This window comes from Danio rerio, chromosome 10, assembly GCF_049306965.1.
Source record: "Danio rerio strain Tuebingen ecotype United States chromosome 10, GRCz12tu, whole genome shotgun sequence".
Lineage (NCBI taxonomy): Eukaryota > Metazoa > Chordata > Actinopteri > Cypriniformes > Danionidae > Danio > Danio rerio.
This window is the reverse complement of record NC_133185.1, coordinates 24,997,014-25,141,192: the sequence shown is the minus strand read 5'-3', so window position 1 is coordinate 25,141,192 and position 144,179 is coordinate 24,997,014. Positions and strand designations below refer to the sequence as shown.

The 144,179-nt window shown below is 35.0% G+C and overlaps 4 protein-coding genes and 1 long non-coding RNA gene across 14 annotated transcripts in view; 2 read left to right on the top strand and 3 right to left on the bottom strand.

Annotated features, from left to right (window-relative positions):
- Positions 1-11,552: 11,552 nt before the first annotated feature.
- tcimb (transcriptional and immune response regulator b) lies at positions 11,553-12,344 on the bottom strand. Its single transcript, NM_001386670.1, is given in 1 exon segment — positions 11,553-12,344. A coding segment is annotated over 1 exon segment (303 nt). The 5' UTR covers positions 12,215-12,344; the 3' UTR covers positions 11,553-11,911.
- Positions 12,345-36,005: 23,661 nt separating this feature from the next.
- On the bottom strand, positions 36,006-91,949 carry ppp3ccb (protein phosphatase 3, catalytic subunit, gamma isozyme, b). 4 transcript variants are annotated; one of them, XM_005155313.6, is made up of 14 exons: positions 91,585-91,940; positions 75,896-76,093; positions 74,731-74,855; positions 61,564-61,675; positions 56,984-57,129; positions 53,722-53,861; positions 53,416-53,493; positions 53,230-53,324; positions 50,845-50,970; positions 50,611-50,688; positions 47,260-47,344; positions 45,177-45,274; positions 42,342-42,368; positions 36,006-38,042 (listed from the first exon to the last, which is right to left on the bottom strand). In XM_005155313.6, the coding sequence occupies exons 1-14, from the start codon at positions 91,634-91,636 to the stop codon at positions 37,867-37,869; spliced, it is 1,536 nt and encodes a 511-aa protein (XP_005155370.1). In that variant the 5' UTR covers positions 91,637-91,940; the 3' UTR covers positions 36,006-37,866.
- Positions 82,973-121,631, top strand: htr7b (5-hydroxytryptamine (serotonin) receptor 7b). Of its 2 annotated transcripts, none has more exons than XM_688581.8 (3): positions 82,973-83,099; positions 96,792-97,416; positions 117,136-121,631. In XM_688581.8, the coding sequence occupies exons 2-3, from the start codon at positions 96,953-96,955 to the stop codon at positions 117,884-117,886; spliced, it is 1,215 nt and encodes a 404-aa protein (XP_693673.3). In that variant the 5' UTR covers positions 82,973-83,099; positions 96,792-96,952; the 3' UTR covers positions 117,887-121,631. The 2 variants fall into 2 exon arrangements, with proteins under 2 accessions (XP_693673.3, XP_073770728.1); XM_073914627.1 differs by lacking the exon at positions 82,973-83,099 and adding an exon at positions 93,330-93,746.
- LOC137490690 (uncharacterized) lies at positions 104,494-107,679 on the top strand. Of its 6 annotated transcripts, none has more exons than XR_012386216.1 (8): positions 104,494-104,538; positions 104,743-104,815; positions 105,773-105,830; positions 105,920-106,013; positions 106,137-106,294; positions 106,390-106,485; positions 106,660-106,777; positions 107,526-107,679. It is a non-coding gene; the product is annotated as an uncharacterized lncRNA (long non-coding RNA). The 6 variants fall into 6 exon arrangements; XR_012386217.1 differs by having other exon boundaries at positions 106,660-106,789; XR_011010604.2 differs by lacking the exon at positions 104,743-104,815.
- Positions 121,632-130,355: 8,724 nt separating the features above from the next.
- Positions 130,356-144,179, bottom strand: part of dmtn (dematin actin binding protein) — a 39,423-nt gene continuing 25,599 nt past the window's right edge. The window contains 11 exon segments of the mRNA NM_001201409.1: positions 130,356-131,526; positions 133,427-133,507; positions 133,745-133,810; positions 137,049-137,056; positions 137,194-137,242; positions 137,919-137,983; positions 139,871-139,976; positions 140,148-140,257; positions 141,620-141,763; positions 141,876-141,920; positions 143,168-143,300. Of these exon segments, the coding sequence (NP_001188338.1) occupies positions 131,413-131,526; positions 133,427-133,507; positions 133,745-133,810; positions 137,049-137,056; positions 137,194-137,242; positions 137,919-137,983; positions 139,871-139,976; positions 140,148-140,257; positions 141,620-141,763; positions 141,876-141,920; positions 143,168-143,300 (921 nt within the window). The 3' untranslated portion in view covers positions 130,356-131,412.

Below are 144,179 nucleotides of genomic sequence, written 5' to 3'. Positions count from 1 at the left end.
AACAGTCATCTGAAGCATTATCATACAGTGTTATGCCTGGATTTCATTAACAGCCTTGAATTTACAGACCATATTTGCAGTTTTTGGAAGTTATTCGCATTTTCCTCCTGTAGAAAAACGTCATAAGAACAATGCTTAGTGGCTTAATGCGTTAAAACAGTTTTTAAACGTCTAAATGCTTTATTAGTATAGTATACAACCAAGCACATGTGGTCAGAACACAAACTAGTCGCAGGTAATGAAGTATTAAGCGTTTCTCCCAAGGAAAAGCCGTTTTAAGCAGAAGGCTAGCAGGCATCTGTAGCTCCGCTCAAGCTCCGCCTCTTTGCCCTTATTTGGTTACTCCCAGTTGGAGCAATGACACGTGAATAAAATGGTGCCTATTGGCCACGCCTACTTGTAGCTTAATTTGCGCTCTTCCGAAACCTATGGGTGACATCATGGATACTACGTCTGTTTCTTTTACAGTCTATGGTTGCATATAGGGAGGATCCGCTCTTTTATGTTCATTGCCACTCTTCAAAAAAGGAATAAAAATATGGGAGAAACACAGGAAAACAGCTTTAAGAGATGATACCCAGATAGAACTGTAAAATACGGGACAATCCCAAGAAAAATGGGAGGGTTGACAGGTATGGACAAACTACAAGCTTTACATGTTTATATCAGTTGTCTATCTTCTAAATGCAAATTGTGTCATTGTTATATCACATTAGCTCATAAATATCTTTAAAGACTAACAAACTGATAATAATAACTTAAAAACGTTATTTTAATTTCACTGAACCTTTATTGTGAAATTTTATTTACTTATTTTGTTTGTCATTAAAAAACAATGATTAACACAATTGCGATTCTATTTTCAGTGTATGATAAAGCTTTAATTCAAACACTGCTTGACTTATAGTGTTATGACTCTAATTCACACTTATTTAGCAAGAGCCACTGTTGTTTTTGTACTGAAATGAGAGGCAAACACCAGAAACAAAAGCTTCCTCCACAAAATCATGTCTTAGTGTCTCCCAAAGGGCTTTCTGCTGGAATGAAGTGCGTGGAAAGAAGACCCAAAGGGCTTTAAAGATAAAAGGACCAATGTAAAAACCATCTTTAAAAATGAAATGAATTGCAAGTGATTCCCAGCAGACAGTGGCTAGATGTGTAAAGGGCCTGGAGGGATTTCTTTGTAGATCTGACGACTGCTTCCCGATGGCGACGCAAACTATCAGTAAGTATCACAATCTCCATTTTAGCAGGTTTCATCATGCTGTGAGGAAGTCATACTGCTATTTATACTGTCTATTTATTCTATATTAATCATGTGTCATTCCTGGAATTCTGTATGTATTTGGTGCCAAGTAAAGAATATTTACATTTACAGCTGTCTTCAGCTTCCCTCCACTAATTTTTAAACGCATTTTGGAATATTGAAACAAAAAAGCGCTTAAACTGAAATGCCAAGATGTGCATACAGTTGGAAAATGAGCATGAAAAATGTATGCACACAACTGAGTAGGACAAACTGTTTTTCAAAAAGAAAAACATGTGCATAAACAATGAAGAAAACACATTTACTGAATAAATTCCAATAATAATAATAGCAAAAACTGACATGATGGGACAGCATTAATGGGCAAAAAATGGACCAACCACATTACACAACATCTGAAATGTTGCTTAGGTCATTTCAAAATGCCTTAACCAAAGTCTGTCATCCAAGTTGTTTGATATCATAACATTCAACAATTGTTTTAAGCAGCTGCGCTCCCAAAAAGCAGTCTCATACATTCATTTTATCTTCTGAGGGCTAGTAATTTATTATTTCAGAAAAAAGGCCTTTTAACCTGTAAATTGAACTTTTCTTTTTGATATTTTGATGGATATTCGCAAAAGTTTCATGCAATTTTCCAATTTTGAGCATTCTAATTGGATGTAAACATTGTTATGGACCTATAAAACTACTATTGACCTTTAAGCATGGTATTTATGTGTGTGTGTGTGTGTGTGTGTGTGTGTGTGTGTGTGTGTGTGTGTGTGTGTGTGTGTGTGTGTGTGTGTGTATAAATATATATATAAATATATGTATATAAATATATATATATATACATCATTAACCACAATTATTTTCATAAAAATCCCTTTTACCATGGAATCATAATAAAAATACAGCGTTGATTATTAGAATAAGTCTATTTAAACACTTTGGTTTAATTAAGTAGCTTTTTTCACAACACGTCATCAATCGGCCATTTTGGAGGCACAGAACATAAACAATGTCATTGAATTAAATAAACTTGCGAATTTTGCTAATTGTTGCTATGGAAATTATTAATTATAGTCATGTTTTTGGACTGCACTAATATGTAAAACATTTAATGTTGGCGGGTACTAAAGACTGCCAAAAGTTAAAACAGATAAAGCAGAATCAAAAAACAAAAGGTGTTTGTGGTTGGCCAAATTGAACCAAGATTTCCAGAACAAACATCTCAACAAAATGCATGTTTGGTTTATCGTTTCTGGTCAAGTAAGTGAAAAAGCGAATATCCTATTTAATACTGCTCATATATGAAAATATTGCACCCTTTCCTGCTCACTATATCTTTCTCTGTATGATTAAGCAGCTTTCACACATTTCTCTATATAGATAGGATAACTATGCAAAACAGCATATTAGTACACTAAACATACAATCCATGCTGTTGTTTACAACTGAGTAGGCCTATCTCCAATACGGACGCGCATACAGGTAACAGAGAAAATCCTTATGTACATTATCTCACAGAATTGAGTACACCCCTCACATTTCTGTAAATATTTTAATACATTTTTAACATACTGAAACAAAAATGCCCTGCTGAAAAAAACTGCTTAAACCAGCCTAGGCAGGATGGCTAATTTTAGATGGGTTCTGGCCTTTTCCAAATTGGTTTCCAGCCATTTCCAGCTTGATCTTAACTGGTCAGGCTGGAAAATGACCAGCTAAAAACAGCTTAACCAGACTGGTTTAAGCTGGACATAGCTTTTTTTTGGCTGGGCTCCCAGCCTGGATAGGCTGGTTTTAGCCAGTCATAACCTAGCCTGACCAGCTAAGACCAGGCTATGGCCGACCAGCTATATCCAGCTCCAGAAAAGCAGCTTAGGCTAGTTTAAGCATTAGTGTTGAACTTTTAATTTAAGAAAATAATGGTTGTGTGTTGAGATATATTTAAAGGGGCCAACAAAAATTCACACTTATAAAAGCTGCAAACTCACTAATTTACATTGTAGCAAAGTGTCATTTTTTCAGTGGTGTTGCATAAAAAGATTTACAAACATTTAAGGTGTGTACACACCAACGCAATATCACGGCATTTCATAACTGATTTAGTGGCTAATTCGTATGAAATCGTACTATCTCATTCATACAATTTAGTAAAATTTGCTTATCACCAAATGACGGCTTAGGGGGTTGAGTGCCACGCCTTCTTTTAAAATTTGTACACTTCCATATGACTGAACTCATACGAATTCCTTCTAATTAGCCACTAAACGGACAAGAGGTAAAATAGTTATGTTTTCTCGTGGCATCTGGCTGGAAAAACTGAAAGTGCGAGCCATCTATAGTGCAGCTGTGATTTTGTATTTCTGTGGGTTTCACTTATTATGCATTTCTGCATGACTGATTATGCAAACAAAACAGCAGGATCACTGATAATGTATTTAAAACGTTCAGCTCTTAATATCAAAATATATACAGTTTGGACATGTAAAATGTCATGCACCTGAAGCCAACATTGCTCCGTCATATAGAAATTGAGTTTGGAACATTTGCTGCTACACACAGATATAGAGAGACTATATCTGATCTAATCTGTTAACTACACTGAAGAAATTGTGCTGATCTCAGCTCTTTGGCTCTGGCGGTGATCTTAATAGTTTGTTTAGTATCAGCGTGTAATGGATTTACTCACAGTGACAGCAAGGCCAACATCATCAAGAAGCAACCCAACAGGCAACCGCATGACGCATGATAACAGTTCTACCAGATAAACCCAAAGGATTTATGTTTTAATGTTGTTCTAGCTGCTTTTCCAAGCCTGTCTGGCATTTATTTCTTGTGATGAATCGGCTGCCTCCTTCAGTTTGACCATTGCAAATTGCGCTGGTTAAAGCAAGCGCTAAACAGACCGTGATAGTCATCCAGTGTGATTTGTTGCGAAGATCCGAGGGCACGCTTGTAAACTTGTTTGTTTTTTACTCTTTCCCGGAGAGTCCCAGGGCTCTTTGAGGGTAAAAGTTTTCCACATGTTGGCATCATTTGATGAGTTTGAGGGCTGTGGTTACGCTAAATTCATCGGCTCTGAGTCAATTCAAAACCTCAACTAGACTCCAGGAGGACTGGGTTGAAACAATTAGCTCATTAGGACTGATGGACAGACGGATATACAGATGACTTTTTACACATAGTTAAAGGGATAGGTCATGCTAAAATGACTGATTCACTGCAAACCTGCCATGACTTCTTTTATGGAACATAAACAAGGATGTCTGCAATGTCTCAGTGTTTTTCGTCCAAGGATTGGAGCATGTTTAATAAAAATAAATAAATAAAACTGTTAATAAATTGTTCTTTAAAACATAGATGGACTTGAAATAGGTTTCACAGCTTTGTGTCGCAAATGACTGTGTGTCGCCATATATACTTTGGATGAAGTGGCCCTGAACCTGCGTTTCACACACACGTTCAAAAATTGTTGCACACATGAAAAATGCTAATACCTACAAACAAACAAATAAGTGTGTTGCAGAGAAATCTGAAACCTGACAGGAAGTTGGTTATTTTAAATTTTCTCAGCAAAAAAGGCGACATTTTTGCCATTTCCAGACATACAAACACCAAATTTGGGCATTGGTATCTGAAGGATTTTGTAATGTTAAATCGATGATCTTGGGTTTTTTTTTTTTTTTTTGTCAAACTGTGTGTCAGTGGCGAGCTTTGCAATAAAACAGCAAGTTGTAATTCATTCAGCAAAGGGAAGGGGTATATGCACACAGATTATAATTTCAGTCAGGGCTTCCATTGAGTTGTCATCCCATTCAAAACCGCTGCGTTTAAGATCTGATTTCTTTAAAACAACAGTGATCTTCACTGCCTGGCTGAGATACAATATAAAGTAGGTATCAGACCAAACAAGAAGCACTGCATTAAATTATATTTTTCCATGCCATCATGTCTTTAAAATATGGAAATTAATTTGACTCCAGTATTTTCAATTAAGTTTCTGCAGTAGCATGCTGCTAATGACCGTTTCATAAGTCTTTCGTGTCATTTTACACTTTAACAAGTCTATTTAACTGATTATATCTGAATTACATTACAACATTGATGTTGTAAAAAGAGCCATATAAAATTGAAAATAGTCACATAAAGCTTTGACCAGAAGTTCATAATTGGCTGAAAAACACTAACTGTGCATATAGCACATTGTCTGATTTGACTCTAAAGTTAACATATTCGGTAAGAGTCCTGACCTGAACACATCTACATGCCAATATTAATTAAAATTACATTATAAATGCTCTAAAAGGAACTTTATGAAATTGAAAATAGTCACATATATAGCCCATTGTAAATATCTACAACTTTCATTGAAGGGCACGCCTGTGGTTACCTGCCAAGCTTCAATGTTTTGCCATAGAAGAGGAAGTTGATCGATAATATTTCTGACCTCAACACATCTACAATATTCAGTTAACACCAGCGCCACCTCTTGCGCAACAGGAAATGACAAGTTGCACACTAACATAAACACAAAATGCCCAGTCTAAACTTCTCAAGTTTGATAAGGCTAGAAGCATTTGGAATTTCATACTCAGGAATTGGCATCAATTATACTCAAAATATGTCTTCAGGTAAAAATCCGGGTAAAGATATTTTTTGTCAATATTACGACCAGTAGCACCACCTGCTGGCACAAGAAAACTTGGTCTGTCTTAATGGCTTTGACACGTCTTATTTATTTACCATCTGAATGCTTATTGCCCCCTGACCGTCATCCCAAACATTTGAGAAAATTTAAGATAAATGGCACATGCAGAGTTGTTTTAAATGAATACAAAGAAATAAAGAAAAACTAGATAAAAATCATAGATTAAAATAGAAAACGTGCAGATCCTTTAGTGTCCACAGGGTGGAGGCATGTGCTTAATTTTGTAGAGAATGGAAAATGTTCTTGGTGTAATCATAAATCCTTATACATTAACAAATTTTATTTTATCAAACTTGAGTATATTAAAATACTTGAACACTAAACACTTGAAAACTTTTTATAAGACCAATATGTTTACTTTGGTTTTACGCATAGACAAAAAAATGTGCTATTTATGACATAGTGACCCAGAATAACCCTTAAGGGGACAAACACAGCACATGAGATCTTGAGGCTAAAGTGTAATCAGCTGAACGCATGGCACAGTTTTGAATGTTTATCACTTTCTGCTGCTAGTGGTGCACACTAGTAAACACAAGAGAGGGACACTTTCACCACGAGATACATTTTAAAAGTAAACATTACATTTCAAAACTATAGAAGAACGAGGATGTGGCCTAAATACATTATTTTCTGCTGATTTATCCTTAGAAGAGACATGTGAATTGGGTAAAAAAGTTGCCACAGGTGCCCAAATTTAAAGACTGTAAGGTAATAAAATGTACCTGTAAGGTAATAAAACAACTCCAGTACATGTTTCTAAAATGTTATTTTCTATTTTCTTATTACATCATGATTTAAAAAATACTGTGATACTTTGAACAGTCAGGAAAATAAGTAAATAAATATATTCACTGTAAAAAATCTGTCAATTAAAAGTTTCCGTATTTTGGGATTTACAAGTGTTTCCCATTTGCAGTATTTACTGTTATGAGTTGTATTATGGGACCTTGATCTCTGCTCTGTCATGTTTTGATGTTGAAAATTCAACTCTATAGTTTAACAAAGTGACTTTTATTGACATAAATAAAAAGTATAATGTATAAGAAATAATATACAGAAAATTAAGTCTATAAAATAACAGAAAATGTGCTGACCGTTTATTACAAGGTTTTTGTAATGTAATATACAACACTAACCCAGACATTTTCACTCTAAGCTATAGAAAATGTAAATAAAAGTGTTTTTTTTTTTTTTTCAAACTTTTCAGGTTTAAATGTTGTTGGAAAAAAGAATAAAGTCCCATAATAAAATTAAAAAGCATAAATAAACTGGGAAAAAATTATATGAATGAATAAATACATGAATCACAAAATACAGAACTATAGATATTATATACACACATATATACACTACCGGTCAAAAGTTTGGGGTCATTTTTTTTTTTTTTTTTTTTTTAAGAAAATTATTCTGTTAATCAAGGCAGCATTTATAAAATGTAAAAATTATTAAATTGGTTAATTTTTATAAAATTTTTAAATAACTGCTTTCTTATGAGGTTTCTAATAAAAATATTCATTATTGCTTTTATTACTATGATTATTATTATTAATTAATAATAATTAATATTAAAGTGAATTTGTGAAGGATCATGTGACTGTAAACGGGAGTAATGAAGCTAAAAAATCATCTTTATGATTTAATTTAATAATTTATTTTAATGATTTTAAGCTAGTTTTGAACAGTTATTTTATAATAATTCACAATTTTACAATTTGTACTGTATTTATGATTAAATAAATGCAGCTTTGGTATAAGCTTATTTTGAAACATTTAAACATTCTACTGAACCCAAACTTTTTACCAGAACTATGTGTTTGTGTGTGTGTGTGTGTATGTACATACACACACACACACACACAGACAGACAGACAGACAGACAGACAGACAGACAGACAGACACACACACACACACACACACACACACACACACACACACACACACACACACACACACACACACACACACACACACACACACACACACACACACACACACACACACGCACGCACGCACGCACACACACACACACACAAACAGACACAGACACAATGATTTTAGTAGAATAAAATGTTAAGGTAGAATAAAAGTAAAGCGAAAAACAAAATCTCCACAAAATCTCAACATTTATAAGTGAATAAAATTATAATTTGGGGATCAGTGTCTTGCTATAAAAGCAGAAGTTAGTCACTGGAGACCATGAATAATAGTTCCACAAAGGTCTGTCTTTAGTATATTTTTCCATATAGTATTTAATGAAAACCCAACTTCTACACTGTGTCCCACATTATGAGGAGGAATCTTCCAATGGTCTTTTTTAACATTCAGTGAAAGGGTTTATAATTCTGCTATATTAACTTAGTATTCTTTTTCTTTTAATCCACATTTTATATTTAATGTTCATTCTTCAATAATAGCGTTGATTGTGTCAGTCTGTTGTAAATGTGATTACCATGAGTGTGATTCTTCATAAAGCTGGTCATTGTCCAGCGTGAGTCATAATGACACGTAGTGCTGCCCACAGATCAGTATAGGACACTCCTAGCTGAACTTTATGTTCCTCACGCTCATCAATCCACAACTGGTTGAATCTGGAATTCATTAGATTGCTACAAAATGCAATAATAAAACTGGAAAAAAGGAACCAGCAAGGCAATACAAAATGTAATTGAATTGTTTGTTTTAAACTTATTGCACTATAATAGTATTTTTGCTTTCATAAAATGGTTGTTCCATAAACTTAGCAAGGTTTCACAATATAAAACAAGCAAATGAAACTGTTTCTGTACTGAGAGCAGAAGTGTTGTCAAGCAGCCACAGGTGTATTTTTGTATAGGCTAGTAGTTTACAACAGTTCGAACACGGCTCAACCAATATAAATCAAGGATTAGTACAGTAAATGGAATCTGTTTTCTAAATAGGACACATGCTCATAGTGATACTATGATTTTTTAAAGTCTGTTTTCAGTTTTCGTTAATGTGCTTTGAAGGCCACCTATTATGAAAATCAACTTTTTGAAGCTGTTTGAACAGAACTGTGTGTAGATAGTGTGTCCACAGCCATATTGGGGTGATATAGTGACAATAAGCCTCTTTTTTAATTTCCTGACACTAAAATATGATCCAAATCCCTCCTATTTTGGGGCTCACTGCAACGTGAAGTAGGAGTGCGTTTCTCTGCCCACCGATTTGATTGACAGCCGCATATTAACATATCTCTGTATTAACGCGTGTAATCATATGCACAAGACAGGACGTGCTCAAAGCAACTATTAAAAGATCTAAAACAGTAAAACAGTACATGTTTGTAATGAATTACAGCGATTTTACCATCTTTATCACCACAGCAGCATGTCAGTAAAATTATAAAAGAAGCAGCTTCAATCCTGAACCCTTTGTGGAGGTTAAATCAGGTTTATTTTGTACATAATGGATATCTAAACAGCAGTGGATATTAATGTGTATCCTGTCACATTTGCCATGCAAAAAAACATGTGTGCTGTGTGTGTGTGTGTGTGTGCTTGAACATTGTGTGTGACTCATCATTGCAGAAGGGCTTGAATTAACTCCATAACAAATACATCAAATAATCATTGGGAAAGTAAGTTCTTACTGTAGTATTTCTCACAAACATTATGGAGATCTGTTTCCTTCATGTTTGTCACTGTGCTGTTTATCTGACGCAGCGGAGCCGGAGATTGAGGTTACATTGTGTTCAGAGCAGAAAATCCCAATATTCTGAAAGGTATAATAAATAATCTGATGGGTGTTTTAAGCTGAAACTTTACAGACATATTCTGGGACCACAAAAGACTTCTTTTTAAATTATGAAAAAGAGGTAAAATAGATGTCTTTTAAAGTCCTTTATTGTGATTGGTCCAACAGTATTTTGAGTGATACTAAATGTGTAAACAGTTGGATTTAATTTAGAGCAATGTGTTTGATCCTTCGTGATAGTAATAATAGTACATCTAAAAACTTCAGCGAGTCAGTCAACAATAGTTCTTAAATACAGTTATGCTAAAGTAACTTTGTTTTAGTGTCAAAAAGCACAATGAAATCTAAAAATAGATTAAAACATAAGACTTGAATAACCTGTCTTATGTGTATAGTTAAGGTATCTTAAAATATATGTTAGCGATGCATAGGTTTTTTTAAAGCTCTTATGTCCAGTCTTGTGTTTGTATTTATGATTAATTTTTGTAGCATCGTTGCCCTGCGAGACACAACACTTCGATCCTCTGAAAGTCCACACATGTAACGGAATGACAATAAAGCTTGACTTGACTTGCCTAAAAATTTCATTTCGATGAAAAGAGTTTGTCTAAAATAATAAAGAAATATTATACCCACCCTTCACTTGTAGTTTCTTTCTCCTGATAATTTTGCAAGATATTTTGAGAAAAGTTGGGAACTGGTAGCTACTGACCTCCATAGCATTTTTACATTTACAAACATTTACTCTGGAAGTCAGTGGCTATATACCAGTTAAAACATTTAACAATTGTGTCTTTTATGTTTAGCAGAAATTCTAGCTAAAAGATTTTGAACCACATGAGAAAAAGTAAAATGTGAGTGGATTTAAATTTTTGCGTGAACTATCCATTTAAGAGCATGAAAACTGGATTAAACCAGAAGAACAGTAATTGACTGCCACTGAAGAATTACAGCAACGGTCAACTGTATCCATCAGAAAACACCCTTATCTCAGTGAGCAGACACAGTTTGTTCCATGACATCTGCTGATGGACTCCGGCTAATTTAACAAGAAAGACTGGCTGAAAAGATTTCCAGCATCAATATGTTTACTCACCATAAAACATTACAAGCTATCAGTTCTACAAGACTATTGTTAATTTTTAACCTGGATCTAAGTCTTTGGTATTTTAGAGTCAATATATAAATATTTTAAATCTAAAAGTTAAAACAGAAGACACTTGTATTTTAACATCTATTTATGTCTGAAAGGGGTGGAAACATTAGCAAAATTTCATCTACATTTGTGCTATTTAAGAGACTTGAATACCATTTGGAAAAGTTTCACTTGGAGGCAACATTCGCATGCATGGATTCCTATTGAATTGACGTATTCGTTGAGCAATGCACTTTAAATTTGCATTTTCAGCCATCATAAGTAATTTAAATAGTTTAAAACATGTTGTTCTAATGTGTCAAATAAAAATATTCAGAAAAAATTCCTAAGCATTTTTCATTAGGATATATCCATATTTCGCATGCTGTAAATATATTTTGTGAAATAATTTTCTTTCATCACTAGTAGTTGATAACAAGTTAACAATTAATTATGCACAATTTATTTGTTAACACACTGCTTGTTAAAACCACAACTACATTATTTAAAATTTGTACCTGACTAAGAAAAAAAAAACTAACATACTAATATGTAAAATATAACCGTTTACTATTAATATTTTACCAGATGCATCAATAGGCTATATTTGCATTGATTAATTAAATCAGGGAACTAAATGGCTACTGTAGATTTGCAAGCCTATTTAAAACTTTATATTTGGAAATGCAACAATGATTTTAAGAGATAGAGAGTGAAACACATTTACACAGAAATGAATCGTATAAAAACAGTTTTATTCAAAATATGTTTTCTCTCATCAAGTAAAATGTTTAACAACGCAATGCAGACACTGTGGATGACACACACTGAACATCTTTACATTTCAGCGGCGACATCAGTCCGTATTTCAAATGCATTTCTTTATCTTCATGATGTCAAGAAAGCATCAGGACTCAAGTCTGCAAGCTCAAGCACTGGTCCAGTTCAGTGTTCACAGCACACCAACATGACCATCAACAGTTCATCACGAAGCCTCGAGGAACATCAGTCTCCAGCATAAGTAGCGTGTGCCAATGCTTCACGTTTTTTTCCCTTAGCGTGTGCAAACAACTGCACAGCATCCAACTTTCCTCATCGAAACTTCAGCGACTGGCGGGTCAGTCCCGTAATCAGCATGAATTTGTCCTTCTTGTCCTGCTGAAGAGCCATGAGCGCTTTGGAGATCTCCTCAGGGTCCTGGTACAGTGTGAGGATGCTCCTGGCTCTCTCCACCGCCTTCAGGTCTCCCGCTTTCTCGAAAAGCTTCACCAGCACCTCCTGGTTGACGTTCTCGAAAATGTTTGGCGACGCTTTCTTGCGGTGCGCCGTGTCGAATTTGATGCCGCTCACGGCGGGACCGACACGACGCGAGTCTGAAGACACGTAGAAAGACATGGCGTTAGAAAACAGAGAAGTCGTTTCGAGATGTCTTGTGTCTGATAGTAGAGGCTGAGCTCTTACTGAACCAGCATGGGTGATAGCAGCCGGTTTTATAGAGGACTGACTGACTGAGGAAGAGAATTCCCTTCAGATGTGACGTCACAGGAACGGTTAGTAAACGCCCAGGGTGAACCGCTGAGGGAAACTGTTCTGACGCAAGCATGAACTTAGCCAAGATTTCATTAATATATAACTACTAGCTTACTATACCTCAGGTAAACTTCGTCTAGTAAATTTCTTTATGACAGTGATTGTTGTAGTCTAAGCATTGGGATGTATTAAAGACAGTGGCATCATTTAGTTAGCCACAATTAACCATGAGTTTTTAGGCTAGCTTTATAGGCTAGTTTAGGCGTGGTGGTTTATTTATATTCAGTTTTACTACACCTACCAAGGTTAAAGTATGATGATGTAACAAAAAACATGGTTAATAGACAGAAAAATGCTCGGTTTCACATGCTCGGATTTGTGTTAAGACAATATGAAGCAAAACTAAATTATTATTTTTAACAAATGTAAAGAGATTGAACAAAAACAATTAGGACAACAATTAACAATTAAGTTGTGTTGTTTGAACAAACAGCAAATGTAATTTTTGAGTGTAGGCAACATGGTTTAATAACCAACCAGGTTATGAAGAACCTTAAACACTCATGGAACACCAACAATTCTGGGTTGTATTAAACCAATAATGGGTCAAATATGGTCAAAAACAACATTGGGGTATTTTTTAGATTCAATTGAAATAACTTTTACTATTTGACCCAGCATTCTAGTAATACAACCCAGCATATTTCAGAGTGAATCTGTTCATTCCAGAAAAACTTCTTTTATGGCAACACCATCAAACCCCCCTTTGGTTATTCCTGCCACTGTTACTGAGTTCTCTTGCTTTACAGAAGCATTTCAAATCAGTTTCTCCAGTGTATTTTGTCATACTTTCTGTTTTATTGATGATGAGGGAGGACACAGAGGGTGAGACCACTAGCTTGCTTAGTTCAGATGATTTCATCCGTACAAGTTTAATGTTTAAATGTTTTATGTCACCTGGGAAGCACCTGCATGACGCTCACCTTAAACTTTTTGGAAATGACCAGAATTATTTACAATGTCAGCAGAAAACTTTAAATATTTTAGCACTTTCCTTCCTCCTCGAGGACATTACGTAGTAAACGGCCCGTTCTATTGGCAGAACGTTATTTCTCGGCGGCAATGAATGTGGGAAGGAAGAACACCATGCATCTATCATTTTATGAGATCATGTTCTGATAAAAGCACTGATTGTTCCTTCTGCATCGCATTTTTTTTTGTCACATGCATTATAGTGCATGTGCCATGAAAGCCTACCTGAAAATGACTTTTTCTTAAGCAGAAAAAAAAAACATCTATTAATCTGTTTTTTAATATACTTTTTTAAATGTAATTTGTTTGTGACAATTTACTTATGATAGATATATGAGAGATATGGCTTTTTCATTAGTTTGTTAAAATACAATTATCCTGTTTCAACTTTATTTTTAAAAAAGTTAAACATGAATTGTCTTGAAGTTTTTAATCAGTCAAATGCAAATTTCATTAAATGAATCACAGACTAATTTACAGTATTTTTAATTATTGCACTAAAAAGTTTTAGAATCAATTACATAAGGGCAATTATAAATAAAACCATTGTAAGCTGAGAAAATATTATTTGCTTTTCCTTCAATGCTAACGAAGGCCTACTAGGACATTCCAAGCACAGGATTGATCCTCCTTACATGGCAGAGTTCCTCACATCTCCAATCCATCCCTGCCATTTACTTAAAGAAACCATGTGCCTATCACCATATACAATTCATCTGCTCATGATCTTCTTTCATAGCTTTATCATGTTTGGTGTCATTTGACCGTTTAGGACTTCAGCGCTGTAGTGTTGAAATCAGCAGAGACATTGATGCATTTCAATATACAATCTATTTACTAATGTTGAGTCATGGCCTGGCAATGCAGTGGCGCAGTAGGTAGTGCTGTCGCCTCACAGCAAGAAGGTCGCTGGGTCGCACCTTGGCTCAGTTGGCGTTTCTGTGTGGAGTTTGCATGTTCTCTCTGCCTTCGTGTGGGTTTTCTCTGGGTGCTCCGGTTTCCCCTACTGTCTAAAGACATGCGGTACAGGTGAATTTGGTAGGCTAAATTGTCAGTAGTGTGTGTCTGTGTGTGTGTGTGTGGATAATTCCCAGAAATGGGTTGTGGCTGGAAGGGCATCTGCTATGTTAAAACGTGCTGGATAAGTTGGCGGTTCATTTCACTGCCTTTGTTCCACAGCATGTTACAATGTACAGTATGTTAGTTTGTTTCATTGTACTGTCTGAACATACAACTTTACAGAAATCAAGTCGTGCTGTGATAAGTTAAAACAACACATTTAAAAATTTTTTTTTAAGTATTTTTGGGATGACTTATTTGTTTTGTTTAACCTACTTACATTTTAAGAAACGTTAAGTTAACCTAATCGATTTGTGTTGAGACAATGAAGGAATGATGGAACTATTTTCCCCTCTCAAATCGAAACTTTGTTTACGGTTTAAAAGTAGTCTTCAAATTCATAGCGCTACACTTTTTCCACATTTTTTATGTTACAGCCTTATTCCAAAATGGATTTATTTATTTATTTCCTCCAAATTATACACACAATAGCCCATAATGACAATGTGAAAAAAAAAATTGTTGCAAATTTATTAAAAAAAAAAAAACCTGAAAAATCACATGTACATAAGTGTTCACAGCCTTTGGCTGAAGCTCTAAATTGAGCTCAGGTACTGTACATTCTGTTTCCACTGATCATGCACTGATCAGATGTTTTAGCAGCTTAATTGGAGTTCATCTGTGGTAAATTCAGTTGCTTGTGGTTTGAAAAGGTATACACCTGTCTATATAATGTCCCAGGATTGACAGTGCATGTCAAAGCACAAACCAAGGCATTAGTCAGGAAGGTGATCTGAGATTAATCTAGATTATATATATATATATATATATATATATATATATATATATATATATATATATATATATATATATATATATATATATATATAGTATAAATAAAGAACAAAAAATATTCTTGATAGGCTTCTCATTTTTTATTTGCATATTAACAACAAAGTGACTTATAGTTCAGGATTATTCTGGATATATGTAGTTACTGCTGGATAAAATTAGCCTATTCCTTCTAAAAAGCACTTAAAAGACAGATTGTACTTTTGCCAGTAAATGTAATCAATGTCCGTAATCAGTGCTTATATTTAGTTCCCAAAAGCCATCCCAGTCTGTTCTCTACGACGATGAGAACAGGAAGAGTTGATTATAAATAAAGATACCAATGACAAATGTGTGCTCTTATGCTGATGCGCAACATTTCTGAAGAATTACATCTATTTTTGATATAGTGAAGCGATGGTCAAGGGGGAACAGCTGGTGGGAACATTGCCTGGAAGACCCAGTTTTTTTTTAAAGAGCTTACTTTGTGGGTTCCAAGTGACTCTAGTGTAACATCTAGCACTGGAATGCTTTGAGAACTTCAATAGTTTTATATCGAAAGGCATTAAACAGACCATACTGCTCCTTCAAATGGAAGGAAGGGAGACGCCACATTGACTTCCCATTTGCGCATACAGTACTGACTGTATTGGTAATTATGACTTGGTTGTTCACTGCTTGGAGTCTAATGTGGCCGACAGCCATCAACATTAGGGCAGTGTTATGGAGTCATGACAACAGTAACCAACAGTGACTCTTCTGTCCTGACCAAATGTCTATTTCCTTTACATGCACTATACAAAACATTTTTCCATGTCCACGCAACACTACTAGCTCCTCTGTAATTTCATGCCAATTACTTTTTTTATGATTTAAGAATTTTTTTTTCTACAACTTTTAGATGTTATTCAAATCTATAGCTTAGACCTTTAACCACACTTTTTATACTATTCTGTCTTTTTAAAAATGCTCTGTGTAATGTGTTAGATCAACTGGGACTAGTTGTCTGATTTGCCAGTCGAGTCTTTACTGCAGCTGACATCAGATCTACTTTTATCTGGGGTTTAATTCTTTCATACAATTTGTTGCTCTGTATTTAAAGATGAATATTATTTAATAAACCTTTTTTATTTTATATTTTTAGGACAGTTTTTTTGCATGCAGCTCCAGTGATATTACAGTGATGCTTTTGCTAATTCACATAAACCCTTAGAAGAATCTACACCAGTGTTCAATACTGTAGGTGAGTTCTCACTGAATATTTTAGCGTTAAGCCATGTTATGTTATTACACCATATATACTAGCACTATTAAAACTTTAAATAAATGAAGTGTGAAATGTAGCTTCATATAGGCCATAGTAGATGTCAAAAGGTTTCTGTTACAGCAGGAGTCTTAAATCATATTTTTGAAACAATGAAATTAAGCATTCAAGTTGACTGACGTTTTGTTTTGTGTTTTTATTTTCACTGTTTTCTTGTATTTTGTTTTGTCTTTCATTTACATTTTCGTTGTGTTGTTTTGTTTTGTCTTTTGTTTTCTTTTTCATTTAGTTTTGCCTTTCATTTTCATTCTGTTGTTTTGTTTTGATTTTTGTTTTGTCTTTTGTTTTCATTCTGTTGTGTTTTGATTTTCGTTGTGTTGTGTTTTGTTTTGTCTTTCGTTTTCATTTTTGTTGTTTTCTTTTGTTTTGTCTTTCTTTTTCGTTTTGTTGTTTTCTTGTGTTTTTTGTTTTGTCTTTTATTAAAAAAATTTTTGTTGTGTTTGTTTTTTGTTTTTTTCATTTTCAATTCGTTTTTTGTTTTGGTTTTGTTTATTGTTGTTTAGTGTTTTTTTAACATTTTTAATATTTTACTTTTAGTATACTGTATGACTGTGCTACGTCTGACAGATCACACTACTGTCTTTTCTTTTTCATTCTTTTATAACCCGTTTAAACACATTTTAACTATCAACAATTTTAACAATCGTTTTTAATTCTTTTAATAAAAATGTATTTTCTTGTTTCTTTTATTCTTGCTTATGTAAAGCATTTTAAGTGAAATTTATTCATAAACTAATTTCGAGAGGATCACGTGATTATGAATGAACACAGCTGGTCTGCATTAGCATGTATAATCCACCAATCAGGCCATTCCTAACCCCCTACAAAGAGCCAGGGTTTTTCACTACAGTCATCTTCGATTTGAAGAATCTCCCCTTTCCACCCCTACCTCTTTACCTTTCCCTCCATAGGGCGGCACGGTGGCCCAGTGGTTAGTCCTTTAACAGGCCGGCGGTCGTTTGTGCGTAGTTTGCGAGTTATTCCCGTGCTCACGTGGGTTTTCCCGGGGTCCTCCGCTTACCTCCCACATTCCAAAAACATGCACAAATGAATTGATCAATCTAAATTTAGCACTACAGTCAATCTCTCATTCTGCAGCATATCTCTTCATAGCATTCATTTTAGTCATTAACTCTTATCAACGGGGGAGTTGTCGAGATCTACCTGAGCTCAAGGCTCCCCTCTCGCCCTGCAAACGGAAGGGAGCTCAGGGCTCTCTCCTGGGACAGCATGCCAAACTTGCTTATAATCAATCATCATCTAAGTGTGAACTCTTGAAATTACCATTGTGTATGAAATGTGCTATATAAATAAACTTGCCTTGCCTTTAGTCATTTTCTTGAAACATTAAAGATTGAAAATCTGAGTGTGGCCATAAACATTCATCATCAGACATGTATAATAAAATATTCTTCATTTTCACTTGGCCTGTGGGTTTATTAACACTATTGTATTTTTAAATCAACATAAAAGGTAATCTAATACTAAATACATTATTTTCCTTATTAAAAATTCATTGCTCACTTTCTAATACTAAAAGTCTCATATCTATTCATTCTACAAATCCATTCCCTATGATTAGTTTCATTTCTGGAACTGATACTTTGATGCTTTTAAATTCAATCATAAAGAAAAATAAACCAAGAAGCTGCTGTGTTGACTGTCCTCTTCTTTTTTCCATCACTACACTGCTGAACAGTTTCACTCTAGAGTTTTATGAGCATTTAACCACTGTTGCATGGTCTGAATGAAAATGAGCTAAATGGACACACAGCTAAATTTGAGGACAGCACTCTCTAGTGGCAGAAAGATAGATGCTATGGTATCCAATGAGGTTTATTGCAATCCAGTATTTGACAGTTGAAAAAATGGAAAGTTTTACTGTGCACTTTTGTATAGTAATTTCTGTACACAAACATGTTGAAGTTAGTTTTGTATAAATGTCGAGAACGTTACATGAGTCTATAAATAATGCCATTTGTAGGCATCATGGTGGCACAGGTAGCACGATCGCCTCACAGCAAGAAGGTCGCTGGTTCAAACATTGGCTGGGTGAGTTGGCATTTCTGTGTGGAGTTTGCATGTTCTTTTTTCTTCATTATCTGCACATCCTGAATTGTTTTACAGTGCTCAGCATACTTAAGTACACCCCATTTTGAAACTGAATATTTGTATTCATTTCTCAGTGAATGTAGGCAATGTATTTTGGTGCATTTAAACAAAACAGATTTATTTAACATATATTTATTAAACTAATATTTTAGTCACCAAAATTTTTTAGAAATTTAAAGATAATACTATTAAATACATGCAAAATATTGAAAAAAAAAAAAAAAAATACATACAAAATTTCAACTAAATTTTTCTTCTTTTTTTTACTTAGTATTTAAGGTTTTGCTCTAACATGTAAATTTGGGTCCAGCTCCTGATTTGGTTTCAGTACTGACTAGTCTAATATATATCTGCACAAATATAATATTGTATTGCTACCTATTAAAATATGGATTTAAAAGATATATTTGTGAGGGGTGTAGTTATATATGCTGAGCACTGTATGTCCCACTACATCTGAAAAAAATAAAATAAAATAATAATAATAATAAATAAATATATATATATATATATATATATATATATATATATATATATATATATATATATATATATATGTATGTGTGTATGTATATATATATATATATATATATATATATATATATATATATATATATATATATATATATATATATATACATATATATATGTGTGTGTGTGTGTGCGTACATTTATTATTTTATTATTATTATTGTTAATGTTGTTGTTTTTATTATTATTGTGTCATTTAACATGGTTAACTTTTATTATAGTAGTAGAGTAGTGGAAAATGTGGATGTTGTTATGCAGCATTATTTTGTAATTTTTTTTAAAAAGTGGAAACCAGTTCAACCCTTGATAGTGGACTATTTTTAGGTTTTCAGTGATTAGCAGTACAACATTTTTGGTTTTGGAATCATTTAGGAATTGGCAAGTTGTATTCTGCTATCTTTTTTGACATGCTCAGGAGTGTGCAAAGTAAACTAATGCCAATCAGCACGGAAAAAGCAACAAAGAAAAAGAGTTTTATAGTAATACATTTTTTTAAAACATCTTGCAAACACATGGACTGAAGTGTACATGCCTTTATAAGTGCTCATTTTGGGTCTGAGAAGATAAATATGCAATTCCAAAATGTCTTTCTAGTGCAGAGATGCCAAAACTAGGTTGACACTTTGTAACCTTTGATTTAGCGTGCCATCCCATCTGAGAAGAGAGAGAATGATGGTGAGGGTTGGGGCAAACACCTTTAACTCAGAGATCGTTATTTCTAATTAGATGCTATTTGTTTTATTGCTGAGTTCACCTTTTTGCAGTTTGCCTTATGTTTAATTTATTTAGAAGGTTTAAATACTGCATTTTAATGACATTTTAAGCACTATTTTTAGCTATATTTACTTGTCGGGTGGTCATCATAACCACACGTTTTGAGTTGAGATACAAATTTATTACATCACTTATAATTAGAAAAAATGAGTTTTTAAACCAAAAACAGTAGTCTATTGCTATTTATTGGGCAAATAACAAACTGACCAGCACATTCAACTTTCCTTAGCCAGAATTTGGCCCTTTAATGAATATTTGAAACTAGTGGTGGGCCGTTATCTGCGTTAACTTGAGACTCTTATCACCTAAATAATCGCCGTTAATCTATTATCAAAGTTGGATTGAGAGCTGGGTCTATTCTATGCAGGTTATTCTGATTTTTACCTTGATATTTTAACATGGATGTAAACCTGGCCAAATTGCACTGTTGGTGGCGAGAACGAGTCTTCAAACCTGTGTGCATTTCTACTGTAAAACCACCACATCAAACGTGATGTGCCAACATAGATGCAGTTCACTAGAGTGAATCTAATTCATTTTAGCTCCACATTTAACTATCAGGCACCTGTAGAATTTATGCATTTGAGTAAAACATATACAAATAAAATGCAGCGGGTGTTTTTTAAAATGAATGACGGTGAATAAAAGTCAAACTGGTGAGCCGTCTGACAAATAAAAAAGTGCCCTTCTGAATCAAACCAGCAAGATGCCCTTCTGGTTCTTTTACTTTGAATACACTACTGACTTAACAGACAATAATATAGATAAGGTGTTTACGAGAAGTGCTTTCATGCAAGAGTTTCCTGTAATTTTAGGTGACTTTAACTGCAGTTTCACATTCACTCATAACCATTTCATTCATGCCCCCGTGACAAACTGGGTATTAGACGCAAATAAGTACTGGTGAGAGTGTTATGGAATTTAATAACGTCGAATGGAAAGAAAAAATGTCCGCATTTCACAATGTGTGTGTGTTTGTGTAGTCCTTTACTGACAGCCGTGTGTGGATCTTGTCGGAAAATATGGCAAAAAGTCCTACATGACAGTAATAGTTTGATCGCGGTGCTTACTACAATAATGCCTCTAATAAATGCATACTCCACATCTTAATTCCATTTCTGTTTAGTTCAGTTATGACTTTAGTCGGAATAAGGTCATCAAAAATAAAAAAGAAAAAGAAAAAACGCTGTTTGGAGCTTAAGTAGGCCGACAGTTCAAAAGTCATTTACTTACAGTGAAAGATAACTTCACGTTTTCTTGCACAGCTGAATGTTGAACTCATGAAAAATAATTGTTTGTCAAAATAAGACAAGTGAGCTCATGTATGGGATAAATCCTGGACCTTTTATCAGTAGGGGGTGTTTTTTGAACCACTACAGGGAGATATATAGCTTAAAATCCTCGCACTCTTTTAAAATAGTTTTTTTTAAATTGAATAGAATTACATTCTATTGTCTTTATGGAAAATTCTTACTATAGTTATCATTGTCTTTGGTGTGGCCATATTTTCGTCTCCCATAAATTGTTGTTGGTTCAAAGCGTGCCAAAGCAAATGGCAACATGAGAGCGAGTAAATGATGAGTTTTCATTCAGAACCACTGGGTATTGAGTCAAAACAAACAACACAAACTCAATGTTCATTATTCTAAGACAAGTTTGTCAAGTGAATTATTCATGCAGTACTGTGTGTTCTTAACGTTTCACTTTGCTACAGTACGTCAATTCTCTGGATAATTAAAATGGGACAAGTTAGTACACGTGCAACGCTCCGGGACAAGAACAGCCAAAGATTGTTAATTTTTTTAGCAATACTGCCATTAAACATCAAATATTTCTGAATTGGATGATATTTTGTTTTGCTGTGCAGTGTTTTTGCTTAGTTATAATGTGGACGAATAATTTGTGGAAATGTCTCTTTAACAGGCCCGTAGCCGCAGAGGTTCAGGTGGTTCGAAACACTGACAAAGGTCCAGTATTTGTCCCATACACGAGCTCATTTGACATTGTCTTATTTTGATTGTTGTGCATAAATTCAATCAGAATATCAAAATAACCCATCGAAAAATAGAAATCTGGTGCAGGTAAAGTCAAGGTCAACTTTCACTGTATTGTTGTTAAATAGAGAAAATTGTATACTTTTATTTTAAATCTTGGAACTTCTTGCTGAAAGAAAAAATGACCAGTAAAAAGTTGTAATGCAAAGCAGCCCATATTAATACATATTACGCTATTGTTATCTATGAATTTTCAAATGTATTTTTTTTTTTTTTTTACAAGAGTTGCTTGAAAAATCTTAAACTTGTTTTGTTTTTTATTCAAATGGCCAAATTCTGAGACTGATGAAAGTTGAATGTGTTGGCCAGTTTGTTATTTGCCGAATAAATGGGCCCACACAGAATCTGGCGTGCAAAAATCCACAGATTTCCACAGATTTTTGAGTCAGATTATTGAGTCTATTAATTTACTTGTGTAAATTGTGTTAATTTAATTGTATAAATTTATATTTATTCAGTTTTTATTCTTTACAGTAATATTATTGACTAACATGAAAAAGTTCATGTGATTTATTTACAATACAGTTTGAGAAGTAATATTTTCTGTCTTTTAGTAGATATGAGATTTGCTTTGTTTACCAATTAAGTGGATCAAATTGGATTGCACTGGAAACATTAAAAGTTAAAAAGGTATTATTTTTTATTACATATATTAAGATATTCCCAAAATCGTTCCACATAAATCCACAGCTTATTTACAAAATTAGCAAAAAATGTCTGCAGATTCTGTTTGGCCGCATTTTTAATTTGTTATTAATATTAATATATTTGGGGGGTTTCACCTTTATTGAATAGGACAGTAGAGAGAATTGACAGGAAAGTGTGGGGAGCAGAGAGAGGGGAAGGATCTGGTCGCTGTGAGTACCGGAGTGAATGTGTCAATGCACTAAGCCATTGGCACCGACACAGTTTTTGCCCCTAGTGATATATCAGAGTAGCCTACAAGTAGCCTCTTCATATTTCTTTATTCTAAATCTTTAGAAAATGTTTTTGGTACATCAAACAGTGTGAAATCTCATTAAAATGCAGTATTTGAACCTCACAACTAAATGGAAAATGAGTCAAATAACTGTAAAAATGTCAACTTTTTGAGAAAAAAGAAGCACTCCTTTTAGTCTAGCCATGGGTCTGCTTGATTTCAGATGCAAGCACTGTGTTACATGGTCTTCGATCGGCTGACCTGACAGAAGTTTCTTAACAGAACTGGATACAAGAGCACCTTTCATTGGTTCTTTTCAGCTGATGTAGTTGCTATGGACTCCTTCAGAGGCCGAACACAAGTTACAATTAGCCCATTTATGGCTTAATAATCCTAATGAATCTATTCATCTGTACAATTATCATGAAGCTAAATTGCTTACAATAACACTTTTAAAATGCAGACAGAACGTTGCCCCAGTGTTCCCATATGGTTATTTTTTTTAAGAACTAAAGAACATTTTGTAAACGTTCCATATAGTAGTTTTTATTTGTAAACAGGCTGCAGTTTCCTCATCTATGTAGGACTGGTTTGATCACTTTTATGGTATAAAAAATGTGACGTGCATTTTAGGAAAGAGGGTGAATTTGTTCAAGAAGCTGTATTATCAAAATTTATTGAAATTTAAACCACACTAAATTTAACTAAACTAAACTTCAACTCTGAAATCTGGGCTTTACTCTACACTGTAAAAAGGGCTATATAAATAAACACAAATTAAATTGAATTAAAATGTCCAAATCAGCAAATGCATGTGAAACAGCAGCTGAGACAGCAGGTGGAGCTGTTTACCCGTTTCTTTTTCACGGACATGTGAAATGCTTAGATCTAGGTTTGGAATGTTGAAAGTAAACGACACCATGGGTGTTGCATTTTTTGGATGCTTTATTAATTAAATCTAATTTTGTGGCTACCCTATATTATCTGTGTGAAAATAATATTAGCAACAGTGTGATAACATTCCAAAACAATCTTTTGGTATTTCTGTACAAAATTTAGTAAATAATCTGTGGATTTATGTGGAATGATTTTAAGAGTATAGTAACTAAAGACGGTTTACACTGCAAATTCAATAAATCCACTTGTTTGGTAAACTAAGCCAGTGGTTCCCAAAGTGGGGTCGGGGCGATTTCCAAAAATGTTAATGTAAAATGTCAATAATAAACATTTTAAAATAACATGTAAATAAAAAGCCATCACCCTTTCGATTTTTTACTTGTTTATTTTGTGGCCCCCAGCATGTTTACGATATACTAAAGGCACAGAAATAGCGTCAGATGCAGCACATAGATTTTATGGCACCAAATGAAACTGAAACCTTTGTGGTATTCGCATACAATTAAAATAAATACAGGCCACAACTGAACAAGGGGGATGATCTCCTAGTGGCATTCTGAATGAATAGACTTGGGCCTATTGGTATGTGTGTGCGCTGCTTTGTGCAAGGTTTATATATTTTTATACAACAGTTCTGCCTGGTTCTTGAATCTGATTGGCTGATAGAAATGCAATATTCTGCCAGTAACAGCACTCTTCACCCTTTGTACTGCTGTATTTATACCATAGTATTGTGATCTCCCGATTGCAACAGAGAAATACTGGGAAATCTCTGTAGACTGATGGCATTTCATGCCGTTCAGCCTTATAATCTTAAAATGTGAGCAAAATCGCCTGTTTTGTCATCACTTTAGATATTATGCTAGAGAATCATTCAAATTTCTGCTCTTCTGACGTCAGCTGCAGATGTGAATGAGTGGCAGAAGAAAGTAGTTTCTCTTACTGTTGCCAAGTAGTTTATGAGACTTTCTGTGTTTAATTTTCTTTTTATATACATGATTATGCTTTCAAAATGATGTATAAAGGCAATAATCACGCTCGTAGCTGTGCAATGTGGCTGTATATCGTCACTGGTGGGACACTAAGGCACTCTAAGCAGGCCTCCCACCATTGCAGATTTTTATTTATTTATTTTTTGCAGTCATTGGTGCGAAATACAGCCATATCATACTGCTACTTTCTGTGATATTGCTCATTTAATCACCTCAGAGGATGTTGGGGTTACAAGTGACTGGCATTGTTATTTTGAGAGTCTCAGGCTGAAAAGTTTGGCAACCCTTGAACTAAGCTACAGTATATAAACTTGTGACTTCACAAACTGTATTGTACATAAAAAAAAAAAAAAGATTTCACACAAACGTTTGATATTATTCAACTGTATTGCTAAAATGAATATTAAAACTGAATAAATATATTTACATATAAAATATATAGTCAAGGATGAGCTCAAAGATTTAGCAAAATCCGCGTGGGCCCGGTCATGTTCATGTTTAATAAACTCCCTTTAGAAGTCACAGCCTCACATTCAAAAGTGCAAACACAAATCAACTGCTCTTAAAACAGAGTGAACAGAGCACTGGAGGACGAGCTTTCAGATGGATTCTCAATAGAGAACAGCCTTGACGAAGACAGTCCAAGATAAAAAGAAATAAATGACAAAGAACAGCCAAAAGTAGCTGTGCCAGTGTATGTGGGTGGTTAATAATGCTTAATGCTCAGCAAACCGTCAATGCCAAAATGGGCAATTACAAAATTCCAACTGTTTGGCTATTGCTTTTAAGCACACACTATGACATGCAGAGCATAAAGTAAGTAAATAAATAAATAAATAAAGCCCAAGCTGTCTTTAGGGAAAATGTGTTCAGAATCCAATCAGTCAGTAATATATAGAAAACATGTAGGAATTCTCGTGTTTTCCTTTTTCTCTCTCTGTGAATAGCTGGTGATGCAACAAGACATTTGATGTATTCCTCGTTGTCCATGAAAGCCTGAAGAGTCATCAGATGTTCAAGGTTACAGATTTAACAATATTCTGAATGAGCTTTGCTTAACAGAGCCAGTTTTCATTATAATGTCACATGTAGAATGTTTTCTCTGACTTCCTGAATGTATTTAGCTTTAATAGTTCACCACCAAGATTTAATTTGACTCGAATTCGATCATCTTACTGTATACTGGAAAAAATGACATGCGCTGTATTGAAATCCCGCGTCCTTCATGATCAAAATCATTTTCCCTTTACTGAAAAAAAAAAAAAGTGTGTGGTGTTTATTCACCTCCACGCTGCTAAGAAAACCTGTGTAGAGACTAAAGCAAAATAAATAAATAAACATCACGCATCATCTGTTGCCATCAGATTACAAAAGCATTAATACAGGTAAGATAAATGATCCCTCAGATTAAATACTCAACATGATAACTGGGTTTTCACGTATTGGATTAGACAATCCCATCTCTCATTGAGCATAATGGATGAGCCTGGCTTACATCAAATAAGCCAGTTTGCTGTTTTTACAGTATCATCTCTCCAGGCACAATGTGCTTTCAGAGGATTATACGAAATGAGCTTGTGAAGCAAATCACCGCCACAACAAAAGCACAGCTATTCTAACAACCACTGCTCCAATCCACCTACATACAGAAAGCGACACTGTAGCATCGACCCTGCAATATCTGATTGAACAACAAGAGGGCGCACTTATATAGATACACTAACTTAAAAAGGATAGTTTACCCCTAAATGACATTTTAGCTGTCTTTTACTCACCCACAAGTGGTTACAAACACTAGAGCAGTTCCTGGAGGACCACATCTCGGCATAGTTTAGCTCCAATCACCTTCAAACTCACACCTGCTTAATAGTCTCAATTATTTGGATCAGCTGTGTTTGATTAGGGACAGAGCTAAACTGTGCAGTGCTGCGGCCATTCAGGAATTAAGTCTGAGACCTGTGCCTAAGTTTCTTCTGCTAAACACAAAGGAAGATATTCTGAACGATGTTAGACGTTGACGGCCAATGACATCCACAAACAAAAGACAATCAATAGCAACTGGTTTTAAACATTCTTCAAAATATCTTCTTTTGTGTTGACCAGGGGGGTATTCCAGAAAGCTGGGTTAACTTACCATCTGCTAAAACCTAAACTCTCGGTTGATTTACCCAAAACCTGCTTACCGCGAGTATGTTGGTTCCAAAACAGGTGACAAGAGTTAGTTAAATCAACCTCCTGAAGATAACCGCGGGTTAATGCGCGTGCACGGCACACACCTGAAGGCATTTTCAGTAGATCGCCGAATTCACGAGTCACCATAGAAAGTCACGGTGAGAAAAAAAGGGCAACGCACTTTAAGCTGGAGGTTTTAAACACAGAGATTACACATCTGCTTCAACGAAGGAAAGAAATATAGAATAAGAAATAGATAAGAAAAGAAAAAATAAATAATAAGAAAATTTATTAGTTCATTAAATTACACATGCCACCCTCCATTTTATTGTAATGATAAATTAAACTACTCTTTAACATTCTTTTTTAGTATGTTGTGTAACCATTCATGCATTTATTTTTCTTGCCATTAATTTCTTAAGGCCACAATATGTGTATTGACTAATAAGGCTTATAGAAATTGTAATCTTTCTGGAGCTAGAACTCTGTCCAAAGTCATTAAACACAGAAACATTATCATAAAAGGTAATATTTAATTACTGGAGCTCTTTATTTAACACTCTAGAATATTCTTTCTGTCATGCAGCTAATAGAAAGAGGCCTGTCTAACTGCTGTGTCCTATAATAAAGGCTTTTCAGTGGTTGAGTTTTTGACTTAAATCACACACTCTGTCACTGTTGTAAGTGATTGTTGTCAGATAGCTTTAGGTTCTTTTTATTTTGCATGCAGACGAAGTTCCTTCTGCCTCAACTAACAAGCAGTGTAAGAATTTTCTGCACTTTTCCATATTTGAATATTACTCTTGGATCACAAAATCTTTTATCTACATATTTAAATTCTAAAGTAGCTGTATAAGGTCCATCTTCAAAGATAAAGTCACATGAGCATCAACTTAAGGTGAGAAATGTATATGAAAAATATGTTACACGTTGAAAGGTGTGTGTATAAAGCAGTGTACAAAATCATTCATTTTATTTCAGGAAATGAAGAAATGAACAGACCAAACTATTTGATTAAACATAGTTTTTTGACTAATTATATTTTTTTAGCACTCTTCCATCTGTTTTGTCTGCTTGGGTCACTGAGATTTCCTCTGGGTCAGGCTTCAGGTACGTGTCATCGTATAAGGCAGAAAAGGGTATCTTTTGTCCTCCAGCAAGTAACAATGTAGTGCCCAGTAATGATTCTATTTTATAATACAAATATAATAAAAATAAACATTGTGTTGAGCAACATTTGCTTTATAGTTTTTTTTTTTAACTATATTTGTGTTATACACTTGAATCACTACTTCCTGAAAATCAGCCATTTAGCCTCAACATAGTGATGAGGTGGGGTGTGTGATGAGCTGGTAAGTGGAAGCAGTAATGAGTTTAATAGTTGAAACACCAAAAGATTAAGGATAGAAAATTAAGTTGTACCTGCACACTTATACTTTGGACAAATTTTATATTATCAGTGTCCTTTAGTGACTGATGGAGCTTTAAAATCGGCTGCAATTAATGCACACAATAGCATTTAGAAACCCTGAAAAAAAATGTAGGTGTGTGTGCGTGAATGTTTATATAAGAACGACGTCCTACATCTTAAATTAAAGATATATTTTCCTACAAAAGACAAAGCTACCACTTATAATATTATACAGAAAAATGTGAGGGTGCAGAAGAAGAGAAAAAACACAAGATCTGTAAGTGAGATTCAAACTCGCTCCGTTGTGCGCTCCGTTGTTCTTTATCAAGGCACTGTCCACTACGCTATTGCCGTGCTCTGAATCATCTGTGTAATGATACGCAGTGATTTATGACCAAGGAACTGTACAAAAGTTTAAAAAACAGTTCAGTGCCAGGCATACTGTACAGGTGGTCCTACTGCCACATTGTACAGTTGCCTAAAATGCCCTGACGCGAATACAAAGAGCTGCACTGAATGTTTTTTATGGTAAGCGCCCACATAGCAAAATTTCTCTGGCCCAGCTCTGGCCCACACAATCAGGTTTTGCTTGGCCCACATGCCGCAGTGAATTACGGTACATGACTGGACCAAATCTGGCTTCCAGACAAGGGCCAAACACAGACCATATCTGGGCCAAGTCTCAGCCAAGTTAATAACTTATAACTGGGCCTGAACTGGGCCAGATAGGTTGGTGTGTCACGATTACAATGAAATTGATAAACCCATGGAGTGATGCGCTTTAGGCACACTATGGGCACGCTTTTTCTCAAAGTGAACTGATTGGTAGAATTTTTTTTCTTTACTCAAAAATGATTTTAGTGTATTTTAAATGTGGGTCAAGACTGGCCAAACTCACATGGCCCACTTATCAAATGTTTAAATCTGGACCAAATACTACGTTTTTCATCTGGCCCAAATCTTGTGTGCCACCTTAAAAACGGTGCCACCTCTGCCAAACCCGGGCCATGTTTGGCCCACATGCTGTATGCCAGTGCCGGATGAATGCCTGCTGTGCCAGCTTTTTGCCAAATCTGGGCCAGAATTCTTTGCTACTAGGGCGCAGACCCGCGGTTTGTCACATTTGATTTCAAAAAGGTTTGTTAAATACATTAACATTATAAATTTGGTTATGAAAAAAACTATGCACTTATAACCCTCTCACAACGAAAAAACTTGTATCTGTGTGTCCACATCCATAAATATTCTCATCAAAAGACCACGCAATGCTCAGTAAACTCTCTGAAACAGACAAACTCTGGAACATAGCAACTTACTCTCTGAACATAACCTGCTCCGGAGCAGGTTATCTTCAGAGAGTAAGTTGCTATGGCTACTTAACATACCCAGAAGTTACCTCCGATTTTGGAACCAAAGTTGAGGTTATCCACCTACTTACTCTCAAACTTACCCGTGTATGTCACATAACCTGCTTTCTGGAATAGCCCCCAGAAGTCGGAACCAATTTTAAAAAACGTTTTTGGTAGTAGAGGATGAGTAATGGATGACACATTTAATTTCAGAGTGAACATTTTATTTAAAACAAAAGAAAAAAGCAGAGTGGATATACTAAACGGCTCCTTTGCCGTGTGAAGTAGGATGTGGCTTTCATTAACTGCACTGTAAGCATCATAGTGAACATCATCAATGTTGATCTCGGCCTCCTGAGGCCATGCAAATGAAGGAAACAGAAATGACCTAGTTAACAGATCATTTTCTGTTCAAATGGAGGTTGAATCGGACCGCAAAGATAACGTGCCCTTAACAAATGGCCATGAGATAATGCATAATATTCTTTGGCTTTGCTTTAATTATACCAAAAAGCAAATGTATTTTGCTAAAGGAAACCATGTAAGAACAGACTAGTTTAAAATAACTGTTTATTTAGCTATATGGACTCTCACACTGCTATTTACATGTGTTCATAAATATAGTTAACGTCTTTTATTTGCATACTGCTGGTGTCAGCTTCAATAACTGCCGAATGCAGCACATGACACCATTACATATTGAAAAACAAGTATAATAAAAACAGCTTGGTAATATATGAACCAAATTAAATTCAGTTTTATATCAACCATCAGATTGGACCCTATATTCAGGTTTAAATACCACATAATATAAACAACATTAATACAACCAGACCAAACAATATATCTTTTATATGATTAAGAATGTCAAAGAAACTATATAGAATATTTAAAGAGCCCCTATTATGCATTCAAAATGGTCATACTTTGGTGTTGGGAGTCTCCAACAACAGGCTGATATGCATGCAAGGTCAAAAAACCCTTTCATTGTCTTATAATATACATTTATTTTTACCTAATTATCCCAACGTCTCCCATATGATTTAATCAGTGATTCATTTGTTCAAAAACCCCTTCTTAGCGTGATGCTGTGCTGATTGGTCCAATGAACCAGTCTGTTGTGATTGGTTGACTGCCTTAAGCGCAAAACCGAGAGAAATACCCACCATGGCTCATCAACAATTTTGCAGTAGTCAGAGTGTGTGTGTGAGCAGCATACCTTCCAACACTCCCGTTTTTCCTGGTAGTCTCTCGTATTTCACACCAATCACCCGCCACCCTCCTATTTAGTTATTTCTCATGGAAAACTCCTGTAATTTTGTCAAGTTGTAAATTGCGACTTGATTCAACCGGGATCTGCTACAGTGCGCACGCAACAAATGGGTGGGAATTCCATATCGACATTACGGCTAAAGACTCATTACTGTAGCGATTTATGCGAACCACTAAGAGTCGACTCTTTTAAAGATGAATCAATAGTTTTAAACAAGATGCACTTTTAGATTTAAGCCCTAGCTGCTTATTTCACTTCACTTAGAGCTGTTACACACTGCAAGGAAAACCCATAATTGGGGCTCTTTAATATCAAAAATTATTGGGCTGCCGCTCAACATAAATGTCCCATAACGCAGTTAGAAAGTATACACACATTTTTTTTAAACCTCTTTTTAAACTTAAGTGGACTTTTTGTAAGGGGATGAATGAAGCAGTATCATCTTTATTCCAACAGACATGCATTCCTTTTAGTATTTAACATGTTTCCCCTAGGTTAAAGATCATTTCACATTTCACACATGGATTATGAAATCCTGTTCAGAATTACTTTTGCATTTAGACGCAATTTAGAAAGAACTCGCTTTACCCGAGTTATGAACCATGTGGAGCAGTGCAAGCAATGCTTTCCCACTGTGTTGCCAAATGTGTGCAGTGTTAAACAATGCTGTGTCAGGATGTTACAGGAAGATGCCAATTGCATCCCTCATATACACGTATTCAGAGTCATGGAAACAGTGCATGGTGTATATTCGATTCAGCTTTTGAGGGGAAAACAAACATAGTAAATAACGAAATAAGAGTCCACTAATAAAAGCCCATTTAACGTAATACAGTCAGCAAAGTGCACAGTAATATGAAGCTGTGCAATACTAGAGCCTTAGGGGTTCCCAAACTTTACAGTCTGCAACCCCCAAATTAATAATGCCAATGACTCGTGACCCCTAAATTCTTTGGAGGTGGCTATAAATATACAAATGTTTAGCACACAACAATAGGCCTATAAGCACAAGCATATTGACAACACAAAAAATGCAAAAGTCTAACATCCTCCAAATTTTTATAGTAATTTATTAATTTGTTTAATTTAATATTAACCTCACCTAATGTGACTGGTTTTCAACAGAAAGCCTATTCTTAGTTTATTTCTGGAGACCACCTATCAGAGACAACCCTCAATGTTCAGTTGTGGCCTGTATTTATTCGATTGCCATTAAGATGTCAAAGTTTAACCTGGTGTTATAAAATCTGCTGCAGCTGACAATTTTACTGTGTTGTTACTCAAGTGAACACACCAATCCTATGAAAAAAATTATTAAAAGGCTGATGGCTTTTTGTTTGCATGTTGTTGTTTATTAGGTTACCGTTAACTGCTATTTTTATCTTCTGTGGGTCATGGATAGAAATGGTAATACTAACTTTTTTTAATCAAACTTATCTGACTTATGGAAATCACCAAGCAACCTTGTCATTGTCTCACAACCCCCACTTTGTGAATCACTGCTTTAAAAGTGATAGTCCACTCAAAAATGAACATTTACCCATCTTCTTTTGGGATTACCAAAAAAAAAAAAAAAAAGTAAATAATTTGAATAAAAAATAAATAAATATATATATGGCATCAGTAAAGACCAAAAATGTTTTGGTTTCATTTTTGATTGAACTAGGCAGTTATGTCCAATCAAAGTCACTAACACCGCAAATATAAATGCTAACCCATCGGTTTAGCAATGAAAAAAGTTAAATTATCGTTTGTGAATACTTTTGATTAATTGTTAACATGGGTATCAGTGTTAATAACCCATGATTTTATTTACTGGAGTTTAGATTGTTAACTTATTTCTAGATGCATCAGTCAACTAATTTATCAAGTCAATTAAGTAATGAATAATTAAAGATTATTAGAAAAGGGAGGCGGTGATGCAGCCTTAATCAGCTGCAGAATCAGTCAGAGTCAATTAATATATAATGAATGTGGATTTAACGCAGTGCAGTTCCCTTAAAATAATTGCACATTTTAGAATGTTTACCAGTCAATCAGAATCAAGCATTTCACTGCCTTGTAGTGTAAGTCAGAAATAATTGACGATGCGTCCATTTAATTATTTCAATTATGCAAACACCCAAGATGGTGATGAGTGGTTGTTAAACCTGAAGTGTTCATTATTTTCTAATAATTCAATGAACTGGAGTAAATTATTCTGCTTTAACTAGAGTTACCACACCTTAAGACATTGTTCAGAATAAGATGTTGTATTTTAACATATTTGTCAAGTTGTAGTCTTCAAACTTCCTCTGTGTTTTCCTACATTTCCAAAGAATGTTGACATGGAATTGTAATTTGGTAAAGACCTTTAACTACATAAACCCATGCAGTCCCTAGAAGGTTCACTAACTAATCAGAATCAAGCATTCAACAGCCCCATACTACCACATACAGTACATATAAAATTGAACAAATAATCAAAACTAAAATTTTACTAACCTCCATATATCTAGCAGCATATTTATCTCGCATATACTTGAATTCACAAACATATTATAGTATTTTACAAGCTCAGGTTCATTTAAATGATACATTATATTTAAATGCGTTAGTTTTGCACACCCCACATTAAAATAGATATTATGTTTAACATGCTAATTAAATTCAGAGTATAATTGTAATAATAATTAGGTGGTACAAATTGTATGGTTAATGAACCTATTGTTAGAATGATATGAGCGGCTTGTTGCCAATGAACTTTCCATGTATGGTTTATAATACGGTAATAAGAACATAATTTTTTTAATTGGTTAATAGGGATAGTTCACCCAAAAATGAAGAGTTGCTAACCATTTACTCACCCTCGAGTGGTCCCAAACCTTTATAAAATAGTAGAACAAAACCAAAATATGGTGGTTACAGGTTCTAAAATATTTTCTTCTGTTAAATAGAAAAGATAAGTCAGTATGGGTAGGCACAATAACCAGTTTCAAGGTTTACCGTGGTTTAGAAAAGACAATGTTTTAAAACTGCTAAAATGTTCTGTCATACTATTCCTTAGGTATATGTACGATTTTTTTTTATGTCTTGTAAAGAAATTTGTGTTTTTGAAACTAACAAAAACAGCAGAAGTAAATTATTTATTTGAATGATTTAGCCTGACATGTTTATTGTTCCAAAATATTATAAATATTTTCTAAAATAAAAAATATTGTGTTCGATATTCTTTTACCCAGACATTTTAAAAGAATTTATTTTAAAGCAGTAATCACAATACCGGGATATTTTTATCCAAGGCTACTATACCGTCAGAAACTTATACTGGCTCATGCCTAAAGTCAAACAGAAACAGGTAAAAGGTGATTAAATGATGACAGAATTTTCAGTTTTAGGTCAACTTATACCTTTTAGAACGAGCAGGCTTTAAAACTGCATCAAATGAGGGTTTGTAAAACATTCTATGTTATAACATGTTATTTTGAGGTCCGGCTTCCATTCAAGGACTTTTAGTAAAATAAAAGTGATTTTATTTTGTGCTGAGCTACTTACTTCACACGAGCGCAAACTAAACAAGTGCAAAACATCATTCAAGCAAGACCTTCAGGCTTGAAAACTGAGCAGAAACTCACGCAAAAGACATAAATCACTGCATTTTGGAAGATTCTATCATCATTAATAGTGTTGCACAGTAAAAGTGATGTAAAAAGGTATTTAATAATGCATATTTTATTTGAATGTTTTTATTTCATATTTGAATTATAGTTTTAATAATAGAGATATAACATAAATATAAAGTATTCATTAAAAACCTGAAATTTTGCTTATTGAAAATATGTAATTGAAAGATACAGCATTTTAGTGTTAATTGAGTTACAGTTTAACAACACTGAATTCCAGTGAATTCTTTATCTCATGTGATACAATCTCAGGCTCGCTAGGCATGCGCTTGTATGTGTGGGCCGTGTTCAGACAGGTAACAATACACTAGCTGTCCTTCAAGCACAGAATGTTCAAAATGTGTGCGTCGTAATCAGAGAAAACCTTGACAAGCACAGACTTGGATAAAGAGGAGAAAATGACAAAGCCGGTCTTACAAAACACTAGTGTGCCATCCATCAGCCACTCAAACAGTAAAAGCAGCGGCAATATAGAGGGAGAAGAATCTGGAAACAATCCAATTTCCAAAAAAACACACAATTCAAGACAGGAAAATAAAGAAACGACACCAGTTTTTTTTCCCCAACATTTTTTGTATTTCATTTTACTTTCGTTTTTCTTTTTTTAAATGGAGCGATACATCAACATAAATCAAGATTTATAGAGGCCTCGCAATACAAGTACTTGACACAAACTCCTCCGCCGTCCTCTTTTATTAGCTATTAAGAAAGAAACAAAACAAAAAAATGAAATCAAAATGTCTAAACATTGTGTAGATTCTGCAAGATATGTTTGGAATTCGTAACAGAAGCCCTCCTAAATAGGGGTCGGTGGTCGGAACGACCCCCAATTCCTCTCCAATATCAAACAAAAACCTCCCTTCCCGACCCAAAACCCACACCAGACATCCGCTTTTAAATTAAACATGAAGGAAACTAAACAAAACAATAGTTTGCTGAGGCTCATTACATAAAACAAAGACTTGAAAAGACAAACACTTAAAAAGAGGACACGAAAAGGTGGTCATGGGGTCAACTTTTGGTACCTGTTTAAGGGTTTTAGGCCTCTCTCAGGTTGTTGTTTTATATCGCAAACAGTAAAGCGTTAAATTAACCGAGGCGTTTTTTTTCTTTTCGTTAAAGAGTGTCTACACGACTACGCCGATTGAGCGCTCGCCTCTTCTCAAGTGAATGGAGAGGCAACGATCAAATACAATCAGCAGGTTTTTTTTTTGTTGTTTTTGTTTTTTAAATGATAAAGCCATATATTACATTAAAACACTGATTTTCTTTTCTTTGGATGAGAGAGTTACTTTTAAATACATTAATGATAACATGCAGGTTTTCCCCTCGCAGAGTCTCGTTTTAAGATGTGCACCACGAAAAATGGAGTTTAGCGCAAGCAAGTCCTGAACCGCTTGCGGCGTTAAATAAAACGAAAAAAATACATGCGAGCGACAGTCTCGATGCCTGCGCGCAGGACTCTTGCTATAGTTATTAGCATGGCACATGACCTCAAACGTGTAACGTACAGGACGTCAGAGTCTTAGCGCAGCGAAATCTTCAGCCGCCGAATTTTACGCAATGATAACAGTACAGTTTAGAAAACGAAAAAGCAAAACAAAAGATCTGAAAAGACGATTTGGTAAACAGTTCTTGCAAATTCTGTTCCTCTCAAAACACACAGCACAGTAAAAGCATTCAAAAGAACGTTGCTTTGCTTCAGGTAAAAGCAAAGATGAGGCTTTAGTCAATCATATGCGTGGAAAATGGTCCACTCTAGAGAATACAGGCGCAGCTATAGAAATACTAGCGCTGAAGATACTTACAAGTGTGTTGATAGGTACAAAATAAGATCTAATTAAATGAGTTTTAATGTTTAAAACAGCCAACTTGTGGGCTAGAACTGTTTTGTAGAAAGGGAAAATAAAAAAGGCAAGAAAAAGTAAATTCAGATTAACAAGTTTCATTTATATTGAGATCTAAGGCATGTATGCGCATGTTCTGAAATGTATAACCTCACCCTCGCTATTTAACGCACATTTTATGGGATTTATTTGACTGCTAAAGCAGTTAGGCAAAAAAAACAAAGTGTAAAATCATGCCTTTAACAGCTGTAGTACTGGTGAAACGTCTAAAAGTGAGCGGAATTAGGCCACAAAAGCGTGACAAGAAAATGGAGGGAAAAAGTAAACAAAAAACATGCAGACACAATTGCTCCTCCTACCATCCTTCCTGATTTTTTTTGGGATGGTTTATGCTTTTACCGCCGTTTGATTACGAATGGGTGCAGTTTGAGTTATGAACAGGAAAAAGAAAACAAATAAAAACTAAGTAAACATCACGTTTGGTTGAGGGAACACTTGAAAATGTACACGTATGTATAAATGTGTCAACACTTGTTATTAATGCACTCCCCTTAGCTATAATTGGCATTATGAAGATATTTTCCCACATATGGTTTCAATAACAAAACTTCTTTTTTGTTTAATTTGCTTTAACAATTATCATACTTGCTTTGGGTATTCACAAATATAATGATTACATAATTAAAACATTCGATATAATTATATCGGGCCAAGAATTCATTTGCCGAGAGCACAAACAATGATAAAGCAAGTCTTGGTTGTAAAAAAAAAAAAAAAAAAAAAAAAGAAACGAAAAAAAAAGGCAGAAATAAATCTAATTTATAAATGCAAATTTACAAAATGGATTGTATTTTTTTTTGTTTGTTTTTCTTTTTAAACTACAGAATCTAAGATGACCTTACAACCACCCCAATGCTATGTCTATATATATATATTCTGTATTTTATGTACACATGTAATATTCCATCATGTAGGTATTCATTCATCTTAATTTCATCCCACCGTTACAGATCTTAAATTTCTTATCATCTATAATCAATAAATAAATAAGAACCATGGTTTGTTTTTTCACTACGCCCTCTTCATGGTATTGTGCGATTCTCCCCGAAATGGTCCAGGAGAGTTTAGCATGTAGGGGGCATCACCTCTACCAAAAAGAGAGAGAATGAGAGGAAAAAAGAGAGAGACAGACAGAGAGAAGAAAATAAAACAAAAATAAAAAAACAAAAGAGACAGAAAGGAAAGGATGAGGGAGAGCGCTAGGTAGCTGCTAGGTTACTACGCCTGTGTGTTGGTGCCATTCTTGTCGGGGGAATTGGCTGCGTTGATGGAGTTGGCAGTGCCGTCTGGCTGCTTGGTGTCCCTGCGTGGAGGCATTCGCTCATTTATCCGGTCCAGCCCGCGTGCTTCCTCGAAGCTTTGGATCTTGTGTTGAGGATTGAAGCCTTGGATAGCTGCAAGTATTGAAGAACAAAGTTAGACGGCATGAAGTGGCTGATCAGTAACAAATAGTTAGTTTTGAATCTTATTGGTATCCTTGTGCATAATGTGTGAATATTACAGTGCATGATAGTGAACAATTATAAATTGAACTATACTTGACATTAAGACTTGTGGCTATATTTTTATAACACTCCAAAATGACTTTTTCCATCTAAAGTACTTGTATATTTATATGGAAATTCTGTGATTAATTAGTGTTGATTTAATCCCCCGAGACCTTCCTTCATCTTTGGAACACAAGTTACGATTTTTAGCTGAAATCTGAGAGCTCCCTCATCCTCCATTGACAGTGATGGTCTTCCTGAGTCATTCCAAAACCAAAACTTTTCATGCAACTTCAATTGTTTTACTGTAATCATACAAAACTTTAAGAACAATTTTGTGCACCAAAAAAAAAACATTTAAAAAAGACTATGTTTGCCTTTGACTTCTCTTCCACAACAGATCAGTGAGCGTGATTACTAGGGGCAGTAAAACATACTGCCAGTAGAGTCAGCAGTGCAACATGCTGTTGTTTTTAGGCACAGAAAATTGTTCTTGGAGCTTTGCATGATTACAGTTGAACAATTAAATTTACATGGAATGTTTTGACAACATTTTTGTCGGATTTCATCTAAAATATCTTTGTGTTTTGATGAAAAAAGGTTTCAGTGGATTGTAAATAACAAAATATTTAAGTATATTTTTACATTTATTCAACCAGCAAACAAATATAACCAAAAACGACTTAAAAAGTACTTCATTTGTAAGTATATTTAATAAGTATATGCATAAACAGCATTTGAAAATGTTTAGTCTTTTTTTTTTTTTACTCCTCATTTACAATGAATGCTTGACAATCTTTATTTGGGAACAAAAACACACAACATCATTCTTCCCATATTAGTAACAAAGTGCGTAGTGTCTACAAAGTTTTTAAGAAATGTTCTGTGTAGAGCATAATTTAGCTATTAAATTATAAAAATTGGCAGCCAATCAAACCTATCCTGCTTTAAGGAGTGTTAACATTTAAAGCTGCAGAGAACGATTATTACTGGGGTGTGCACTTCTATATTTATTCTTAGTGTCAATGGGGATGACTTTTTTGGGGAATGTTCCATGACTTATATTACAAAAGCAACTAATGCCAAAAAAGGGGAACATGAAAAACAGCACACATTTGCATTCATGCCAAACAAGATAAACGTGTGTATATATATATACTGTATTGTGCAATAAAACACAAACCGTTACACCTCAAAGACATTTGTCTAGGCTTGATGTTTATAATAAATGTGGTTTATAGTGATAATAATTAGTTTGTTTTACACATATTATGTGAACTAAAATAAGTTTACAATGTTTGTAAACATTTCATTTAGGGCTAAATGTATCTATGGTAAATGTCTCTAAATGTATCTATGGACCTTTATCTATGGTTCAAAATCCACTGAGATGACATTAATCAGTGGATTAAAATTCAACGTTTAACTATAATCTGCATCACAAGGAAAACTGATTTAAAACATTCATGTGCAAGACAACATGTTAGACAACTTTGATAATTGTGAACTCACAGAAAGCGGAATCTCTGATTTTAGCATTTTCTTGTTCTTGGATGGACAGAAAGAAATCTTCAATCTAGCCGAGTATCCTCTAAATTACTGTTAGTTGCATCTATAGTGAATCTTACTATAGAAGACACGTGTAATCCTCATATTGGAACCATACAATCTCTTTTAAAAGAACTCTAATTTAGATTATTAAAAATAACCAGGTAAAATAGAATTATTCCATTTAATACTCTGTTATTAATTTATTACGGTTTTATTATTTATTACATTCTATTAGTTTATAGTTAAAATCATGCAGTGTTAATTTTTGTACCCAAATACCAGGAAAATATAAAACACTGTTTTTTTAAAGATTTTATTTCACTAAACAATTATCCAATACGGCACAAATATTTTAATATAATTTTAATTGCGAATTTAAACTCAACTTGAACTTAATTAGATCTGAACCTTTACAGCCACTGAAGTGGCACAACTACTATATGTAGGATGTTCTTCCACAAAAAAATGAAATAAAGCTAAATATACCAATCAGGCAGTTGAGACGAGTGAAAAGACAAAGTCAAGGGCGTGCAGTACAGTTTAAGCTAGTTTAGATAGCATTAAGCAGAAAATCTAATGTACATCAAGCCTAGAATTAAAGGCAAAAAGAGGCCTAGATTTGAGTTTACTTGTGTGCTTGTTGGTCAGGAAGTGAAACTGATAAAAACAAAGATTCAGTCTCATGCTGCGGTCGGCTCCCACCCCTGTCTACGGCTTCCCCTCTCAAAACAGCTGTGACTGAAACGCTTGTGTTCATGATTGTGAGAAATTTCTGAAACGTCCTTTCCTGTCAGCCACATCTATCAATTTCACCATGAGTTAAAAAGATAGTTCGCTCAAAATCAAATGCAATCATTCATTTATCCTCAAGTCAGTCAAGTCAAACTGACATTCTTTTGTGGAACACAAGAAAAGGACGACGTTTTGAAACATTTAGGATTATACTGTGAAAGTTTAAATCATTTTTACCGTTGTATGGATGCATTTGTCAAATATATATTTTGTGTTCCAATGGAAGAAAGCCATACAGGTTTGGACAAAAGGTCAATAAATGATTACAATTAGTTCTGGGTGAACTACTCTTTTAAATGTTAGTTTATCTCCCCCCCCAAAAAAAAATGTGTTATTTATTAATCACATTCAAGCTTCGTTCATCTTCAGAAAACAAATTAAGATATTTTTGATGAAATCTGTGAGCTCCCTTATCCTCTCTAGACAGCAATGGTCCTGAGATGGTCCAGAAAATTACCAAAAAACATCCTCAAAACAGATCATATCCTTTCAGTGGTTCAACTGAAATATCAAGCAACAAGAATACATTTGTGCACACAAAACAAAAATAACAACTTTACTTAACAATTTCCTCTCCTCAGTGTCAGTATAGGCTGCATGTTTTGCGTCACACCTCTGACACATTACCAAGGATGCGCCTGTACTCGAGTTGGGCAGGGGTATAGATCACTGCACAGTGCTTGTGAACATGCACAATGTATTGACAGTGAAGAGAAGAAACAGTTGAATAAAGTCATTATTTTTATGTGCACACAAAAGTATTCTTGTAGCTTTATAATATATATGGATTGTTTAGAAAAAAAAAAATTATCCACCTGGACTTTCAACTAATGGGGAACCATTGTGTTTGAGAAGGATGAGAGAGGTCTGAGATCAAATCTAAAATATGTTAATTTGCGTTTTGAGGACAAACAAATGTTTCAAGCATTTTGAAGGATATGATTAATTAATAACCATTTTCATTTTAGGTGAACTAACACCAAGTTAGTACATCAACACAGACCCGAATATCAGCAAGTTAGTGTGATCGCTAATGGGATTATAGTTCAACAAACAAATAGTTGTAATTAAGGGAGTTATATTTCAGACAATATTGCGTTGGTGTTTTTTTGTGTGTTTGTTTTGCTAACAAATGTAAGCCCGATTAAAAAGTTTGAACAGCTCAGAGCAACACTACAATGTTTGGTTACTGAATTAAGTGAAGAGAATAGATCAATAATTTAACAATCCATTCAGAAAGACAGTCACTTGCTTAGAGTCCAAATAAATCATCTGTTTTGAACAAATGATTTGAATGAAGATTCAGTGAATCAGTCATTAAAACAAGAACTTGTCGCCACCAACTGGTGGTTTTAATGTCATTTGTTTATCAGTTTGCATTTTACAATTAGTTTAAATTAATGTTAGTTATTGTGTTTACTAACATGAAGTTTACTACTGTAATTACCGTAATAAATCATGGTTTCTTCATGTTAGTGAACACAGACCAATCTTGACTAATAGGATAAAGTGTTACCATTTATCACACTATAAAAAGAAAATATGTTGTGATTGTCGCTAAATTTTGACTTGTGAAATAATTTAGATGAATTGTACAATAATTTACTCCATCATTAAATGCAAACAAATGAAAAGAAAAAACAAACGACACAAAGGAACAGCACACAACACCTTAACGTGCAAATCAAACAAAAGTGCTAGCTGTAAATGTAACAAGCACGTGAAAATCACACAAACACAGATTAAAATGAAGACACCGGCGACTACAAAAAGACGAGATGCACACGAAGGACAGGCAGTTAATCACAGGGGGAGGGAGACAGACAGACAACACAGAGAAGGTTTCACAGATGTCTTGCATACCTCGTGCTTCCTCTGCTTCTACGGTGGCTGTGTAAGCATGAGTAGTAGTGCCATGCCCAAAACGAACGGGGAAAGAAAGTGAGTCAAGTTATCAATGCAATCACAAGTCCATTCAATCCCCCTCCCCGTTTCCCATTCATTCATCTTCCCCATCCCACCATCAGCCCAAATGCTTCACATGCCAACACAGGAAGAAACCTGAGAGGTTAGTTTAGCTGCTTCATCCGGGACATAAACAGATCTCAAGACATTTTTTTTTCTTTTCTGGTGAGGTTTGTTTTCGAGAAACCATGCTTTTGAACCTGAGATGCAAAGGCTTTCTGAACCACTCTTGACATGGATGAGTCTATTTTTGAAGCTGAAGGTATAAAATAGCCAAACAAGGAGAGGCTTTCTCCGTTTAAAACAAACAAAAAAAACAGCATGCAACACTGTATACGCTTGATGACAGCTTATTTGTGGCTTTCACAGGAAGATGAGAGGCAAGACAGTTTTGAGCAACATGTAGTTTACTGTTAATTTCAGCTACTGAAGAGCTTTTTTGTTTACATCCCCCTCCCCCAGTGCTATAGAAACTGTTGTGCTTCATTGTTCCTTGACATTTGACCTAAACAAGAGGGTCAGCGAATTTAAAGGGGCAGTTCACTCAAAACCGAACATTCACCATTACATCCATGAAGTGAATTCTGTAGAAGATTAAACAGGACCTTTGATGTTCTGTTTTTGTTTGGTTTGCTTCATAAAACCTCAGTGGATCTTCAAGAGTCATGGTTATTAGTTTTAATATGAATGTATGGGGGTTTTTGTAGCTCAAGTTGAGCTTGAGTTTGATAGCACTTGAGTCCACAATGAGATCACAATCACAGCTAAAAATCCTTTTTAATATTCTGCTAGTGGCCTGAGGTGAGCACATTTAGATTTTTGGGTGAACTATCCCTTTAGTGGCTATAGAATTTCTTTAAATTTTAGAAATAAAGGAATTGTGTTGTTGTTTTTTTTTTTTTTTAGAAAGTAGTCATGTTCCCATCCACCTTTTAATTATGTGCATTTTGAAGTGTGGCATTAAAAAAGAATTGAATTGAAATGCAAAGAAGCGTGTAAATAAAATGTAAAAAATGTGCAATTATAATTTGTGCACAACCGAGAAGGATAAATATTTTATCCGGTAAGAAAGTGCATAAACTATGATGAAAACACATTCACTGAAAAAATTCTAGTTTTTGCATTAATAAAAGTAATGTGATCGTGTTATAAGAGATCATTTAATAATTAAAAATGATGTAATGGACCACATTAAATGGACAAACCAGCAGACTGATCACATTTTTTTTCGTTCATTCCAAAATGTCTCAGTGAAAGCCCATCATCTAAGTGGTTCAGTATTATTGCCTCCCAGTCTTGAGCATGTGCACTCGCAAAGAGTGGATAGAGTGTTTTCTAAAACTGAATACAAGCATGTCTGTAAACAGGACACATTTTTTGTTATTAAATGCAAAAAACAAAACATTTTCATCTCAAATTTGAAAGAAATGACATCTGTAGATTACTGGAAAAATTGTATTGTGTTTACAAAACTCATAAAACTTTGGCAGTCTGTTTCAGACACAATTTATAATTCATTGCAATTTTGACTTCACATCTCACAGTTCAGAAAAAGAAAAAAAAAAATCAGATTTGCAATTTTAACTCAGCATTGAGAGATCGACACAGAGGTCTGGTTCATTAACTCAAATTTAAAATTTATAAGAATGAAATTTTAGATTTATACAGAGTTAAAGACTAAGGATTTCTTTTCTAATGGCCTGGTATTATCATGTGGAACAGTGTAATGGTTTTTAATTTTCCACGATTAGGGAATTTAAATTGGGGAATTTGCTGTAAAAATGTTCAACAGCTGCTGTAAATTGCATCTCTTGGCAACAAAATATATAAAAATAAGGTTTTATTGAGATGTATTGTTGGTCATTGAATGGTTTTCTACCTGACTAAGTAGCATTATTTGGGCAAAGCAAAATAAAGACTTGTTGAAAATTATTTAAGACCTACAACACAATATTTCAGTAAATTTAAAGCTTTTTTAGGCTTACAATTTTGTTTTGGAAATTAAAGACATTTTAAGACCCAGCGGACATCCTGGAATTGCGCATAATAATAATAATAATAATAATAATAATAATAAAAACCGGAGAATTTTGATCATATTTGAATTTAGATTTTCTCTTTTGAATTCTGAATGAAATTGCCTGCAAATAAGAAAAATTGAAAATTTCAAGTTTGGAATGTCAAAACTGCGAGACACTTCTCCAAAGAAAGTCCTATTTAAGCTTCTTCCAGATAAAAGCTATAAATGAGAAATGCACTACGTTTCATCGAAAACAAACCTGTCCGTGTTAATGTGTTTGTTAGTAGAAGGGGCGTTTGGGATGCAGCAGGCTGGTGAGTTTGTACAGTGAAGGCCTTGAGAAAAAGGATGGCACACCGACAGGCACAAGCTAAATCGGGTCATATTGCGTCACAGTCATAAGCTCACGGAGCCCCTCTCACTGCGAAAGCATCACCCACAGCGGCTTCTTGGCACTTAGCTGCCATCTCTGCAGCGCTTGGAATTCGAACTGAGTTGATTGAAAATCATGACCAAACCCAGATCTTAATTTGAAGAATGGGCAAGCTGCACAGTGAGAGAGGCCAAAGCGGGTGACAGAAACAGAGAAATGGAGAGAGACAGAAAGACTGAGAGAAAAAGTGTGAGAGGGTAGCAGGGGTTTGGTGGAGAGCAGGTTTGGTCCTCCACAGCAGCGCAGACAGAGCTGAAGGAGGCACGGGGGAGAGACTCACCGCTCTGGAGGGTCTGACGGCCCCCTGACAGCACACCTAGAGGCAGCATCCCAGTGGGGGTCAAGCCCTTTAACTGCAGCACGCTCTCATTCTCCTCTCTGAAAGAAAACAAAACATGCATACATGGTTAAAAGATGACAACAATGTCAGATAGTGTTTACTTTAAAATGGATGGTAATGAAAGGGACAGGTCTGAAGAGAAAGTTCATCCAAAAACAACATTTATTTGGTCTATATTTATTCTTTTTCTGAAGACATAAGATTTTGAAGCATGTCTGCAACCAGACTGTTGACAATAGCCATTCACTTACTCTGTAGCGAAGTAAAATGAGGAAATCAATAGTTCAGAATATCTTTTGTTCACAACATAAGAGAGATACTTAGAGGAAAGTGAAGGAAGAGTAAAATGACTGGATTAACTTTTCCTTTCAGGTTTATGAATTCACATAAGTTTTAAATGTAAGGAGTCCAAAATAGCAAAACAAAAAAACTCTTGCTGGTTTCATGTGGTACTGAAACTATTATCTCATTTTCAGTTCCAGTTGAATGTAATGTGAAGTGACCAGATCAACAAAATGTTCTTTAAGCCTTAAGCTATATTGAGTATTGTGTGTACATGGAGAAATCTTTTATTAAAATACCATTTTTTCCCTTTGATTAATATTTATTTGATTTTAGGGTTGACATTACAATCTGAACTACCATTGCCTCGGAAAAAGAGCACATTATGTGACTTAAGTGTGTTACTTTCTTCTAGTATAATAAAAATAATAATAAAAAAACAACATAAAGGTTAACCTTATCATACAAAAACAAAATGAGCAAGATGTTTCAACAAATTAGGTCATCTTGAGCGAATGCAAATTTACAGTTTATCTTTAATTTTCCAATTAAAAACACTTCATTACATACACTTCCATACATACATTATTTTAACAGTATGTCATATCATTAACACAAGCACAGAACATATATGCGCACTGGCCACTTTATCAGGTACACCTAACTAGTACTGGGTTGGACCCACTTTGCCTTCATAACTGTCTTAATCCTTCATGGCATAGATTCAACAAGGTACTGGAAATATTCCTCAGACATTCATATTGACATGATAGCATCACACAGTTGCTGTAGATTTGTCGGCTGCACATGCATCATGCAAATCTCTCGTTCCACCACATCCCAAAGGTGCTCTATTGGATTGAGTTCTGGTGACTGTGGAGGCTATTTGAGTACAGTGAACTCATTGTCATGTTCAAGAAACCAGTCTGAGATGATTCGCGCTTTATGACATGGTTAAATTGGTACTAATGGGTCCAAAATGTGGCAAGAAAACAACTGAACAAGGCTTTTGGCCCACAGAACTGCCGCTCACTAGATATTTGGTATTTTTCTGATCATTCTCTGTAAACCCTAAAAATTGTTGTGCGTGAAAATCCCAGTAGATCAGCAGTCTCTGAAATACTCAGACCAGCCCATCTGGTACCAACAACCATGCCATGTTCAAAGTCACTTAAATCCCTTTTCTTCAGTTGTTCAGTTTAAACTGCAGCAGATGGTCTTGACCATATCTACATGTCTAAATGCATTGAGTTGCTGCCATGTGATTTGCATTAACAAGCAGCTGGACAGGTGTACCTAATAAAGTGGCAGTGTTGTATTATGCTGTGTAGTATTATGCTAAATGTATTTAGCATAAAGTACAACACAACAATTGTTAATAAGTTAGATTTTGGTAATTATACAATATATTCAGTTAAATGTATATTTATTATAGTCATTTGTCTTTAATAAAAAATAGTTAAAAAGTAACTGCCTTTAATATTATTCAACTATAGCAACCCTAATACAAAGTAAAATCAATAATCAATAAACCTAATAATACCACATAATTCAATAATGACATTTTATACCACTAACAAATATTGCTCCTTTTTATTTTTATTTTTTAAAAGGCTTAGCATGTTTTTTTGTGGTTTGTTTGTTTTACAGCTAGAATGTCAGTGCAGAAAAAAAGCACTGTGTGTGCACAGAACCACAGTCCATAAGGGACTTGCTCTGTATGTGAGGGATTTATATTCACCTAAGAACAGAGAAAACTCTGGCCATCTTGCCAATGGCACGAATCTTATTTCGGATCACCTCCTTGCGGACTGCCGGGGTACCACCTGCCACAAATGCACACACACAAACAAACAAGAACAGAGATAGAGAGAGAAAAAAATACAGTAAGATTCACTGAGGGTACACTGAGAACGGTTTTAAAATGCACATGTCAACTTGAGCCCTTGTAAAACTAGTATAAATACAATAAGACAGATCATTACCTGCGAACTAGTCTTAATCTCACAGCTGGAGTCAAACATACTCCAGATCAAATGAGGCATTACATTCTGAACTCCCATAAGGAATAAATAAACCCCATTTCGAAACTCAGAGGCTCACAGACACACAGAGGAAGTGTGTCAGGCCAAGTTAAAATTATGCACCATTGAAAAAAAAGAAGGACAAATCAATCGGGCATCAAGAAGAGTAAATGGGACACTGTATTCCTTCATGACAGCTCTTCAGATGTGGGCTGGGGGCGTTTAGATCAGCTTCATCTGCTTTCAGTACAGCAGGAGAGAGGCTTCACTGTACTTCACGGCTCTCGCATTAAGAACACTAATTCATTTGCAATTACTGAAGCGACTGACTGGAGAGACCCAGATTGTCTCGTGTAAACTGCCAAGGGCATGTTTGGCTAAAAAGCGATGATCATTTTAATGTATTGACTTTTTTTTTTTTTTTTTTTTTTAAGTCATAAGCACATATGAAAGATGAGATTTTCTACTAAACGAGTTACTCGATAATTCTGTACTTTATAGTAACATTTACGAACACAAAACTTTAAAGTTTTATTCATATTCTGAAGGTTTTTAGTACTTTTTTTACAGAAGGATAAGTACATGCATAACAGGGCTCGAAACTGCGACCATTTTGGTCGCATATGCGCCCGAAATTTAATCTATGCGACCTCATAATATATATTGGGACCATTCGTGCGACTGCATACAATAGTTGTAGTGCGACCTGTTTTGGTTTTTTTCTAAAAACGTGGTAAAATCGGTCTTCCCTGCCGCTATATTGGTTCATATTAGCTGTCAATCACTCAAGACTTTCCGCTGTCAGATGACGGGGAGGGAGCTTTTGTGACCGCGGGGATTGCAAACGGCTGAAGAGTGAAAAGTACACTGAATCTCGATGCGTTGCATGCCCTGCGTGTTCAGCCAACACAATCTCACAGCAATTCGTAACTTTTTCATACGTTTCCTCGTGAGATCAGGCTGCAACAGCGCAAATGTCTGCTAAAACACCATCGCCAAAGAAGCATGCCTTTACTCAGTTTAAACTGATGCGGGTTATAACAAAGAACAGTATTGAGCCGGTGGTCATGGGGAGAATCCTGCTCTGCCCCCCTCATATTGGGCCGGCTAACTCGCATGCTTTTCCGCAAACACAGAAAAATGTAATTCAGCGCGTAACGAGGCTGAGCATTAAAACGTCACGAACTGAAACCAAAACTTTTATAAGTGAAACTTTTCTTCCTTTCTTTTGTCCGTTCTTTCTTGATATGTATATTATTTTTCTATTTAATTACTGATAACTGCTTTGTAGCAGAAATATTATTTATTAAACTGATATGCACATAAAAACAATAGTACAAAATAAATATTTCTTACTGCAATGCTTCATTTGTGTTTGATGCAAACCATCAATTTATTTTTCATAAAGTAACAGTAGGACTTTATATAGCAGATAACTTACATTAAAGCACATTCAAGGCAGCATGATGATGAGAAATACAATTCATTATTAGTATTATTGTCATCATCGTCATCATTGATATTTTATAATTATTCAACATTCATGTTGGAATTATTGCACAAATATTAAGTCATCACAGCATTAGTTAGATAGTTGTTTCTGGGTTTTGTTAGTCCCAATTGACGTTGTTTTCAAATACAATAAATCCCTTATAATACAACATGTCAAATATATCATTCATTTTTGGTGGGTGCTCCTAAATGTTGTCTGGTGCTCCTAAATATTTCAGGTTGGGAGCACCGGTGCTACCAAGTAAGAAATTTAATTTCTAGCCCTGCATAATATGGCCTGAGTATATATACATCAATTATATAAACACATTTTTTAATTTATTTTTTTGCTGTGCACAGTATTTTCTGAGAGATAGAAAGAGATTCTCAAAACCTTACAGTTTGATATGTAAAAAAAAATCTATTTGACCTCCTCCAATGTTAGACATTTTGTGTGCTAGGAATGTAAGAAAATGAATGTACATTTATTAAAATTTGCCTCATTTGAAGATAACGTCCAATAAAAAAAAGTTGCAATTATTATTGCAATCGACTTGGAAAGCATAACTTCATTTTTAATCCTTATTCACCTGTAGTCTGAAATAAAATGGAAACAAAAACAAGAACTAATCATGAAATGCTTCAAACAGGTGAAACAAAGCAGGCAGCACATTTTTAAAAAATCCCACAATTAACGCTGAATTCATATTCAAAGCAACCCTCACACAAGAATATAGTGTCCTAAATGGAAATATATGGGTTATTCACTGAGGACTAATGCACATTAATCAGGGAACTATTATTTGATGAGAAGAGGGGCATGCTGGTATATATTTAACAGAGCTCAAATCCACACTGAGAAGACAAAATAATAGAAAGGAAGAAGACTTTTCAATGAGAAGGCCAATGGAGCATACTTTAATATTGAATTCAATAAGTGTTTTGTACTTCGTTGGAATTAGATTTTGTTAAACATTAGTAGCTAAAGTTAAAAGGGTTTTAAAATGCCAATTTTTTATGCAAAAACTCTATAAAAAAAAAATAAAAAAAAAGTAAATACATTTTACTGAATTTAGTTTGTTTTTATTATTATTATTATTGTTATTATTATTATTATTATTATTATTATTATTATTGTTTCTTAATGTAGTCATACTGAATTGATCAAAACAGTGGCCTATAAAAACAAGACAATAGAAAACACTAGAAAACTAGTGTTCCATTATTATTTAGAAACTGCCAGTAAAACACTGAAATTAACATCAAAGATTGAAGTAGAAAGAATGAAATAGTATCCTCCTGAATAGTACTACAATCATTTCATGAAAAAATAAAAAAATGATTACTGTGAAGCTTTTTGAAAATATGTTGAGCCCTAAAAGCTTAGAAATTTTGTAGTTATTTCTGCAAATTATTTTTTTCCATAAACATAGCAGTGTCAGCTTTTTTCCTAATTTCATGCAGACCTCCAACAGAGTGCTCCTCTTAATTCATTTGCCAGCAAAATCCGGATGCTACAATGCTGAAAAACGTCAATCACAAAATGAAGCTCATATGAATAACTGGCTTGTTTTTACCTTCGCAGGTGTCGTCTCCCTCTGACATGAGCTCATCATCTGAACAGATGTTCAACACGTTGACCAGCATCTCCGTTACTGAGAGCACACAAGAAAGAATTATACACGATGTCATAATGTCCTTCCACCTCATAACTGTTTTGTCTAAACGTTCTATTGAGAATTAAAAACTATTTTTTACCAGCCAATGCACTTCAAAATTAATGTAAACAAATCTTCCTGTTTGTTATTTACCTTTCTCCCCAACGAAGGGCAATGACCATGTGAAGACATCCATGAAGTTGGGCAGCCAGTATGGATGAGGAGAGCAATTGAACTGCCGGATGTTCATCACGTTGTTCTCATATTTCAACACAGCAGCTTGATGGATCAAACCAGAGAATGTGTCAGAAACCCTTTTCTGATTGTCCAAGACTGAAGGTCCTAATATACTCACAGTAAAGCTCAGTTTCGATCGTCACTTATGGGTTAAAAAGAAGTTCAAAATATATGAGGAGAGGTATACTGATAGCAAACATCCAGAGCGACATTTAGATATAGCAACGCATAATGTTCTGCCGGCCTTATCGTTTTAGCCAATACTTAAATTGATTTTAGTAGGGTTTTGTATGGTGTCTTCTAAGGCTGCAAGATATTGGGAAAATATGCAATTACTGTATTTCTTTTCCCTGGAGTAAATCTTCTGTATTACACTGCCTAACATAAGTCTTATTGCCTATATAAGTTTTAGGAACAACAAATAATAACTTGACTTCTAGTTGATCGTTTGGTATCAGAACTGGCTAGTAAGAAAGGACAAAGGCTTTTAGATTATGCTTATTTTACCAAAAATAAAATATGATCATGCCTTGATTTTTTTTATGATTTAATTAGGACAGTAAGGTCTGACTTTGCTTAGACAAAGATTTTGTCACTTAACAGGAATAATGTACAGTATAGAATATAAAGTCATGCTGCAATAGAAAAAGAATTAATATTGTGTTCAATAAATAACTCCATTAATAAAGTCATCTGGAATAAAAAGAAAGCATTCTTGCAGGACTCTCAGAGCTCATCAAGATTCTTTGGATTCATCTTCAATGCCTCCTCCTTCATCTTGCTCAATGTTCATGTCTGGTAAAGAATTTGCCCTCTCCTGTGGTTTATAATGTAAAGAGCAGCACAAATGTCGTAATTCCTCAGGCTGTTGATGTTGCCATCCACTCTGCAGATATCTTGCACACCCCATACTGAATGTAACCCCAAACCATGATTTTTTTCCTTCACCAAACTTGACTGATTTTTGTGAGAAAATCATGCGGGTTCCAATAGGATGTTCCAACAGTATTTATGATGATTGGGAAGCAGTTCAACAGATGATTCATTGAAAAATATACCATCTGCCACTTTTACAAATGATCAACTAGTTATTTTTTGTTGCTCTTACCACAGGAATTGACAACAAGACTTTTGTCAGGTAGTGTACATTTTTTTTAGATTTTATATTACATTTATATTACATTATACAATATTTATATTACTTTTTACATTTAAAATATGTTATTAACTATTTTAAAATGTATATATTAAAATATAATGATCTTACTAAAAGACAATGCTTTCTGACTTAAATCTACTTCATTTTTTTTTTTTTTTTTTTTTAAGTGTCAAAGTGCAAATATTCAGACTTTAAAACACTATAAATGAGTGAAAACCTCAGCAGATATTCTGATTCTGGCTGTTGTCATTTTCCTGTCATCTCATCTCATCTTTCATTTTTAATTATTTTTGCTTCAGCTTCACCTTTGGGTCACTAGCAGAACAGCACCTACTGGGGATGGGAAGGTGGGTATAAAAATGCACCTGATAAGTCAAATCTGGATAAACAAACTATGCATTCATCAAACAAAGTGAATTTGTCAGTTGAAATAAATTGAATTTCTCTGCGTTAAGCATATCATGCATATAAATAATCAGTAACTTTTCTATATCAGTAACGATATCAGTAACTTTTCTATTTTTTGTGCAGCTTTAGTGTCCTCAAGGTAATGCAACTGCATAAAGCAGACATTTGATAATAAGCACTTATTAAAAAAAATAAGCAGATCTGGTTGTTTCCTTGCTAGTTAAGGATTTAAATTAAAAACCAGCTATCCACTGTTCACATTTATTCATTTGTAATCAGGTATTTTTAAAAAAGCATGTCAAGTTATGGATTCATCAACTTGTATATTGGTTATCAGCTTCCAAATATAAGAGTTATCGGTTATCTGTATTGGCCAAAATTTACATATCGGTGCAACCTTACTTATTTACATAGCACTTTATAGCTGACAATTCAATTGCACATTGAGCTGCTTTTAACATAGCAGAGAAAACGATTCAAAGAAGAACTCCAAGACCTACATTAACATATTACATAACTGCTACTGACAAATGGTAGCTCTTGTCTGTTTATTTATTGTAAACTTCTAGAATATGTAGTCCTCATTTAGAATTTCAAGTTACATTTGTTCCTCATTATGCGATCGTAAATTACCTTACCATATACAAACCTACATGATTATTAGGTGTATTAATTACACATAATCAAATTGTGGTGCATGACGGCACCAGCTCAAACGCTTTAAGAGCTCTTACCTTTATTGTTATACACGTCTAAGTAGTTTGGTGCAGAGAAGATTGTGATTAATGAGGGGAAGCCTGTCGTCTGACTTTTTCTGTACATTCGATACCTAAAGGGGTCAGTGAAATGGGACAGCAATTGTCAGTGAGTGCTCGTCCAAATAAGCCAAGAAATCGAAGCGTGGTGTGCAGTGAACTCACCCTGCATCTTGGGCTTCATGTGCTCTTATAACTGACAACAAGTTATTATTCGTCAGAAAGTCACATACTGCAGGGTAACTGTTAAGAGGAGGGGGGAGAGAGAGCGAGAGAGAGAGAGAGGGAGAGAGAGAGAAAGAGAGAGAGAGAGAAGGAGAGAGAGGGAAAGAGAGAGAGGTGTAATTAGCAACTCCAGCAGTCCATCAGTCAAAATGGCATGACTAACATTGAGAGGTGCGACTGTGAATGTGGACTGAGTAGGCAGCGATCAAACAAACGCGCATGTGGGCAGACTGTCAGCTGGAGTACCTGTAGAAATAGGAACATCCTCTCACGCTGTTGTGACAAAAGTGCTCGGAGGTCTTTTCGCTGCCGTAGTCCTCGCCAGGGTCAGACCACAGCAAGTCGCACATCGGCCCGAAAGCTGGCGGCTCTTTAAACCTGTCTAACTGCAGAACAGCAGAGCAATGCAAACAGTCAGACCAAAGAACTCAATGTTTCTGTTCTAACTTATTCATCAGTTCAACAATACAAACGCCATCAGTTTACATTTGCTTAGATTTTTAAAGATTTCAAATTTGATCTATCCATTCATCAAAAAACATATTAAGAGTATACATTTCAAAGGTGAATAATATATACATATTATAAATAATAACAGTATTAATACTTCTTTAAAAAATTGTAAACAGACTAGGACTGGAAGATTAAAAGTAATCAAAATTTAAAAATAAAATAATTTTTCCAGGACGATTTTGTCAATTACATTCCCTATTGATTGTGGTGTCATGTGACGCCGCTCTGTTAAGGCTGATTTATACTTCTGCGTTGAATGGACAGGTATAGTGCAACTCAGCCTTCGCAAGGTCACACACACCTCTTAAAAAAAATTAACTACACGTCGCAACGACGGGTAGCGCAAGCTCTGTGATTGTTCAGCTTGGTATCGGTGACAAGCATGTGCGGTGCTCAAGTCCCGTAGAGCAGCTCCAGTTGGAAACTAAGTTGTTGCACATCATCTGGTTCCCGCCTCTGAATTAGATGCTTTTAGCTTCTTATACATTCAAGGTAACATTCAGAAAAAACAAAAGCAGCAAAGAAACAGAAGAGCATAAAAACCCACAAAACAAACAGCACGTAGAAGTATAAATGCACGGCTACGTGCAAGACAGGCAGTATGGGTTACGACAGATTACTCGACACAGAAGTATGAAGCAGGTTCTGCAGTCACACTTTGCAGCCACATCTGATCTAGGGTCAAGTAGGACAATGCACCCATTCTTGAGCCTTACTTTGCTGTACATTGACGATGATTGTAAGCTGCACCAGAGATGCCTTGAGACGGTTTATTTTCCATTACATTAAAATGATTATTTACATTAAAATATCGTTCTCAGAAGATGGAAGTAATGCACCTTTAAAATATTGTTTACAGGACATGCAAGAGTTATTTTATTTAGAAGAGATACTGCTTTTTTTCTACTTTTAATATGAACAACAATAAAAATTATTTATTGTTTCCAAAAGTGCAAGTTATTAACTTTTTTATAATAACACAGTCACTGTTGGTTTAAGGCAATGTGTGCTTTAATTTCAGTTGTTCAACGTTGATGTTCAATAAATAATCATAGATAGTAGGTAGTGTGCCATTCCTTCAATTATAAGTAATGAACCGTTCATTCAGAAATCTCTCACTTGTATTATCTGAGCATATTTACTTTACAAAACCTGTCAGTGAATCATGAAGGCAAAAAAAAATAATAATAATAAATAAAATAATGGTTCATTAAATCCCAATCGAGTTTAAATGTTTAATAAATTGAGATTTTTTTTTAGTCCAAATCGCGCAGCCCTAAAATAGACCATCTTTTTTTATTATACGATAAACATAGATTGCATTAAAAATACATTAACATAAACTAAATTGATAAATTAAATTATATTTTATTTCAATTAAGCATTTACTACACTGCAAAACCCCAAAAGTTAGGGTAGCTCAAACTTTGAGGAAAACCGATTGCAACAAACCATTTAAGTTCAAAAACTAATCCCAATGAGTACTGTGAACTTACTCCATTTGAGTAAATGAAGCAATTTGAGCACAGTAAAACCCAATAAATGAAGAGAACTTAAATCAGCTGTGTATGGTAAAACTAATAATAACTCAAACTGTTTAAGGAAACCAATTGCTACAAACCATTGCAGTTAAAAAACTTATCTATACGAGTACTGTTCACTTACTCTAAGTTGAAGTAATGAGGTATTTAATAAACTTATTACCTTCAACACAGTACAAAACTCTTTTCAAATAAGTAGAATTAACTTTCAGTCAGGCGGATAGGTGCAGCGGCAGCAGTAATGCGGTCGATGTACTAGTCTGTTGTGGTGAAGAAGAAGCTGAGCCGAAAGGCAAAGCTCTCGATTTGCTGGTCAATCTACGTTCCTACTCTTAATATGGTCATGAGCTTTGGGTCATGACCGAAAGAATAAGATCTTGGATACAAGCAGCAGAAATGAGTTTCCTTCATAGGGTGGCAGGGCGCACCCTTATTGAAAGGGTGAGAAGCTCGGTCACCCAGGAGGAGCTCGGAGTAGAGCTGCTGCTCCTTCACATCGAGAGAAGTCAGCAGAGGTGGCTCAGGCATGTTTCGGATGCCTCCAGGATGCCCACCTAGGGAGGTGTTCCAGGCATGTCGCATCGGGAAGAGGCCTTGGGGAAGACACTTTACATGCTGGAGAGACTATGCCTCTCTGCTGGCCTGGGAACGCCTCGGGATCTCCACGGAGGACCTGGAAGAAGTGTCTTGGGAGAGGGAAGTCTGGGGTTCTCTCCTAAGACTGCTGCCCCCGCGATCCGGATAAGCGGATGAAAATGATGATGATGAACTTTCAGTCAATTTTGAAGTAACTTCACTAATTTCATTTGATAAAGTCGACTGTTGGGTATTACAGTGTAGAAATAATAATATTATATTAAATTGTCTTTAATTATGCTACAAATAAAAATAAAGTATTTGAATAAAATACATTTCAATTATTTATTTATTGAATTAACAATATTGCTCAGTTACTATTAATAGATTTAGAGTAGAAATAAGTAGAAATAAGATGAATCTTAAGTTTAAAATATTAAAAACTGAACTTTTCTATATCTTAGAATAACAAAAATAATAAGAATCTAAATATTTTTAACAATAATTAAAGAAAGAATTCAAAATAATCGGTAGTGCTCAGACAACAAACAGCAAGGCAAAATCGAGTTCATCTAAACTCCATGTCTTTTTTTTAACTTGAATATTCTTAGCAAGGCTTAAAACAGATCAGTTTAAAGATGCAACCTCTCACAAGAATGCTTGAGCACGTTGACAGCTCGCTGTGGTTTAACAGCACAACTCCCTGAGAAGCTGCATATATAAAATCATCCCCTTCAAAAGAACCCTCACAACAGCACTCAAAACACTATCTTAAAAAAAGTAACAAACTCCCTGCCATCCAATACGGTTGAACACAACAACAACAACAGCACAAATAAAAATAATGCCAAATAAAAAAATTTAAAAAAAAAACTTACTTTCCGGATGTCGTCGAGGCAGGTGACCTCAGGAGAAAGACCTCCGTGAACGCAGAGGAACTGCTGGTTGAGCAGAGCGGCCAGAGGAAGGCAGTCGAAGGCCTCCATGCAGGCATCATACACCCGCTCCGTGTACTTAATCTTGCCTGCGATGAGAGAAGCATAATAAAAAAAAACACCCATGCATCTCTGAACACTTGCTAAAGGAGCGAATGAGCTTTTCAAGCCAAGGCTGTCACGCTGGTCCTTTTGACATATCACAGTAATGCTGGGTGGGTGAGGGCAGAACAGGGGGCTTGCCAACTTTCCAAGGAATAGATGGAGGAGGAGGAGGATGTCGCATGCCTTGTTAGGTGATGTTGCAAGCAGACGCGTGTGCTAATTGGGATGAAGTGAGGAAAGGAGCGCGGCGGGAGGCTGATTAAAAGGAGGCCAGAGACCGGTTACACGTGGAACACGGGGCCCGCATACCACCGTTAAATCCTGACATTTTAGAATGGGCCAGCCGCGCCGCATATTGTAAACAGCAGCACTGACAGATGAGAAACAGGCCGCCTCGTGATGAGCAAAAGAACAACACTGCGATGAAGCAGCACATCCTTATCAAAGGCTCTTTGATTAGCTGGATTGGATGAACAGCCAGCCTCCATTTAGGCTGAATGAACACATTAAGAGCCAAGATTTCTGCTGATGCTGACGGGAATGCCATTGGATCTTGATTGACTAAAATAGGGGAGCTTTTAATGCAGGCCACTGATCCATTTGACGTTACAAATCAAAACGTTTTTGTATTAGTTGGTAGAAGACTGTGTCTGAATTGTTCTTTTGTTCCGTTTTTATGTTGGCGCCAATTAATTTTGAGTTTCGCAGTGGTGCCACTACTAATTTGCTAAACTGATTTGTGATGCAATTTCTGCTGTGTATGTAAACGTTAAAGAATATAACAGAATGATACTATGGTTCACATTTAATCTTCAAGTTACACTGACTAATTAGCAACTTGATCCACCACAGCACCAACAGAATAGAGTGAATGCATAAATGCCTGTCATCAGTGCATTGTAAAACCCAAGAGTCAACTATATCAACTAAAATGAGTGTTGTTAACCCAAAATTGGCTGAAAGTTAATTCTACTCATTTGAAAAAGAGTTGAGCTCAGTGTTGAAGGTAATGAGTTAATTAAATATCTCATTACTTCAACTTTAATGTAGTAAGTTCATAGTACTTGTATAGATTAGTTTAACTCAAATGGTTTGTAGCAATTGGTTTCTTCAAACGGTTTGAGTTGCCTTATTGAGGTTTACAGTACTCAGTTGGTTTGAGTTCTTTTCATTTATTGGGTTTTATTGTGCTCAGATTGCTTTCTTTATTGAAATGGATTAAGTTTACACTACTCATTAGGATTAGTTTTTGAACTTAAATAGTTTGTTGAAATCGGTTTCCTCAAATGCTTTGAGTTACCTTAACTTATTGGGTTTTACAGTGTAGTAAATGCTTAATTACATGAGTTGCTTTCATGATCCCGTTTTACATGTTATAGCACTTTATTCGATTAACGTCTTTGCGTCACCACACCATCTGCATTTCCTCCAGAGATTCATGTAATTTCAGGTGTTTTGTTGACTTTAACTGCAGTTTTGCACTTTCACTTTCATTCAGAAACATTTAATGCATGCCCCACATGACAAACAAGATATTGGATGAGATTATGACCAGCTGGAAGAGTGTTGTTTTAATAGAATTAAGACACTGCATAGGAAAATCTGTGATGCGGGTGTCTGTGGTGGTTTAATGATAGGTGGAGAGAATAGTGTCAAACAGTCGTGTGTACAGACTATCCTGTCGCAAAATGCAGCAAAAATCCTACACAATGGTAATAGTATGATTAAGGGGTTCACATGTCTGGACTGCACTTCAGTCAATGGATTATGCAGACTAAAATCTGCATAATCCACATGCCGTATTTCGATTTCTGTTCTAATGTGAACAATGAACTTAAAACTAATGTATGAATTTTGCCATCATTGCTATACATCTGTAAATAAAACCCAAATGGCTGTCGGAGTTTAAGAAACAAATTTAGGCTTAGTCAGCACAGCGACTACTGATTGCTAGTGCTGGAGCAGTGTATGAATGAAGCAAGCGAGTTTTTGTCTAACATCCCCCATTGCTTGCCATGGCCACATCCTGTCACCAATGGTCACTGTAAGTCTAGTTGCCGGAAGTCACCAGCTCTCCATTAAAATGAATGGGATTGTGCTGTGTGAATGGGGCTTTACTAACTAATCCAGATAACCCAACCATTATTAACAGCACTGCGAGATCCAGTGCTGGATTAGCTGGATTGGAAAAACAGCCAACCTCGATTTTAGTCTGAATAAACGCATTTCCAACCAGGATGTGCTGATGCAAACAGAAATGTCATTGGACAATGGGTGGATTCTGATTGGCTAAATTAAAGAGTTCTTGATGCAGACCACTGATACATTTGACATTACAATTTCATATGAATCGAAGCTTAAAATTTAATTATTTAGTAGAACTAAAACTTATGGCTGCAGACTGTGATTAAATGGCTGTTTTTGTGTAAGTATGTGTGTGTGTGTTTCCATGTTGGTAGCAATTAATTTTGAGGTTGCACTGGTGCTGCTACCAATTTGCCTACCAGATAAGGGTTGCCATGTCCTTATGCATATGAAAAACATTAAATGGCAGGGCAAATATAACCGCTGTACTCATTTAAAACACAAGTCACACTGTGCGATCAAAAAAAAAAAAAAAAAAAAAAAACAGCACGCGCACAGAGCAAATGTGTTTTACATACAAATTCACATAACATAACTCTTGTAACATTTAATGAGTATTTTGAAAAGGACATACTGAAGGATGTTCATAAAAAGCAAAAACAAAAATACTGATTATTATATTCAGTTTTCTCAGTGCATTTAACATCTATTGCTATCATTTTACTAATTTTAAGACTATCTGCTCTGATTAAAGATCGTTTATGGCTTTTTAAAGGAGCTCTTATAAAAGACAATGAAAAAAAACATGTCTATATTTATCAATACATTTTTATACTATGTACTAAATGTCATCAGGCTAATATTTTTATAATTACCAGCCATAAAGTAACTTTTATTTAAGTTGTTATGTGAATTAATAGAAAAATTACATTATATGTTTTGCATACTTCTAGTGTTTTTATAAATGAACAATCTGTCGAATTTACATCTTTATCCTTAAACTCAACATATTGCCACTGTCCATTCAAGCTGTGATATTTATTTCTAAAAGACAAGACATGTAATTTTGATACTACATGTCCGAGATACCAGTGCCACAGCTTTGAAAAATGATTTAATAAACGCTATTCAAATGTTACATGGAGCCTTGCAAAACAAATTGTTTTACTTAAAACATTTTGTTCATTTTGATTTTAAGTAATAATAGTAATAATAATTATAATAATTAGGGTTGTCCAGATCCAATCACATAATCGGAAATTGGGCCTGATCACGTGGTTTCACACTCAATCGGTATCGGACGTTACATCCCAAATAGGACTCGAATGCATGTATGCATGTATGTATGTATATAAATATTTAAAAACTTTTGATTGACCTCTTTCTTGACAGACAGACAGAAACAGCAACATGTGCGGCATGACATCACTTTGTTGAAAAGACGCTATTGGTTAAATGCTGGCAAAGTAGAACACAGAAGCAGCTTGAAGTGGAAAGCATGCGTTTGTCTGCGGTCTGGAGTATTATAAAGTTGATGACGACAACACTGACATAGTAAACAGTGTGATATGTAAATTTGGGATTGCCTGCCGTGTGTTTTGAGGTGCTACTTGTTTTATATTAATTTTATATTTCTTGTTGCACTAAAGTCTAAAAAAGTGAAGAATGTTTTATGTATTATAGAAGTATTGAATCGGGTTTCAATATCGGCAGATACTCAAAATCAAATGACTCAGACTCGAGGGCAAAAAAAAACTTGATTGGGACATCCCTAATAATCAAAATATGAATCAAAAAAATAATAATACAACTTTACCAGTGAAAATGTTAACACTGCAAAAATGAGCTTAAAACAAAGGACTTTGAAAAACTCCACAGCAGCAGCTTGAAGCATAATTATTAGCCAAATATTTATCGAACGCGTTAAACAAGGGATTAATAAAACTGCATAAATGGCAGGTGTTACAATTTTGCACAGAATCTGTGTGGGTCTGCTTATGATCATCAGCTGCTAGAGGAAAGCAGACAGCCGTTCCTGTGTGAAGGCTTCAGTTAGCTGTCAGCGTTTGTCATGACAGGGATGATGGCTGATGTAAATCTAAGTGGGGAGTGAAGAGCCCTGACGAGCGCCGAGGGATGTGATTGAGCTCTGAGCCTGTGGCCCGTCATCCAATACTCTCCTGACACCATCCCTCTCGGGATGCCAGCATGGTAATGGGGAAAAAATTGCCGTGACAGGCTTGAATGATAGGATGTGGTAAAATCTCATTTCGTTCTCTTGATAACGTTTACAGACACACACAAGTTACGAGTCGAAAAAGAGTTGAGCTTACATTCTTGTTTAAAGGTGAAGTACTCCGTAAGATGCCGACACTCGTGGTTGCCTCTGAGGAGGAAGAGGGTGGTCGGGTGGTTGATCTTCAGAGCCCACAGATAGAGCACACACTGCAGAAGCAAAAACAAAAAGCACATTAACAAAAACCTAGCAACAACTATATCTGCTACTGTTGCACTAATGCTTTCAATACCTATGCTTTTGTATGTGTACTTATATTAAAGTATTCTTAGTATGAAAATACAGGTCACTGAAAATTTAAAACTAATATTTCGCAGTACGCCAAGATGTGCCAAACATGAAATCCTGCAGACTAGGGATGGGAGCTATGGAATTAAATATATACAATTAGATTTTTTGTTATTTGTTGTGATAACATTATTATCGACAATATACATTTGAAGTTAGAATTATTAGCCCTCCTGAATTATTAGCCCCCTTGTATATTTTCCCCAATTTCTGTTTAATGGATTTTTTAAACACATTTCTAAACATAATAGTTTTAATAACTCATTTCTAATATCTGATTTATTTTATCTTTGTTATGATGACATTGCATAATATTTTACAAGAATTTATTTTTTGGGGGGGTTGGGCTGGGTGATAAAATCGGTATCTTTATTAATTGACCAGACACTATTATCAGTAACGATAAAATAAAGTTTGGTAAGAAGGGTATATAGTTTTATTCAAATGTAATAACATGGAGTGACGTGATGCATGCGCAATTGCCAGTTACTCCTAGTTGAAAAAAATCTGAACTTTTCAGAATGCCACAAACATTTTATTTATTAAATTTAATAGTCTCTTATGTTTATCATATTACAAAGAGATTAGTTATTTTGTTTAAATATTTTTGCATTTGACTATTAAAACCCTTTGCCTTAGTAATATTGCTAAACTAAATTAGTGCTTAAATAAAGAAAAATTCTAATATTCATAAATGAATTGTTAAAAAAAACATTAAATAATTATCAATACCGAATTATATGAAACCTGATACCTATGGAGTCAATATAAGTTCATATATACTTGCAAAATAAAAGTTTTTGCAAACAAAAAATAGAGTATTGAGCAATAAAATAAATGCAAATCTACAAAAGCCGCAAAACGAAAATTTGAGAAATAGAAATTAATTAATTTTGCTAACAAAAATAAAGAACTGCAAATGAAAAGCGGTGTAATAAATAACTAAAATATTTGCAAAAAAAAAAAAACTATATATATTTGCTAAACATTTTTATAGCATTGGCTTTACATTTTTTTTAATTGCAGTTCTTTTTTTTGTTAGCAAATTTCATTTTTATTTCTCAAAACTTAATTTTCTCTTTGTTGATCTTCATTTTTGATAGCAAAATGTTTTTTTTTTCCTTTTTCACAAAAATAAATTTGCGCTTTGCGGTTTTGGGAGATTTGCATTTATTAATTTATTTTTTGCTCAATACTTTCTTCTTTTGTTTTCAAAACATTCTTTTATTTTGCAAGTATTTATGGCCCTTGATTGACTACATATTGTGATATATTTTTTGCAATATTGCCCAGCCCTATGTTTAAGATACTATTATTCAGCTTAAAGTAACAATTAAAGGCTTAACTAGGTTAATTAGGCAGGTCACTGTATGTTGATGGTTTTTTCTGTTGACAATAATTTTTTTTTTTTTAAATTACAATTTAAAATTGTTTCAAAAATAAAATAAAAACTGCTTTTATTCTAGCCGAAGTAAAACAAAGACTTTTTTGTATAAGAAAAATTATTATATTAGGAAATACTGTGAAAAATTCTTAGCTTTGTTAAACATTACATGGGAACTAATTAAGAAAAAAGGGCTGATAAATTTCACTTCAACAGTATTCACCGCCGTCGAGCGGGCGTTGCCATTTGAATCTTTTTGTCTAGCGACTTCCGTTCACATTCACTTCCATTTATTTTATTGACTTTAAAAACTGCTCGTTACTCTGCTTGATGCTGCAATTTGATATTTTCTTATTATATTACTGTACTTGGTCTGTATAGTCATGCAAACATGTGTTTGTAGAGCAAGTAGTTTGACCATTTTCTGCTGTTTATTATTCCTAGTCATTTCTTCCATAGGCGACTGAATCGGAAGTTCGAAGACAAATTGCAAAACCAGGTGCACTTTCGCATTTTAGAATAAGGTCAATATAGTGCAGAGATCTTCAAACTGCTCCTGGTCTACAATCCAACAGAGCTCAACTATAATTAAACATACTGAAGCAGCTGAATTAAGCTTTTCAGGATCATATTAAATACATGCAGATGCGCTAAACCAGGTTTGATAAGCACTAGGACAGTAGGTCACCATGAGAAGTTTAAGACCTCTGAAATAGTGTTGTGATAACACGTTGATGTTTTTTTCGGTTTCATTCATGCTGGATGCTAGAGGGCAAAGAAGATCAAGATGATAGAAGCCTAATGAAATGGATCAAATTTAAACACAAAGAAAAGCTTGTGACAATATCTGGATTTCTTCCTCATTCTGTGAAATGAAACCACGTCTGGTCACAAAAAGGAGTAATGTAAAATACTGGACTGGTGTTATGGAGTGAATATAAACTAAACTACTGCTACTGTATGAAGTCATTGCACAGACCATTTGCAGGTTTGATTCGCATAACTAGAAGTGTTTTTTAACAAGCAAAATTTTATTTTTAAACCATTAAAAATCACAACAGTCATGAATCATATTACCCTGTCAATATGGACCATGAAATAAAGAGACTGATATTAATATATGTTCCATCATGATCAAATACATACTGACACAATAATGGTGAACAATCATTAGCGTTCTCAAACTAATACGCTGGAAGGCCAAGGCACAGCAGGTTTAATGTTTAAGAGGATTATCCATCCATTACTCCTGATATTTTATTAAAAAGGAATAGATCATTCAAAAATGAAACACATTTGATCATAGAAGTGCGCTAGCATACAGGGTGTGCAAAAGTTCTCAATGCATAGTTTACCCAAATGTTCTTATTTGTCACTTTGGTTAGTGCCCAGCATTTAAGCCCGAGCCCGTTGGGGACTGACTTTATGCCCCTAGGGCCAGGCTTCAGGACAATTTTCACGTCATAGCTAGCACGCATATCAGGCTTTGGACCTGCTTTAAAAATGTTTTTTTTTCTTAAATAACGTAATAAAATATTTGATGAATTCGAATGCATGTGGTCCAGAAGTGCTAGTGATGCTATGTGCATAGAGAATTCAAGCCACATGCAATGGAGAACATTAAGCAGGGTATATGCAGGAATCCTAAAGGTAATTTAAATAATTTTCTGAGGTCTTAAAGTCTTAAAGCTAAGACCTCATTACCATTTTAAGTTCTAATTAGTATTAAACCTTTAACTTACTAAACAGTTGTTAATAAAGAGTTGTAGCTAAATCAATGTAGCACAGCCATGCAACAGAACTCAGATAAGCTCGGAAGAAACAAAGCTTAAAAGAATAAATTACACGGTTGTTTTCAGCGAAAGGCTTTTGGCATTGTTTAAACTCGTCTTTCCCCAACCAGGAGTACGCAAACTTACATTTTCCCATTTTGCTGTCTGTTTCGCTTTACGCTTTAGCAACATGTGGAGAGCATCACATCACCTTCCCATGTTTGTCGCAAATTACGTGATATCACCCAGACAGAGGAGCTTGGCCAGAAGTGCCCCAGCCTGAACCAACCGTGTGGATCAAGCACGCCATTGTTAATATTAGGAGGAAAATAAATATATTTATGCTTTGTTAGAGTCAAACACTGCGTACAACGCTTGAACAAAATTTAAGACCTCATAAAAATGCAATTAAGACTTTAATAACTTATAAGAGCCTTAATTTTCTCATAACTGATTTATCAACTTTTAAAACTTTCTAAGACCCCGCAGACACTCTGTAAAGAGAAAAATTGAAACTGGCAAACTTAAACAGTGAAAGAAACTCTAGAGGAAAGGCAAACTTCTGGTCAACTTTTCAAATAGTGACAATTTTTAAATTAGGAGCCAACTGGTTATGCACAATGCACAACTTGTAAATTGAGTAAACTTACTATGGACCACATACCGTTTGAATCTAGATGTCACTTAAAAAAAGAAAAAAAAAAATCCAAACATTGCGCTAAATTATATTGATTTTAAAAAAGGGAAAAAAAAAATTTCTATTAAATACCAATCTGGTCTATTTTAATGGCTGTAACAGTATAAGCGGAAAAAAGAGAATCTTCGGATCAAACATTTTGATAAGCTGTTAGACAAGAGCAGGGCTACAGCCTGTGCGTCCCTGGTTAAAGCTTAGATTTAAGGCCTGTGCAGGACTCAAGCTTTGGTTAGTATACTGCATCCAAAGTGTAATGGGTTGAATTGGGCTGTGTTCAGACCTGGAAGCTTTGGTTGGACAAAAATGAATTCTGGTAAAATTGCTCTGTTAATGCAGTTATTGCTATGCACAAGGGGCCATTCACACAGAAGATGCTTTTCCATTCCAATGCGCTACTTTTCCATTTTGCTTGACATTTTTGAAATGCTGTGTCAAGTTGAAAGAATTTCAACTTTTACACACAGCACCGCTCAATGTCATTCCCTAAGCAGTGGACAAGGAGGAACTCAAAGGCGGAGCAAGAATCGCAAGCTTCTGTTTACCGTAGCAAGTTGGCATGACGACTGTTTTACTTGATAACAACATAGCAAGCACTTTAAAAACAAAATCACAAAAAAAAAAAAAAAAAAAAACATCCTGTGCGCAGCATCTTATCTTTTTAAACACAAAGCAGCGTTCTGTAAATGGTTTCTCAGACTGCTAAAAAGATTTGCCTCTGTCTGCTGCAGTAGACCGAAATATGAACAACACACATCATAGGCATCTAAACAAACCAAAAACAAGATGTTTACAGATTAAAAAAAACAAAGAATGATGCTTAAAATACCTGGAATTTGTCATTGTTGAAATGCTGCCCAATTTGATTTGATGCATTAGAAACTTGTCCAATCTCTAACTTTTAAACAGTAGGATTCCTTTTAAAAGTGCATACAGCAATTAATATATCATTACATCATTGCAAACACAACCACAACGTAGAACGACTACCACGGCGTAGAACATTTGGCAGCATTAAGAAAGACTGCTCTTTTTACATTCCCCTCTGACACAATCCCTCAAACCAAAGCTGAAACTAGAACTATACTCTGTAAAATGATCATTACGGTTTGCTTCATACATGCCAGTCACTCTGCGTGTGCCATTAGCTCATCTCCACTATCCCATTAGACACCCGCAAGGCTTTACAGTTCACACCTGGTTAGATGATTAACCGCAGAATAACACTGCACAACGGTGAACAGGATTGCAGTATTAAAGTCAGCATGAAACAGAAGTTAGATAGAGTGATAGAGTTTTCTTCCCCATTGTGAATAGGCATGGGCCGGTATAAGATTCTGACGGTATGATAACCTTGAATAAAAATGTCACGGTTTCAAGGTATCACGGTATTGTGCTCACTGCTCTAAAATATACTTTCTTTAAAAGTCTGGGTAAAAAATTAATCATAGACTTCTGTGGTCTTTATTAGTTTCTAAAATAGAGATTTCTTTGCAATTTAAAACGCCATCTTTGGATGTTTTTCCTGCTGGAGTCACTGTTGTCCTAAAAAAACATAACAAAAATATCATACACATACTTTAGGAACAATATTACAGAAAATTTTGGTGGTTTTCAAAATCTTAACTTTTCCAAACTGTGGTATACCTGGAAAACGGTTATCGTCCCATGCCTACTTGTAAAACATTCAAGTGAAACAACATCATGAACAAATGGGGGGATGGGTTTTGTCCATAGGGAGCAGTTGCTAGGTTCTAGAGTTTAAAAATGTTTATAGAAAATTAAATGAACAATAAATGTTACTGTTAACTACAGGTTTGGGAATTAAAAATTAATTCCAATTCTGGAAACAAATTCTTAAGATTAATATTAAGATCTAGAATATTAAGACTTCAAATCCTTTTTTTTTTTTTTTATCTGTCAGACCCTTTAGTGCTTGTGAACTACCAGAACCCTAAACCTAAATATGGACTGCGGGAAGCAACCAAACATGTGGCTACATTTAGTAAAGAATGAGGACAAAGATAAGTGTGATCACTGTTAAAAAACGAATATGCTGAAGGGCAAGGTGTCACAACCAACATGACCAAGCATCTGATGTTGCTTCTAGGGCTGCACGATATTGGAAAAATGTAACATTGGGATATTTTTTTATTTTGCAGTATATATTGTGATATGAATACAATTTCAACAAATGATCTTAATATTTGGAAAGATTTATATTGTTAGTTTAATAAGGATGATTCTGCAGTGGGAATAAACGATCTTTAACATTTTGGGGGTCCCCTGACACATTTTCATTGTTGTCTGTGCTATTTGTAGTGCATTTGCATGTGTTGTGAGCATTTCATTAGTCAGAGATTGATAAATTAAGATTTACAATTTGCATCTCCATAAAAAACAAAATTTATAAACTTTTTGGGGTCACCCAACACCGTTCCATTGTGGTCTGTACTATTTGCAGTGCATATTTGTATTTGCATGTGTTGAGTATTTTCATGCATAACAATCTATAAACACAATTAAGAAAAAAATGCAACTATAATAAAGTGTTTTATAGTCTTCCGAGTCTAACGGTATTAAAGTACAGCAACTAAATGATAAAAATTAAATTCAATTAAATGAATAGTTAGGGTCACTAATGGTCTCATTTTTTATACCGTAATCCCTTTAACATCATTACACAAAATCACAGCCATCAAAAACACATGAAATGACAATTTATAATATTTAACTCAACACTGCATATCCTGCGATGTGACTATTGCGAATGATCGCATTGCAATATCAATGCTGAAATGATATATTGTGCAGCCCTAGTTGGTTCTCAACATTGAATTAAACTAATGTACTGTATTTGATTCACTGTGCATCCCGAGAGCAGAACGCCCTTCATTAACAGACTCTAATACGGCAACAACACAAAATGTTGTTTGTGAGCCACTTTTCCCTTTTACTTCAAAAGGAAAGCTCAAGCAAAAAAATAACTGAAGAGTGTCACAGGTCAATAACTGTGTTCAGTCAAAGCCAAGGACTGCACCCCTTTTATATTGTTAAGTCATCATCGTTTTGGTAGGTGTTACCTTAGAGGGAAAAATCTCTCTCTTTTATAGAACTATAAACCAGCCCATTAGCAATGTTTGTTTATTTCTAGGGAGATGACAAAGGCAATCCACCCAACATACACACCCCTTCCAGGTCCAGCAGCTCAATGCTGTTTTTTTTTTTCAACTATATTTTTTTACTACTTCATTGAAATTGAATCTGGGAATGCAAATCGATAAGCAGAATTGGAATCAATAAATTCAAAAGATGGTAGAAAGTTTAACTAACGAATCACAGTACGCAAAGCATGCCAAGAGACGGCCCACTCTCACGAAGGACTGAGTCAGACTATTCTTTCAAAATACTTATAGTTGTTGGCTGTATCAGTAACAAATGTATGCATATACACAGTTATTTAAGTGAATCGTTTGATATTTTTTCAATTTAACCACAACAAAATACCTATGAAAAATATTCCCAAAACCAGTCCTGTTGAAAAAGTGGACGGTAGGGCTGCACGATTAATTAAAAAAAACAAATTGTGATCTCGATTCAACTCAACACACGATCTTAATTCTGCTTTTCTACGATTCAGCAGATTATATTTTCATGGTCAGGAGAGAAGCATAGGCGGTCACACAAGTCTTCACATTGTTTTATACGAATTGCTCAGCAGCATGTTTACCTACAAATTGCAATAAAGGTTTCACACTGTATTTACTGTATTTATAAGGAATAATTCACCCAAAGATAGAAAATCTGTGTTAATGTAATGACATATTCAAAACCGCGAAATTACACGAGCTGACACACTGTTTGTTTATTACCAAGAGGATGCGCGCATGTCTGCCAATGATGTCTACATTAGTGAACAGAACCTGCATTGTCTGTGAGTAAAGGGTAATAAAGTTGGAAAAAAAAAACGTTCAGTTTGTTGCAGAGTGATCGATTCTCAGGAGCTGTTTTATGAAGTATGATTTGCATGTATCTTTTTTTTCCCTCCAAGTGACGACAGCCACGACATAAGCAGTGAAAGTGAAACCAAATATCACATTTTAGCATTATGATTACCACAAGCATTTGATATGCTTTTTTTCCATAGCGAACACAAAGTGTTGTGCATGAAAATAAATGTTTACTGGGTCAGTATAACTGCTCTAATGTTGAATGCAAGAGGGAATAAGATGACAGATTTTATTTTATCAGTGAATAAAAGGGTCTAAAATTGATGTCAACGACAAATGACAAGCATGTGTCTCAAACATAATAATTCAACTTTACAATAATTAATAGTTTTATTCTGATGTCCTCACTACTGTAAATTAACAACCAGGACAAATTTAAAGTCTGTTCAAGTCCACACAAAATGTAGCATTTTAACCAACAGTAGACATATGCCTAATATTATTATTGTTGTTTTACCATTTGTTTAACAATAATAATAGCCTCCTTATATTAAGCTTTATTTTACATCTACAAAATAGTGATCTTGATTTTAAGCAAAAAAAAAAGAAAAAAAAAAATGGTGATTCTCATTTTAGCCAGAATCGTGCAGGCCTAGTGGATGCCCACTAATCTACTCAACTGAGAGTTGATTGGACTGTTGCATGGTTGTGGTTTGCTACTGGCTGACCTAATATGAGTGACAGGTTTACCTGCCCTGGCACTACACAAAAATAAGTAAGTAAATAAATAAATAAATAAATATTTAAGGATAACCTAGAACAAATGCAATATATGACAAAAATACTGTAAACAGTAACAATTGTCGATTTGATTTTAAGATGACTCTGCAGAATACACTTTTTTTTCTTCATCCTGTCAGGAAGGATATGCTGCTTTAGGTCGCAGTTATCTTTAAAAAGGCCCAGCAGTGGTGGCTGTTTCATCAAGTCTTATACTGACAGAAATTGCAAAAATAAAGAGTTCTCCACACAGCTCTGGGTTTTGGGGTGGGGCAAAGTCTGGTGGCATAACCTACGGAAGCGTTTGATGACTGCAGCGTCCCAGTCAGAGGGAGTTAGCGGGTGGTGTGGCGGATGACTGAAGTTCAGTGCTTTGTGGCCTGTGATGTCCAGGGTGGGAGTAGGAACTCAGCCTGGCCTTTGTTGTGAAACACACATGCTTCTCTTTCCATGCATCTCAGGTGGCCGGCGGCCCTGGACCCTCAGCTGTGTTTGATGGTATTGAGCAGCGGTGTGTCTGCTCTCGTACGCAGCCTCTTTTAACCATGACATTTCTCCCTTTCCTGAACTTTGCAGCCAAACCGCGACGCAAAGGTGGAAGCTTTTTGAGGACTCACACTCACCAGCCCATTCAGAATGACATCAGACATCAACCCCAACAATATAAAAGACGCCAGCTGATAAAGCTTACCAGAAGTTTTCTCTAACAAGAAAAAAAAAAAAATGTACACATAACCCCAGTGTTGAGAATCACATTCTCTGAACTGCAGGATGGCAGGATCAATAAATCCTTTAATGCCACTTGCTTCATCTTTGTGGTTGCTTTACAATGACAACACGGTGTTACAGGCAGGGGTGACATGCTGATTGCATCATCATAATACATGGTACAACAGAGGGTACTTGAATAGAACTGCCACATGGCATATTCAGAGTGCAAAGACACTTAAAATGTGAATGCATTTAGTGTTGACAAAGCACAAGATGTAACTTCATTTGGCACAGATGTGTTGAAATGGCCTTGAAATTTTCTGAAGACTTTGTAAAGAGATTATAAAAGGGAATTAAACAGAAAACTAGTCTCTTTTTGAAAAAAAAAGAACCCTCTGAATTTCTAATAGAGTTGTCTTTATTGATGACATTTGTGGCATGCTAGTGATGCACGGAAATACATTTTTACTGAAGCAGGAAAGTACAATGATTTTAGGCAAATTCCAAAGCCAAAATTAAAAAGTTTCTGGTAAGATAAATTTGCATAACTGAACTTGGTAGGCTCTTCAGATTGTCTTAAACCATGTCTTTATACCTCTACGTCAAGTGATCAGCATGACCCACAGCCTTCCTTGCACGTTGTTGTGCATTTATACTTCTCTGTGCAATTGTGTCACTCTGCAATAACACTTCCGCAAAGCTAGCTGGCAGTATGTTATAATGTTCCTCTGTGTCGAGTATCTTCGCTGGTGTGTGTGTTTTTTTAATGCTACCTAATATACAAGTAGCTAAAACTCACTCATTCTGAGGTGGGGACCAGTGGACATGCAACAACAATAATCATAAGGTAAACGCAAAACAAAACTTTTTAACTTGGAGCTCCTTCACAGGACTCAACACTTGTAAACACTCGCTCCAATGGGTTACCGCGCCTCTCATCCCCACTCACACTTGTCAGCGATACCAAGCCCACCAATCACAGAGCTTGTGCTATGCGTAGTCGCAACATGTTACATTTTTTTGAAAGGTGCACGTCAGCCACGGTGAGGGGTAAGCGACTGCGTGAAGGCTGAGCCGGAGCATACGCATACGCTTGAATCGGTTGATAAATCAGACACAATCAAAACTTTTTAGGGAAATTGCATTTTTTAAAAATCAGGTTTTATTAATTCAACCTTTTTTGGTTGAATAGTGAAGTGCCTGTAAACTGCTGGAATGCTTGAAGTTTCTCCACATTGTGTGCAATATAGATGTTGATATGATCAATACCATTATTTGCTAATTAACCCTGCACAGTTAGTCCTGTTCACTTAGTGTTCAAAAGTGTCATTATTAGGATCAAAACCTGAACCAGGAATATCATCATCACATGCTCAAATAAAAATCTGATGCAAGATGTTTCTTATGACTACTGAACCGTACTACCTCCATATTATTCACCTTATTTTTCGAGTACGAGCGGATGCAGCCATTTCAATCTTTTTGGCTCGAGACATTCGGTCTTATTCACTTACATTCATTTTTAGATATTAAAGGGTCACGAAACACCAAAACACATTTTTTGAGCTGTTGACAGTCGTATATGTGTCCCACACTGCTAAAAACACTATTAAGACACCTATATTACACTAAAAAGTGTAAATTGGTTGTTTTTGCGTTATTTCAAGCAAATTCGTACTTCCGGTTTGAAACGAATTTTTGAAGCTGCGTCACGGTCATGACATAATAGCCTTTATTCCAGCGTGCAGACTGGACGTCTGTGCCAGAGTGAGTCTTATTACGTCTTACAGTGTGATGCATTAATGCATAAGTAAGGCTTGGTTTAAACCAATCAGCGCACTCTATTGTGCAACTTCATTAATATTCATTACTATCACCGTGTTTTCAGGACAGAGACGCCACGTTGTGTTGGCAAAACAAGCGTGAAGTGTTGCTTTTATAGTTTGCTGCAGTTAAGTTTCGTTTTCATTTTCTCTCTGTGAGAGCTCAGAGTCACGTGTGGATTACAGTGTACGCGACGCTCGACAACAATAACTTACGTGTCTAAGGAGAAACATTGTTTACCTGAGAGCTGTTCTCATCTGCAAACGCTGAGATCTGGAATCGTTTGTAGTATTCTCTTCATAAAGACGCGGCTCTAGTTGCTGGTGATTGTCCTGTCTCTACAGATTTGGTAAGTGAGCGACCAGTGCTCTTTGTTTATTCAGTTTGTTCGTATCTAACAAACTATTGCACAGAGTGTAAACACGTTAGCACCACAACCAAACTTTAACCTCGTGTAGGGTTTTTACCGCATTTAGTGACCGGAATAACACGCGCGGCTTTCTGACGCTACCTGCCGTGTGCATCTAAGTTTCCGGGAAATGCGGAGGTTTTTTTTCTCTCATTCGCCGTGTAGTATAAAACATTGCATGAAAAATACACGCTTAGAGCAGCCCCTCGAATCAAATATCTCGTTTGTCGGGAGGGGCATGAATGAATTCCCTGAATGAAAGAGCCAAACTGCAGTTAAAGTCCAACATTTAATAATTTGACAAATAATTCGACTACAGATGTCCATGTATGTTAAACACCATCACTTTCTCCTGTATGTGTGTGTGTGTGTGTGTGTGTGTGTGTGTGTATTTTGACTCTGAAACTCGCGCGTGCCCAAATAGACACTCCCACACCATCCCACTTTTCTTCCTCCAACACTCCCCCCTAAACAGAGCTGGACACGCCCACTTTTCGGACTTTTTCCAAAGTAGAGGTGTGAAAACACCCTGTTGAAACGAGGGGGTTTCATGGCCCTTTAAAAACAGCTTGTTATGCTGCAAACTGATATTTGATTCTACTTCGTATAGTCATGCAAGAACTTGTTTGTAGAGCAAGTAATTTGACATTTTCTGGTGTTTATTATTCCTAGTCATTTCTCCCATAGGCAGATGTCCTGCAGATTTTGGATCCAACTTGCCTCAACACACCTGCAAGGATGTTTTTAGAAAGCCTGATATGAGCTTGATTAGCTAGCCCAGGTGTCTGTTTGGGGTTGGAACTAAACTTTGCAGGACACTGGCCCTCCAAGACAGAGTTTGGGTACCCCTGTTCTAAAACAAACAGCAAAAACGTGCACACTTCTGAATTGAAAAATAAGGCCAATAGAAGACAGGTATGCATGAGGATTCTGTCCTTTTTCTGGTGGAATTACACACTGTTTTTGGTTTGTTTAGACCGTTGGTCTGTGTTGTACTCATATTTCAATCAAACCCCACTAGAGTTACATTCTTACATTAGGGTTACATTCTATAAGGAAAGTGAAACATCACACTGGTCTCATTTTAACAGACAAATAAGGTTTTATGCTCTTAGAGTCAGTAAGGCTATAAAAACTATTCTTTGTTCATAATAATTGTCAAATAGGCTTAAATACCAATGCATGATATACAGCCAAATTTAGGAGGCAAGGTTAAATGATTTTCTATAGTAATCAACATCATGCCACAGACAATCCTGATAGAGATTAACACATATTGAACATACAGCTTTCTTAAAATACGCTTATCCAGACATTTTAGAGAGACTCAGCTGTTGACCACTTAACCCTATTTTACATACCTCATTAGGATCGTTGCAGAGTAGCACTCACCTCAATACTGAAATAGCCTCGATCCACGTAGTCTCCCAAAAATAGATAGCGTGTGTTGTGCGGGGAACCCCCCACCTCGAAGAGCTTCATCAGGTCGAAGAACTGCCCGTGGACATCTCCGCACACTGACGACAGAGACAAAATACAGTAAGACAAATGCCTGAAGTACAGCAACAACAAGTGTGACTTCACTAGAACGATATGGCCAGAGTGAAAACCTGGAAAAATGTTGCAAAGGCCAAATACATGTCTGCAATAGAGATGGAAGCAGAAATCCTGTGGGTGCACAAATATTAAAACCTACTAGCTAAAGTGCACAAATACTAGGCCCACTCAAAACAGCATGGTGAGACAAATCTATAGTGGTCACAAACAGGATGTGGCCAAACCAACAGTATTTCCTCTTACCTTTCAATAATTTAAAGTTCTAGAAGAGGTTAGATGGAAACACCATTTCAATCATATGTGCCGAATAATTTCCAGTTTTCTCTTTTGGCTGAACCATTACACACGGTGTATGTGCATGTGTGTGTGTGTGTGTGTGTGTGTGTATGTTATGAAAAACATGAGAGAGCAAAGAGTGGTTGAGGAGGGGGGGGTTAGATGTGGATAGACGTGCCCATTTATATCCACACACCTGTTTGTGTGTTTGCTCGAGTGTATGGCGAGTGCTGGGGGTTTCCTGTGGCCTCCGCTGGGGAATTAAAGTGTGGGGGTGTGCACGAAAGAGAGTCTAGGATGCAACTGTTTCTCTGACCTTTATAGAGCAGCCACATTAGGGGTTGCTGTGGAAGACTAACTCCGTATGAAAATAATCATGCTTATCTTGCTGGCTTGAGGATTATGTCGGGGTCAAGACTAAACCAAAAAGATTACGAATGATAGAGACACCCGATCAAGTAACCGCAGAACCTTGAGGGTATCTTCATGAGTCTGAGATTCTGTGAATTGTCTCCCTGTAGATCAACAAAATAACTCGCTTCTAAGGTAGCAGGTGTGTGGGCGAGTATCAACACCAGTGGGCATTGTGCTTTTCTGTGATTGTGTGGCATTAGGCTTTGCGAGAAAAGCTCCTTTGAGAACCACATCCTGGATGAAGCCGTTGCTTGTGAATCACGACAGGTTTTTAAGTGTCACCGCAAAGTGAGTCATCAGAACAGCCTACCTGTGATGGGCGCCTCGACTTCCAGCATGCACTTCTCGTGGCGGAGGATGTTGGCTCCATCGTTGATGATGCGTAGGGCCACGTCCTCCTCCAGGCGGCCCTCTTTCACCAGGTGGCTCTTCAAAAGCTCCACCTTGGGCTTGCCGTCCTCGTACAGCTCTTTCATGGTGAGCCGCGTTGTGGGAGGGTACGGCACCGCTGCGGGAGAGAGAAGAAAGGAAGACTCAATTCTTTACTCTTGTTAGTCACAGGGAAACCCTGCTGGCAAGCGTTTGATACACACAGTACATGCAAGAGGACATTATGTATGCTTTTTAACACTTCTTGCTGTACAAAATGGATTACAACTTTGTAGCAGAGCAATTTAGAACTCGCATTGATCTGGAACTGTTCAACAGAGAGTCGCATCGTATCTCTAAATTTAAAGCAGCATGTTTTGAGAGATTCGAAAACTGTGGTGAAGTTTCAGAGTCTATCAGAGCATCTGTTGACCAAAGTGTCTACAAGTTAAGGAAGTGCGTCTTTTCCTCAAATTCATAACCAGATGGTGTGTGATAAAAACAAAAAGTGCCGACAAATTTGTTTCAGTGTTACTCTAAATAAAAATATCTTAAGAGCAAGGCTTTCTAAACAGGCCACTTTCAGACTTCTGGGAGGAAAAACTCGAAGGCTTTTTTAAGCAAGATTTTACCAAGCCAATTATTCAGGAATTTAAAACAAGTTGTTGGGAAATGCAGCACATCCCTAGTGTTTGCCAGTGCAAAACTCGCCACAGTGATGTTAGGGTATTCTGGGCAGTTGCCATGGCATTGCTTTACAGTTGCTAAGGTGCTCTGTGTAAGATGATTTTTTTTTTCCAGCAGCCGAAAATGGCACAATTAGCTGCATGATTGAAGTATCACATAGCACAAACAGTGGGGGATGAGTAGCATGCTAACATTTAACTAATAAATGAACTATTAAAAAGGATTCAATTCTAAAAACCTCAAATTTATTTGATTTCCCCCCTCCCACCCCCCCAAAACAACATTATGATGATGTTAGGGTGTTCTGGTTAGTTGCTAGGACATCTAGGCATGGGCCGGTATAGGATGCCGTTGGTATGATAACCTTGGATAAAAATATCACAGTTTCACGGTATTGGGATTACTGCTCTAAAATCTATTCTTTTTAAATGTCTGGGTAAAAAAACTAAAACTTTTTCCCCCTTGAGCACAATATACTTTATTTTAGAAACATTTATAATATTTTGGAACAGTGAACATGTCAGGTTAAATAATTCAAATGAATCATTAGCTACGTTTCCATCCACCTATTTTTAAGCACATAAAAAAAAATGAAACGCCAAGATGTGCATACATTTTAAAAAATGAATAAGATAAACTATTTATTTCGATAATAAAAGATGCACATAAACTTAAACATAAACGATGGAAACACTTTTACGGAACAAATTCCAATATACGCATTTAAAAAAAAAGTCATGTGATTTTATTATAGGAGATCATGTGATGATGACAATGTGAGTGAACTGACAAAGCAGCAAGCTGAGCACCTTCAACCGCCACCACGCGTTCACTGCATGCCAAGATTGTCTTATGAGGCACAAGTCATTTATTAAATGAAGAAAAGACTCATGCAGCTTCTTCCGACGCAGCAAATTTTATTTTTACTGTTGATATTTGGCATCAGTTAATCAGGAAGTGATGATTTTGTTCTCTTTGACCCGGTGGATGGAAATGCTGCTCATCTTTTATGCGATATTCCAGTTGACCATAAAGTTATTTCACAATTTTAGATGGAAACATAGCTATTGATTTCCGCTGTCTTCATTAGTTTCTAAAACAAAGATTTCTTTACAATTTAAAATGGCATCTATGGATATCTTTCCTGCTAGAGCTACTGTTGTTCTAAAAAACAAAATAGTCATTAAAAAAAATCTTACATATACTGCAGAAACAATTCAGGAGAAAATTTTAGTGGTTTTAAAACCTTGACTTTTCCAAACCGTGGTAAACCTTGACAACGATTATCGTCCCATGCCTAAGGACAACACTAAATGTTGGATCCATTGTCTCCAAACATATCTTCATCTTCATATTATTCATCCACCAGCCAAATTTGTACAAGCAATCAGAAATTAAGCCCAATGGTGTAAAGTAGAAAATTACAAATACTCAAATTACTGTAATTTCCACAACAATTGTACTTTAGTTTAAAACATGTTCTTTTACATTTTTGTTCTGTATCTGTGCTATTTTCCCTCTATCTGTGGTCACTACTTTATTTAATCTAGTCTATGGTGATTGGCAAGTAGATTAACCAGACCTGTGATTTCAGTCCAATCACATTGCACATTAGGGCTGCACGATTATGACAAAAAAAATATCATAATAGTCGATTATTCCATTGAAATCATAATTGCGATTATCAATTACGGTTATAACAATGTACATAATTGAAGTTTTAATTACCTTTATACCATTGCAATCGCATGGCATAATATCATATTTGTTTGTAATTGTGGCATGTTGTGTAACAGTAATTGTAATTGTGTAACAGTGATCATGATTAGAAATTAGATCAATTGTGCAGCCCTTTTGCACATACAAAAATAGCATCAAAAAGACTAACTTTAAGAAAGGAAGACTTTATAAGCATACATGTTTAGAGGAGAAGCATTAGGTGTACAAGACGAAACCATTTAAGAGCAACAACAGAAAGACTAAGTTTTAATTTACACTAAGTCAGACTATAAAACAAAGAATGTCTGCTGAAATGCATGAGGACTGAAATCATGACATGTCCTTAAAATATAATCAAATTCACTACAGAATGGTACGTTTTTAAATACATATACAATTTCATGTAATCTATCAGTGCTACACAAGCTTGGTTTGTGGCACCAACTGCTGGACACTCATTGCTTGTTAGTCAGGATTTAAAGTACATAAGCATTCACATATTGTCACAGCCAGATTTCTGCCCTTTGGGTTACAGATTCGCTCTGCATGTAAATGCATAAAGGTGCACATATTAATGCAATTGATTCTCACATTGAATTAATCTCACATTTAAAATTGTTTAGTCCATGAATAGTTTGAAACACATGATGATTACATGACGTAATCTACGTTTTTAATTTGCAGGGTATGATAATTTAAATCACTACTCAAGTACTAAGGGCTACTTTTGAGTAATTATTAGAAAACATACTCATCCTCTACTTGCACTACATTTTTGGCAAGTAATAGTACTTTAGGTCTGGACGATATTGCAAAAAAAAATTATCACAATATGTTTCATTTCATTCGATATCGATAATTACTGAATATTTTTTGACTATACATTTAGGACTATTAGGATTTTTTTATTTAACCACTTTATTTTAATTTACAAACATTACAAAAGCAAATAGTTTTAATAGTCAAAAAACAAAAATATTTAAAAACAAAGTATTTCATCTCTTCATAATAAAGAAAACAAAGTGTTGAAGAGACTCCTAAATTTGATAAATAAAAATGTTACAAAGTGTGTGCAATACTAGTAAAGCATAAATACTGAACAAACAAAGCAAACGTTAAGGTGTCGTTATATATTTTTAACGTTAATAATGATACAGTAAACCTCAAACTCTGTCAACAAAACAAATTATGATAATCGAATATGAGCTTTCAAGTAAAGAAACGAACCATCATTTTTCAAATACATACTGCAACATTAAAAATTATGAAGTTGAACAACTATATTACCACCAACGCTAAAAAAATCTTTCAGAAGAGGAGCTAGTGGCTGGGATGCACACGAAAAGAAACCAAAAAGCCACTCTGGTGACATTCTTATATCCTTTTTTATTCACAATCTCCTCGCTGCTTTACGGCACTCATTTTTGCATGTGTTGTTATTCTGACTTGAAGGGAAAAGCACGTGTGCTCGCGCTCACCCGGTATCTCTTGTAACTAGGGGTCCGTTCTTCGTACCTCGTTTAAATGATCTAAGATGATTTTGCCGATCCTGGATCTTTTAATCTTGATAACTGATCTCTGGATAATTTGGTTCTTCAAACAAGTTCGTGAATCAGATTAGAATGTCTGGATGAACTGATCTGAGATCGCTGCGTGTGTTGTGAAGGACAGATCTATCGATCCTCGAAATCATGATCAGCAATGCAACGATTGGCTGACGAAACAGCAGCGTAATGACATCATCTGATTAATATTCAATTATCCATGTGAGCAAAATTACATCAAACTAGCAGTCGACGGTTTGTTAAATATGACACGCAATAACCTTCCACGTATGTTGTGAACTGCAGGCTTTACACTTTCATGTGTCAAGAGTATTTATCATGTATTTCAATGCATATCAATGTATTTAGTTCTACATTTAGAAAATATTTTCTTCATTACAGTAGCCGTTTTTTTAATCGCTGTATGGAATAACTGGATGTTTACAAAAGCATATTGGTGAAGGCGTCTGCAACTTTTGTGAAGCATAATCACTGGCATATTTACTAACATGTTCATGACTGCATTAATGTATTATTTCTTTTTTTTAAAAAGTCACATATTCTGCATTTCTATTATCATACACAAATTGTACTAAAGCGATCTAAAAAGTTCATATCAATAAATTTTATCTTTGTACTTTCATTTCGTGGGTGCAGATTGCATAAGTTTTGTTAATATAACTTTATTTATTTTATTAATAACTATAACTTTATATATATAGTTAATTTTTTAAAACTTTTTTCCCAAGTGTATATAACTACTACTGTAAGAAAATATCATAATTCGGTACTTTCTCTATTATCTTTGCTTGAACTGACCCGATCTAATCCTGTTTATATGAATTGAACCTGCTTCCGATCAGGTTTGAGCTAGAAGAACTGTTGCCATGACAACAACTCTCAGATCAGCTTCGAAGAACGAAACGATCCTGGATCATGTCAAATCGTCAATATCCAAATCCAGCTAACTAAGTAATCCACGTACGAAGAACGGACCCCAGGTGACCCTCAACCATTTTCTCAGATCATAACAAACAGAAACTGTTGCAGCTCCGATGCAAGTTTATAAAGAAAAGTGAAAACTGATGCAGTGCTTGGGTGCGCCATGTTTGTCTTACGTATATAGTCTGCCATTATTACTGAAATGTGTATGTTTCATACAAAGTGTAAAGCAGATTGGTTAGTTATACTTGCATGAATTGCTGTGCACTCTGTACACACAGAAAAGTTCAGATGCTTTTTCAACAAGGTGCAGCCTGAAAATGCGTGTGCCTCAATTGGAAATGACAAACTTACACCCCAAGCTTACTGACATTGCTTCCAAGCGCTTCATACCGAAACAACATACCAAACCTTTTTTTTTAATCAATATTGACAATGGTGTTCGGTCAAAAAATGAATATCGATACCGATTTTATCAGCCAGCCCTACTTTAATGAGAGTATGATTTTTTTCAGTATTTGTTCCACCATTAAACATTTTCCTTAACTTTGTTAAAGCATACAGCAATACAGTCAAACTAATCTGATCAATGTTAAGGCTGAATAGAATGGATGAATTCTGAACTGTGTGGATGAATTGACCAATAACATTGGTTGTAAGGCACACCCTGGACTTAACTGGTTTTGCCTGGGGGGAATTCATGCAAAAACAATGCATGACCTAACTATCCCTGGAATGTGTAAAAGTCTGTGGTTGCAAGTTGTCAAGTTATTACTCAATTCATGACAATAACCGAAAATGCATTGCTGCACGAGGTTGAATGAAAAAATTCAATGGTAAGCTGATTTCCAGGAACTAAAAGTGAAACATATGCACGGTAATAAAGGTTAACATTATTGGTCTGAATTTGGGTCTCTCCCACGAAGCTGTGTGGGTTATCAGAACACATATGGCCACAGCTGGCCCCGTCCCTTCCCCCAACGAACACGCACGGGCCTTGTTAAGAAGACATGAAGGCCTTGCCGTTGCGCAGAAGACAGCTTAAACAAACCCTTGACAACCTGGGGGCTGGGATATTACATTCAGACGATGTGCGCATGAGCGAATGCTGAGGCAGGCGGCATGCAAACAAATGCCTGCTGGAGTTGCTCTGCAACCCCCTGAGCCTTGAGCTATTTTCAGTTGCAGGAATTCCACAACATTCAAACCAGTTTAAGAGGAGTTGGGAAGTTACGTCCTGAAATTGGGGTGGGGTAGAAGGCCAGCTGTTAGCCTCGATAAGGAATCCTCTCTGCCAGGGTCACAGGCCAGGTTGGCACGGCTTGCTCTCCAGAAGAATGTGGGCCTGGCCGGCATCCACGGCTTTAAGCGCTGGGACCACAGGCATGATAGACCACAATAAAGCTTGGAGCTCAGCTGACTGCAAACCTGGGACTCCACTGGTGGAATTAGGAGCAAAGAATGAAATGGCTTTATAAAATAAACTGTTTTTGATGACTTTGGAGTCAGTTCAGGCAGAAACCATCAGAGGGTGTTGGTCTTGTTGCATGCCAGTATGAGGAAGAGTGAATCTTTCACGGCTGACAGAATAAAGGAAGAACACCTGCTCATTTGCCTGTTTTAACTAAAGCTGTAACAGGGCTATTATCTGGCTCGAGGGCTGAGTTCACCCTTCTGAGAAAATGGCAGTGAAAATGTGTAACCTCTCGGTGTGGTGCATTTGCATGTGAAAATGAAGCCCTCAGGACGGGGGGAGGATTTTACTATCAAAGTACCAGGATATATATTTACCCAGTAGTGAGGCAACTGTACTACATTAGTGGTGTACATTATTCTTGTTATATCGCAGCCCAGTAAAAAAAAAAAAGTTAAGCAACTTAGTACTTTTTGCACTCTCATCCATAGCCCAATAATAAAAATGCAATACATTAATGTCTTCAAAGATGCATATGAACATTTCATAAATAGTTTCAGTTTTATGTCATTTCAGAGACCACTGATTTCTTTTTTCTGAGGCTGGTGAGCAAATGATGAGTTTTCACTTTTGGGTGAACTATCCCTTTAAGACTTGTTTGGACCAGTGTACATGTATATTAATAAGGAAGCTAGAAAAGGCGTAACTTCCTGTGTCAGTCAGATCTGTGGTTTAATCTCACTAACTATTTTTTAAAACAGATATTAGAGAACATTTTAGGCAAGAAATCACATGGACTTTGAGGTTCTTGGCAAGGAGGACAGGAGCTATCTTGGGCGGTAAGAGCGAACCTAGAGAGAGGCCATGGTGGAAGGGTGAGAGACTGGGCCTGAGGTCCGTTAATCATGCATGAGGACAGAATAATTACACAAGCAGGGTGACGTTGACCCTGACAGCTCTAGTTTCTATCTGTAAATAAGCCAAAAGGTCAAAACATCAAATTCAACAGCAGACTGATGGGGGTCCAAAACTGTATATTAGAGTCAGCTGTGTAACTCGCTCATTTCTAGACAATGTGGATTAGATGGTGAAATGACTTAGAGTGGGCAGGGTGCTGATGTTCCCCACCCCTCAAAACAAAACAAAAAATATCTACAGAATGCAACCCAGCTTGAATTACTCTCTCATGCTAACCTTTAAAGCTTTTAACTGACTGCTGGTCCACGTTTAAATACACAACACAACAACCGCTGCACTGTCTGCCATTCTCAGCAGGCGAAAGTGAGAAAAGAGTTGCATGGAAACGTCTAGCAACTAATCAAAGCTTTTAAAGGCACTTAACCTCATCTTTCCTCCGCCTCCGTCACATTGTTCCAAGCCTGGCTCGGCTGATGAGTGCGGAGTAGAAAAGTGCCGCTGCGATCCTTGATTCCCCACGCTCCGTGCTTTAGCTGTGGGAGGACTCATCAAGACGCGGCCTTGGAGAGAACCTCAACTCCCACTCAGCACTTCAATCATGCTGGAGTTCATTCGCGCAAAGCTTACAGTCCGTTTGAAGAGAAGCTTTTGTAATTTTACCTTCTAAATGCAATGTTTTCTGGACAAAACTAACAAAAGCATGCTGTAAACAAGCTTTTAATATTTCATCATTTGAGCCTACAGAATTCATTTGAATTTCATCGGCCAGAAAAAAAAAAGAAGAAAAAACAACGCCTACCAATAGCTCAGAGGTGGTATAGTAGAATTCTAGCACTCAGCATTGATGTGTCACTAGATAAGAGTGCTTTAAAGACGTCCAACAGTTGGGTTCTAGAGTTCAGAAGAATCGATTTTCAATGAAAGCTAATCGAAAAAAATTTGACCTACTTTGAGTTCCGAGGTTGACTCCTGGTAAACCATTTTAAACTAAATCCAGAACACCAGATTAAATTCAGCCACTCATAAGCAGTCTGAAAATGCAAACATTTTTGAAAACAATGTCTATCATTCCTATGCAAAATACAAAAGCTGATTTTCCAAAAAAATAAAAAGAAGAAAAAAAAAGCTGCGCAGGTGTATATATTCTTTACAAACAGACATTGCTAGCTACTTTCCTGACATGTATAATACTGCATTTTAGTTTTGTTGTTGATAATTAAAGCCTACTCACACTATGCTATCTGAACCGTGCCCATTTCAGTTTACCGGATCGTTTGAGAAGTGCTTTGGTACGGTTGTGTGTGAGTGCAAAACACGCCTAAGCCCGAAACTGAAAGCAAGACATGACTTTTAAGGGACCGTTTCATATGGATTAATTAATCATTCTTACTGTTCAGTGAACGCAAACTGTCGTAGTTTATTAAAGAAGCAAACCCCTCACTAGGGTTGTAACGGTATGAATTTTTTACGGTATGATAATCGTCTAAAACAATACCACGGTTTGACGGTTTCGCGGTATACGGTATTAAATAGTAATTCTCATAGCAAAGACCCTGAAAAGAATAAGAACACGTTTTCTGACTGAACAAAGGTTTTATTTCAACAAACTTTTGAAAGAACCATTTTAATAGAACTATAGAAGTCTTTTATAAAAATAAACTGAAAAATCTCCCATTTTAATAAATTAAATTAGAAGGAATAAACTAGCAGGGTCTTTTAAGATTAGACAAAAATAAACTTAAACTGTCCTTCCTTATAAGCAGGATAAATGGGAGACCAAAAGTGCAATACCAAGTTTATGGCTGTAAACATGTATTTAAAGCGTTGTTTTTTTCAGTCTAGGTTGTGATGAAGAAATGTAAGCATGTTGAGATTTTCAGGACTTAATCTTGACCGCTGAGGTGAGAGAATGTGTCCACTTGTACAATGAACAAATAAAAAAATAATAAATAATGTGTCAAAGTCCAAATAAACATGGTGCAAATCCTCAGTAAAAAAATAGATATAAATATTTACTATACTATAAATAGTTACATAACGAAACTAGATTCAATATGGAACATCCTTAGGTTTTATGTGCCAGCATGGATATGGTTGTCTGTGGATATGGATTTGGAGATGGTTTTGGAGACAAACAGCTGCACCTTCATTTGCGTCTTTTGAAAACAGCAAGAGCAGCAGTTCGTCTTTGCTGTGTCACTGTTTTGTCATGTTTCTGTGCTGCTGTGCATGCAAAAGTACTTAGTATGAGAATTATTTCATGCAAAACTTTTTTTTTTTTGCGTTTTATTTAGCCGCGCAGAAATGTATGCCTATCTCTCATTCCGTGTTGTTCAAAAAGCTCAGTGTTGGTCCACAAACAAAAGTGAAACCTATGCTTATTGGTTGTGATATAGCGAGTTTGAACCAATCTGGGCATGGAGGAGGGACAATGCATCAATGTATCATGTCTGGTTTGTCCGGAGACACAGTGACGAGCGTTTCTTTGTCAAATCAGCGTTGTCAAATTTTGATGACGTAACCGCACTGATTCCGGAGCCTCTGAAAGTCCGCGAATGTTACTTGATACAGCACTGGAAAGCTGAGATTCTCTTCTTTATGCCAATCTTTGAATTGTATGAATCGGATCAGCGGATCAAAAGTTATTAAACATTTAAGAGCAATACTTATTTTTAGCCGCGGGCGGCTGTGTCGGTCTTTAAGGGTTAAAATCGTTGATATGCAATTTTTCATGGTATGATAATCGTGCACGTTCAAATCGTGGTAAACCGTCATACCGGTATATTGTTACAACCCTACCCCTCACTGCACGACAGCTGCGTACCTTCAGCAAACCTCCTAATTCCTGCAGCACGAGGACTTTATGATTGTTTATGAGTGTCAAAATTGGCTGATCTGTTCGGCAAAATATTTGACTGCGTGTCACTGCACATCAAACGGCTAAAAACGGTATAACTAAAGCAATCTCCACTGTGCTGAGCAAAAGCGCTTACTCAACAGCGCAGCATCGATGACATAAGTGTGCCCAGGCCCTAATGTAATGTGACTGCGGGCTGTCAGGCCGGACGGGAGGGGCGAAAAGCGTGCTTTGGCCCGGTTCAAGGCAACTGTACATAGTGCGAGTATGCCCTTAGCTATGTTGAGGTAGGGCTGGGCCGATAAATGATAAAATTATAACATTTATCTCAATAAAAAGTTACATTTTCATCCACCTATTTTTATGCGCTTTTTAGATATGCGCATAAAAACGGTTGTAGGAAACGCCAAGATGCACATAAATTTCAAAAATACGCATGAAAAAAACATATGCGCATAACCAGGATAAACTTTATTCGATAAGAAAAGATGGACCTAAACTCCGATGGAAACACATTTACCGAACAAATTCCACTATGCGCATTAAAAAAAAGTTGTGTGTTATTGTTATAAGAGATCATGTGATGATAAAAATGTGTGAGAATGGACAAACCAGCAAGTTTAGCACACTGTAAAACCTCTGAAACATGTTTTGGTCACTCTAAAACGCCTTACTATTTCAGTATTAGTGTTGTTATATTATTAATGACCTTAAGAATCAAGAGCATCTGTGTTCCGTGTCTCATGCCTTCAAATGCCACCACGCTTTCACTGCGTTTCAGGATTACCTACTGAGACGAAAGCCATTTGTTAAATAAAAAAAAAAGATTTGCGCAGCTTCTCCTGCCGCAGCAAATTTTGTTTTTACTCTTGATTTGGCGCCAGTTAATCAGGAAGTGGCGATTTTGTTCACTTTGACTTGTTGGATGGAAACATTGCATAAAATACGTGCGAATAAAGCAGTAATCCAGTTTTGTGTATAAAGTTAATTTGCATATTTGGATGCAAACATAGCTAGTGATAAGCTCGAAACTTTACTGATAATCTAATTATCATAATTATAATAACAGCAGAAATGTGCGACAATAGGAATCAAAAAGTATGTTGATATTACAGGGTATATGTAGGAATCCTAAAGGAAATTTCAATACCTTTTAAAGACTTTTTAAAGACCTTCTCAGAATATTTTAGTTCTAATTAGTATCAAACTTTTAACTTAATAAACAGTTGTAGTTAAATAAACTAGTGGAGCACAACCTTGCAACAAAACTCAGATAAGCTCAAAAGCTTAAAAGAATAAATTACACGGTTGTTTTCAGCGACAGGCTTCAGCCACTGTTTAAACTCCTGTTTCTCTAACCAGGAGTACGCAAACTTACATTTTCCCATTTTGCTGTCTGTTTTGCTCTATGGTTTACTACATGTGGAGAGCTTCACATCACCAAATTGCGTGACATCACCCGGACGAAGGGGCTTGACCGGATGCGCCCTGGCCCGAACCAATGGTGTGGTTTGAGCACACTGTTGTTAATATTAGAAGGAAAATAAATATATTTATGCTTTTTTTTGGAATCAAACACTGGACAATGCTTGAACAAAACTTAAGACCTCGTAAAAACATGATTAAGACTTTTTAATACCTTTTAAGGGCCTTAATTTTCGCATAATTGATTAATCAACTTTTAATACTTTAAGACCCCATGGAAACCCTGTATTAGAGATATACCAAATTTTCGGCCACAGGAAATGTAAACTGAAAATGTGTTATGCCATTTAATGTACCCTCTACTTTTTGTGGCTTCAGTAATTGTTGGGATACTTTTTAAAATCTGGAAGCATTAACAGTAAATATACATCGTTATCAATCAATATGAAAAATAATTATTGAGATTCCATTTTTGCCATATTGCCCAGCCTATGTTAAGGTACCGTTAGTTTGCATCAATGAGCTGCATGCACAGCTAGTGTTTTCCATCCAATGATGAACTTCCAGTGAAAGCCAGGCAGTGAAGGTTGCTGCTTTTTTAAAGAAATTAGATCTTAAAAGTGGCGATTTTGTATGGAATGACAATTCTGACTAAAAGTCTGTGTGCAAGTAAGTAACCCATTCAATGCATTTTTTAATACTTGTTGAGTAATCCCCTTTCCTGAAAGCTTGTACCTTTGGTGCATTTTAAAATACTTTTTCAAATGTCTTTAAAAAAATTGAGATTTACCTCATAACTGGCAGGTCTGGCTCAGGCTTTAAAGAAGACTTTAAAATCCTTATATTAAGCATCAATGGACAAATGCGCTTTAAGAAACAAGCACTGAAAAAAAGTGTCTGAGAGGGATCACTGCATTTTAAAGGTGCGTTCACGCAATCTTTTAACCCCAAAATAAGATTCCAACTCATCTGGATCACAATTACAAGTTTCATACTAAGGATATTCTGAGAGCTAAACTAGTACCATGTGACCTCTCTACAGATTAATTTAGTGTTGTCATAGAAACACAGTTCTGAGCCGAAGGATGTGAACAGCTTCAGAACAGAACATCATCTTGAAATGTAGATAATTAAGCGAATGCACCTTACATTATTTCACAGACAACATATTCACTTCTCTATCTTGTATTCTTTTTGCACAATTCTCTAGTTCAGAACTTCTATAAGATGCATGTCTGGCCATCACGGTTGACAAAACAAATCCCACAAAAACACTTTTCAGACAGCCTGCAATTACGCATACGTGTAGCGCAAAATCCAGGTGTTGGAGTGCTCAAACTGAAAGGAGGCATTCAGTGAAACCTGGAACCAATTTGAAGCTGAAATGCTACTGCTCCTGAAAAACGAAGATCTCCAATTCTAGTCAGAATGAGGGCTGAGCTCTTTTTTTAATGAGGAGGGTTTTTTTCTTGTCTGTAGCGATTTAGATTGCTGAATGGACTGACTCGGGAAGGAAGACGCAAATCATTACGGCTCCAGAACTAAACTACTAAAGAGCCCAGTGCCAACAGCTCATTACAGAGGCTGTCTAATTGAGCCCGATCAGCTAAAACACAGCGAGCTGACAGCGGCAAATAAGAGGCTGAGAGGCATGAACACACTATATATGTCAGCGGACACAGTAGTTTTAATCAAAAACAAGTCAAAGTTCCCCGGGTGCTTCGGTGCCTATGAAGACACTGACCTAATGATCCAATTAGAGCATTACTCGACTGTGTCTCACCGCTTCAACATGAGATACTCCCATGAGCCCTTGATAGGGAGCTGATGTTTAAATGAATTACCTAAGCATAGGTCAATCCTTCCTTGATTTTAAAGTAGGATTATTTGTTTGAGGTTAATTGGGATCACAGGGATAAGTTCAATTAGTTTAGTTCTACCTTCAGACAAGAGAGCACAGGATTTACTTCTCTCAAATTCCCTTGCCGAAAGCCAGAAGAACGATAGATGCAGGAGAATGAAAGCAAATGCACTGCAGTAATTTGAATTAATGTTAACAGAGGCACTTTTGTGTACTGATAAAGCGGGTGAAGGCTCTGTGGACTTAATAAAATAAGTCATTCTGATAAGTCCACCAAGAATAACATACAGTGCTAAATAGGCTTTTAAAGTTACATTAATCTTTTATTTTGAAATGTGCATAGCAATTAAATTATAAACTGTGAAACATTTTCATCTCTCATAATAAACTTTTATGCCTATTCAGTTTTTAGGTACTAATATATTAAAAATAGATGTAACCAATTGATTTATGATGTATATACCTATTCATTATATAATAGAAAACAAAAAATATACTAATCATGTGTGTGTATATATATATATTAGGCAGTGGCGCAGTAGGTAGTGCTGTTGCCTCACAGCAAGAAGGTCGGTGGTTCGAACCTCGGCTCAGTTGGCGTTTCTGTGTGGAGTTTGCATGTTCTCCCTGCCTTCGCGTGGGTTTCCTCCGGGTGCTCCGGTTTCCCCCACAGTCCAAAGACATGCGGTACAGGTGAATTAGGTAGGCTAAATTGTCCGTAGAGTATGAGTGTGTGTGAATGTTTCCCAGAGATGGGTTGCGGCTGGAAGGGCATCCGCTGCGTAAAAACTTGCTGGATAAGTTGGCGGTTCATTCCGCTGTGGTGACCCCGGATTAATAAAGGGACTAAGCCGACAAGAAAATGAATGAATGATTATATATATAGTGCTCAGTAGTCATGGGCCAGTATAAGATTCTGACTGTATGATAACCTTGAATAAAAATATCATGGTTTCGCAGTATTGCAATTACTGCTCTAAAATATATTCTTTTAAAATGTCTGGGTAAAATCAAAAAACATTTTTCCCCTTTTAAACACAATATACTTTATGTTAAGAAACATTTAAAATGTTTTGGAACAGTAAACATGTCTGGCTAAATCATTCAAATGAATTCTTGACTTATGCGGTCTTCATTAAAAATCAGTACTGAAAGCAAATCTGGAGCTTATCTAACAAAATAACTTACAATAACAGTCCAAAAAAACTAGTATACACATATTTATGTAATAGAAAAACATAAAATACATTTTTTTAAAAAAAAGAGGAAAATCAAGAGAAGCAAAAAAAATGAACAGAAATCTTGCTTAAATTTTGTAGATTGTTTTTTTTTTTTATATTTTGCTCTAATTTAATTGAAACATCTTTCAATTTCTAAATATGTTTGGTAACTAAAATATTATTTTAATAAATATATCTGCTTAATAAATCTATTTTGTTTAAATACACCAAAATACATTGCCTATATTCACTAAGAAATTAATTTCAAAAAGGGGTGTACTCAATTATGCTGAGCACTATATATATATATATATATATATATATATATATATATATATATATATATATATATATATATATATATATGACAAACACACACACACACACACACACAAGTATGATTAACCTCTCATTTTAAGATTTATAACACTGTTACGTTCAAAAAGTATTTCATGTCATGCAAATGAGATTGCAATGCATATCAAAGTCAACCAAAGCCTGTTTACACTAAAAAGGAGTTTCATACATCCTTCATTTTAGAATTGTTGTCTAATCAGCATCTATAGACAGAGACACGACCAAAACGCCAGATATAGAGAAGTGAAAAATACAAAGACCTGCAATGCAAAGCTTGATACAGCTTTGGTAGTTTCATTTTCATGAATTTCACGTGTTTTGCATATCCAGACCACTACAAGTATCATGCATCTCCACTAATATCCCATAATGGCCTAATTCACTAATAAGAGCTTTGCCTCTGCGTAATGTTTGCACACTAGAGCTTAAAACTTCATTGATCTCATTTAATTCACGCTAATTCATCCCATGCAGCCCGAGCCAGCCTGTCAAATTAGCCATCAACATGTGTCATTTCACTTTCTAAGTTATCCAAAAGTCAGTCAACACAACAGATGTCCTCGCTTGCTTATATTTATATTAGACATAAACTGAATGTCACCCATCAGCTACCAGAGCGGGTTACGTTAGCTAACACAAAACCCACCCGAACTGTACAAAAACGCAGTTTCACAAAGAAAATGTACCTTTCACGAGCCGTTCGGTGGTGGATTGTTTATTCTGATCCTTCCCCGACATTCTTCAGTGTTTCTCGGTGGAATATTTGTAATTCCTTGTTGTAGCTGAACCCAGCTAGTCGTGTTAGCCCGCTAGCTCGGCTAAGCTACTGACAAAAGTCCTGACCGCTCCGCTGTGAAAGCGGGGAAACGGAGTCAGAGAGCTCGTCCGGGTCGCTTTACTGATATGTTCGCTCAAACGGTGGGGGAAAGGGGAAGGGGGAGCCCACTGCAACGGCAGAGTTTTATTTTCTGCCGTGTCTGTCCTTCGGGTTTGCTCACACAGGCGACCCAGCTGCTGTCAATTTCTCTGAGGGAGTAGCGATGTCCGACTCGTAGACGAATCGTTCATTTGAGTCGGATCATCTCAGGGAATCGTTTGAACCTGTTCATAAACCCAGCCTGAACGGTTCGCAGACGAAAAGGACTCGGTTCTCGAGTCAACACTTCACCGATTCACTGAACTGAGAACCGTAGAGAGCGAGTTGAGCAAAAACCTAACTAATCACTGATAAAATGCATATTCAGATGTTTTATTAACAGCTTTGTTCATTTGAAAACATAACATTTACAAGCAAAACATTTATTGTAAAACACAATACATACACACATAGACATAAATATGGCTGACTCTAATAAAACATCGTCAACAAAAAAGCGTTTGAGTACATAACGTTATATATAAATTTTGTGTGTGTGTGTGTGTGTGTATATATATATATATATATATATATATATATATATATATATATATATATATATATATATATATATATATATATATATATATATATATATATATATATATGTGTGTGTGTGTGTGTGTGTGTGTGTGTGTGTGTGTATAAGGTTTAAAAATAGATTTTAAAAAATAATAAAATGCAAAAACCTACACAAATCTACAGCATATCAGTTACAATCGATTTCCAGTATAATTTACAACTTAAAGTAATTGTTTATTTTTATTATTATTTTTTTAACTTCATTTGAAAATGTTTGTGAACATTTGTAGCACTTCTTGTCTAAACAATAAATTTTACTAAACGTTTAATTGAATTAATGCCACTGGTATAGTTTTTATAGGAAATTAAATGATTTTTATAGAACTATTAAACTCATCTAACTCAGTCGGGATGCCATTAAAATATGCAAAATATGTAAAAATTTAAATTACATAGAGGGAGAAAATACTTATTTATGTCACTAGCTTTTAGCTTCTTTTCTTAAAAAATTACACATGGGCGTAAAAAGGAGTCAGAAAAAGCAATAGCCGTATCCCATTTTTTAACAACAAAAACAGAATTATATAGTAATATACAAACTGATATGCCATATTGTACATAAAAACATTCAGTAATTAAAAATATCATATTCTTTAGGATTATTACACATCTTTGCTGTTTAATTAACAATGTTCTCAAACTTGTGCAGTAGCGCAGTCTCTTAAAGGAAATGAACAAAATTTGGCTTTGATCCAGTCCATTTTTACGCATATGAAACTTTACCATTATAGTAAAAAGTTGTACTAGAAAGGTAAGTTTTTGCATTTATTTACATAATTAATGCAAATGTCAAAAATATGTAAAGTAGCTTTTAGTTTACGTTGCCACGTCAGTGACGCAATAACGCCATGACGTAAAAGAATCGATAAATTTGTTGTAGCTCCGAACCTTTAAAATGAACTGTCCAAAAGAACCGATTCCCGAAAATGACTCGTACTTCATCTGTATGAGGAAAGAGAGGCGGGGGTGCCTGAGGCGCGCGACAATAAAAAGGCTCTCGCTCGAGATTTTGGCAGTTTTTGTAAAGCGATCACAGCGGCTCTTTAATACTAAAATGTTTTCAATTTGTTTTTACTGTAACGCTCAAATTCATGTTTGTCTTTCCGCTTTCTTGCTCGATCCACTGAGTCGCCCTGACTCCCTTCTTGCGGATTAAACTCTAATCCATAGTGCAAACGGATTTCCTACAATATGGCGGCCTGTGCTCAGCACGCACATTTGTGGGTAGTGTAGTCTTTAACATAAATAGGATATCTAGGCGAGTTGTGCATGGTTACAAATAATCATAATAATCATCCGAACACCACGATATACAGAAGCCCAAGCAGGAGAAGGTCAGAATAGTGAATGGTAAATTAGAGGATTCATAAACTGTAATCAAGCATCGTCACCTAGTGGTCAAATTGAGGAGCCTGATTCTTTAATGTTCACTAGGTTATAAACCAAACTAGGCTATTTCTTTATGCTAAAAGAGAAAATAAATGTGGTTCTACACTAGCAGGGAAACTTTTGAATTGAGAATAATCTAAGAAATCCAGAATATTGATCTATTGATTGAACTAAAAAAAAAAGTCTTTGTTTCAGTTCTCTGTGGTTTGTAAACTTGACTTGCTCTAAAAGCTACATTAAAAATAAAAATGTGTTTTACACAATTAGAAAATGTTAGAATTGAGAAGTGAGAGGACACAAAATCCATAAGCAGTAGTCCAGCATTGTCATCTAGTGGTCAATTTGAGAAATGTCCTTTTTTTTCATTTGTTGATTACCTTGTAACCTGTATCAATAAACGTGGTTGCTGACCTACTCTTGTAATTTGTTACGCTGAAAAAAATGGTTTTGCCCAATAGTGATATGCAGATCACAGTAAATTCATTTATTCATTCATTTTCTTTTCAGCTTAGTCCCTTTTCTAATCTGGGGTGGCCACAGCTGAATAAACGACCAATCCTTTTACGTAACGCTGGGAAACACCCATACACTCTTGCATTCACACACATACACTACGGCCAATTTAGTTTTCTCAATTTATATACACCCCTATGTCTTTGGACTGTGGGGGAAACCGGAGCAACCAGAGGAAACCCACACAAACACGGGGAGAACATGCAAACTTTACAGAGAAATGCCAACTAACTCAGCCGGGGCTCGAACCAGTGACCTTCTTGCTGTGAGGTGATCATGCTACCCATTGTGCCACCATGACGCTTATCACAGTAAATGTAAGGTCTAAACAAGAGATGCCCAAAATAGGGCCCATGGGCCAAAGTTGGCCCATGGTAACCTTTGATTTGTCCCGCCATCCCATCTGAGAAAATTTGGGAGAGTGAATGGTTTTGAGATTGTCAATTCAAACTCAATGTAACCCTTTGTTTGTTTTATTGTTAAAAGAATGGAATGTTTCAATTAAATGCTGTAAATGAATCAGATTTTGTTTAAATGTACATATTGTCATCTGACAATGCAGAGACTTTGGTGAGCAAATCAAGTCAAAGGCAGAGTCTGTTTGCCTAGTGTATTCAAAGTTTAACTCCTCTGTGTTATAAATGCGATTGTTTGATATAATATAAAACGTTATACTGCATTTTAATATAATTTTAAGTAATGTTTTATATTTACTTTGAACACTATGAAATAAACTATAAAATGACTCATGGCAACTTTGATGTAATTTAGTTTGATATATTTACTTTCGGCCTACCGCTCTCAATGATATTAGTTTTTTTGGCCCTTCATAGGAAAAAGTTTTGGCACCCCTGGTCTAAACTCATGTTTTACTACATAATAAAAACCTCAGCATGGAAAAAGATGAGCACTTTGCTGATTTTTATGCTGAAATTCATGCAGAGAAACTTTTTTTTTTTTTTTTTTTTAGCAGAAACAAGACAGTGAAGTTTTAAGGTTAGTGATTGCAAACAATGCAAACAAAGTTTTTTTTCTTTTTTAAGGTTAGTGATTGCAAACAATGTATATGGACCCATATTAAATTCAGCCCATACAAATTGTTTGCAAACACTTACCTTAAAAAAATGGAGAAAATCCAATGAAAAAAAATTGCAAATCCAGTGAATCATTTTTTTTTTCAGTGTAGCAAGTCATACATTTCTATAAATAAATAATAATAAAATGAAGATAGTAGAGTGCATTTTAAAAGTCAAGAAAATAACCATCCAACAGACTGGTTGTATATTTCCTATTGTTCACATTGCTCAATAATAGGCCCAACTAATTTGTTGAAGCCAAGATTTCTCGCCAGAGGGCGGCCTTGTACTGTATTCGACTGTTTATGAACAATACAAAATATGAGCCAGGTGAGAGTGATGACAAAAGTGTGCTTCGTTACATAGCCTTTGTAAATAATAATGATACTAAATAATTAGAAGATATTGCGTTTATAACAATTGTATCCATTAGAATAGATAAAAATAGTTATATTAATAAAAACAATAGCCATTTTAATAATAATGACAAACAATTGCATTACAACTTATTATATATATATGCAATATAATTACAATATTATTAATAATAAAATTGTATATTTTAATAATAGTTGATGATAATAAATAACACATTATATAATATAAAATAAAGCTATATTAATATTATTATTGATAACTTGAACCGCTTAGATAGATAGATAGATAGATAGATAGATAGATAGATAGATAGATAGATAGATAGATAGATAGATAGATAGATAGATAGATAGATAGATAGATAGATAGATAGATAGATAGATAGATAGATAGATAGATAGATAGATAGATAGATAGATAGATAGATAGATAGATAGATAGATAGATAGATAGATAGATAGATAGATAGATAGATCATATAATAATATAAATTCAAAGAATAGGCTACATAACATCTGATGTGACCGAACGTTGCCATGCAACAAAAATAACTAAGCTGACGTTTTATCGAAGCTGAAAACAGAACTGAAAGCTGTTATAAAACCAGAAGTGGAAGTAACCTATATGCCTCTGCTGGAAAAAAGAACCCATCACTGAACATTTTATAGGTTTCTATGCAAATGTCATTAAACCATATTGTATAGCTTGCATTGCTTTTAAAATGCCCAAATAGAAGGCAACACAAGCAGTTTACATGTCCATTTTAATAACCATCAATACCATTACAAATTTCATAATGATTTCTATTGTTTGTTTGTTTTTTCAGGAGCGTTATGCAGTTTTCATCAAAATGCACATGTTTTAATTTAAAGTCATCAGAGTCATTCTATGCCAGCATTTAGTTCCCCTTAAAAAGGTTCTGTTTATCAGGCTACATTAATTAAGCTACCAGCCTAAACGTTGTTTTATTTTGGAAGGTGTGTGGGTTCACTCGCCGTTTCTTTACTTTGAGAGAAAGTGTATGTGTGTGTGTGTTCAGTGTTTCTAGTGTGAGAGAGCGGAGTTTCTCCTGTGTTTGGCTCTTGTGGAGCTCAGATCTGCACTCAGAAAGCTCATCATCATCATCATCATCATGACGCTCCCTCTCCACTTCAAGCGCGCGGAATATTTGTTCACGTTGAAAAGATCAACAACACAGTAATGTTCACGACACATGGCGCCGAATTGGTTTTGGCTTCCAGAGAGACCGAAATTGCCCTTTTCAATGGGACAACAGAGTTTTTCCCCACTGCATTAACCACAGCGGAGCCCAGAAGCAATGGTTCCTGTGGGGAGCAGCGGACTCTGGATCCGGACTTGACCAAGACTGTGATCGTCGGGCTGATGCTCAGCTCCATCACTGCGGTCACTGTCATGGGAAACACGCTGGTTGTGATCGCGGTTTGTGTGGTGAAAAAGCTCAGACAGCCGTCTAACTATCTGCTGGTGTCTCTGGCCATTGCTGACCTCTCAGTGGCTGTGGCCGTGATGCCCTTTGCCATTGTGACCGACCTGACTGGAGGAGTCTGGCTGTTTGGAGAGGTCTTCTGCAACATCTTTATTGGGATGGATGTCATGTGCTGCACAGCATCAATAATGACACTGTGTGTGATCAGTGTGGATAGGTAAGTTTAAAAGTTCAAGAACATTCTTTTAGGGCTGTGAAGAGAATTTTAATTTAATTTAGCATATTTAGATCTGTTTTATGCAAACGAGGACATTTTATAGTCATGTTTTTTGTCCATATTCATTATTCAACAAACAATACATTTTATAATGCCTAATTATACCATGCTTGCTTGTTGGTAACTTCATGACAGAAATATGCAGTCAACATTTGAAGTGAATCAAATGTTTTTCAAAATTGTTCTTGTCAACATGGGTTGTTCAATCGTTTAAATATATATGCATTTATTTAATCAAAAATACAGAACAAAAAATTGTGTAATGAAAAAAATGTGCAATGTTATTGAACAAATAACTGCACTGTAAAACTCAAAAGGTTAAGGTAACTCAAACCATTTGAGTAAAACCAATTGCAACAAAGGCGACTCAGTGGTGCAGTAGGTAGTGCTGTCGCCTCACAGCAAGAAGGTCGCTGGTTCGATCCTCAGCTCAGCTGGCGTTTCTGTGTGGAGTTTGCATGTTCTCCCTGCGTTCGCGTGGGTTTCCTCCGGGTGCTCCGTTTTCCCCCACAGTCCAAAGACATGCGGTACAGGTGAATTGGGTAGGCTAAATTGTCCATAGTGTATGAGTGTGTGTGTGTGTGTGAATGTGTGTGTGGATGTTTCCCAGCGATGGGTTGCGGCTGGAAGGGTATCCACTGTGTAAAAATGTGATGGATAAGTTGACGGTTCATTCTGCTGTGGCGACCCCAGATTAATAAAGGGACTAAGCAGACAAGAAAATGAATGAATGAATGAATGCAACAAACCATTTAAGTTTAAAAACTAATTCTAATGAGTACTGTGAACTTAATCCATTTCAGTAAAGGAATTTGAGCACAGTAAAACCCAATAAACAACGAGAACTCCAACCAACTGAGTACTGTAAAGCCCAATAAGTTAAGGCAACTCAAACTGTTTGAGGTAACCAATTGCTACAAACCATTTGAGTAAACTAATCTGTACGAGTACTGTGAACCTACTCTATTTAAGTTGAAGTAATGAGGTATTTAATTAACTCATTACCTTCAACACTGAGTTCAAAACTCTTTTTTAAATGAGTAGAATTAACTTTCAGTACATTTTGAGTTTACTACACTCATTTCACTTGATAAAGTTGACTGTTGGGTTTTACAGTGTGTTCAAGTAGTTTATAATTTAATTAATTTATTTATTCCAATGATTTTAATGATGAATTTTTTAGCTGCATTATACTTCAGTCTTCAGAGTCACATGATTCATCAGAAATGACTCTAATATTAATTATTACTGTTATTATTATTATTATCTGGTAATAGTAATAAAAGCAACAATGACTGAAATAATATTTTCATTTGAAACTACATACAATAAGTAATAAATACACATTTAATAGATATTTAACAATTTTTTTTACATTTATTAAATGCCGCATTGACGATTAATAAATGAAAAACAACTGACCCTAAACTTTTTACCTGTACTTTACATGAAAATGTCTTTATTTAAATGGTCTTTAACCAAAACTACCAAAATATATCTTTAAATGCAGTTTATGTGTGTGTTTATTTGTTATGTTTCATTCTATAAAGGTCTGCTTACACTCTTCCACAAATAAAATATTGTAATTTAGAGCATTTTTGTCCTACAAATTCACAATTGGTATGAATATTTTTGTGATGAATGATTCTTTAAACTCTTGCATAGGTAAAGAGTTATTTTTTTGTTATCTATAAAATGTTGTTTATTTTGAAAATGCTCTAAATGACAAACACTGTTATTTTCAGTTTGGAAAAAAATTTCATCAGGAATCCAAATAATGAAACAAAAATGATGTCTTACTCAAGTCTATAAATCATAAATCCTAATTTTAGACAATTTCAAGAGTTCCAGGTGTCAATGCACAAATCTAAATGAAGCATTTATGTAATTGCACTTTTGACTCCACATTTTGTAGCTACTAAAATACAACCTTTAACAGCTCTCCCGCTCTCTGTTAAGCAGTGCATAATGTTTATTAATACTTTTTTCAAGAAAATACACAAGGATATATCAGTTTATTCCAAAAGTACTAGATAAACTATAAATAAATAAACTGAGCGTCATTTGAGGCTGGATGAAGTAGACTTTGAAGCTGTTTCCTGGAGTGCATGCAGTTTTGATGGAGCTCTTTGATAAAGTTCTGAGCTGGAAGCCCAGGAGGTGAGCACTGCACTCTGAAACTCCCTGCTCAGTCTCAGTAATTCAATTAAATAGTTAGATTCAATCTATCACAGGTCTCATGATGAGCACTGGGCCAACATCAACATGCATCCAATGCCTTCAACCAACAATTCAGTTTTTCATTCAGTGACAGGTTTAGTAATTTTGGGGCTCAACAGTTCTAATACGCACCTTTTGTATTTTTTATTTATTTATTTGGTTGTCTTTTTTCTATACCACTCGATCTCCTTTTCTACATTTTTGTTTTTAAAACTAAATCTTCATCTGATGTGACTGCTTGACTGTTGCATGATTAAGGGTGGGGGACAAATTTGCACTGATGTAATAATTACAATAAAACTTATACAAATATGATAGAAAATCATTATTGTTAGGATTTTATAAGGTGTCTAGGGAAAACAAATACAACATTTAAAAAATGACTACATATTACTACTGAATAAAATGGATGGAAATAAACAAGAACAAACAAATGTTTATTCGCCTATAAGGAAAAGGATAAAGCCAACAAAAGAACGGCATGTATGAGCTATTTACAATGCAAGTGAAAATAAATAGAAATGATCAGTTAGAGGTGAGGGAAAGCAACTAGAGTGGCGCCAAATCAAAAATCTAAACAAAACCAACAAGCTAGAACACAAGATCCCCTCTAAACTAACTAAAGGAAATAAAAATGAGAAAAAGAAATGGAAATCTTTGCCACTAAATACACTCCCTAAATAATCTTACCCAAGCTAAGCATTTACCCAACTTTGTGTATCTGAACATTCACACAGCTAATATAGGCATAATTTGTACTTCTTCAAGGTATTTATTGGGGGCCCTCAAATTTTCAGGGGCACTAAGTGGCTATTTTACCTTGCTTTTCGGTTAAAGGACACCTATGATGAAAATCAGCTTTTGTAAGCTGTTTGGACAGAACTGCGTATAGGTATAGTGTGTCCACTGTCATACTGGGGTGATAGAAACACTATGGTCCAGTTTCACAAACAAGGTTTAGCTTAAGTTAGGACTAGAACTCAGTGTGTTAAATTACGTATTAAAGCCACTTTTATAAAAATGCTGTAAAAAAAACACATAATTGGTGTGAATTCTGGAGACAAAGAATGCCCCTAGATTTTAAGGTATTTAACTGCAATTTATTTTCAGCTCAAACATCCAATTAAAAAAATTTCCTGACGTTAAAATAGGATCCAAATCCCTCCCATTTTGAGGCCGACCGCAATGTGACATAGGAATGCGGTTTCCCCACCCACCAATTTGATTGACATCCGCATATTAACATGTCTCCGTAGTAACGTGTATAATCATATCAACAAGACAGGACAGGCGCAAAGCATCTGCGATTGAAAGATCCGTTCAGTTCTCTGTGATCAGCAGCACCTCAAGAAGGAGTTTTACAAGTTTAAAACGTTTTTAAAACAGTGCATGTTTGTAATGAATTACAGTGGTTTTACACGCATGTCAGTATAAAAGAAGACGCTTCAATCTAGGTTTGTGGATGTTAAATCAGGTTTATTTTGTACATTAACATAATGGATATCCATACAGCAGTGGATATTAATGTGTATCCTGTCACATTTACCATGCAAAAACTGTTTATGTGTGTGAACTTTGTAACAACTTTGTGTGTGACTCATCGTTGCAGAAAGGCTTAAATTAACTCCACAACAAATACATCAAATAATCATTGGGAAAGTACTTACTGTAGTATTTCTCACAAATGTTAGGGGAGATCTGCTCATTTCATGTCTGTCACTGTGCTGTTTATTTGATGCAGCTAAGGTGGAGATTAAGGCACGCTGACAGGGATGTGGGAACAGTGGACGGAGAGAACCAGCATTAAAGGCACAGTTAACAAAAACAGCTACATTGTGTTCAGAGTAGAAAATTCCAACATTCTGAAAGATATAATAAATAATCAGATGGGCTTTTTTTTAAACTGAAACTTTACACATTCTGGAGACGCAAAACACTTATCTTAAATCTTGAAAAAGGGGTAAAATAGGAGCCCTTTAAATCCACCCGTTTCCAATGATATGTAAATTTAGACGCATTGAGGTGAAATAACTGAGAAATTGCTTGCAGTGCATTTTTATTGCATGTTAAATCTGTAATAAATGTAACTAATTAATTATTTATTATTTTAAACACATTTTTATTTGTAGGAGCACTATTCCTAATAGTCTTTAAAAAACATTATCATCCAATGACCTTTTAAGATGTTCCATCATCTGCTGGAGCTCTGCAAATTCTCTCCGTTTAAAACAATTCTTCCATAAACACTTTGTTTCCTGGGTGACTAACATTGCAAGGCAATAAAAGAGATGCACAGCTCGAAAAAAAAAAAAAGATGGGACTACTTCGCTAACCTTTAAAATTATACAGTGAATAGCACATTTTGCAAGCACTGAAGATAAATAATTCAAGGATTTTAGATGGCTGCAGAAATATTCTCTTTTAAGGACTTTTGAAGCTTTGTAAAAAGTTCTTTCTACAACTTGAAGTCATCATTTACGAAACTTTAATACTTCTTTCAGAAGGTGAACGCTTGAATAACAAATACCACTCAACCAAGGCCTCTGTGCGTCGTTTGGAGATATTGTGTTTTCAATAAGAATTTTCTTTTCAATAAAAGCTCGATTTTTAACATGCCCCAACAACCTTCAGTCCATTTAAACTGAGAAAAATAGACCAAATAGGTACAATATATATATCGATACTCACGTAGCAGATGCTTTTATCCAAAGAGCAATGATTCATCCTAAAGAGGCAAATAAACACAAGACAAACATAATACAACATTTCAGACACTGTTAAGAGTAGAATTGTGGAAAAGCGATAGGACAGAGTTTCAATTTGAAGAAGATAAAGGTCTAGTTCAGGCCACAATGAAAATCTGTCATCGTTTAGTGACCCTTCACTTGTTTCAAACCGGTTTCTTCCTTTTGCTGAACACAAAAGAAGATAATTGGAAGAATGTTGGAAACCACTGATATCCACAGCCGTATTTTCCTGCTACTGTATATGGATGACAAAGATTGTTTGCTTCCAACATTTTTAAAATATCTATAAAAAAGAAATTCATAATCCACTTGAGGGTGAGTAAATACAAATATTTTGGGTGAACTATCCCTTAAAGCATATCATACTTGATGTGAGCTCCAATCAGTATAGTATATATCAAATATATCATTAAATATACTTCATATACTACATATTTTTTATATTTTGTCCCCCAATTCATAAAACGCAAGAGACATAACAGATCCCATATTGATAGGTAATTCATTATTTGATTTGAGGGGTTTATTTGATTAGAACTCTTAACAAATCTATTAAAAAATGAGTTTGAATTCAGTTGATACTGAAAGTACATTTCTCTAATGGTGCTCCTGGACAATATTTGTCATTTCCTTTGTTTTGACCTACTGCAGTTCTCTCAGAATAATTAGCTCTGGTATATTTGATAGTTCAAGAGGGCCTTTTATTACAGAGTTGAATGATGAGGTGCAAATTCAGTGATATGCCTCATCAACATATTACCACACAAAACAGTCCTGTCATGTTTGGACCTTCAACTTTGCTTTGATCTGCTTTTTTGCTTTTGTTTGATGATTTATGCCCTGATAACTACACTCTAAAACCAACTGAGCTGCTTTGTTGCCTGCAAGGAGCATTATAACTGTGTTATTAGTGTCTGAACGCTTTTTAGTTGTACTTGTTACAGAAAGTATTTTACACATTCATATTTTTATATGGATTTATTATTTCTGTTAGCATCACAAGCCGTGAACCAAACCAATCAGCAACCATGTGAATAACAGCATTATTTTGATATGAAGCAAAGAAGTATTTCTGTGTTGCATGATGTAAGAAGTATATCTGTGTTGCATGATATTACTCAATGCTTGTGACATTTTGGAACATCTTTTTATTTAGCTATATTTCACTTAAGCTGTAATTTAGTGGTTCAAATAATTAATATGTTTTCAAGTTTTCAGGTTTGAGTTTGAAAGTTTAAAGAAAAAATGTTTACTGAAAATAATAAAAAGAAATTGCTCAGACCCATTTTTATTAAGACCTCATTATATTGCCAGGATTTACATGTATTAATCTTGTTGTTTCTATATGTTTTATTGACTCTAAAGCGCCAGTAGCATTTTTTCCTATTTTTATCAATCAACCAATCAACTAAAGCTCTTTTTTTTAACCCCAGAACTCTCATTTTGGCAATTTAAAATTGTTTAATTATTTTTTTATTCAAGAAATGTGTTAAAATTTATTACAGAAGACAATTTCAGATTAAAGGGGCGTCACAGTGGTGCAGTGTGTGTACCACGATTGCCTCACAGCAAGAAGGTCTCTGTCGGCAGTGGAGTGTGGAGTTTGCATGCTCTTCCCGTGTTCACGTGGGTTTCCTCTGGGTGCTATAGTTTCCCCCACAGACCAAAGACATGCGCTATAGGGGAATTGAATAAGCTAAATTGGCCCTAGTGTAAGTGTGTGAATGCAAGAGTGTATGTTTCCGAGTGTTGGGTTGTGGCTGGAAGGGCATCCACTACACTGTAAACCCTAATGCTGTAACTAATTAATTGAGTTGAGTTCTATTAACTTAAATCATTAAAATTCGTTTATCTTAATTAACCTTGATGAGTATTTAGAACTTTTTCTTATTTTTGAGTTTGAAAAAATTTAATCTTTCAAGTAAGGTGAACAATTCTGCTGGGTTTAATCTATACAAAATATCTCTTTAAAGTTTCATTAACTCAAATTCTGTCAGCTTAGTGATTTTGCGTCTGACGTCATCCAGGTTCACGTACGTGCTCATGCTTCATTCGTTTTTTTCAAGATGGCGGATCGGCCTCGCTTCACACTACAGTAAGTAAAATATTTACAAATCCAAGAAATATTAAATGTATGTTTTAATTAATATAATCACAGTAACAGTTCAATGTAATGTAGAGTTAATCAGGGTGCGTTTACATGTCGTACATTACAGAAAACATGTTTAGCCTCACTTGTTGCTAACTAACTGATGACGCGCAAAAACGTAGTCTCAAAACTTAACTCTGTCACACGCAGCTTGTTGCTTGCTGATCCATGTATGAGGATAGCCTGACGGAGAACATTTAAGCTGCGCTCCTCACCTGAGCAGGTACAGAGCAGAGCTTCATTTTACACTACCACATTGAGGTAAAGTTGGTTTTATATTCATACATTCATTTAGTAACAACTTGTGACTCGCTCCATAAATTGTTTACCATGGTACTTTGTCTATTCGTTCTGAAATCACATGCAAGTATGACATGAAAACAACATTACACTAAATGCACTATTTTTTTTGACTGAACAATGTTGTACTTTGAAAGTCATTGGCTGCTAATATGATTTCACCATTAAGAATATGCAAAAATTACCTTTCTGAAATTACATTATTAAGGAGAAAGTCTGAATGTGTAAATATAAAACTAACTTTACCTCAATCACCAGCACTGATCAACACTTAATATTTCCTCGCGCTTAAGACGACATCTCTGCATATCAATGATTACCTGATTAATGCGATTAGTTAAATGAGTTTAAATGTCATTTAGGTCAAATGTATTTTAAAGGTATGATAAAAGTTTTTTTTTTTTTTCAATCTATTTTTTAAAATGTCTACTCTGGAGAGAATATAAACAGCCTAAAAAACAAAGTATGCATATCTATAACACATTAATACAAAATTATGTTATTAAATAAAATAATAACAAAACAAAATATTCAAGACGTGGTAAACAAGACAGTTTTCTGATGTGCAAATTTTGTAGCTTAAAATATATTTATATCTTAAAAATATAAATATTTTAGTCTATATATTTTTACATCATTAGACAGTAAGGTAAGTTTTGTTATTTCTAGCTTTTAAAATCAGGCCTTAAATTTCTTTGTCGTCCTATTCAGTTTTAGAAATTTCAATACTGTTTAAATTAAATCTGTGTTCATCGAATTAAAGCAACTAACATGATAATCAGCTCTATTGCTAACCGTTTTGGAGGTTAACGTTAGACATCAGGCAATTGTACTACTTCCACTCTCAGCTAAATGACACTGTGACTTTGTGTACATACAGAATTGAAGGTCAGGTGTTGCTGACTACAGATAGGTTCTTAAATGGAGGCATGTGAAAGGTGGGTAAAATATTTATTTTGTACTACTATGCCTGGCATATCCAGATAAAATAAATATTACAGTGTATTTATCAATGATACTTTTGCAGCAAGGAAAGTGAAACTTCAGCTAGACCTTGAGTTCAATTTACAACATGAAGATCCTGCTTTCAACATCTGATCAACACCTGATTTTCATCTGAGGTAAAAAATAGATAAGTAAATGAAACATAATAATAATATTAATACATTTTTTCTAGAATTGTATATTTTGTGGTGTGGGTTTGTTTTATGAAATTCTCTCTTGTTTCTTTTTGCTGTTTGCAGAGTACCAACATGTTACAAATGAGAATTTTCCCCACAAATTCTTTGCAAAACTGGACCACCACCTATTTCATTTGATGACAATTTTAAGGCAAACAGCATCCAAAACTGGCAAGACAGCAGATACCCTGGCTAATCTTTTAAAGGTTTATGATGAGCAGGTATGTTTGGGGTCACGTGTTAAAGTATACATTAAAATATAATTTGAATTATTATTATTTTTTTAATTTTTAAAAAATTGATTCTTGATTTCCAGGAACTGAATGATGTCAGTTCATGACGGACTACTGTTATCAGAGGTCTTTTGGTCTTGCTGCGTGAGCGTGACTTAAGATTCTTTAGGAACACCATGGTAAGACTTCATTCATTATTTTCACAATTAGGCATGTTTAATGAAAAGATGAAAGTTTTGAAAACTTTTACTTAAAAACATATTTGTAATCAAGAATAGTTGATGAATCATATAATATTGGCTCAGTCATTTTGATACTGTCCTTACATTAATATCCTTGAATTATGTTTTTAGATTGATAATCCTGCTGACTGAAGAAGCTTTATTGGCCCTGCATTCACTGAGGGTCTCTGTTGTCCTGAAGAATGAATTGGACACCACCCACAGCACACTTCCAGACCTTTCTTGTCTTGTATGGATTAATGTATGCTCTTCACATAATATATAGTAAAGGACTTTGAACTTGTGCAAAAAGTTTTGCTTGGCATGGATGATGGAAAATAAAAAGTCTCGTAGCATGGAAACCTTAAAGAATGAGTTAATGTAGAGCTTTTTTTTTTTTTTTTTTAACTTTTAACTCTCTGGGGTAGTAACTTCAAAACATTTATTTACCTTTAATTGGTAAATATGCATTTTATTATATATAGGGATAGTTTGTCCAAATGTAAAATTCTGTCATTTACTAACTCTTCACTTGTCCCAAACCTGCTTGAATTTCTTGCTTCTGTTGAACACAAAAGTTAAGTAAAGCTGACAACCTGTAACCACTGACTTTCTAATAGGAAAACAAATACTGTGGAAATCGGTGGTTACAGGTCTCAGCTTTTTTTTTTTTTTTTTGGTCAAAAATAACCTTTTAAGTGTTCAACAGAAGAAAGAAACTCAAACAGGTTTGGAATAAGTAAATGACAGAATCATAGTTCAACCAAGACTGAATATATATATATATATATATATATATATATATTGTAACAGCGCACACATGCCACGTCGCCCTGGTCGCTAATTCAACCCAGCTGGACCATCATCAACACAGGATCGTTCACAGCTGGACGTCATCAAGTGGAGAGGCATATAAACCAAGCCCACGCAAGGAGAAGATGAGCTTCATTCACCCAATGACTCCATGCGCTAACGCTTGTCTCTCTGTCTCTCCACAGCAGACTCCAGCTCGTGACAATCCCACATCCGACTACTCACTGTCCTTCACTTACTTCCCGGAGCACCAGAGCACCTCACCTTGAAGAAGAGCACCGTTTACACCCCATTCACGTTGTAAATAAAGCACCCTCCGGGGACTTGTCTGTAAACTTATCCAACTGTGTTGCTGTTTTCCCTCTGCCTCGCTACAATATATATATATGTATATATATATATATATATATATATATATATATATATATATATATATATATAAATAATCTGCTCTCTGTTAAACAGAAATTGGGGGAAAAAATAAATGGGGGCGAATAATTCTGACTTCAACGAGATATATATATATATATATATACAGTTTCTGTGTAGTTTACACTAAACGAGTCACTTCACAGAATGTGCACTTATTATTTTTTTTTAACGAATGCCTTAAGAGTAAGTTTTACACTTATTAATGTATTATTAAATTTTATTAAACTTATAGTTGTTTTTTCTTGAGGCTCTTATGTCTGATATCATATTTACATTGTGGGTAATTTTTATCAATTTCAGAATAGTGTTCATTTTCAATCTCTTTATGTCTAATAGTTTTTATTGTTTTAAGACATTTGTAATTGCATAGGAGACAAATTTGAAAGTACTGTTGGACATTTTTTCTTTAACAATAAATGTCTAAAATGGTATTGTCTGTGTGTTTTAAATTACAGATTTATTTTGACAGATTTATGGGGTTTAAAGATTAAAATAATGGCTAATTTTATTTGTGAAACTGACGATGGAGAAGTTAATTTTAAATGCTATCAAAATGTATGAGCTGGGTGATTTAAGTATTTAAAGTTGAAAGAAATTAAAGCAATTAAGTTAATTGGTATTAAAATGTATGAGCTGGGTGATTTAAGTATTTAAAGTTGAAAGAAATTAAAGCAATTAAGTTAATTGGTATTAAAATGTATGAGCTGGGTGACTAAGTATTTAAAGTTTGGAAAAATTAAAACAATTAAGTTAATTGCAATTAAAACGTATAAGCTGAGTAACTTGGGTATTTTAAGTTGAGTGAAGTGTCTTGCATGAGTACAACAAACTCAAAACTTAATGTTTCTGGTTACTTAAAATAGATAATTTCATAACTTAAAAAATTTGACGTAACTGATTACCTCAAATTTTTTGAGTTTTGTCAACTTATTCGGGATTACAGTGTATGTAAAAACATGTGCTGGATCAGTTGGTGGTTTATTCTGCTGTAGCGACCCATGATTAATAGTGTGACTAAGCCAAAAAGAAAATGATTGAATGAATGAATGAATTTCGGGATTCAGTGTGCAATAACATTTTATACTTCATATATGCAGATTTAACAAATACTAAGATGTGAGCTGCAGGGCATCAACGTAGGGAGATTAATTGAAAAGTAATCGATATTGACAATTACTTACATTACCGCGTGTGGAGTCACGTGACCCTACTCTGTTTGTTACTTTTGTGTTACTTTGCACTACATTGACAATGATTGTAAGCTGCACCAGAAATGCCTTGAGACGGCATATTTTCCATTACATTGAAATTATCATTTAAATTAAAATATTTGTTTACAGAAAATGTAAGAAATGCACTGTTTAAAATGTTATTTACAGAATATACAAGAGTTTGTACTTTTACTTTTAATATGAAAAACAATGAAAATAATATATTTTGTTTCCTAAAGAATTACTTACTTTTACTTTTTTATAATAACACAGTAACAGTTGGTTTTAGGCAATGTGTGCTTTAATTACAGTTGTTCAACATTGATGTTCAATAAATAATCATAGAAAATGGTGTCTGTTTCCTTCAATTGTTTTAAGATCAAGTGATGCGCCCTTCATTCAGAAATCTCACACTTGTAATATGTGAGCATATTTACTGTACAAAACCTGTCAGGGAACCATGAAGGCAATAAATAAATAAATAAATAAATAAATAAATAAATAAATAAATAAAATTGTAATTAAAGAGTTAAAATGTTTAATTAATCGAAATTTTGATTTAGGTCAAATCGCCCAGGCCTACTTTAAAAGATATTCAGTGCTCATGCGCATCACCAAGAAGAAACTTACCTTGAACAATTCATCTGAAATTTACCACTGACTATGATGCATGTCTGTACAGTGTTTACAGCATGCATTTCAGTAAACAATGTTTTCTTTAAACTTTCAAACCTCAAACTGAAACCGGAAAACAGCACATCAATCTGTTCGGCAAGCAGAGGAGCAAAGTTTTTTCACTGAAGCGATAATGCTGTTTTTTTAAAAGTATGAAAGTATTTTGCTAAAATATATTTGCCAAATAAAATATTGAGAAATATTTGAGAAATATGAGCCCTTTTGCTGGCCGAACAGAGTGATATTCTCACCTTTGCTGGTGGTCTAGAAACTTATAAACAATTAAAAACTCTATAAAAAAGATAAACAATTTTTGGGTATTACTTAATAAGCTTAATTCTAATATCACAGCTGATTCGAATGTTATCACTCGATTGATTGGGCGTATTCAGTGGTTATCAGCTAATAGATATAGGCCATTCTGCACCTACAGGTTGGATCAGAAGGCTGTTATTATTCATCCACATAGTTGATCAGCTATAGATCACATATGGCTACGGCTGGAAGTTAACAAGAATTTTTATATTATTTATTAAATTTCCTATTAATGGTATTTTATTAGTCTACCCCTACCCCAACCCTAACCCCAACCATCACAGTAATGTAAAAACAGATCTGGATCTGGAGTATTCTCTATTAATATAGCTGATTAACCATAGGGATGAATGATAGCAGCCTTCTGAGCCTACCAGTAGTACTACCACACTAGTACTTCAACAATTCAAGTAGTTCCCCTGTTAATGCTGCAAGTGTAAAGTGCTAAAAAGTCACTACATCTTAGATGGTCTGAGGGTAAATGAAATACAGAGGTATTTAGAGGAGAGTATATAGAGGAAACAGAGAGTAAAATTCAATATCTTTTAAGACCTATTTAAAGACTTTTCCATACATATTAAGACCTTAAAACCAAACAGAAACACTGGCAAGATTTTAACTTTATTCATATACTGAATACAAATCTATTAAATCTAGCTAATTCAGCAGGTCGGCGCCTATAGAACTCTAGAAATAATGGTGTTGCCTTGGTTACTGCAGTAAACAAATCAGCATGACGTCAAATTTAGTAGGATTTTATTGATATCATAAACTACACACCATCCTGATATTGGCAAATTTAATTCAGGCAAACTTTAGCATACAACCATACATTGTATAATCAAAACTTATATAAAATTGAATACCTTGCAAATTGCATGAAATTTCTCTACATTGATTTATCAACTGTTAATACTTTTTAAGACCCCGGTGACACCCTGAATACCAGCTAATTTACATTTTTTGAATGAATCATTCCTTTAAAACACCATCCACAGGCATTTTACTTGACTTTCCAACAGCAAATTCAACAGCTGATAACCATTGGTTCTGTCTTGTTGGTTTGCTTTCTTTTTATCATACCCTTTGCTTCTGTTTCTCAAATGAATCAGACTCACTGACAGTCACAATAACTTCCACTGGTTTGATGGAACTGCCACTGGCAGCATCTGCCTAATCTTGAGAAGTGCCCAGACTGCATAGTTCATCTCCATTTCCACTTATACTGTTTTTTTTTTTTATATCCAGATGTTATTTCCTATTTTCTGAGTGGCTTGTGCAAGTGTGCTGTTCCTCATCCAGTCTTACAGGGGCACAGAGAGCAAACTCAAGTGTAGACGGTACTCAACATCAAAAGATGCCCAGCAACCCTGCTGATTTACTCTGCTTGAGATCACAGTGTATGAAGAGGCTTTCAGATATCGGGATATCATGAATGATGCTTGCTAAATAAACAATCACTAATATTGAGTGTACACAACAGTTAATTAAGCAAATGAACTTAAAAAGTCATATTAAACTTTCAATATCGATTGTAATTAGAATCATTGTTAATAACTGAGCAGCCGTGGAGTAAGTATAGTGTAGTATTTATTAATGTTCTCCCAATTTGGGTTTCTGCAGGGTGCTCCTGTTTCCCCCACAGCCCGAAGACATGCGGTTTAGGTGAATTGGATGAACTAAACTGGTTGTAGTATATGAATGCGAGAGTGTAAGGGTGTTTCCCAGTACTGGGTTGCAGCTGAAAGGGCATCCCCTACGTAAAACATATGCTGGAAATGTTGGCGGTTCATTGCGCTGTGCAACCCCTGATAAATAAGGGATGAATGAAAATAAATGAATGAATAATAATAATATTATTATTTTTATCATTTTGATTTCAGTTAGAGTAATTTAATATATTTTTATGCATTTTTTTTATAATTATGTTTATTGACGGCGATGCACTGGCGCAGTAGGTAGTGCTATCGCCTCACAGCAAGAAGGTCGCTGGTTCGTGCCTCGGCTGTGTCAGTTGGTGTTTCTGTGTGGAGTTTACATGTTCTCCCTGCGTTCGTGTGGGTTTCCTCCAGGTGCTCCAGTTTCCCCCACAGTCCAAAGACATGCGGTACAGGTGAATTGGGTAGGTTAAAAATTAGTGTGTGTGGATGTTTCCCAGAGATGGGTTCCAGCTGGAAGGACATCCGCTGCGTAAAAATGTGCTGGATAAGTTGGCTGTTTATTCCATTGTGGCGACCCGGGATTAATAAAGGGACTAAGTTGAAAAGAAAATGAATGAATGAATGAATGTTTATTGACAAAATACATAACATTATGTAGAATGTAAGAATACAAATAGTATCAGGACACTTTTTAACAATAAGCAAAAGAAAAATTAAAATAACAAAAAAAGTAAAAATACAAATACAACCCACCCCGCCACCCCACATCCATACAAGGTATAGATGTCACAAATTTTATCTAAACATTTCTTATTTTGATGTTACATAAAGATAGTTGAAATGGTTGATGGTAATAATAAACAAAAAACAATTAATGTCCAGAAATGTTGAACAAATAAATTACATTTACAAGTATGATAAAACATTGAATTAAAACAATAACATAAAATAAGAGATAGTAAGAACAACAACAACAAAAAAGTCTAGCAAAACTAATTATACGAAATAATAAATTTTAAAAGACTAACAAAGGTAATGTGTCAAGAAAAGGGCCCCAAATAGAATCACTGGGCTCTGGGCTTTTTTTCTGACAAAATACAATCTTTTCTCAGGGGTACTGTAAGATACAACCTCATTGATCTAGTGTTTTTTTCTCAGGGGGGTACTCAGACTTCCATTTTTGAAGTATACATTGTTTGGCTGCAGTGCTTGCAAGTAGTAATGCACCGACAAAGATTTTTGGACCGATATTGATAACCGATAAATCTTTAGATTTGTAGGCCGATAACCGATATATTAGCTGATAAATATTTCAAAATGTTATATTTTTACACAGTGAACAACTGATTTTATTTTAAAAACTTCATAAAAGTTTGAACAGTTCTTAGAATAGCACACCCAAAGCAAAAAAAGAGCAATCATTTAAAAATAGAGGATTATTTATTCATTTATTTCCTTTTCAGCTTAGTCCCTTTATTAATCTGGAGTCACCACAGAGGTATGAACTGCCAACTTATCCAGCATGTTTTACACAGCGGATGCCCTTCCAGCTACAGCCCACCACAGGGAAACATTCATATACACCCACCCACACACATCACGGACAATTTAGCCTACCCAATTCACCTGTAACGCATGTCTTTGGACTTGTGGGGGAAGCCAGAGCACCTGGAGGAAACCCACACAAACACGAAGAGAACATGCAAACTCCACACAGATATGCCAACTGACCCAGCCGAAGCTTGAACCAGAGACCTTCTTGCTGTGAGGTGAACATGCTACCCACTGTGCCACCGTGCAGCCCAATAGATGATTATAAAGACCTATATTGACGATTTCACATAAATCAACATGCCAAAAATAGATTATTTCCTTTTCTTTGCATAGCAAAATAACATGCAACTTAACTGTTGCATAAAAATAATAGGTTAAATAACATAACAAGAGGCAGGCAATTCTGTACAATGGCATGATGCTGAAATTTCATATTTATTAAAATATAAAATTTGGAATTATATTCACACATATTTTTCTATTTCATTATTGTTTTATGATATTTTTGATCAGTCAGTCTTATACATTTCTTTCAAAAAGTAGAGAAAATGATTGTGTTTGAATGTATTCTCTGTGTGTCTGTATTCAAAACCTGTTGGCTACAGTCTTAAATATGTTTTAATTGACAGTAAATAATTGTGATATCTTAAATAGGGTTATGTAAATGTCAATGGGTTCATGGTCCAGCAATTAATTTGTAGTTTCTATGTAGGTGTATGAAAGGTTTTAACTACTTTAAGAGTCCGGTTCAGTAAGTGTGCCTCTAAGCCTGTCCTGGATCAGAGGAATTCTCATGCGTGAAATGAACGCTTTTATTTTTAGAGGTGGGCAGGGAATAGAGACCTTGTGCTTTAGCAGGTATAGAGAAGCCAACGTACGTTCAATTAAAAATTTAGACTTATAGAACCTTTAGTTAGCCTTTGGAAAGGATCACTGCTGTGAAAGTGCATATTTTGAGGAGTTTGTGAGGAATCTGCAGATAATTTATTTAAGAAATTCATATGCCATCCAGATGAGCACCAAGGCTCAATGTGTTGGATCAAAACACTCACCAAGCCACAGCTCCAACTTAAATGTCAGTTTTCTAGATGCATTTCAATCTCAGCATAATGTGGAAAATGAGATCAGTCCGTATCATTATGCCCAAGGGTTTCTATAACCTCCATAACAGGATGGAGAAGAGAAAGATGCAGCATGAAAGACTGCTAATGCAAACATTACATATTCATAATTATGGGAGTTCTCTTCTGAAAGCTTTTGAAGCCATCCAGAGTGAATATGCTAATGCTGTCAGAAACTTTTTGACAAAGCATCACACTCAACATCTCAATGCAAGTTTAAAGCGCACTGAGAATAGTTTTTTACCATGATGTTGAGTGCATTCATAAGAAACTGACAACTGACTGAGTCAGAGAACTCAATCAAATATGTTTCTTATATGTAAACCAATCTGGTGGAGTGACTGAAATCTCATGATAAGCAGGTACTACTACACATCTGAAAACGAACAAACTTCACAAAGGTTATCTGGATCCACAACAGCCATATCAGCATTGTCATGTGGCTTACCATGTCATTCTGCTCCTCTTCCTTCTTTTTATTAAAGAGTAAAGTGTTAATTGAATGCATGATATTGGGAAAAGCTGACATTGTGATATTACAATTTCTGTATAATCACCGGCCACTTTATTAGGTAGACTTAAAAGTACTGGTTGGACCCCCCTTTCACCTTCAGAACTGCCTTAATCCCTCATGGCATAGATTCAACATGGTATTGGTAATATTCCTCAGAGATTTTGGTACATATTGACACGATAGCATCATGCAGTTGTAAAAAATTTGTCGCCTGCACTGCAAATTTCCCATTCCATCCCCTTACAAAGGTGCTGTATAGGATAGAGGTCTGGTGACTGTGTAGGCCATTCGAATGCAATGAATTCATGTTCAAGGAACCAGTCTGGGATGATTCGCGCTTTATGAAATGGCTTTTTGTTCTGCTGGAAGTAGCCATCAGACATTGGGTACACTGTGGTACTAAAGGGATGGACATGGTCAGCAACAATACTCAGGTAGGCTGTGGTGTTGACACAATGCTCAATTGGTACTAATCAGCCCAAAATGTATGCTAGGAAAATATCCCACACTATTACACTACCACCAGCAGCCATGAACCATTGAAACATGACAGGATAAATTCATGCCTTCATGTTGTTGATGCCAAATTCTGACCATACCATCCGAATGTCACAGCAGAAATAGAGACTCATCAGACCAGACAACATTTTTCCACTCTTTTATTGTCAAAATTTGGTGAGCCTGAGTGAACTGCAGCTACAGATTACTGTTCTTAGCTGACAGGAGTGCTCTGCTGCTCTAGCCCAACTGCCTCAAGGTTCGACGTGTTGTGCGTTCAGAGATGCTCTTCTTTATATCTCGGTTGTTTCTATCAAACCAGTTCAAACCAGCCTTTCTATCATACCAGCTCAAACCAGTCTGGCCTTTCTACTCTGATCTCAGGCATCAACAAGGCATTTGTGCTCACAGAACTGCCGTCACTGAATATTTTCTCTTTTTCAGACCATTCTAGAAATGGTTGTGCATGAAAGCAGTTTCTGAAATACTCAGAGCAGACCGTCTGGCACCAACAACCATGCAACATTCACTGTCGCCTATCTAGCCCATTCTGATGCTCAGTTTGAACTGCAGGAGATCGTCTTAAACATGCCTACATGCCTAAATGCATTGAGTAGCTACCATGTGATTGGCTGATTAGAAATTTGCATTAACGAGCAGTTACCTATTAAAGTGGCCGGTGAGTGTATATTGCAATATTGAGTAGAATTTTATCAGATGAAATGAATAGCTCTATTTGGGCAGAAATGATCATTTTTCATTGATTAGGATGATTCTGCATAAAATATAGTAAACCAATCACAAGCATTGATAAATACAGTAGAACAAAGATACGAGTGAAATAAACAGTACGGTTGTCTAGAGCAATATTCAGGAAAACAAATTAAATAATCAATTGAAACGAACACTATTGTTGTATATACATAAACACAAATGATCTTTCTTAAAGTTGCAAACATTAGTATTTCTTGTGGCTAAATGCTTTCAACTGTCTTGAACTGCTCACACAGTCGCAAGTCTTAAAACACATTCAAATGCTAAACCTTTTGGTAACTTTATGGTTAAAATGAGCAATTTAAATAAGGAGGATCTTGTGCTTAGTTTCATTGGCTTTTAACAATGTTTTGTTGATTTTCACACATGCGCTGAGCACATTTTTGCACTTTGTACAAATAAAATAAAATAAGACTAAGATAAGATAAGTATCTGAACAAGTAATCCTTTTTTTGGATACACTATAAACGCATTTGAAGATGACCTTTTTTTTGCCTTGTGATGTATTATATAATCATTGCAATTACTCCAAAAATCATGAGTGTTTTCAGCTGTTGCGGTCAAATATAATCCCATCTTAACATTACAGATCCTGTGATGTGACTATTGCAGATGCACACCTACTCTAGCGATATTGATGCTGAAACTATATACAGTATAGCCCTTATTAGATGTGCACTTCATAATCTTGTAAGAAGTAATAAGTCATTCAGGTACCTTTTGTCTATTGTTTTGGGTGCTTTGGGAATCTTTATCAAGGACATACTCCAGAACACAATGTTTACTGCGAGGGCCGAAAGTGGAAACCTGTACAGGCACAGTATTCCTAGCAGTGCCATTGTCTTTTTCACTTAGTTTGTTCAATTCAGGTCTGTAGGAATCTCTCAGCTCTGGTGCTTTTGAGGTATTCTGAGCCATTTCTGGCACATTGTGGGGCAGATGTGAGATGCTTGGGTTCAGTCGTTTCGAGGAATGCTGTCAAAACCTTAAACTCATCCTTTGATTGACCTCATTAACTGTGTTATCCTCTATTTCCGCAGATACCTTGGAATCACTCGTCCTCTGACCTACCCTGCGAGACAGAACGGACAGCTGATGGCTAAGATGATAGTTGGCGTCTGGTTGGTGTCGGCATCCATCACTCTGCCGCCATTCTGTGGCTGGGCACATAACGTCAACACTGCGGGAGTTTGTCTGATCAGTCAGGATGTGGGCTACACCCTCTACTCTACAGCTGTGGCCTTCTACATCCCTATGGTGGTCATGCTTTTCATGTATTACAAGATTTTCAAAGCTGCCCGCAGAAGTGGGGCCAAACACAATTTCACTTCACTCCCTCCAATTCAGTTGGCCTGTCCCGAACCAGCTTTGGCCACTGTAGATGGGTTCTGCATGCATGGGATGAAGAATGGTGCAACTTCCGAGGAGTTTTCTACCCTCTCCTGCTTGTTGAATCGTGAACGGCGGAGCGCATCGATTTTCAGGCGTGAGCAGAAGGCAGCAACCACCCTCGGAGTGATCATGGGGGTTTTCTCATTCTGCTGGTTGCCGTTTTTCCTCTTCACCACAGCAAGACCGTTCATTTGTGGGCTGCTCTGTAATTGTGCCCCCGTCTGGCTGGAAAGAGTACTGCTGTGGCTGGGCTACACCAACTCACTCATGAACCCTTTCATCTACGCCTTCTTCAACCGAGACCTACGTTCAACATACAAAGACCTGCTGCGCTGCCGTTATAGAAACATCAACCGGCGACTCTCAGCTATGGGAGTGCATGAGGCTCTAAAACTCTGACTGCTTATAATCTATATATACCTGGTTTACAACCAAGGCTCCTTGGAAAAATGCTCCTCTACCCACATTTAAAAAAAGCTGGCACACTAACAAGGACACAAAAGGCTGCATCATCTAGCATCATATGTTAGAGCATATCTTGAGAATACAGATTGAGTTATCCACATATCTCCAGCTAAGCATTGTAACCCCTCTAAAACTTCACTCCCATCTGGGTTATACCACTAAAAGTAACCCCTCTGCTTCCATTTGCCCTAAAGACCACTGCCTCTAGCATGTGACATGAGGCTCCTCACACAGCTCCTATTGACCTTTATTCTTCACGTACGAGCGGCCACAGCCATTGGAATCTTTTTGGCTAAAGACTTATAGTCTTATTCTATTACGTTGATTTTTAGATGATTAAAAAAAGTTACAAACTGATATTTTCTTAATATATTAGTCACTTTATTGTGTAGTCATGAACACACTTGTTTGTAGAGCAAATAGTTTGACCATTTTCTGCCATTTATTTTTATTTCTAGTCATTTCTCCCATAGGCAACTGATTGTGAAGTTCTAAAACAGGAGTGCTTAACCCTGTTCCTGGAGAACCGCCTTCCTACAGAGTTCAGCTCCAACCCTGATCAAGCACACATGAACCAATTCATTAGGATAATTACAGGCAGGTGTGTTTGATATGGGTTGCAACTGAAATCTGCAGGATGGTAGATCTCCAGGAACAGGGTTGAGCACTCCTGTTCTAAAACAAATCGTAAAAATGATTGCATGCTAGGGATGTAACGGTATCAGAATTTCACAGTACGGTAATACCTCGGTATGAATGTCACGTTACGGTATTTATTGAATCATTTACAGGAAAAAACAAAACTTATGAAAATACTCCAAAAAAGTGCCAAAAGTGTCAATGACATACAAATTAGCCATCTATCTGTAAGCTTTGAAACAGGAACTTCAATTTTAATAACAAAAAAATATTAAACCATGTAAAAAAAATAAAGTTTCAATTTAGTATTTTTGAAAACTCATCACATTCAACATTTAATCACTCACTCACTTAGATAGAGATGGGTTTAAAGGAAAATTATCATATAAATATAATCTGGTAAAAGCTGGTATCTCTGGGCATTTACAATGTCCCCTGCAACAGAAAAAACCCTTTCATTTGGGACTGAGGTTTCTGGGACAAGAGAGATATGACTTGGCCCAGGTTGATAGCAGTGGGTAACGTTGTGCATTGTCTTTCCCCCACTTGAGAGGACAAACCATGAGTGAGATAGAGGTCTCATGTCTGCATCAATCTGAACAGTGTGCTGACAACACCGCTATTCAGTACGCGCGCGACAACACAGCTGATAAGAACTCGCGCGACAACACCGCTATTCAGTACGCGCGCGGCGACAACACCCGCTTTAGAGTTTTCCAGCTCTTTTTCATCCCCGCTTCTAGCAGCACACTCCATTTCCGCATTACTGGATCTGTAGCGACAACAGACCGCAAGGGATGATGGTCTAGCATGGGATGATAGGAATTGTAGTTTTCGCTACCTCCCGTTCGCTTCATTCGCCTGAGCAAATTTTCTCAGAAGACCTATAGTTTTACCGAGTCATGCGACTTCGGTAATATCGAAAAAAATTAATATTGCGGTATGACGGTATTTACAATACCGTTACATCCCTACTGCATGCAGATTAAGGTCAATAGCGGCTGCCTTATTCACTCCTAAGCCTCACTCTCATTGGCTCCAATGCAAAACCTTCAGTTCTTCTTTCCCAATCTAATAATGCTTTGAACTGGTTCTTTCTGTGTTAAGTGGAAGGTGCACTAACTAGGACAGTAAAGACAGTCACAAATGTGCCTCTTGAGTACACAAGAGTTATGTTTACCCAAACTCTCAAACACCCCAAAAGCTCGCTCCCATGAGTCATGGAACCAAGGTATTGCTCCCTATTTTATTCGCTCAAGTCCAAGAAGTATTTAAAGTGTTGTTTTCAGTTCAGAAGTTTGGCACACTACAACAGCCTCTAACAAGCTGGTCTTCTTTATTACACAATAGTTACATCAGCAAATGCATTTTTATCTCTATAATCAGCAAAATCAAACTGTTGATTAGAGACCACTGTGCCTACTACAATACTGCTGATAAATTCTTGTATTCTGATGGAGGTTGACATAAAGAGCACCTGTCTTTTATCAATTTTCAGAGATGAAACAGATCTTTATTCTGCACACAGCTTGTGAAAATGCAGATATTATGCATAACAGTATTGAAATAAACAGCACCAATAAAAGAATGGCAATCCATACAACATCCAAGCTTAAAAAATGTTGCCAGATTCATATTGTGCATTTAGCAACCATTTCATCAAAGTGAAAATTGTGCCACAGACACGTTTTTCCAAAGAATCTGGGTTTTTCAATGTACTTTTGAGTGTTCTTTGTACCACTTAACCACTTAACGATACCGCTAACAGTATTTCAATACATGATTTGCTGTCCTACCTGACTTCAATGTCTAAATGTATTGTATATGAATAGCGTAGTCCTTTTAAACAATCTGTTTAAATTACATTATTAACAAATCGATATTGAAGAATAAACCGAATATGAAAGTGTGCGCATTTGTAGAAGTATGTCAAGATAAAATCACTTAAAATATTTTAGAGAAAGTAGTCAAAGTTTGCATAACCAACTAGTGATTTTTTCCGCCTGTGAACCAACCATATAGTTAAACTTTTCGATTACCTGACCTACGGATTGATGGCAGGACTCGCGAATATAATGTAATCAATAAACGATAAGGTCTATTGATTTACAGGGTTATCAACAATGTGTGTAAGTTTTTAGCTTGGAACAGCCTTCTGTTAAAGATTTTTTGGGTTCATCCTTGCTACAGGCAAAAAATCAAACCTCCTTTCAAATTAATTGCACTTTAATTGAAACCAAATCTAAGAGGTATTGGAATCGGTACTCGGTATATGCCAGTACACAAAGTAAAATACTCGTATCGGATTGTAAAAAAGTGGTATCTGTTCATCCCTACTAATGCTACATTGACAATTTGCCAAATCACCCTTTCAGTAATGTTTTTCGTGTTAAGGTATTGTGCTGAGCTGTAATGCCTGACATGGAAGGGCCTAAATGTATAGACAGACATATATATTTACTTAACTTTACATGAAATCATAGTAGCTTTGTATAATGGCAAAAAATAACATTATGGCATTTGTATTTTATGAGTGCAAACATAATGGCTTGAATAAATATGATGTTTAAAAAGAATAAAATACGATGCCAGTGCAAAATATGTAAAATACTTAATATAATGAGGGTATATATTAAATTTCATGAATATGATCTGATACTGTGTAAACCTGCATCTGTTTTAATTTGACTTTTGTAGCTAATATGTTTATATATTAGATTATATGCCAGGTTCACTTTGTCTAACTGTCATGTGCTATACTTCCAATAATAAACATACATGTTGTTTTCTGTGTTTGTGTGCTTGCTGTAATGTAATATAAACTGGAAAAGTTTTTCTTTATAAAACAGATAGTTCATATACTGTATATTGTGACAAGATGTGCTGAATATTCAGTTTGTATTTTACATCAGATTTTGTCAGAGAGCTTTTATCAGTATTCTGCTTGTTGATCCTGTGGGCTCAGTGTTTGTTTTGAAAGATTAAATACAAACATAGCTGTCTCAATACTCATGTTTTCTTAATAAATATTACCCTAATGAATATTCAGTTGCACATGTATTTCATTAGAAGCCTGAGCGTCTTCTGTACTTGTTTACCATTTGGTATGTCTTGAATATGATTAGTAATAATGTGTTTACCTATCAAGCCAGCATTTTTAATCTGATTGAAGGTGAAAATGTGTGAAATGCAAATGCAATACATGGCAACACTCTTGTGTATTTTATTAAATATGGTTTGTTTTTAATGGATGCACACCAGGGTGCAAAACAAGATTTTTTTTTTTTTAAGAAAATGCCTTGCATTTTTACATCTTTATGTTGTGCAAATGTACTAAAAGCACTCAACCACTGAAATACCAGACAGAACATCATGCGAACCACCTAGCAAAGCACCGTAATAGAAAAACACTCAAATTGTGAGTGATACACTTGTTAGCTTTTCTTTTTTTAAAGGATTTAGAGGGTCTCAAATCAAAAAAGGTTGAGAACCGCTGAATTAGATTATTAGCATGTCACTCAAAATAAAAAGAAAGCTTGAATAATTTTTAGATTTAAAGCTTGACTCTTCTGTAGTTACATTAAGACTGATGGAAATTAAAAAGTTTAAAAATTGTGGGTAGCACGATCGCCTCACAGCACGAAGGTCACTGATTCAAGTCTCGGCTGGGTTAGTTGGCGTGTTTGTGTGGCATGTTCTCCCTGTGTTCGCATGGGTTTCCTCTGGGTGCTCTGGTTTCCCCCACAGGTCCAAAGACATGCAGTATAGATGAATTGGGTAAGATAAAATTGGCCGTAGTGTATGTGTGTGAATGAGAGTGTATGGGTGTTTCCCAGTGATGGGTTGCAGCTGGAAGGGCATCCGCTGAGCAAAACATGCTCTGGATAAGTCATTCCGCTTTGGCGACCCTAGATTAATAAAGGGATTAAGTCGAAAAGAAAATGAATGAATTAATTAACAATCAAGGAACTTTGCTGACAAACATTGACTGTAGCAGGTCCAATGGTGTTACAAAGCATCTGAAAATATTCCCAGCTGATTAACCGCTGCATACTATTATCTAAAGAAAATAATAATAATAAATAAAAATCAAAAGATATGCTCTTAAAAGAACAATTTCTTCGTTACAATTAAATAAAATTATCATCTAGAACCCTTTTTCACTGTAAAGAACCTTTTATTTATAACGAAAATATTCCATTGATCTTAAAGTTGGAGTACGTAAGTTTGACACCCAGTGGTTGAACGAGGTATTGCATTCCTGGATCAAAACAAACGCAAGCGCAGGTTGGCAGATTGAGGACCAACAGGAGCGCGTCTGACTATCGAACCTAATGACTTATTTGAATTGTGTTCTATATAAAAGCAACAGCACACAATAGAAGGAATATTTTCATATTAAAATGAGTTTTTGTCCTAACCAATACCTTGAGTTATATATTAGAGACGGCTTCTACTTCTTGCAGCTGAACAACAGAAAACTGACAATAATCACCTCAGATACACCTCATGTGCTTTATTAAGTGTTAAATGCTAATAATGTGAGTTTGAATGTCGTTTTAAATGATATTTATAGTCATACTACTGAAAGCAGCAGCAGATAGCTCACCTCAGAGAATAAAATAAACCATTTGAAATTTTAGATCTGTGACTCAAAACCAACACAGTGATTCAGCATATTTAATAATGTTAAAGAGGTTTATTATGTATTAGATTATAAACCTTACCATTTTGTGAGTGGGTGCATATTTTGTGCATCTGAATGGCTGTATTTAAATTTCTGTCATGTTTCGTCTGATGCAAACAGCCAAATTGCTTATCACTGCAAATCTCGTCAGCGTGTTGTTAGGACATGAGGTTACAATGTAACCTGCTCACTTAATGTTTACCTTCATAGTATTTATATTAATTGATAATTAATCTGCATCTCATATTGGAGTCTGCTACTGTCCAGCGGAGGTCGCATTTGGGTCAGAAGTATATTCTTTGAGAGCTTTCTGAATGAATGAATGGAGTACACTGTTTTCCAACAATTCAACCCAGATTGCTGAAATATAATTGGCTAAACTGGCATTGGGCATGTTAAATGAGCAAAACAAAGACAATTTCAAAGCAGAATATCTGACTTTAGCATTGTTTTTCAGATAAACAAGAATTTTCACTTGGCATGTTTCTAAAATATATGCAAGCATATTTGTTCAAAAACACCTTTAAAGGTTCTTCTTAGAATCATCAATGCCAATAAAGAACCTTTATTTTTAAAAGTGTATGCAGCAAGTGCTCCTTCGTTCCTGAAACAAATGACTGCCATGATAGTTCTTTTATTGAATCCTTCTAAAAACAACCATTATATACTTTTTTTAGAAAAAAAAAAAATTGCAACACTGGCTCAATTGCAAATACATTCTACATTGATCAATGAGCAGAAGAGAGACTTTATTTATTTGAGCAAAATGGATGTTAATAGAAATATAGGATCCAGAATCGAACAAAAGTGAATCATTTCAAAATCTTAGAACTGGAATCGAAGTGGTTTTCAGTCCCATTAGAAATATTTCTATATATCTCTAATATTTCTTTATTAGAAATGTTGCACATAGCATATGATAATTGCAAATAAGTACAGAGTTGGAACTCACTAGAGAACCAAACCCCACAAGCATCTATGATAGAGAGTGATGAAGCTGCAACATGCACCATTTAGCAGTAAGCAAATAGTTCACGTCTGGTGCCCAGGCTCAAGGATTTCTGCACACGTTCACTTGTGTACTGACATATAAGTTTTGAATTAAAGCTTCTCACTAGAGGATTTGCCATCTGGACTCTCCATCCCACAGCACTGCTGCACTGAAGTGACAGCTTCTAACTTCTAACTTTTAACTTTTAAGACGCTTTTGGTCCAGCCTGCAAAAGCTATCGAGCTGACCTGCTGACATTAGCAGATAAGATGTAAGACTGTTGGCTTTTACAACATCATCAAGTTCTGCATCAAAAGAAAAAAATGAGATGATGATATTTCACTGTGTTTCAACACTCAAAGCGGCTATGAAATGTGAACAGAATTAATTTCTGTGAAAAACAAAACCCAAAGCTACTCTTGTATTAATCTCTTTTATATACTTGTTATGAGAACTCTCTGTCGATAGTATGATATTCATATACAAACATAATGTTTCCTCCAGCCAATAAACAAACTTCAAAGAAAACGTCCAATTTCTAAATCATAAAGAAAAATGTTTGTTTTATAAACCTTTTGGTTTCCAAAACCTTGTCCTAAACCTTGTTTAAATTGTAATACCAATGTCAGTAGATATAATTGCGTGTATAGTTTACACCAGGGGTGTCCAAACTCAGTCCAGAAGGGTTTTTGTTCCATATTTTTGTTCCAACCCCAATTAAACACACCTGCACTAGCTAATTAAGCTCTTTCTGGGTATAAACTTTCAGGCATGTGTGTTGAAGGATGTTGGAGCTAAACTATGCCCTCCAGGACTAAATTTGGCCACCCCTGGTTTACAATATTTATTTTTAAAATTCAGTAAAATCAACACGTTTGTCATATTAGATTACATTTTAAATGCATTTTGAATAGAACTAGTGTTTATCTAATAGCCTCCATATTGTATTTGAATAAATTTAAAGTTTTATACTCGACTGCTGTAGGCGATATAATTAATCAAAATTTACCTCAGAATATAAAATAGAGTAGCTTATAACTATATTTTTGTGACCAATGTGCTAAATGCACAGCTAGTGTTTTTCAGCCAATGATGAATTTCCAGTAAAAGGTTTGTGACTATTTGTTAATTTCATAAGGCTCCTTTTATAGCATCGATGTTGTAATGTAATGTAGGCTAATTAAAATATAATGTTAAGTAATTTAAATATAATCAATTAAATAAACTTAAGCATCCTTATTAAAGCATATTAAAGAGATGAAAGACCGTAAACGCAGGCATCGTCATTAGCAGCAGGCTTGCACAAAATCTCTATTGAAAATACTGGGGTCAAATTGATTAAAAGACATGGTGCGGAAAAATTTAATGCAGTGTTTCCTGTGTGGTCTGATACACACTTTATATCGTATCTCAGCCAGGCATTGAAAAAATCCCCGTTTTGTTTTTTTATTTTTTTAAAGAAATTAGTTCTTAAACGTGGCGATTTTTTTATGAGATGACCATTAACCAGTAACCCTGGGGCTGGCTGACTGAAATTAAAAGTCCATGTGATTATACCCCATTCCAAGTTAGGCTTAATGTTGGTCAGATTCATAACATTATGCATAAGCACACCTTACTTTATCTACTAATAAAATAAGATCAAAGCTGAATAGTTAAAACTTATTACATTTTAATTAACTTTAGCTAAGGAGTGAATTTCAGGTTTCACTTTAGCTACTATCAGCGCACTGACGTCCACCTGCACCCAAGTTTGATTAGCCCTCATTCATTTCCAAAAATAGGCTACATTTTCCCAGGCATTAAGACATGAAAAGAAAAAAAACACATAGCGGATTACTGTGTTCTGACTTTCTAAGCCGTATACGGACCACGTTAAAGCACAAAAGAGCGCTGCATAAAACGGACTCGCTATAGTGAAGCAGGCTGCCGGTGAACGGGCACGGTTTTTTTCAGGTCTCAGTCTCCCGCGGTTTTCCTTTGTCTTGAGGTGACTCACCATCGGTCATGTGACCTGCCTCCAGTCAGTCTATTGTGGGAGTAAAGCAGGCAGAAGGCCGTTTGGAGCTCCAGAAAGTGAAAGGCGATGGCAGCGAAGTCTAATGACCTGATGGGCACCTGAGGGTTTGCCGCTCTAATCACACAATGGAGATCCGCGGCTGCTCACCTGCAAATCCACACACTCCAGGCCGACATTACGGACAGGTTATTTCATGAGGTGTGTAGGAGGGAGGCGAGTCGGAATATAATAGAAGTCAAGCTCACAAAATGTGGAAGAAGTTTTCCTTTGTAACATTTTGACATTTAACGACCCTTAAGATACATTTATTTGCTGCTGCACAGAATGAAAATGCGTCAACATTGTTGTTAGCATTATGTTTCGCCATTTCAGGCATTTGCTTAGCATTAAAACTTACACTCTGGAACAAAAATGAGGCGACGTTGTATTTGGAAAAAGTTTCTCTTTTTTTGGATTTAACACTAGGGTTAAATGTAGTAATTGATTTGTTCAATAAAAGTGTGAAGTTTCTTCAAAACTTCGAATAAAATAAAACAATAAAAAATAACAGGTCAGAATAACAAAATGTTCTCAAGACTTTTAACTGAAGTTAAAGTTTTAATATTTAATATAAACTATTTTTAATCAAAATTTCAAATGTCATATTACATAGGCAAATGAAACTAATTACGTTTTACTTAAACAAATATATTGTCATTTTGAGATATTTTGTTGCACAAAATGACATATTTTATTTATTTTCTTCTGGCTTAGTCTCTTTGATCATCAGGTGCTGCCGCAGCGTAATGTATCACCAACTTATCCAGAATATCTTTACACAGCAGATGCCCTTCCAGCTGCAACCCAGTACTGGGAAACACCCGTACACTCTCACATTCACACTCATACACTACGGCCAATTTAGTTTATTCAATTCACTTTTAGTGCATGTGTTTGGACTGTCGGGGGAACCGAATCACCCAAAGGAAACCCATATGAACATGGGGAGAACATGCAAACTCAACACAGAAATGGCAACTGACCCAGCTGGGACTCGAACCAGCAACCTTCTTGCTGTGAGGCAACAGTGCTAACCACTGAGCCACTGTGCACCTTTCAGACATGTTTACTGATTCATTCATTCATTTTCTTTTCGGCTTAGTCTTTTGATTTGAGGTCGCCACAGCCGAATGAACCACCAATCTATCCAGCATGTTTTTTGCAGCAGCAGATGCCCTTCCAGCTGCAACCCATCACAGGGAAACATCCACAAACACTCATTCACACGTACACTACGGACAATTTAGCTTACACAATTCAGCTATAGTGCATGTCTTTGGACTTGTGGGGGAAACCGGAGCACCAGGAGGAAACTCATGTGAACATGGGGAGAACATGCAAACTCCACACAGAAATAGCAACTAACCCAGCCGGGCTTGAACCATGACCTTTTTGCTGTGAGGCAATTGTGCTACCCACTGTGCCACCGTGACACCCTATAATCGTTGTAGACAGTACAATATCAATGTTTTAACGTCAGAAAAGTTGAAAGAAAGCAATATTTGATGGAATAACTACTTTTCAATCACAGAAAAGATTTGTTATTCTGGCAACTGTCATTTTCTTTAAAAAACAAAGAAATTGGAAGGAAATGTTATTTTTTAATAAAATAAATATAAATATTTTACTCGAGCCAGTCCTATATCAAATAGTAACAGAGAAACTAAGAATTGCCAAGTGATTTCTTCATTTTTTCTATGATGTTTAAAGAAATTCAAAATGTATTGTCTTGAGTCCTGACAGAATTATTGAACACTGCTGACACCTTGTGTTCAGTTATATGGAAACAGACTAGACAGGTAATAAATCACAAGAAGCCAGCCCATTTATTGGTCAAATATAAGATGCTAATTAGATTTCAAGAAAGATGAATGGATCAGCTGTACATTAAAGTGTCCTTATTTACTAAAGTACTTTGCAGTGTCCTCATTAGTTGATTAAAATCAGTGAAAGCCTGGCACACTGAAACTTCTTATAAATGGTTTAAATTTCAAATGTAGCTGAATACTGCAATTAAGGGGCCAAGAAGTACACAGGGATAATGATGAGTGAGCATTACAACTAGAATGAGAGCCACTGCAAAAATAAACAATGGAATCTGGAGTTGATTACACAGTACACTACCGGTCAAAAGTTTGGGGTCAGTAGGATTTTTTAATGGTTTAAAATAAGCTTATCCTGCTCAACAAGGCTGTATTAATTGATTCAAAAATACAGTGCAAATTGTAAAATTGTGAAATGTTACTGCTCTATAAAATAACTTTTTAAAAGTGGTTTATAATTTAATTTAATCATTTATTCTATTGATTTTAATGATGGTTTTTCAGCTTCATTACTCCAGTCTTCAGAGTCACATGATCTTTTAGAAATCATTATATTAATTATTATTATTATTATTATTAATGGTAATAGTAATAAAAGCGATAATGACTGGAGTAAAAATTTCATTTGAAACTACATACAACAAGCAGTTAATAAAATTGTTTAATAAATATTTAACAATTAAACTTTTTTTTACATCTAGTAAATGCCTCCTTGATGAACAAAATAATAATAAACAAAAAAACATGAAAAAAAAAACTCCCAAAGTTTTGACTGGTACTGTATATGAGAGTGTGTGTAATATAATAAAAAGATAAAAAAGATGAAATATTTATTTTTTAAAACTAATGTTATGAAACTCTTTTCATAGCATCTAGTAAAAAGTCAGTTTGGTCGTATCTCAGTAAGATTTGTAATAATGAACTTTTTCCATCAGTTATGCATTAAATTGATCAGAAGTAAAGAGTACACATTACCTCTTCTGTTTCAAAATGTTTAAACTGAACCTTTGAAAAAATCTTTTATTATTATTTCTGATGGATTGTGTGACTGAAAATGAAGTTTTGGGATCATATGGGTTAATTTATAAAATATATATTTAAAATTGTAATAATATTTAATAAGATCACTACTTTTAATATCAAATAATTGCAACATTGATGAGCATGAGAAAGTTTTCAAAAACACTAACAAAAAATCTTACTGTGTTTACACCAGATGCTGCAAAGAAATTGAGCTAGTAATTAGTGCGTAATTAGATTTGTGAACACTCTGAGTTTACTTGCTTCATTTGTGCATCAAATTTACTTGACAATAGATGTGAATTTGCATCATGGGTGGGTTTCTGTCTGCCAGCTGAGTTTTGTTTCTAAATGGCTAACATGGATTTTATTGAAAGAAGCTGTGCTTTGTGGGCTTTAGGAATGCTGAAAATCAGTGGAGATTCGTTCAGCACCATGTCTGAGTAAACTAGATTGTGATTTCAGAGGTGCACCCAGCTCTGTGAGTTCATCAACTCCTCCAGAAACTATACATGGATGATGCAGCTAAAGTAAATCACACAATTTGTGCCTTAAGTGCATCAAACGCACAAAACACTCAATTCGCATCGCAGGATGTCTATTTGCATTGACTTTACACATGGGTCTCAAAGTTTTTTCTCCAACCCTAATTAAACACAGCTGATCCAAATAATCAAGTTGTGCAAAAAAAAGGGTCTTGAACACCTTGATTAGTTGCATCAGCTGTGTTTGATTAGGCTTGGAGCAAAAGGGTGCAGAGCTGCGGCCCTCTAGGAATTGACTTTGAGACCCATGACTTAACTTGTAAATCACTTGTGCGTAATGCTTCATCTTCGACTCGTGTGAACACCATAACAAACCTAAACTTTGAATGGTATTTAAAGTGACAGTTCACCTAAAAATGCCAATTTATTCATTCTCAAATGCTTCAAAACCATTAGGAGTTACTTTTCTTTTTTTCCAATTAACACAGCAGAAGAGATTTTGGAAACTGGTGGCCATTCATTCATCTATACATTCTTCAAAATATCTTTTTTTGTGTGTGTGTGTGTCTGTGTTCAGTAGAAGAAAGACATTCAGGTTTAGAACAATTAGAGGGTGAATAAGTGATTCATAAATCAAATTTCTGTTATGAACATATCAACAATGTGTCACTGTATAATAAACGTGCTCGACACAAAATCTAACATGAATATTTGTATTTTTATTGTTTTAGTTTTGTTTGTTTTTTCAACAATACACAATGTTGTTACAGAAAAACGGAGATGAGACACAGAACTATGAACGGACACATAATCGTTGGAAGGTCTCCATTGATAAAAGCACGTGAAGAGTGATTCCAGAACACCTATGCCGCAGTAAAACACACCGCAATGGAGACCAACTACAAAAGACAGTAAAAAACGTAAGTATGCAGCAAAAACAGACATTGGAAATCCATGTTAAAAGCATGGCTAGTGGCTTCACGTGGAGCAGAGATCTTCTAGCGTTGTTCAGTAATTACAACCTAACGTATGAAGCACCAACAGTGTACAAGAACCAAAAGCCAGAGCTCACCAGCAAGCCTGAGCTTAGATATTTCATATTAGTCCACAATATTATAACACTGTCGCTATTAGCACAAATAGATGTCGTCGTATATCGCAATGCCTTTTTATCGGTAAAACTCAATAAATTAAGAAGAAGACTCAGAGTTCATGCAGATTAATGAACGATTGATTTTTTTGTAAAGTGTTCATTTTGTGATTTCTTTTTCACATGTCAACACCGAGAATAAATTAAAAATAATGTGATATATGTACAGTGCTGGATATGTTGTGATACAATAAATAGTGTAATATCAGTGAGCAAAAACAAATGATGATTCACGATTAAAACTTTGTGTAAATATATAGGCCTATTATTGTTATTTTTATTATTATTATAATTATAAACTTCTCTGGGCACTTTAAGAGTTTGAAATAGACATAAGGCGTAAAGAAAGGGCTGCAAGAGATGATATTCCATCAATAATAATCCGATTTTGTTTGTTTCAGATTTTTGTGTGGGATTGGGTGAATCTTCATCTTTATTATCATGTACACCAGAGACCGCTGTAATTGTGATTGAAAGAACATCTGGTCATTCTTTCGCTTATCTTCAACTGTCTGCATAGCATCCGTATTAAACTAAAGTGGCTTTTACTGGCATCTCTGGAGGGGAAAAGTGGTTCAGTGTCCAAAAAGCAGATGTGTCCAAGTGTTAGAAAAGGGAAACTTTCTTCTTCATGTCGTTCCTCTTCCATAGTGAGAGACGGTCAAACTCTGTGATGGGCATCCCGAATAAGCTGTGAAATTCTTCTGGAGAAAGATGCCTCTGTTAAGACGAAAGCAAAACAGTCGGTCAGAGAAAACCCTATACACTAGACTAAATTTCAAATGTTAAAGATTGTTATATACAGTTGTGTATGTTAGTTTTAATCTAATGTAAATGTAGATCTATTCATAATGTAGTCAATATTTAGTTTAGTTAGTTTAGAAATCTAAAACCTCTAATATGTCATATGTAAAATTGTTATTTTTTTTATTTAAAATATTTATTGCGTTATTACAATTTATAAAAAAATAGGTTTTTATTTTATTAATTATTATTATTTTATTTTATTATTTTATTCAAATAAAATAATGTTACATTTACAGTTATCCAAAGTGGTTTATGTTGCATTGAACGTAAAAAATTTATCAGTTTTTGCAATCAAACCACAATCTTGGCATTGTTATTATTATTTTTATTAATAATAACAACAACAATAATAATAATAACAATATTTATAATTAATGAAAATGAAAATAATAACTGAAAATATAAAAAAATATTTTGAAAATATTATATTTAATTTATTCACTCATTCATTTTCTTTTCTGGGAAAAGAAATTTAATCTGGGGTCGCCACAGCGGAATGAACCGCCAACTTATTAAGCACATGTTTTACGCAGCAGATGCCCTTCCAGCTGCAACCCATCACTGGGAAACAGCCATATACTCTCATTCACACACATGCTTTACAGACAATTTAGTTTACCCAATTTATCTATAGCGCATGTCTTTCGACTTGTGGGGGAAAACCGGAGCACCCGGAGGAAACCCACGCAAAAACAGAGAGAATATGCAAACTCCGCACAGAAATGCCAACTGACCCAACCGAGGCTTGAGCCAGCAACCTTCTTGCTGTGAGGCGATCGTGCTACCCACTGCGCCACCATGACACTCTTTATTTAAATAATATATTTTTATTTATTTATTTACATCTTTTAAATTAATTTAGTTATACTTTATTTGTAGAAGTTTGAGAAACTACAGCAACAACAATTACCATTTTTATAAATTATAAATTACCATTTAAAAATCTTGCCATATATAAAAAATAATATATGTTGCTGAAATTAATACTAACTATAATAATAAAATTAATATTAAAACAACATGAATGATTTAAAAATGTATTATTTATTAAAATCATATTCATTTGTTTTTATGTAATATATTTACTTATATATTATTCACATATTTTATTATTTTGATTTGTTAAAAATGATATATTTAGTTATTTTATTTGTTTGGGTGTTCGAGAAACAACAGCAATAATAATAATAATAATAATAATAATAATAATAACAATACAAATATTCTTATTATTAATCATTTAAAAATATTGCAATAATTTAAAATATCATGTTAAATGCAATAATATGAAAAATAATATGTATATTGCTAACAATAATGCCAACTATAATAATAACTATTATTTAAACAACATGAAATCAATGACTTTATAAATAATCATTTATCTTATTTGTTTTTTTTATATAAATTTATTTATACATTCTTTACATATTTTATTTATTTGATTATAAAAATATATATTTAGTTATTTTTTATTTGTAGGAGTGTTTGAGAAATAACATGAAAAATAACAACAATTACAAAATATATAAAAAAATTATTTTAAAACATTGCTTTTTAACAGAAACAGCATGCATAGTATATTAGCAATAAGATGTCAACAAGAATGGTAATGCTATTAATTTTAGGTGTTTTCTTTATTTAGGTTTTTTAACAACAACAATCACAACAAAATATTATTATTAATAATAATAATATCCTAACAATAATAATAGTAATAATAACAATGCTTTATACTGATTTATCATTAAAATTATTTGTGTTGCTGCTTCTTTTTGTCAAAAAAGACAACTTAATTTTAACTACGATTTACCTCTAGTCTGGTCCTGTCAACACCAGGAGGAAGTTTAGTGCGCCCTCTGTGGGTCACAATCAGCATCTCATAAGGATAGATCTGAAGAAAGACACAAGATTTCATTCAACTTTATGAACACTACATTCAGTATGCATGCATTTTAATTAACTAGACACCGAAATCAAGCCGTCACACATCCAGCGGTTTGGATGTTCATTCAGCATCATCTTGAATTATACTTGCATAAAGAATTCAGCATTGACCTATGCCAGGCTTGAAAGCATGTGAGTGAATGTATGGCAGGGGTTATGAAGCGTCTCTTGAGATCTGCCTCACCTTCTGTTCCAGAATACTAGGAAGAGAGTTTCCTCTGTCCATTCGGCCACTCTGTGAATCGCCATTCTATGAAGATGCCCCCCGAGCCCCGAAAAAGCGGGACACAGGAGATCAACATGAGACAGGTACATTCAGAGAGCAGGCCTCACAGCATACACAATAATGAATCAGCCTCATGCGACTCATTATTCAGAGTGTGTGTGAGAGAGCGTGTGTATGTGTGTGAGTGTCTGTGTTTAAGCAGATCTAATGAGTCTGAAGCCATGAGAGAGAGGCGCAGGCTAACACAGGGGTGTAAATTAATTCAAGACTATACTAAAATATTATTTTGGTTGCTTTTTTACTCTGTTACAGTTTGTATTTTTACTTGAGTCCATTTCTGAAGAATAAACTGTACTTTTTAGACTTATTTTTATTTGCACCTAAAAGTAAAAGTTTTGAAAATCATATTTATTTATGCACATCCATTATTTGCTAATTAAATATGGTAAATGGAAACGAAACATGTGTGTCTTGACATGTAAAAAGCAATGATGTCCGTTTTTCTACACAGCATTGTTTCAGCTTGTTAGACAGCTGGGATAAATGGAAAATTCTCAAATCCTTTGAATTAACAATTTGTAGTTATATCTTTGAATTATACCATTTTTTGTTTTATACGTTGAAACTACTGATGACATTTCCTTCCCATTTTAAACTCGCATTTTTGCATATTTTCAATCACATTTTTTTCTGACCAATTCTGTAATTTTTCTTAGAAACAAACAAACAAATAAAAAATGATACAATTTTTATTTGAAATTGGGAAAAATGTTATCAGCCCTTCATACACTGAAGCAAGTATTCATATTTTACTCAAACACACACCTAATAAAACTAGAGTAATAGAGAATTTTCAAGTGAGTGCAAAAATTCAGTAATAGAAATTTGATCTATCATTAATATTTGAGTATTACAATAATTAGTATTGTATAATATACTTATATATTTAATATACCTAAAATTGTTATATATTTGATTGCTTTGTTTTTAATTTATTATTATTATTTTTAATTTGTTGTTAAATTTCCATAAATCACACTCCAAGAACTAACTAGGAGTAGATAAACGGCATAGTAAAAGTGACATACTTATGAAAAAAAGGGACAGATGTGAACAGAAACAGCATTCTAACCTGGTCACACTTTACAATAAGGTTCATTAGTTAATGTTAATTAATGCGTTTACTAACATGAACAAACAATGAATAATACATTTCCTACAATATTTATTCATGTTAGTAAACGTCAGTTAATGAAAATACAGTAGTTCATTGTTAGTTCATGTTAACTCATGGTGCATTAACTAATGGTAACAAGCATGGACTTGAATGTTAATAATGCATTAGTAAATGTTCAATTATGATTAATAAATGCTGTACATGTGTTGTTCATGATTAGTTCATGTTAGTAAATGCATTAACTAATTAACCTTATTGTAAAGTGTTACCTGTAACCTTTTTGGCTTGAGACATTTGGTCTCAATCACTTTTAAGAAAAAAAAAATCAGCTTATCATGCTGCTTGACATTCATTCATTCATTCATTCATTCATTCATTTTCTTCCTGCTTAGTCCCTTTATATATCAGAGGTCGCCACATCCATACACACTCATTCACACACATACACTACGGCCAATTTAGTTTATTCAGTTTACCTATAGCGCATGTCTTTGGACTTGTGGGGGAAATCCTTGCCAACACGGAGAGAACATGCAAACTCCACAAAGAAATGCCAACTGATCCAACCGGGACTCGAACCAGTACCCTTCTTGCTGTAAGGTGACAGTGCTAACCACTGAGCCAGCGTGTTTCCCTGCTGCTTGATGTTGCAAACTGTTATTTATTTATTACATTATTCTACTTTTTATATATAGTCATGTTTATAGATAGGCCTGTCACAATAAGGAGCCTTGGTTGTGCAGTACATTGTCACAGAAATTGTTGCAATAAGCCATGCAATGAGATCATTTTATCCCACTGATTATATAATGATTACATTACAGCATAGTGATGCAAATAGTCATATACACTTGTACATATTTATCATTGTTAAGGTTATTTAGATTCTATCATTTGATGTTAAAAAGGTAACTGTCCTATTATATATATATATTAATAAATGTCCTATTAGGTAAATGCTCAATTATAATCTTTGATGATCAGGTAGAATGTAAATGTCATTGTAAAATGGCTTTAACATTATTTGTCAATTTGTAAATATATATTGCAACTGCAAAAATGATAGAGGTCATCTCCAAGTATTGCACGATAGGTTGATATATTGATTATTGTGACAGGCCTATTTGTAGAGCAAGTAATTTTGACCAACGGAAAGGAACTGTTTTTCATTTTCTACGTCTGACAGACAAATGACTTTATAATAGGGCTGCACAATATATAGATTCAGCATCGATATCGCAGTGTGTGCATCCACAATAGTCACATCGCAGGAAGTGCAATGTGTTTACCCATATTGGAGTGAGTTTATCTTTTGCATGTATTTTTAAGGCCTGTGAAATTTTACTGCTTATATATCTAACAGAAATGTATGTATTTAATTATTTATACAATGAAGACTACAGGTTTTATTTATTTATTTATTTATTTTTTATTTCTGTACCTGAATAATTTGATAAAAAAAATCTTTCTTCCCAAAAATAATCTCTGTAATCTTCCAGAATAATCCCAATTAGTCTAAATGAACGAATTCTTTCCAAAAGAGAGCTATTCAAGCTGTCTGGTGACATTGTATTCATATCCGCTATATATATATATATATATATATATATATATATATATATATATATATATATATATATATATATATATATATATATATATATATATGTACTGCAGCAAAACAAAATATCAAAATCTCAAAATTTTGCAATATCGTGCAGCCCTACTTCATGTATTAATTTCACTTTGCATTAGAGGATGATTCAATATCACAAATCAAACATTTTATGTCATTTTTATTTCTGCTTTTGTATTTTTGCTCTTTAATATTTAAGTATAATTTAAAGCTGTAGTTTTTACCTTTACTTAAGTCTATTTTTTGTTTAAGTTTTCATTCAAAATCTGTGCTTTCACTTTAGAGTACTTTTTTTTACACCCCCGGCTAATGGCGATGTCAGGGTAAAGAGGCATTAGTAGCAGGAACAGGATGTGGTTTTCATGTCAGAGTCTAAAAGCTGCTGGCATATTAGAAAACAAACCCCAAAAGGCCATGCTTGGTTAATCAAATTAACAAAAGCATCTTACCGGTACACCTGAAAAAATATGAAGAAAACAATTGAAAATTACTTCCAATTTTTTTTGGTAATATTCAGTAATTTGAGTCATTAATAATGATGAATTTATAACCTAAGCCTAATTAATTTGTTATTTTAATATCCTTACATCTTACCTGTTTTTGCTTTTCCATTGTCTGTAGAGGAAAAGTCTGCAGACTGCAGCTACATGCATTATAACAACAACAACACAATTAAAATCACCACAGACACTAAAGAACTACACAAACATCTTAAACATGAAACACATCTGTGACACATTAAATGCTTGATTGGCAACTCTGCTTGAAAACTGAAACAAATTTGTTGCAGTGTTTAAATGCATGTAATTTCAAAATCAAAAAATGTTTTATTATTATTTTGTATAATAACAATAATCATACTAATGACTGTGAAGTATTTTAAAAGTGAGCCAATCGAAACAGACGCTATTTTTATGTTCAAATGTACACAGTCCTAAAAGTACAGCAGAAATAATGAAAATATTTAAAAAATGTATTATTATTAATAATAATACATATATATATATATATATATATATATATATATATATATATATATATATATATATATATATATATATATATATATATAGTTTTTATTTAAAAATCCATTATTAATTCAATTAGTATAATATAATTAATATTATTAATTCATAATCATGTAAAATGACAAACATATGCATTATATTAAATGTCAATATTAAATATGACAAGAATATTTTAGCATTTTAGGTCTTAATAGCAAAAATCCTCAGATTAACATCCCAGACAAACCCATGGGAACACATAATATAACTAAAATGTTTAAAAGCCTAATTTAAAGGAAGAAGGTCTCTTACCCTGGTAAGGCCTGTTCGACTGCATGGAGGTAAAGAGGCAGATTTAGTAGTGCTGGCTGATGATCCTGCAGCAAACAGAAATGAAACCTTTAATTATGAGCACAACAGACATTCTCTATAAATCTTCTATGCAGTTCATCATTCCAACACTTGGCGTCCTCAGTGACCTGCATGCTGAGGAAATGAGACACTGCTCGCTGCAGAGCCACTTGAGCTCCAGCGAGGGGGAGCTTGAGCTCTCGCTCCTCCTCCTATAAACAGTTTTAATGCGTACACCCACCCCACCCCACCCCTAACCCCAACTCAACTCCCAGTGACATCACTCGTAGAAGAAGTGCAAGGAAGGAGGAGCTAGAGCTCAAGCTCCTCCTTGCTGGAGCTCAGCTCTGCCCAAATGGCTTTGGAGTGAGCACTACTTGGAGGAAATACACATCAGATGCCTAAAGTGACAGCTCACCCAAAATTGAACATTCAATAAACACCCAGGGTGCTCCGGTTTCCCCCACAAGTCCAAAGACATGCGGTACAGGTGAATTGGGTATGCTATAATTGTCCGTAGTGTATGTGTGTGAATGAGTGTGTATGGTTGTTTCCCAGTGACAGGTTGCAGCTTGAAGGGCATCCGCTGTGTAAAAACATTTGCTGGATAAATTGGCGATTCATTCCGCTGTGGCGACCTCAGAATAATAAAGGGACTAAGCCAGAGGTGACCAACCCTGCTCCTGGAGATCTACCGTCCTGCAGATTTCAGTTGCAACCCAAATCAAACACACCTGCCTGTAATTATCCAGAGCTGTTCAGGTCCTGATTAATTGGTTCAGGTGTGTTTGATCAGGGTTGGAACTGAACTCAGCAGCAAGGTAGATCTCCAGGAGCAGGGTTGGTAATCCCTGGACAAAGCCGAAAAGAAAATGAAGAATTTCCATTTAATTTACATAATTACTGGTTTCAAACCTGTTTATTTTTTTTCAAATAAAGAAACAAACATTCTAACTCTAATTCTATATTCTAAAAAAACTAATTTTGTTGAAAGCAAAAGAAGATATTTTACAGAATGTGGAAAACTAGAGAGTTGACAATAGCCATTGACTTCAAAATAACGATTATTATTGATCATATTGTTATTTAATAATTTATATTGACTGATATGGCATTGATATGTTTAATATTACATGAATATAAGAATATTAATATACATTAGAATATTAATATATATTCATATTTTTGTGTTATGTATGTATAAATCAATACCAATTATTAAATACTATTATTGTTAATATTGTAAATCATTATTTTTATTTATTTTAATCATTATTTTATTTGTATTAACAAATATTTCACAATTATTATTATTAACAATAATATTAAAATAATTCATTTTATCTTAAAAATACATGTATGTAGATACTTAACTACTGTTTTGTTTCAGTTTTTTTTTTTTTTTTTTTTTTCCAGGGAGATTTTTCAAAGATTTTTTAGGCAGATTTTTTACAATTTTAAATATTTTAATCATAACATTATAAAATGATAGTATAAATAATAGTATAACAGGATAAATAATTAAATAATATAATAAATATAAGAAATTATAAGAAGAATAAATTACAGCTATTTTAATTATTATAATTAATGTTTATATAATAATAATAATAATAACAACAACATTTATTCATACCATTTAGAGATCAGTATTATTTTAATCACAATAATATTAGAATATCACAATAAACTATTATAATTTTGTACTTATTTAAACGTTAACTATAAATATTAAAACGATGGCCAATGGCTTCCCTAGTTTTCCCCTACTATGGCAGTCAAAAGCTATTGTCAGCTTTCTTCAAAATATCTTCTTTTGTGTTCTGCTAGGGTGATTAGGTGAGCAAATATTGATTTTTAGTTCAACTGTTCCTTTGAGCTGAAGAGTGTTCAGTAAAACAAGCATTACATACCCAAATGTATGTTTGTCCCATCTGGCAGAGAGCGTGTTTTTCTGCGGATGAGTCCTGATTTCTCTATTTCCTCCTTCAGGATCAGTTTGCCTAAGTTGGACTGTATCTAAAAAACAAATAAACATTGCTGTCATGATTAGAGCTCCATTAAGCTCCTCACATCCTTCCAGTACTGCAAACTTCACTTTAACAGCTGAAAACAAAACACTTGATCATCAAGTCCGGCGTCTGATGTATTGTTGCAGACAGTGAGCGCTCATATTCAGCGAGTGCTCACCTTCTGAAGCTCCTGCTCCTGGAGTCTCTTTGCGTCTTCTGTCAGATCCTCAAAGTCATCGTCCTCCATTGGTTTTCCTTGTTCTGCTGCCTTCCTCCTCCACTCAATCTCTGACGGAGGAAAAAAAACATCAATGATGATTCATTACAGTCTGATAAAGTGCTGAAATATTCCAATATAATACTGCTATTAATTATTATAAAAGATGTTGTTATTATACTTAATATAATACTAATAATAATGTTTACTAAGTTGCATACCTTTTATATCACAACTGTATCGCAATATTACAATATAATATGATTAACGGCTGACATAATAATAATAATGCCATTTATTATAATTAACATTATTTACATTGTAAACTTATGATTGTAGTTAATGATCTGAATAATAATAATTATTAACAGAAGCATTCGAGATTGGTATGAATTCATATTTGTATTTAATTGATAGTTCAAAATTATACTTACAAAAATATAGTCAATTTGTACAATATAAACTAAATTGTACTTTTTATTATTTAATTATTTATATAAAATTTGTTTTATTTAATTACTATTTAATTATTTAATATTTTATGGATTTTATTTAGTCATACTTTTATTAATATTGATATTCATGATATTATAATACTGCAGTGAAATATATTGCATTAATTATAATTAAGATATTTATAATTTAATAATAACAATGATAATTATTATCATTAGTATTATTTAATAGCAATAAATTAATTTAACATTTCAATATGTTTATAATTTTTTCTATTTAATATTGAATAAAATATTATAATTATTTATTACTACTGGTTATTATGACAGCCCAGGTTGCACAATCGCCTTGCAGCAAGAAGGTCGCTGGTTCGAGCTCCGGCTAGGTTAGTTGGCTTTTCTGTGTGGAGTTTGCATGTTCTCCCTGTGTTGGCGTGGGTTTCCTCCGGGTGCTCTGGTTTCCCCCACAAGTCCAAAGACATGCACTATAGGTAAATTGTGCTAAAATATGATCGTAGTGTATATGTGTGAGTGAGTGTTCATGGATGTTTCACATGGGTTGCAGCTGAAAGGGCATCCGCTGCGTGAAACATGTGCTGGATAAGTTGGTGGTTCATTCCGCTGTGGCTACCCCAGATTAATAAAGGGACTAAGCCGAAAAGAAAATGAATGAATTAGTTATTATTACTTAAACTAATGTTTACCCCACTACATTTTAACACACAAGTTTATTTCTACAATTCCTGCCACTATGCTCTTATCTTAAACTCCAGTTAGCCAAAAGTTTATTCCACATTCCCTTTACAATACAGCTTCATTTAGAGTAGACCAATTAAATTGACCATGGGTGGAGCTACAGCCCCACACAACAGCAGAACGCCAAGTCTGTGGTTTTCCAGTAGAACATTGGGCCATTTTTGGGCTACATTTGACCGGCAACCCTGTCCAACAGACACATGGCAGCAGTGGATCATTTACCCATAGTAGCGAGTGACGGAGGACAAGGCCAGTACTCCGTTTCGATCTTTGACGGCAGGCTGGGGTCTGGTGGCTGAGCTGCTGGAAACTTAGAGGACACGATGATCAAGTCCTGTTTACTGTGAGGCGCTCCAGTTTGTCTCTCTGAGGAACCAGATCAACATCAGACCAGTCAACCTTTCATTACACTATACATCACAGTCAAGTACAAATAACAGAAAATAAAAATTGACAAGGGTAATAAAAGAACAAATACCGTTTTTGTAAATCGGCGGCTTCTTATAGAGGTTGATGCCACTGTCTGAAAGATGATTGAATGTACGATAAGAGCACGTGATAAATAATGATTCACAAATCAATGTTTAAATGACTGCACAGCAGAAATGTATATTAAATGAAATGTCATGCTGGGCAAACACTCATCACATCCAAAACAAAACCTGTGTGTTATTAATATTTATTATGTATATTTGAAACAACCATACATAAAAAAACTAAACTTTTTAAAACTATTTTGTTACAGATATTTAAATTTATATATAATCTCTACTATATACATATTTATTTTTTACCTAAAAGTAATTTCTCAATGTGCATGTTTGTGTACACGCACACACGCACGCACGCACACACACACACACATATACACACACACACACAGTCAAAACACTTATTTTGCATGTGATTAATCTTTGCCAATTACTAATAAAACAATTTTAAAATATATAAAATTTAAATGTTACAAATTACATTAATTTCTATAATAATTACATAATAATTTTCATATTACATCAATATGAGTATTAAATGGGTATTTCATTTCAAATTTGCTAAATAAGGATTCATTGAATAATGTTTACATGGTTGCACAATAATAATGTCAATAAAATAAACAGAATTATATCAGATATTGAATGAAAACTTTAATAATTGTAATAAATTTATATATGTCAATTCATATTATAATATTAATATAATGATAGTAATAATAATAACTAATTGAATTGATTGACAACCACATGCTGTTCAATATGTAAAGGGTGATTCAAAAAGAATACCACAACTTTCAAAATCTGTATTTAATTAAAGAAACAGAATGGAACCTTGGGTAATTAATCAATGTGAAGAGTACTAAGTTTTTTTTAGTAGAAATCAAGTTCATAGATGTTCAATATGACCCTGTCTCCTTTGCAGAGTTCTCGATTTTTAAATTTGTGGTATTCTTTTTTTAATATATTTTTTATGAATGCTAATAATAAAGCTTATGCTAACAACAATAAATAGTGCACTGTAAAATAATTCTTTCTACCTTCAAAATTTCAGTTTAATCCAATTAACATTTTCTAATCATCTCAACTTGCATCAATCAAACTGACTAAAAATATTAAGTTAAACTTTGAATAACTTTCAATTTTTTTTTAGCTGAAACCTGATTCATGTATTAAATCAAGGATATTATATAAATATTTTATTAACATAAAAATATTTAGTTGTCTTGACATTTTATCATTACATTTTTTACAGTGTGTGTGTTATAAACATTAGTACCTGGCCTGTGGAAGTGCTGCATGGGGCCTTTGGATGCAGGGCTGATTTTACGTAGCTGCGTTGTGGATCCCATATTGGAGCCTCCTGGAGAGCCCTGCTCTGACCAGTCCTTCAGCTCTTTAGATGCAGATATCTGACCAAACAAGACAGTCATATAACTTCTGTTACTCTGAAGCACTAATAATCAAACACTGCACAATTTAATCACTTGGCATGTGAGCAAAATATCCAGACCATCATATTTCACTGCTGCCATCAATAATATGACACTGTAAACTCATGGCGGACTGTAAAATATGCTGAAGGCAGTGAGCAGCAGAAAGACACACTGTTCAGTTTTACTTTTAAAATGCACAATATTAACATACAGGCTAATAGTGGTGTGCAGGTAATTGTTGTCATGTTATGGCTGACAAGCAGTAAGAAAATTATATAAAAATTGTGTCATATTATTCACAATAAAACACTAAAAACTACAATGAAATGCAATGTGGATGTTATATTTAGTATATTAGTGGACGTTCTTTTTAAGATACGCTAAATAATGATTTATTGAATAATGTTGATATGGCGGCATCACAATAAAATAAAAATCAATGTAAATTATAGTCACGAAACAATGAAATATTCATTTATTTGCAAAACCAACAAACTTTCTTAAATTTTTTTTAGAAATTGCGTTATTTTTTGCAACTGAACTAATTTATTCCCCGCATCACCCCAACTGAACTCAATAGTAATGTAAAACTATTAAATGTAAAACAACTAAATAGTTCAGGTTTTATTAATTTCCATAAATCCTGTTTTTTAGCAACTATATTATACTATGCATAACAAACACGATGAAATCTGAAAATGACTAAACACTGAGTTATGTTTTGCAAATAAACTCTTATGTTAATATGTTAATGTAAACATTAACAAGATTTAATAATTACAAAACTAATATTACAACAACATTAGAATATTACAGTATAGTGTATTCATTCATTTTTCTTTCGGCTTAGTCCCT

Excerpts from the sequence above, each read along its gene's own strand:
- ppp3ccb (XM_005155313.6), bottom strand. The coding sequence starts at position 91,636 with ATGTCGGGGAAGGATCAGAATAAACAATCCACCACCGAACGGCTCGTG. Across the intron at positions 50,971-53,229 it reads AGACGTGTATAACAATAAAG|CTGCTGTGTTGAAATATGAG; the intron begins GTAAGAGCTCTT and ends TGATCCATCAAG. Across the intron at positions 45,275-47,259 it reads AGAGTTTTCTCTGTTCTTAG|AGAGGAGAATGAGAGCGTGC; the intron begins GTGAATATAAAT and ends GTTTTCTTTCAG.
- htr7b (XM_688581.8), top strand. The coding sequence starts at position 96,953 with ATGTTCACGACACATGGCGCCGAATTGGTTTTGGCTTCCAGAGAGACC. Across the intron at positions 97,417-117,135 it reads TGTGTGATCAGTGTGGATAG|ATACCTTGGAATCACTCGTC; the intron begins GTAAGTTTAAAA and ends CTATTTCCGCAG.